This window comes from Macrotis lagotis, chromosome 7 (assembly GCF_037893015.1).
Source record: "Macrotis lagotis isolate mMagLag1 chromosome 7, bilby.v1.9.chrom.fasta, whole genome shotgun sequence".
Lineage (NCBI taxonomy): Eukaryota > Metazoa > Chordata > Mammalia > Peramelemorphia > Peramelidae > Macrotis > Macrotis lagotis.
This window is the reverse complement of record NC_133664.1, coordinates 121,707,350-121,851,528: the sequence shown is the minus strand read 5'-3', so window position 1 is coordinate 121,851,528 and position 144,179 is coordinate 121,707,350. Positions and strand designations below refer to the sequence as shown.

The 144,179-nt window shown below is 37.3% G+C and overlaps 1 protein-coding gene across 3 annotated transcripts; it reads left to right on the top strand.

Annotated features, from left to right (window-relative positions):
• Positions 1 to 102,677: 102,677 nt before the first annotated feature.
• Positions 102,678 to 129,164, top strand: LOC141493810 (Golgi-associated RAB2 interactor protein 1A-like). Of its 3 annotated transcripts, none has more exons than XM_074195133.1 (6): positions 102,678 to 102,881; positions 107,412 to 107,596; positions 109,638 to 109,890; positions 111,640 to 111,755; positions 114,435 to 114,493; positions 128,789 to 129,164. In XM_074195133.1, exons 1-6 carry the CDS (start codon positions 102,756 to 102,758, stop codon positions 128,998 to 129,000), a joined length of 951 nt encoding a protein of 316 aa, XP_074051234.1. In that variant the 5' UTR covers positions 102,678 to 102,755; the 3' UTR covers positions 129,001 to 129,164. The 3 variants fall into 3 exon arrangements, with proteins under 3 accessions (XP_074051234.1, XP_074051233.1, XP_074051235.1); XM_074195132.1 differs by having other exon boundaries at positions 114,432 to 114,493; XM_074195134.1 differs by lacking the exon at positions 107,412 to 107,596 and having other exon boundaries at positions 102,679 to 102,881; positions 114,432 to 114,493.
• Positions 129,165 to 144,179: the final 15,015 nt, after the last annotated feature.

The following is a 144,179-nucleotide window of genomic DNA, read 5'->3' as shown; positions in this document are numbered from 1 at the left end:
GCTAGTCCACTTTTGAAGAGTGTGATCTTCCAAATAAATGCCTTCACTGAACTTGAAGATAGTCTATATCTTTGAATTCTTTCGGGACATTTTGCAACCCACCTTCCCATACCCCAACTTTTTGTTCAATGTGATATCATCTCTAATTCTGGCCCTAGACAGAATTCATGAGCCCATTCCTTTTTTACAGTCCAGACTTCAGCAGCCATTCAAATAGACTGAGACACGTCAAGGGATCTCTGCCGCCTTCCCTGGCCTCCTCCCCTTCACCAGAACTCTCTGAGTGGAGGACACCCCACTTGAATAACTAGTGCACTGTTTCTCCCTCTTGGATGCTGCAGATGGATGTGATTATCAAGGAAAGAGAATTTGTGGTTTGAGGTTTACAGCAACAACGGGACAATCCCCTTCTAATATCATAGAATCGACATTAAACTGTCTTCTGCAAAACTGTGACAGATTAGACCTCCAAGATTTCAAAAAGGAGACATTGTTACTTCAGCATACATGCATTTAAGTATAAAATGGAGATGCAAAAGTTTAGGGTTATTGTTGTTGCTATTTTTTTTTCCGACAGCATGTTCCCGGGACTACTAAGAACTGAGTGGTCCTGAAACCTGAAGGTATTTTTATGTGATTGGTGAGCAGTGTTACTAAATTGTTTGCCTTGTGATCTTGTTTCTTAGCTATTATGTCTCTCTATGTCTTTAGGCTAATTTGTTTGAATCTTTTTTGTGGGGGAGGGAGAGGCAATGGAGTTAAGTGACTTGCCCAAGGTCACTACTTCAAGAGTTTGAAGTAGAATTTGAACTCAGGTCCTTCTGACTCCAGGAATAGTGCTGTATCCACTAAGATGCCCCCAATTTATTTGAAGCTTAAGAAATATCTTGTTCTTTACCATACAAAGATGAGCTCATTTAAGAAAGGAACTTGAAAATATTTTGTTGCTACCTTTGTGAATAATATACCAGAACTTGATTATAATTTGAATAGATGATGTTTCGAAAGCTGTTAAAGATTTTTACAAGGGTTAAAAGCATCTTTATAAGATTTTTGGTGTCTCCATCACCTAAGGAATACCTGCATTGTGACAAGTCAAGAAAGAAAATTACAGAGAGCTATGAATTATTTGGTGATCTATGGATTCTGTGTGATTCCATTTGGAAAAATGGATCCAGATGTAATTGAATTTATTCTGGTCTCATTTTAAGTAAAATTTATCATTATTATTCCAAGTTATCCCAGTTATGTGTGCATAAGGATAATGCCTATCATTAAAATGATTACTTATTTGTTAGAAAAAATGTTTTGAATTGTGAATTCTCCTTTTATTCTTTTGGGTTATGAATTTAATTGTTAAAAGACTGATATAAAAATAATAATTAGTAGCAAATTAACATCTGAAGTAGGGTGTCATTATTTTTAAGATTTTAGGGTCTAGCTCTATGCTAAAATGGTTTAAAGTATAGATTTTATATCAGTTAAAAGCCAGAACTTGCAAGGAAAAAGTTTAAACAATGGCATAGTATTCTGGCCCAACACATTTTGGGCTAGCCTAATGATAACAGGTGTGAATTTAAACTGTTTATAAAATTTTATATGTTTTTCCTAATATATGCCACTTGAAATTCCGGGAGGATGGGAAACTATTTGGAAGCTAAATGTTTAGGGACAGACTTCTTATCTGGAAAGTCTTGAAAACAAGGAAAGGAGGCATAAGATTGAGAACTGGTCCAGCTCTTTAAGGAAGTAAAGGGAAAGTTTATCACATGTCTTAAATAGAAGTGTGTGAATTTATGGATAATAATCCTTTTTTTTTCCTGAAGTGCTAAGAGTATCAGGCCTTGGAATTTAAATATCCTTGATGATTATAAATCTGAGTTTGATTTGAAATGTATTAGCTGTAAGACCCTAAGCAAGTGACCCCTCAGTTTTATTAGGGGACAATAATAGCACTCACTTCCCAGAGTTGTGAGGACCACATTATAAAATGCTTGGCATATGGCAGATGATATTTGCTTTTAATATTATGTGTTTAATTAAATGAAATTGCTTCATAACTTTACATGCTTTTTGTTAGCAAATCCAATGTTCTTGAGACAATTTTCTATGTAAGGTAATGCAGAAGTGCATTTAATTGAATTGAAGTCACATGATTAGTAAAGGGTTTTGTTTCAGCTTGCAAATACATGATATTATCTATGGAATTATTATGTTTTAAAATGTATATTTTGAAATTTGGTAAACAATTTTATCAGCTATGATTTTAAATTAGGGCAATCTTTTAATCTAGATATTAGAGGATTAAAAATGTATTGTTAAAACAAAGGAGATAATGAACAGGCTAAGAAGCTGTTACCTAGGTCACTCTTACTGATCACATGCTGTAATCTTCTTTTGCAATTTAAGAAATTATAAGATTCCAAGTTTTGCCTATACTAGAAGAAAATTCACTTAAAGTGGTTTGGTTATTACTTCATGAAAATTATGAGATTGTCAACTGGGTCATTTGAAGTTATTTTGATCAAATGTTTAAACAGGCAGTTGAAGAAGAAAATTGATAATTGTACAAAGAAATATATTGAGCAAATTTTAAGGCCCTGGTAAAGTTTGTTTTTTGTGATGAGGCTAATTTAATTAGGTTATGTTCTATCTGGTTTAAAAAAAAAAAGACTCCTTCGTCCCTTAAATGGGTTTTTCAGAGAAACAGTCAAGAAGCTCAGTGCTCAATGTTTCAGTTCTAAAGTCAGTGATCTTTTTGATATGTTTTGCTATCATTTCAGGACCTTAGATAAAATTCAATTCCAGAAAAATTTCTTTATAAAGTTAAGATTAAGAACTTCTCTTGCTGTTCTATTTTTGTTCCAAGAAATAAGATTTCAATAGAGAAATGTTATGCTATGTACAATCTATGTCAGATTAATTGCTGCCATTGGGAGGGGAGAGGGAAGGGAGAATTGTAGAAAAATGTGTAACTCAAAAAGCTTTTTAAAGGATGAATGTTGAAAAACTATTTTTGCATGTATTGGAAAAAATAAAATAATAATAAAAAAGAAATGTTATATAACTGAAGAGTAATAATTCATGAGCTATCTTGTGTTACCCAGTTTGGAAATCTGGTTATTTAATCTAGAATTAGCACATGTGTAGAGATATATGCAAAATGCTTAGGAATCAACTAATTTCAATAGGTTTTTTCCTATTTATGTATAATTAACAAGTAATATTTTATAAAATCTGTTCTCTATATGTAATTTGGTATTTTGTATTTATACATCCTAAGTATTTATGGCATCCTAAAGCAAAATATTTGTGTAATATTGACAAGATAAGTTGTGATATTTCTATTGATCCTTTGTTGTTATTAATATGAGATTGTAGTTATTATCCAGGATATTTAGTCCTTGTGAATTGAATTCATCTGAATCGCTGATTATTTGAACTTGCTATTTAAAGCCTTATGGAACTGTTAACTGATATTATTTAAGTCTGCCTTCAACTATAATCCTCAATAGAATGTTGTTGATCAATGATGCCACAACCTTATGGGGTTTTACATGCTTTGATTGTAGATAAAGTTCTCATAGGAAAGGCTGGGAAAATGACTATTGGCATTGCTGAGGCTTATTTCTCCCAACTGGATTCCCCAATATGACCCTCAATTGACTTGAGCTGGAGATCTGCTCTGAGATATATATGTGAATCACAAAACTGCATAAGATGTTTTCAGAGAAATGGACCTGAATTTGTTTCACTGCCACTATCCTTCCCTTGTGTACCTTTTATTTGTAAGATCCTTTTATCAAAGGGGACTTCTCCCTTTGGTTTTGTAAAAAGTGTCATACATTTTTCTCCTTCTCTCTTTTGATGTTTGGCCTATGCATCTTGAATCTATTCACTAGTATTGTATACTTTAGACTGGAGTCTATTAAATACCACATAATAGCCCTGGATGGGTACACCCCTAGAGGAACTTCCCTCTATCCCCTGGATGCCATATACATTTTATTTAAATCATCTCCCTCCCCAAGGAAGAGACCCAGTGAGGCAAGGATATTTCTATGATCCTTGTCAGCCTGAAGCATTACCAAAGAGGAGATTTTTGTTTCTGTTCTCCAAATGAGTTTGAATTTCTACTTCTAACTTCTTGGGGGGGGGGGGGGTAAATGATGAGTCATTAAATTTCATTGAAGGATCTTGCCCCTCCCCCCCAGTAAAGACTCAGAAAATTCTTATCCCTAGACACAAGACAAACCCCTATCAACAAGACAATAAATCCCTGCCCTAGCCTGAAAAGATTAAATCTCTGAGCCATGCCCCTCATCTACATGTCCCTGATTACTTCATCTTCTTACATCTTTGCCCCCTATACAAATTCACCCTCTTTTGAGTTTCTGGAAGGCCAGCCCACTATTGGGAGAAATACCTTTCACTGAACTTGATAACCTGAGTCTTTGGATTCTCTCAGAATATCTTGTAACCTACCTCACTGTACCCCACAGAGACCTAGTAGTGATTTTGCTGCAAAGTTCACAGAATAAGGGGCAGCTAGGTGGCGTAGTGGATAAAGCACCAGCCTTGGAGTCAGGAGCACCTGGGTTCAAATCTGGTCTCAGATACTTAATAATTACCTAGCTGTGTGGCCTTGGGCAAGCCACTTAACCCCATTTGCCTTGCAAAAAAAAAAAGTTCACAGAATATTACAATTTTAAGGAATTATTGTTTTAGGCTCTTTGTGGAAATTCCCCACCTCTAATTGTAAACTGACTGTTTCTGTAATGTGTAGTCTTAGAGAATGGCCAAGACCAGTCTGAGAAGCTAAATCATTTGCCTAGGGTCACAGTAACAGCTGGTAATCAGATGAAGGAGTTGAACCAAAATCTTCTTGTCTCCAAAGTCAACTGAGGGCACCACCTCTCAATCAACTCAATGAGGGACCTCAGAGGCCATTTATTCCATTGCTGTCCTCCATGCATGAAGCTTCTAAGACATACTAAGATATGTCTCTGCTTCAACATCTCCAGGGGCCAGGAATCTCTCTCACATTCTTGGATTACTCTCAGCCTGATTCGAAGGAAAGAATATTGGGCTTGAAGACAAAATGGTTGAGAAGTCACTTAACTTCCAGATCTCATATATGGGGTTATATCCTATCTCCTAAGTCTCTTCTGAGTAAAGGGCTTTTGTAAATGTAATAAGAAAACTTCATGATTTCTAGGAAGTTCTTCCAGTTATTAAATTGAACTCTGCCTCTTTTAAAGTAACAGTCTCTGCAAAAACCTAAAAAAAAACCCCAAACAAACAAACAAAAAAGGGGTGGCTAGGTGGAGTAGTGGATAAAGCACCAACCTTGGAGTCAGGAGTACCTGGGTTCAAATCCAGTCTCAGATACTTAATAATTACCTAGCCGTGTGGCCTTGGGCAAGCCACTTAACCCCACTTGCCTTGCAAAAACCTGAAAAAACAAACAATAAAGTAATAGTCTCATTCCTTCCCCTTATCAGTGGGATTGCCCCAGCTGACAAACCATACCCCATCTTATTGTTATTGTTTGTCTTTTACTAGAGGACTGTGACATTGGGAAGTTGATATATATGTGACATGCACATGAACTGGATTTAAGTGAGGGAAGCATGTGCAAAGTTACCAGCCTCACTCTCTCTCTCCCAGAGTCTTATAGATCAGGATGAAGGTGGATGACCATGATGCAGTGGGAGACCTTGGCCTTTTTAAGCTAAGGTCTTTAACAAGTCTCAGTTTGATTGAGCAATGCCCATTCAATAATTAAACTCAGATAAGAAATGAGGGAGAAAAAGACCTCTTCTAGCTAGTCAAAAAAAAAATTACTCTGGGAAGGGAAGATCCTCAAGATTTCTGGCCAAAATGCTATTTATATTCATACTGAGCCAATGTGGGGAGGAGGGGCAAACAGTGATGAAGTGGGACTTGGTCTGGGATCTGTTGTTGGCGAATCAATAAGAGCCACAATGATTGAATACCCACAATAAAATTGCTCTGAGCCAGGGTCCCCTGATCTCAGAAACTGTTGGGTCAAATTGAGAACAGAAACTGAGCAAAAACTGAGCCCCAGGGAAGTGTGAGATCAAAGTTCAGTAAAAGCAGCAAAAGGCTGAGACAAGCCAAGGAACTGCCCTCCAAGAGAATGGCTGGTGGAGTGGGGACAATTGCTTAGCCTTCGAATCTAGAACTGTCAAAATCCTGGCTCCTGGCTTCCTCTCTGTAGAGGCCAATTACTTCCCTTCTCAAACCCTCTACTTCCTTATCAGGACAATGGGATGATAATCCTTTTACTCCTTAATTTCACAGAACATTTTGCAGATTTTAAAGCTCTGTATAAATGTGAGTTATTACTTTATATCATCTTAACAATAATTGATTAGGTACTTATTAGAAAGATCATCAATACAGACAGAAAAAAAAAAGACAGTCCCTGTCTTCAGGTAGCTTAGATCCTAATGAGAAGGTGCCCCAAGGGGGTGTAGCATTACTGTCAAAACTATGAGTCATAGTGACTCAAGAGAATAACCAACTTTTGGTTCCTTTTGACCTCCAATGAGCCTGGGCATTCACTCCACAAACCCCAAGCTCTATCTCCTGTCCTAAGATGGACTGAAACTCAAACCTCAGTTATCAGTCTCTCAAACCATCCCAGACTCAATTCCTTTAGCTCGACGTGGGTTAACTGTCCAGTATCTTCTGTCAGGGAGATTTGGGCCTGCTCTGCTGATCTCCAGGGGCCCCCTTTTGTCCTGGTCCTCAGCCCCAGCCTGGTTACCAGTATGGTACAGTTGTTTCCACAGCCTAACACCACTCTCCCTTAGGACCTTTTGCACCTGCAGCTCAGATTCAAGTAGGAGCTGAGGTGCAGCACCAAAGGGAGAAGACAGTCTCCTTCCACACTCTCTCCCTCTCTCTCCAAGGATTGCTGATGAAGTCAGGTTTGTGATGAAGAAATTGTCAAGATTCTCTCCAAACCTGTGTCCCCCTTCTTTCCAGCCACCCCCCCATACCACTCTCCCTATAGTAAATTTTTATGCTACCCCAACCTTTCCCTCCTATCCTAACACATTTCAGAATTTATCTTTCCCCCAAAATCTATCACTTGACCCAGATTACTGCTTAAGAATACAAATGTCCTCTGACTCAGAGAGGCATATTATTGAGCATACCTAGGCACACCTGTATCCTGTTCTTTTTCCTCTCCATAGAAAAAGGCAACAAGGAATCAGATCTGCATAGAGAAGAGAAGAGAAGGGCCTGCCCACTTTGAGACCCAATTTCAACTTGGACAACAAAGTCAAGTGAGCGCCACAGGCCCAGAGGCAAAAAAACTCTGGATCATTGTGGTGTAGAACTGATCCTAGGTTCTGGAAAGTCAAGTTATTCATTGAATATTATTCCTGCAAGTCCTATCCAGTTGAATGATTGCCTGAAGGCCAGCCTTGCTAAGATCAGAGATGCTCATCACTGAAAAGTTGGCTGCCAAGTGACATATTTTTAGTCACCACTCAGGTGACTACCCTCTGAGGTGAAGAGGAATCAGAACTGGTCATCTCTTTATGATTGGGGCTCATTCCTACTACTTCTTACTGAAGAAAGATTTGAATCCAAGTCTTGTCACTTCTAAATTCATCAGTCTTTCCACAATATTGCTATGGGAATGGACACTAGCAGAAAGGGAAGAAATACCTGTATCAATCACATGTCAGATCTTTTAAAGTAGGAACAGGGAATGACCAGGCTGTGGACCATTTGGTCCAACCTTACCATGGCAACTACAGGCAGTCTTCAAAATTAAATAAATATAGAGTGAATTAATTAAACGTTTAACCAAATGATGTTATAAATATCCAAGTGACCTTTGGCAAAAAAAAAAAGATTTCCTATCCTTGTTTGAAGATAGAGCTTTATTCAACAAATATTTTTTAAATGGTTGCTATATAAAAATAGTTAAAGACATCCAAATATATTAGATAGAAGCCTGGTCTTGAAACTAGTTTGACCTGGGTTTCAATCAAGCCTTTAACACACATGAGCCAAAGAATGGTGATAAAGTGAATAGAGCACTGGACCTCAAGTCAAGAGGACCTGAGTTCAAATCCACTCTTAGGGGCTCTGGGAAATTCAGTTAACCTCAGTTTCCTCATTTATAAAATGGGGAAGATAATAACATACATTACAGGACTATTGTGAAGATCAAATGAGATGATTTTTTTTTTAGGATTTTGTATGTTATTTTGTTTTTTCTATTCTATGCAAAGATAGTTTTCCACATTCATCATTTTGTAAGCTTTTGATTCCACATTTTTCTATCTCCCTCCTATCCCTCTCTCCTCCTCATGACAGCCAGTAATTTGATAGAGGTTAAATATGAAAAATGAGATTATATTTGTAAAAACATTTAGGACAATGCCTAGCAGACATTATGTATGCCTTAGTCCATCAAACAAATTTCTAAACCAGTAAATTACAGATGAGTTGGTGATCAGTCTCAGTAGAATTTACACATGGTGATGAAGTCACAGGTTTGGACCCTTCTTCCATCTGATCTTATCCTTCCATCCCAAATAGGCTTTGCTGGGTGGGTGGGATACAAAGAACAAGATCCCTAACCTCAAGGAACATTCACAGACAATGATAAATTATACAAATTAAAAGATGAGGAGTGCAATGTGATCAGATAAAGGAGAAAAGCCACCTAGGACTAAGCTTCTATGTAACTTAAAAATCTAACTATATTCATTTTTAAAAAAACTTTTCTTATTTTTTCCTTCCTGTTCCACAATTTTCTTTCTTTTTCCTCAGTCCTAATTCCTCATTCACAAAATGATTAATATGTAAATATGTTAAACATAAAAATATATGTGCAACTTTTATCATGCTGTTGGCCCACTAAGGGGAGGAAGTTGGGAAGGGAGGGTGGGAGAAAAATGTGTAACTTATAAATATGCAAGTGAATGAATGTTGAAAAACTTCCATAACCTGTAATTAGAAAAATAAAATAAAATATCAGTTAAAAAAAATCTAGAGTCTAGATTGGGAGGCCCATGTGGGAGGTAGTCTAAACCCCCAGTGGTGGTGGTGTTGATAGCTTTATTACAGGGATAGGTCCCTAGCTTCTGGGTTCTGGTTTATGAAGAGCCTTTTCCACAACATCTGGGTAACAAGTGGTGTTTCCTGGCCCAGTGTTGTGTGAGCAGACATGTCTGCACTTGGAACTCTGCTTGCCCTGTCAGACCTTTTATTAAGAGCAGACCATAAGCTTTTCTCACCTCCAATGATTATTTATAATTTGTTGCACAAATAATTTTCACCATTCAATTTTACTCATTTCATCAGAATACTTTAGAAACTGTGAGGAAATTCAAACACAATATGGGAAGGGATTCTGAAAACTGAAACTATGTAAATGTAAGATATTCTTAGAGTTGTCTTTACTCAAGTTTTCTTATGATGGGTACTCAGAAATGTTTACTGATTATTATTTAGTGGGGAAGAGAAAGAAATTAATTTGATTGCAAAAATTAGTTGTTTCATACTTATGTTCAACTGTGGCAATTATTTAACAATGACTATCCTCTTATTTATTTATTTATTTATTTTTTTAACTTCAAAATTTTTAATGTACATACTGTGTATCAGTATCTGTATATCACTAAATTCAACATGACTTCTGATATGTCTTCACTCACCACTGGAAAGAACTGGTAGTGGGGCAAGAGAGACATTTTGTAACATGGTTGATGGAAAATAACATCTTTGTTTGAACTTGAGTCATTTATTTCTTCTTAATTCATGCCTCATTATGGATTCCATAAAACAGGCTCTAGCAGTTTAGAAAGTTATTATTCTATACCTGAAATAGTGTGTCTCGTGCAGTGTCATACTTTAGAAAGGATATGTTACTTTTTCCTTTAGATAATGAACATTCTAACAAAATATGTGAAAAAAATGTGAAAAGCCTTTCCATTCCTTTCTTTTTTTTTTAATTATACACTTATTTATTTATGGCCTTGAGTCTTATCAGATCAGATTTCTTTTTTTTGCCTCTTCTTTTATTTTTAATTTTTTTAATTTTTATTAAAGATATTATTTGCGTTTTACAATTTTCCCCCAATCTTGCTTCCTTCCCCCACCCCCACCCCACAGATAGCACTCCGTCAGTCTTTACTTTGTTTCCATGTTGTACCTTGATCCAAATTGGGTGTGATGAGAGAGAAATCATATCCTTAAAGAGAACAGAATTCTCAGAGGTAACCAGATCAAACAATAAGACATCTGGGTTTTTTTTTTCTGAATTAAAGGGAATAGTCCTTTATACTTTGTTCAAACTCCACAGCTCCTTATCTGGATACAAATGGTACTCCCCTTTGCAGATAGCCCAAAAATTGCTCCTGATTGTTGCGCTGATGGAATGAGCAAGTCCTTCAAGGTTGAACATCACTCCCATGTTGCTGTTAGGGTATACAGTGTTTTTCTGGTTCTGCTCATCTCACTCAGCATCAGTTCATGCAAATCCCTCCAGGTTTCCCTGAAATCCCATCTCTCCTGGTTTCTAATAGAACAATAGTGTGCCATGACATACATATACCACAGTTTGCTAAACCATTCCCCAATTGAAGGACATTTACTGGATTTCCAATTCTTTGCCACCACAAACAGGGCTGCTATAAATATTTTTGTACAAGTAATGTTTTTACCCTTTTTCCTCATCTCTTCAGGGTATAGACCCAGTAGTGGTATTGCTGGGTTATCCTCTTTTTTTTAAAAAACCCTTAAGTCCCTGCTCTTCAAGGGTGGCTAGGTGGCGTAGTGGATAAAGCACTGGCCTTGGAGTCAGGAGTACCTGGGTTCAAATCTGGTCTCAGACACTTACTAATTGCCTAGCTGTGTGGCCTTGGGAAAGCCATTTAACCCCATTTGCTTTGCAAAAACAAAAAATCCCCAAAAAGTCCCTGCTCTTCTCAGCAGTACAAGATCAAAGACAATTCTAAAGATTTATGAAGGAAATTACCATCCACATCCAGAGTAGGAACTATGGAGTCTGAATGCAGACTATAGTATACTACTATTTTAATTTTTAAATTTGTTTTATATTTTATTTTTTTCCGTTTTTTCCCCTCTCATGATTTTCCCCTTTTGTTTTGATTTTTCTTTTACAATGTGATTAATTTGGAAATATGTTTAATATTGTTATACATGTATAACCTATATTAGATTACTTGCTGTCAAGGGGAAGGAGGAGGGAAGGAAAAGAAGAGAAAAATGTGGAACTCAAAACCTTACAATATTGAAAACACTGGAGACAGAAGTCTTACTGTCCCTTGGGATGTAGTTTGAAAAATAAATGTTTTTTTAAATGTAAGTATAATAACTAAATTTGACCCTAGAGAAGATTTGAGAAAAATCCCTTGCCTTTCCATCTTGGGTCTTGGAACATGAGTAGGGAACTGTGCATTATCTATAGTCAGTTAACATTTGTCAGCCTTAGTTTCTACATCTATAAAATGGGGATAATTTTGGTATGTAATGACTTGGATTGTCAAGAGGATCAAATGAGATAATGTTGGTAAAGTGTTTTGCCAACCTTAAAATACTATATAAATGCTAGCAATTATTACATTATATTAATATTATATTACAGTCTTAGATGCTTTTGTTGTTTGGGGTTTTTCTCTTCCTTTTTTATCCTTTGTTATAAGAGATAATTCTCTTCATGAAAATAGATTCAGAAATAAAGCTAATATAAAAATTAGAGCTATTAAAAAAGTGGATTTCTCCACATACATAATTTCGATAATAGAACATTAAAGTCTACTTAGAATGAATACCAATCAGATATAGCTGGACTGGGAGGGAAAAATAAAAGTAATAAAAAGGTCTTTCTTTTGGGGCTTTTTTTTTTTAGAAATTATTGGTGTTACTACTTCTAGGGTGGAAGCAAAATGATAGAAGCACCTAACCAAGTTCTCCCAACATTCTACTTCAAGTAACTTTAAAATAATACCTCAAATTGAATTCTAGAGTGGCAGAGCCAACAAAAGCAGAATGCAACATCCTTCCAGAAAGATTTGTGACACAGGGGGCAAGCCTGACCCATGAATAAAATATCAGTGGAGACAACAGGTGCTAGTGACAAAAGAAGCAGCAATTTGTGAGAGATTGCCAGGTTCCTCTGTGCTAGCATGAGAGGCAACTTCCTTGCTTCCATTCAGTTTTGGATCATGGTTCAAGAGTGGAAAGGAGCACTTTCCTCATATGGAAGTGAAAACCCCAGGGGAGAGTAAGACTTCTGTCTCCAATGATCAGTGACCCTGAGAAACAGTACTGATTACAATCCCAAGGGATCACAGACCCTTCCTGGGTAGCGACCAGAGTGCAGACCTAGAGAGTATGGATCACACCTCTGCTCAGATCACACCACTATGGAAGCACAAAAAGCTTCCAAACCCCTAGAAATGAATCTTAAAATAGCAGTGCAGAAAAAGTCTGAGCCCAACATTAACATAAAATTCCAAATCAAGAAATAAGGTGGAAAAATGGACAAACAACAATTAATAAAAAAGAACCTGACCATAAAAAGCTACTATGGTGACAGGGAAGATCAAATCACAAATTTAGAAGACCATAAAATCAAAGCCTCCAAGGAAAAAAATGGGAGGGAAGGATGGAAGAAAGGGAGATATTTTAGAACTCAAAAAAATTTTTTAAAGTATTGTTTAAAAGGTTTTACATGTAAATTGGAAAACATTTAATAAGATAAATAAAAAAATTTTTTAAAAAGCAATTGTTGGCAAATACCTTGACATGAGTCCAGTTTATTGGAATTTTGATTTTAATTTTAAATTTGCTAGGTCTCAATCTGAAATTCACTGACCTCCATGACTTTGGAATAATTCTTCCCTCTACTGGTGTATAGCAGTAATGCAAAGACTCTGTAATAGTAACACTACTCTTCTCCCATTTGATTGGAAAGGGAGACATATCTTCCATAGGTTTTAATTTGCAAGAATTAGAACATCTCAGAGCTAGAAGGGACCTTAGAGATCACCTAGTTCTCACCCTTATTTTGTTTTGCCTCTTAAAATTTTTTTTGATATCTTTTATTTTCACATCACTTACATATCCCCCCTCCCCCTTTCCCAAAGAGCAATCCTCTGTGTAAGATTGGGATCCACTGAATAAATCAATCAACTTCCCGATTTAAAGATCAAGCTAAGATGCCCTAATACCTTAAGGAGGGTGAGAACAAAGCTCCATTGACCCGTCAATTAAAGACTTTAGATTAAAAGTGCACTGGAAAATTTTGAAGGACTTTGTTTAGACTGACTGAAGAAACTAGGTTATGTCTCTATGTATGTGGGAACACACATTTGCAGGTATATATTTGTATGTATATGTATCCATGTACATATGTAGCATGTATGTATGTGTGTATAGTGCTAGACTTGTAGTCTCAAAGATCTGAGTTTTAATCCATCTTAGACATTTGCTAACTTTTTTTTTCAAGATCCAGCTATTTCCAGTGCTTCTCTTATCTATCTGACCATTCCTTCTCAGTCTTCTTTGCTGTGTCTTCCTTAGATCATGCCCACTATCCATGGGTGTTCCTCAGGGATCTGGCCCAGGCCTACTTCTCTTTCCTTCTAGATTATCTTGGTGATCTCATCAGCTCCCATGAATTCAATTGTCATCTTCTCCAAACAGATAATTTTCAAATATATTTATCTCTGTGCAAATATTCTTGACTTTCATTTTCATATCATCAAATGCCTATTAGACATCTCAAACTGGATTTCCTTAGATATCACCAATTTAACATGTCCATAACAAAACTCATTTTTCTCTAACAACCTTCTTCCCTCTCAAATTTCTCTTTACTGTTGAATGAAACTCTTCCTGTTTCAGCCAGGTTTAAAAACTTCCTCACTTTCACTTATCTCACAGATCCAATTTATTACCAGTTCTTGTAAGACCTATCTTCACACTATTCCTTATATATGTCTTCTCTTTACTAACACAGTCAGTTCAAGCTCTTATCACCTTACACTTGGACTATTGCAAAATGTCTGCAATTTAGGTCTCCTCCTTCAAATCTCTCCCTAGACTAGTCTATTCTCGTCTTAACTGCCAAAGTAATTTTCTCTCTTTTTTTAAAAAAAAGTTATTTATTTTAGATAGTCATTTAAGCATGTTTGAATTCTGAACTCTCTGTCCCACCCTTCTCCCACTCAATGTGAAGGCAAGATATAAATTATACATGTGAAATCATGCCAAACAAATTTCTATATTAACCATGTTTTTAAAAAAGAATGTAAAAAAATATCCTTCAATCTGCATTCAGATGCCATCAGTTATTTCTCTGTAAGTGGATAGCATATTTCATTATTCAGAATTGTCTTGATCATTGTATTTTTGAAAATAGCTACAGTCAATTATTCCTCAATATTTCTATTACTGTTCTCTTTTTATCACTTCATATAAATCTTCCCAGGTTTTTCTGAAAGCATCCTACTCATCATTTCTGATAGCACGATAGTATTCCATCACAATAATATACTAAAACTTGTTTAACCATTCTCCAATTGTTGGGTATTCCCTCACTTTCCATTTCTTTGTTACAACAAAAAAGAGCTGCTATAAATATTTTTGTACATAAAGGTCCTTTTCCTTTGATTTTTTGGGAAATACAAAATAATTTTCTTAAAACATATGTCTGACTATATCATCTCTCCCACCCCAACTTCAGTGACTCCTTATTATCTCTAGAATCAAAAAATGTTCAGTTTTTGAAGTCCTTCATAATCTGGTCCCTATTTTTACTTTTTTTCCAGTCTTATCCTTCACTTAACACTAGCCTTCTTGCCTTTTCCTGAGGGAGGCCTTTGTACTGTCCCCCATGGCTGAAATGCTATCTCTCATTTCCATCTCCTGACTTCCTTGGCTTTATTCATAGCTCAGTTCCAGCTCTTTCTCCTGCTACAGGCCTTTTCCCTGTCTCTCAATGCTAAAGTTTGAGATTATCTCCCCTTTATATCTTCCATTTTGTTTCCCCCATTAGAAAGTAAGATCTCTGAAGAGACCTTAGATATCATTTAGTTTATCTCCTATTTTTTTATGTGATGTAACTTGGGCTTAGAAAGGCATAATGCTTTGACCAGTCACATAGTAAAAGGGAGAACTATAATTCAAAGACTAATATAATAATCATAGATTTATAGAGTCTTGGAATTACAACTACTCTTAGAATTCAATTAGTTCAGTCTTCCACATGTAGAAATTCCCTCTACAACTTTCATATCAAATTCAGCTATACAGGAAGAGAGAATTAGCAACCTCACAAATTAACCTATTTCATTTTTCAATATTTCTAAACAATATAAATTTCCTATAAACAGTGAAAATCTATCCCCCTGTCCAACTCAGAATTACATAAAATAATTCAACTTTCATATCAACTGAGTAGTGCAGTGGTTAGAGCAGCAATCCTGAATTCAGGAGGACATGAGTTCAAATTTTTTTTTCATGAGTTCAACTTTGACCTCAGACACTTGACAGTTATTAGCTATGTGACACTGGGCAGGTCACTTAACCCTGATTACCTTACATCCAAGGCCGTCTCCAGTTGTTCTGATTTATATCTGGCTTTTGGACCCAGATGGTTCCAGAGAAGAAAGTGAAACTAGTGACTTAGCACAGTACCCCTTCACTCAAATCCAATTTGCTTATTTGTCATAACATCACCTCCCTGATGGTCATAGTCTTCTTTAAGAACAAAGGACAAACATCATCCTCATAGTTAAGAATCAGGTTTACAAGTGGAGCTTCTCACTAGTCATACTCTTTTTGGCTCATGCTCCATTAAGGGCTTCCTCCAGGAGCATCAAAATTTGCTTCCTATGTCTTCATAAAAAAGAATAAGGGCCCTCAGCTTCCATGAAAGATTGAAGACCAACAATAGCTTCAAATATAGGACATACTTCATTTCACTTTTCAAAAAACACAAAGACTTGCATGAGCCCATAAAAAGTCAAAACAACTTTCCTTCCCTCTCTAATGGACCTCCACCTTTCATCCCTCCAAATTTATTTTATTACAATAGGATTTACTCCCCACCCACCCATGGGAACACCACTACCATTGCAACCATCACCAAGCAAGAGAAAAACTAGAGTTTCTAGAATGTTGATGTCTCCAGGTGGGTTCCATCTTAATAGGCACCTATATAATCCCCTTTAGCATTAAAGGACTACCTTGGAGTTGAGGTCCTCCATTTTTAAGGGAAATAACAGGTCACTATATAATCCATTGTTGTAATGGAATAAAGAAATCGGGTGGTTGTATCCAGGCAATGATTTATTTAGCAATTCATACAATTGCAGAAATAAATCTGGTCTAAGACTCTTGGTAGTCAAGGACCCTGAACTTCGGTTTCTACACAATTTGGACAGAATAAAAAAAAAACAGAACCATAGTGATTGAGAGACCTGATTTCTTATTGATGGAGAGGATTGGAAGACACTGAGGTGAGAGGAAGAGGGGTAGCTCTGTGAAATTCTTTAAATTAGGTGACATTTGGAAGGGAAAATTATCTTGCTCCAAAAGCAGGTGTTTCTAAGAAGTTGAAATTTGACTTCATAAAATGGAGGACAAGGGCAAAATGGAGTTGCCAATGCTATTATAATTTAACACCATCCCCATCTTTTGCATTTGTGTAGTCTATATAATTCATGATACCAATAAAGAGCAAATTATGATGTTTTTCTTCGTCTCATGGATTGTCACATGTTGCTAGTCAACTCTAGCTTCTACTTGATCTGACAGCTTAATGTTATTTATATTCTCCTGCATTATACCCAAGAGACTTTGACATGCAATTCCTATTCTTGTCCAAGAACACTTTCATCTACTGTCCCAGTTGTCCTGGTTTCCTCATCCCTTCTTCACTGTCTCTGTCTCTATCTTCTTCCATTTTGTGGCCTCTACTGGGGTCATGTCTTTGCCTGATACTCATGGTAGTAGAGAGGAGCCTCAGGGTTATGCAAGTTTCTTTCACAGAAATTAGATTTCTGTATATTTCTAATTCTCTCAGTTCTTTCTCTCTTCATGTATCTAGTTCTATTCCCCATCAATGTTTTTTAAATTTATTAGATATCTTTTGATTTTATATCACATTTATTCTGGAATATATTCCTCTTCTCCCTGTCCTAAGGAGAATTAAAAGAAAAAATCAAATTAGTTTAGTAAAGCAAACCAGCACATCAACTGTATCTAAAATTATACAATATTCTATATGTGTTACCTCCCACCTCCTCAAATGAAGGAAAGGAGATGTATTTCCTCAGCTCTTCTGCTGGGACAAGCATTATTCTAGAATTCAGTTTTGCTTTCCTTTTAAAAAATTTACATTTTTATAATCATGGCGTATGTTGTTTTTCTAGTTTTATTTAATTTCGCCCTTCATCAGTTCTTATAAGCCTTACCATTTTTCTCTGAATTCTTCATATTCCTCATTTCTTAAGGGAACAGTAATGTTTCATTATATTCACTTAACATAAACATATTTAATCATTCCCCAATTGATACTCTACTTACTTTCTACTTCTTTGTTATCACAAGTGATGCTGTGAATGTTTTGGCATACACAGGATCTTTATGTCTTCAATCTTGGGATATGTACCTAACAGTGGAATTTGAGTCAAAGACTTTAATCATTTTCTTGGCATAATTCCATATAATTTTCCAGAATGAATATCTCCACCATGGTTCATAGCTCCATCAACAATGTATTAGTGTTCCTATCTTCCCTTAGCTTCTTAAATATTGAAAAATGCCAACATCTGTCAACTTTGCCAGTTTTCTGGGTATGAGGTTAAAAACTTCAGAATTCTTTTCATTTGTATTTATCTTGATTATTTTGATATACTTTATTTTAGTTTATTTATCCCCAGTTATGTATTTAAAACTTTGAGTTTCAAACTCTCTCCCTCCTTTTTTTTTTTTTGCTTTTTTTAAGGCAATGTGCTCTATCCACTGTGACATCTAGCTGCTCCCCAAATTCTCCCCCTTCTTACACACTTCCCCTCATTGAGAAAGCAAGGAAGATTTGTATTTATCTTATTGGTGATGCTTCTAAAGGACAAGTCTATGGCATAATTCATCTGTATTATAAGTCATTAGCTCCACTCAAACTTACCACCTGATTGATCTATGTCAGGTCCCTAGAAAATGTCTAACCACTTCTCCCTTCAGGATTTCAATGATAACTGGGTTCTGATACTTTTGCTAAAAAGCTCCCAATGAATGTGTTTCCCATAATATCACTTAGCTAAATATCATCTCTTTAATTTTAATAAATCATTTAATATCAATTAGCTTTTACACATGGATATTCCCTGAGAAGGTATATCAAGGACATAAGTGAAAACATATATCCCCAAACCTCAAATCTTTTTCTCTCTTTGAAACATCCCCAGCAAGATCACTTCTGGATGATGCATAGCCAATGAATGGACAAAAGGTGCCCATATTAGAAGAGATATTTCAGCCTCCAAGTTTAGTGGTTCCTCAGGGCTGCCTCCTCAATAGACTTGGCTACTGCTACTACTAGATCAAGTTGCTGAACATTGCTTTGATAACTCTTCAGATCTTTAGAAGTTCACAAGGTTGTGACTTGGTTCTTTTGGCCTTTAATGTTTATTAACCTAAATTAGGGAAACAGACTCAAAGAAACATGTTCAATATGTTCATGACACATGGAGGCTGGATGAGAAAATAAGGAAATCAAAGCAAGCTGCTTCTAGTGTCAACCCTTCTCTCTCCACCTAGAAACTCCTAGCATTTCTTCTTCCTCACTCAGAAGTCACCAGGGAAGAGGGAAGACAAGGAATGATCATCCTCCCAAGCTTTTCACATACTCTTTCAGTTCTTTTTTATTTTTTAAAACATTACAGAAGTTTTGCTTTATTACCATTCATTTGATTAATTATAATGCCTAGCATTTATATAGTGCTTTAAACTTTACACATCACTTTATGTACACATTGTTTTATCCTTACAACAATCTAATAGTATAGGAACAACAGGTATTATAATTCTCATTTTACAGACATGTATTTGGGCTTAGAGAAGTTCAGTGACTTGTCCTGATCATATATCTTGTTAACATCAAAGGTGGAATGTAAAACCAGATCTCTCCTTGCTCCAAGGAGACTAGTGGTCTTTTCATTGCAGTACATTGCCTCTCAATTCTGACTCAGCAGCTAATTAAAATGTTTTAGTCACCACACTGTAATAAGACATGGAGGGTGTGGGAGAGGGCAGGGAGGGAGGAGAGGAGAGGGTCACAAGATGGGGTTGGGTGGAGAAGAGTGCTTCAATTGTGCATATCCAAATGCAGACTGATAAAGTCTCCACACAATTAGACATCTGGCAGATCATACTGTGCAGATTCTAAGAACTGGGTCCTTAATTCATACAAAGTAAGTTGAATAGATTAGATGATCTCTAAGGTCCTTTTCAGTTCTAAATCCTGTGATCTTGTTATTCAGTTATTCATTTGTGTTCAACTCTTCATGACCCCATGAACCATAGCATGCCAAGTCCTTCTATCCTCCACTGTCTCCTGAAGTCTTTCCAAGTTCATTTTTGTTGCTTCCATCTTCATCTCATCCTCTGCTTTCCCCTTCTTTTGTCTTCAATCTTTCCAAGAGTCTTTTCTAATGAATCCCAACTTCTTATTATGTGGTCAAAGTATTTAAGCTTCAGCTTCAATCTTTGTCCTTCCAATGAATAGCCGGTTAAATTCTTTAAAGTATTGAATGATTTGATCTCCTTGCCATCTAAGGAACTCTCAAAAGTCTTCTCCACAATTCAAAAATGTTGATTGTGCTGCACTCAGTTTTCCTTGTAGTCCACTATTCCCTATATCTAGTGATATTCTTCCTCCTTTTTTGTGTATAAAATTCCTATTCAACCTTTGACATTCAAATCAAATGCCATCTCTTCTAGGAAGTCTTTATTTCCCCTGAACACTGCATCACCCCCACCCCCAGTCAGTAACAGTCTTATCCTTGTCCTTGACCCAATCATCACATAGCATTTTGTTTTATATAATGTAGCAATTATAATATCTGTGTTGGTGTTTTATTCACCTCCTAGACTCTTAATAATTGCCTAGTTGTGTGACCTTGGGCAAGTCACTTAACCCCAATGTCTTAAATAAATAAATAAGAAATGTTGATGAGGATAGTTACCAAATACTGAAGCTTTCAAAATGCCACTAGAAATTCATCTCTAGTTGGATGTTGATCTATTAACAAATATTCTTTTGGTCTCATTTCTGAATTCCTCCCATTATATTATTATCCAACTCACATTTTTCCATCTTGTTTACAAGAAACTTTGTCAAATGCCTTTTTAAAATCTATACAAACTATCTGTGGAATTCCCCTAACTTACCATTCCAAAAAAGGAAATGAGTTTAGTTTGGCATGAACTGTTCACTGTGAACTCATCCTGGCTCCTATTAAGTTGAGGGAGAACTATGAGAAATCAGGTTGTGATGTGTTGCTGAGAGAAAGGTTGCAACAAAGTTCAACAGTTTTTTAACCTTCTCTAACCAAAAGAGTGGTGGCTTATTAGCAAAGAACTGAGGGGGTTATGTTGGGAGGAAGTTAAAATAGCTTCTTTACTTCCTTAGGAAGTAGCACTCTGGACATATTTATCTTAGTCAGAGGTATGAAAGGAGCTAAAGAGTTTTTTTAAAATGATCTTCTTCCATAAATTAGGTTATAGATAAACTGAGAGAGAACAGTAATGATAACTATAGTACATATTTACAAAGCACTAGCTCATTTAAATTTTTAAAAAGAGTGAAGAAACAAATTAAAGAGAGCTCAAAGAGTAAAACTGATCTCAGTCCATGTCTATGAACCTTTCGGTTCAGTTTGACTGAAGAAAAGAGGTTTTTAGACACTAACTGAAAAGGCTGCCTAAGGCGAACTGTAGCGGAGGTGTTTGGGAGCCACCCACTCTTAGGAGTTGATTATTAAAATTCTCAATGTGAGCATTTAAAACTCAAAAAGTGGCAAAATGTTGGCAAAAAAATTAGCAAACAAATGTTGTTTTGTCTATTATCTTAAAAAAGTGTTGGGGACCATGTGAATAATGCATATTAAATAGAAATATGTATTGCATTTTTGGATGCCTCCTTAGTTTTGTTAAACATTTACCTAAAGTTGCAGTCCTTATTTATAGGCATAAAACTTACATAGCACTTACCACAGTTAGAGGATAGAATAGAAGGTAGTCTTTAAGATAGCACCTCATTTAAGGACGATAAATGAGGCATAATAGCAGTTTGAAAGAGAAGGATATGAATATTGGAATGGCCTTTCACAGAGGGAAAATTTATCAGTCATAGAGCTTCCCAGAGACTGGTTGAGATTAAGGGTAAGGACGTAAAACAAAGACATTTGATAGCCTTTCAGTGTTGGAGTATATATGTCCTAGTTGCATATGCTTCTTCTGTGTACAACTCTTCATTCAATGCCTTGGGTATAGGACAGAGAGGTAGTTCAGTGGTTAGAGCAATGGCCCTGGAGTCATAAAAACCTAAGTTAAAATCCAGCCACAGAGACTTACTAGCTCTATGTCCCTAGACAAGTCCTTTAACCCTAGTTAAGTGTCTTACTTCCTTATCTGTAAAATGAGTTGGAGAGGTAAATGACAAACCATTATAGTACATTTGACAAGAAAACCCCAGATGGAGTCATGAAGAGACAACGCTACTGAAACAATTAAACAACAGTATGTGTATGACCCACATGGTCTTATCCAAGAGTATGTATGTGTCTGTGTGTCTCTGTGTGTTTGTGAAGTATGAACTTAATGTTTGAAAGTGGAATATTTTGTTGTAACTATTATTACAAATTATCTAAACAATTAAACTTGTTATTAAACTATTATGAACTGAGTGTGTCATCTGACTCAGTAAAGGTAAAATATAGAGAGAGAGGCTAAAGAGATATGATTTGGGGAGAATTCTAGTCCATTAAATTTGCAGAAAACAAGAGAGCTAACTATCTATGGGTGAGGAAGGTCCTTGATACTTTTCATGTCTCAATCATTTTTTTTTTAGTTTTTGCAAGGCAATGGGGTTAAGTGGCTTGCCCAAGGCCACACAGCTAGGTAATTATTAAATGCCTGAGGCCGTTTTTTAACTCAGGGACTCCTGACTCCAGGGCCAGTGCTCTATCCACTGCACCACCTAGCCACCCCTATAAAACACTTTTCACATAAACACAGATCTAAATAAATGGAGGGATTATTGCTCATGGGTAGATCAAGGCAATATAGAAAAAATTATAATTCTATATAAATTAACTTAGTGTCATACCAATCAAGCTATCAAAGAATCATTTTATAGAGTTAAAAAAGAATAATAGAATTCATCTGAAAACAAAAAATAAAAAACATCAAGGGAATCAAAAACATAAAGGAAGAGAGTTTAGCAGTACCAGATTTCATACTATATTTCTTTGGGTTTTTTTGGGGGGGCATTTGGGAGGCAACCAGGGTTAAATGACTTGCCCAAGCACATGCGAAATATTATTTCAAAGTAGTAAGCACAAAACAAGCTGGTACTTGCTAAAAAATAGAGTGACATATCTTTGGAATAGGCTATTGTAAATAACCATAGTAATCTAGTATAAATAACTATAGTAATCTAATGAAACCCAAAGATCTAAGTTTTGGGGATAAGATTATTTGACAAAAAAAATTGCTGGGAAAATTGGAGCAGTTTGACAGAAACTAGACAGAGACCAACATCTCACACTATATAATAAGAATGGCAAACTAGGAACATGATTTAGCTATAGTGACATCAAAAGTAAATTCAGGGATCATGAACAAATTGACTTGGCAAATCTATGGAGAAGGGAAGAGTTGACCAAATAATACTTAGAAAAGATCATAGGAAGTAAAATGAATAATTTTGGTTACATGAAATTAAAGTTTTGGGCAAACAAAACCTATACAGTCAAATTTTGAAGAAAAGGAGGAAACTGAGGAAAAGAATTTTTACATGAAGTTTCTCTGATAAAGATCTAATTTCTCATATAGGAAACTGAGTCAAATTTATAAAAGTATGAGCCATTCTCCAACTGAAAAAGGTCAAAGGATGTGAACAGGCAGCTTTATCACTATTGATTGGAGAGATGCATTAAAACAATTCTGAGGTACTACCTCCCACCTATTAGATTGATGAAAATGACAAATGTTGGAGGGCATGTGGGAAAACTGTGACACTGATACACTGTTGGTGGAGTTGTGAACTAATCCAGTATTCTGGAGAGCAATTTGGAACTATGCTCAAAGTGCTATAAAACTGTGCACCCCCTTTGATCCACTAATACCACTACTAGGTTAGGATCCCAAAGACATCAAAGGAAAAGAAACCTATATAATCAAAAAATATTTATAGCGGTTTTTTGTGGTGGCAAAGGATTGGAAATTTAAGGGATTCTCATTAATTGGGAAAGGGGTGAACAAGTTGTGGTATAGGATTATGATGGAGAACTATTGTGCTATAAGAAATGATGAAAATGCTTTCAGAAAAAACCTCAAAAGATTTGTATGAACTGATACAATGAAGTAGGCAGAACAAAGAGAACACTGTACACAATAACAGCTATATTGTTTGACAAACAATTGTGAATTTCCTAACTATCCTTAACTATTAACTATTTTCATTAACAATGAACAGAATATGACTGTATTTAAGTATATTTTTATTTTGTTTTGAGGGGTTTTTTTTGGTAAGGCAATGGGGTTAAGTGACTTGCCCAAGGTCATACAGCTAGGTAACTATTAAGTCTGAGGTCAGATTTGAATTCAAGTTTTCCTGACTTCAGGGCCGGTGTTCTGTCCACCGTGCCACCTAGCTGCCCCTGAAGTTTACTTTTAAAAATGTCTTTATTATTCTTGTTTGTTTTGATATGTGTTCTCTTTTGCAACTTGACCAAGATAGAAATATGCCTTGCATGTCTTCACTTGTATAATTTATATCATATTACGTGCCTTTCAATGAGGGCAGGGGTCAAAGGGAGGGAGAAAATTTAGAACTCAAATTTTTTTTAGTGAATGTCAAAAATAAATAGGAAATTTTACAAAAGGAATTTTTCAGATTCCCTCAACTAGGCAATAACAGCAAATATACAGAGAGTAATATGGATTCTTAATAATATTTGTTTTATTTTACTTATTAATAATAGCTAGCATTTATGTAACACTTAACTATATGTCAGACTGTGTATTGCATTTATTCTCATTTGATCCTCACAAGAACCCTGGAAGGTAGGTGCTATTATTATCTCCATTTTATAGTTGAGGAAACTGAGTGACTTACTCAGAGTCATACACAGTGTCTAAGGTTAGATTTGAACTCAAGTCTTCCGGACTTTGGACCCTGGGCTCTATCAATTAAGCCAATTAGCTTCCCCTAGTATGAGTATGCCAAAACCATTCTCTTGTACCCCAAACAGCAGACTGGTCTAGGGCTCGTGTTCACAGGTAGATATTGTGCCCAGGAACCTAGCCAACTTAGTCCAGGTTCCCCTAACTTCATCCTGCTGCCTAAAAAGACATATAGATCAATATAGTCTCCCCATTCTCTTAAAAACATACAAGAAAAAAAAATTTGTCTCCTTCATACCAGTGCTGAAATCAGAAAGAGATATACACAAGGACAGGGCTAGGATGACCATAGGGTGATTACAGGAGTTGAATTTCTCAGGGGTGTTTCATTATAACAACACCTAGTGTTAGAGTCTGCCATGAGTCCACATCAAGCAAGGAGGAATCAGATCAGACTCATCAACACTAGGGCATCCAGGGAACTTAGAACAGCCATGATCTACAGACCTGGATGTAACTGGACCAAGTGGGAGGAGGCTGATCGTCTGCCAAGTCTTTGTCCCAGAGTCCCTAGGGCAGTTCTTCTGTGAAACTATAAACAGCTGCAAGGGCTCCAAGCTGCTGACACATCTCCCTTTCTCTCTCAAAGGGATCATTTTTCCATGATATTGTCAGAATTTTGTTTTTGCAAGGCTTCCTTATGTGCTGAGCTGTCTTCCCTACTAGATAGTCTGAACATAAGATCATACCTATAATTTTTTTAGTAAAATATAAGCTCATTGATGGCAAGGCTTATTTTTCCTTTTTTGTTTGTATTTCCAATACATAATACAGTGCCTTGAAAACACAATTTATCTGTACTTAATAAAGGGTTATTGGTAACTTGTTCATTATGTTTCCAATGAGAAAATGAAGAAGGGAGAGGGAGAGAAATGAAATGTTAATTTAAAATAAAATATTTAAAAATAATAAAAGTATATTGGTACATTTTGTTCATTTCTTCTTCCTCCCCCCAATGAGGAGGTAGGAGAGAGAGAAAAAGGTTGTACTTCTTAATTTAAAATAAAATAGACTTTAGAAATAATAACTATGTTGGGTTGTTAAATTTTTCTGAACTTCACTGAAATATGATTTCCTAAAGTCAGGAGTATAAGAATGCCTATAAATATCACTCCCTCCCTTAAGTCTAAAGGAATTCTAGAATGCCATGGTCATTTCCCTAAAAAAGTTCTCAGTCCCTTTCTCTTAACCAACTTTCTTTTGTTTGCTCAGAATTAAATCCCAAGCAGCAATTCCCCCATATTGCTTCTTCTAGTATCATATTTATTTATATTTATATATAGTAGTAAAAACTTAGAATTTATCAGATGTCCATCAACTGAGTATTGACTTAGCAAATAAATGTCCACAGAAAAGCATGGGAAGATTTATATTAAACTGATTTAAGCTAAGTAAGTAGAACCAGTAAACAATCTACCATAACAATGCAAATAGAGAAGGTGGTAACGAAACAAGTGAAATAGAATGCTGATTTGGAACTATGTCCCAAAAGTTATTAAACTACACATCTCCTTTGACCAGGAGATAATACTGCTACATTTATACCAGAAAGAGATCAAAGAAGGAAAAGGATCTATACAAATAAAATTGAAAAAGGATCTAAAACATTCATAGCAATTCTTTCTGAGATAGCAAAGAACTGGAAAGTGAGAGTGAATCTATTAATTGAGGAATGGCTTAACAAGTTATGAGATATAAATGATACATCAATTGTATATAAATACTATTGTGGAATAGTGGAATCATAGAATACTATTGTGCCATAAGAATTGAAGAAAGTTTAAGAAATGCTTGGAAAATTTATATGAACAAATGCAGATTAAATTAAACAGAATCAGAAAACTTAATAATAATAGCAATATTATAAAGACAACTTTGAAAAATTTAAGAACCATGATCAATACAATAACTAATCTTGTGTTTGAAGCTGTGATTTGAACACAGGAAGATGAGACCCAGTGCTCTATGTTTTAGGCAGCACCTAGCTGCCCCATATATATATTTTTTCCTTTTTTCTGGAAGTAGGAAGAAGGGACAGGAAAAGAAAATTAAAATTAATGTTTATTTGTTGAAAAAATAAAATTATTATTTTTAAATATTATTTAAGGCAGTGGGGCTAAGTGACTTGCCCAAGGTGACACAGCTAGACTTATTAAGTATTTGAGGCTGGATTTGAATTGGGGTCCCCTGACTCCAGGGATGGTGCTCTATCCACTGCACCACCTAGGTGCCCCCAAATTATTTTCTAAAAAGAAATTGAATGATGAATTAAAGCAACTCTAAGTTCCAGCTTCATTCAAATCAAATAGGTAAAATTTGTAAACAATGAAAATTGCAAAGGAGCTACAGGAAAACAAGATATGTTGATGTTGACAGCTGTAGAAATTTGAACAAGAAACTTGAAACTATATCATTAAATTATACATATCCTTTGATCCTTTATCACTAATAGCTATATACTCAAAGGGGACAAGAAAAGGAAGACTTATAGCATATCTTTTTAGAGTAACAAAGAATTGAAAACTAAAGTAATGCCCTTCAGTTGAGAAGTGACTGAACACATTGTGGTTTATGAATTAATTGAATACTCTTTTGCTATAAGAAATAAAAGAGACAGTTTCAGAAAGAACCTGGAAAGACTTATATGAACTGATCCATAGTGAAGTGAGCAGAACCAGGAGAACAATTTATACTATAACACCATTAGGTAATAATGGGTGCCTGGACACATGTGCATCAACTTGTTAATGCAACACCGCTTCCCCTACCCCTGAACCCTGAAGGGCAGTCTGCTTCTGAGAGAGGGAGCCAGTGTATAATGATACATAAAGCATACTACTTACCCCCTGACAGAAAAGTGATGACTCAGTGTGTGTGTGTGTGTGTGTGTGTGTGTGTGTGTGTGTGTGTGTGTGTGTGTATATATATATATATATATATATATATATACATATTATATATCTCTGGAGGTCATTGATGTAGCAAGGTATTTTGCTTGATGATGTTTATTTTTTATAAGAATTTTGCATTTTTTTGTTCCAATGGTAGTGTGCTGGGAGGGAAAAAATAAATGTTTATCAATTGAAAATAAAATAAAGTTTTTTGAAATCTTTGAGAAGATATTATAACTATTAAAATCTTCTATGTTCTTCTATATTGTTATCATCTTCCTTATACTGGACACTAAGTCTTAATTTAAAAAAAATTTGGACTAGATTTGAGAATTCATTGGTGTAGGAATTTTTGGTAAGGACATTTATTCTTTCCTTATAAATTCGGAACTGCTCTGTATTAGTCTTTTAGCATTGTCTGGAGGTACTAGGAGGTTAAGTGACTGATCTCAAGTAAAACAACTAATAAATCTCTGAGAACTTGGGTCTGCTTACAAATCCAGGCTACTATGCAATATACCAAACTGCCTCTTCTACCCAGCTCTGCCTGACTTCAGAGGCAGCTTTCTGTTCACTACTACATTTTTTGTTCACTACATTAGTCATCAGTCTAATGCTTCCTGTCTATGCCTTTATTAATTCAGCTCAAGATCACATAAAGAATCTTTGGCTTCCATATCACATAGTCTACTCATCCTGGATAGCCCCAAATTGAATGATTTTTTTTTAGGTTTTTGCAAGGCAGTGGGGTTAAGTGGCTTGCCCAAGGCCACACAGCTAGGTAATTATTAAATGTCTGAGACCGGATTTGAACCCAGGTACTCCTGACTCCAGGGCCAGTGCTTTATCCACTGCGCCACCTAGCTGCCCCACCTAGCTGCCCCAATTGAATGATTTTTCACACACACACACACACACACACACACACACACACACACACACACACACGTATGAGAGAGAGAAACTTCTATCCTTCTTTCCTTCCAGCATCCTGCTCCTTAGTGAAAACCCAAATACTCTTTTTTGGAATAAGAACTCACTAGCTGACAAAAACTGCTAAGAAAATTGAAAATTAGTATGGCAAAAACTAGGCCTAGATCAGTATCTCACACCCTAAACCAAGATTAGATCAAAAAGGGTACATGATTTAGATATAAAGGACAATACTACAAGCCAACCAGGAGAACAAGGAAAAGTTTATCTGTCAGGTCTGTGGAAAGGGGAATTTATAACCAAGGAAGAGATAGAGAGCATTATAAAATGTAAATGGATAATTTTCATTACATCAAATTGAAAAGTTTTTGCACAAATAAAACCAATTTAACTAAGATTAGAAAGAACATAGAAACCAAGGAAACAATTTTTACAGCTAGTATTCCTGATAAAGGACTCATTTCCAAAATATATAGAGAACTGAGTCAAATTTATAAGAATATAAGTCAGTCTCCAAATGGTAAATGATCAAAGGATATGAACAGATCTTCAGATGAAGAAAATAAGGCTATCTATAGTCATATCAAAAAATGCTCTAAATCATTATTGATTAGATAAATGCAATTTTTTTTTTTAGAAATTCAAGTTAAAACAACTCTGAGGTACCACCTCACAGTTATACGATTGGCTAATATGACAAAAAATAAAAATGATAAATGTTGAAGGGGATGTAGACAAACTGGGACAGACACTAATATACTGTTGGTGGAGTTGCGAACTGATCCAATCATTCAGGAGAACAGTTTGGAACTATGCCCAAAGGGCAATAAAACTGTGCATACCCTTTGATCCAGCAGTACCACTAAGTCTATATCCCAAAGAGATCATTTAAAAAGGGAAAAATACCCACATATGCCAAGATATTTATAGTAATTCTTTTTTGTAGTGACAAAGAGTTAGAAATTGAGGGAATGCACAACAATTGGGGAATGACTAAACAAATATGAATGTGATAGAGAATTATTGTTCTATAAAAAATCATGAGAAAAGACTGGAAAGACTTACATAAACTAATGTTGAGTGAAGTTAGCAGAACCAAAAGAACACTGGACATGATAATAGCAACATTATGTGATGATCAACTATGATGTACTAACTCCTCTCGGCAGTTCAATGATCAAAGACAATTGTAGAAGGTTGTGATGGAAAATGCCATCCACATTCAGAGAATGCTATTTTCCATTTTTAAAATTTATTTTATGTTTTTCTTTCTCATGGTTTTTTTTCTTTTGTTCTGATTATTCTTTCACAACATGACTAATACAGACTTAGCATAGAACCCCACCCCCAATTCTAATTCATGTGCTTTTCATGGCGTCACCTCCCTGATGCATTTTGAGAAGGAAGGACAATCATCATCAACATCAATATAGAAATATGTTAAACATGAAGGCATATATACAACCTATATCAGATTACTCTCTGTCATGGAGAAGAGAGGGAAGGGAGGGTGGTACAAAAATGTGGAACTTAAAATTTTACAAAAAATGAATGTTGAAAATTACCTTTTACATAAAATTGGAAAAAATAAAAGAAAAAGAAAAACATTTCTCAGGAGAAAGTGAGATGGGGTGGACTAGGTGAGTTTGAGTCTGGAATTCTGGAATCTTGGCTTGTTGCCCCAAATCCCAAACCCATATTTACTTTCTCATGTTTTATAATTCTTGGCCACTAGCTGTCTAACCAGACAAGCAAAGGAAAACAAGAAAGAATAATGAACTTGTTCCTCTGAGTAGGTGAAGGGAGGAGGAAAAGGAGGAAACCATCTTATATTTTGACATGTTAAATAAAGATTACGTACACTAAATCACTACTAAATAAGAAAAACATACAGAGTCCAAGCCAAAAACAAGAAGATAAATTGCCTCACCAACTCCCTTCATTTATATGTTCATATTTCTGTTTTAACCTCAGTCTGCCTTTCAGTGTAAGGCACTAATGTGAGAAATCAGTTACCTCCTGGGCAACTATCTACCTGGGATAGACTCCTCTATTTCTAGTTCCTTGAGGGTTCATTGTTGAATACATCCTTTTTTTTCTGAATTCTTCTAATTTCTCTAAATTTCCTAAATTTTTTTGTTTTGATATTTGTTTTCTCACTTAATGAAGGCAGCTAGGTGGCATAGGAATAGAACTTAGTTAAGAGGATCTGGGTTCAAATCTGAATACAAGCAGCATGACCCCAGGAAAGTCATTTAACCTCTGTCTGTCTCAGTTTCCTCAGCTGTAAAATCATCTCCCAGGGTGATTGTAAGGATCAAATATGATCACATTTGTAAAGTACTTTGCAAAACTTTAAAGTGATATATGAATGCTAGCTATTATCAGTCCTCTTGTCCTTCAATTATGGTTTCCCTCTATGTATGAGTTGCCTCTCTCTCTCTCTCTCTCTCTCTCTCTCTCTCCTTTCCTTTCCTTCTCCCCATACCCTTGGGAGAAAGCTGTTTTTAACCTTTTCCCTCTTTTATCCTTTAACAAATAGATTCAAATCCATTTGTCCATTTTTACAGTTATACATCCAAATAAGCACAAATTATTTACCACCACAGCTAAGATTTTTTTCTAACACCAAATCCAAAGGTCTAACCACCGCATCATCTAGCTGATGCAACACTTAAGACATTTTTGACAGTTTCCCTTCTACATTTCATATTCAACTTCCTGAGTTCCACCAGAGTCAACCAAAGGAGTAAATTGTACCTCTTCTTGAATTTGAGGAAAGCAAATAAGCTTTCCCAAGCCCCAAATATCCCTTGAACTGTTTCTAAGTGCCTTAAATTCAGTAATTTTAGATGTATTCCTTTGTTTTGGAAGTTTTTACAGTCTTCCAAGTAAAGTCCTAACTAAGAAATCTTTTGTTTTCCTCTTTTCCTCATCAGTGCTACATTTGGGAAGGGATTAGTTGTCAGTTGGCTAAGGGTAAGAGCTCTTAATAATTTAGTGGGGAGGGGAGGGGTAGGAGATGGAATTGAATCCCATGTAGGATTCCTGGGACCTTAATGTATATCTCATAAATGAAGAAAATGATCAGATAAGCAAAATGGAAAATAAAAGTGAATGATGAGGGGCAAGAGATGGCAATGAGAGAAGAAGGGATAGTTTTGCTTCGTCCAGGCCCATCATTTGGTATTTTAATTATTTTTGCTAAGCAAATGCTAGGCTTCTTTGTTTCTATGCTGCTTAAGGACTATAAGTAACTTATAAAAGTGATGGATTGGGTTAAAATGAATAAATGAATGAATGAAATATTTATTAAGTGAAGTACAAAACACTATGATAAACTCTGGGTATACAAACAGAATAGTAAATCCATCCCTGCTCTTAAGAAGCTCACAATCTAATGAAGAAGATCACAGCCGCATGATTTCAGCTATAAGTCAAATGAAGAGATCCTTCGAGTGCATCAGTAAAGCAGATGACAATGCTTCTTCTTTCATTGCATTTCCATTGATAAAATCACAACAGTAGAAACTGATCGATGCCAAGGATGGAAAGAACTTTTGTTTCTGAGTTTTCAGTAGCTCTGGCTATTATTGTTACCTGCAAGAACAGTTAGTTGACAGCTTGTAGCTCCTCAGAGATGACTTTCCTGGATGATATTAAAAGTTGTTAGAACTCTGATTTCAAGGTTCCTTACTAAATTGCAAATACCTCTGGGAATGGATTAGTTATCATCTGACTGAAAATAAGAGATTTTACTAATTTAATGAGGAGAAGGTATTTGAACCTCAGGTAGCATGCCTGAGCCTTGTATATGTGGTTGATAAATTTAAAAAATGATCAGAAAGCATAAGGGAAAAGACAGGAAAATAATGCACTACTACTGGAGATGGAAATTGGTCCAACCATTCTGGAAAACTTTCCAGTTACTAAATTATGTACAATCTTTGAGTCAGCAATACCTCTACTAGGGGAGAAGCTAGGTTGGCACAGTGGATAGAGCACCCTGGAGTCAGGAGGACTTGAGTTCAATTCCTAGCTCAGACACTTAATAATTACTTAGCTGTGTGACCTTGGACAAGTCACTTAACCCCACTGCCTTGCAAAAATAAAATTTTAAAAATACCTCTACTAGGCTTATACACCAAGGAAATCAAAGAAAGAGGAAACAGTACTGTAAGTACAAAAATATTCAAAACAACACTCTGTGGCAATAAATAACTGGAAACTAAGGGAATGTCAACCAATTAGGGAATGGCTAAATGAATTATAGTATATGAATGTGATAAAGTACTATTGTGCTGTAAGAAATGAAAAGAAACCTGGGAAGACTTTCATGAACTGATGTAAAGTAAAGTGAGCAAAACTGGGATAACCAGGTATATTATGATGTCAACATTGTATAAATAAACAATTTTGGAAGACTTAACAACTCTGATCAATGCAACAATCAATCATAACTTTAGAGGGCAGATGATGAAGAAAGCTATACCCTCTTGATAGAGATGATGAACCAGTATACAAATTAAAACACACATTTTTGGACATGACCAGTATGGGAAGTTTGTTTTTCTTTTCTTTTCTTTTCATGTATTTATTTATCAATTTTATTTTTATTTTTTGAAAGATTTTATGTATTTTGAGTTTTTACAATTTTTCCCCTAATCTTCCTTCTCCCCCCACAGAAGGCAGTCTGTTATTCTTTACATTGTTTCCATGGTATACATTGATCTAAGTTGAATGTGATGAGAGAGAAATCATATCCTTAAGGAAAAAAAATAAAGTATAAGAGATAGCAAAATTACATAATAAGATGTTTTTTTTTAAATTCAAAGGTCTTTGGTCTTTGGTCTTTGTTCAAACTCCACAGTTCTTTCTCTGGATAAAGATGGTATTCTCCATCGCAGATAGCCTAAAATTGTGCCTGATTATCGCACTGATGAAATGAGCAAGTCCGTCAAGGTTGATCATCAACCCCGTGTTGCTGTTAGGGTGTACAATGTTCTTCTGGTTCTGGTTCAGCATCAGTTCATGTAAGTTCTTCCAGGCTTCCCTGAATTTCCATCCCTCTTGGTTTCTAATAGAACAATAGTATTCCATGACATACATATACCACAGTTTGTCAAGCCATTCCCCAATTGAAGGACATTCACTTAATTTCCAATTCTTTGCCACCACAAACAGGGCTGCTATGAATATTTTTGTCCAAGTGATGTTTTTACCCTTTTTTTCATAATCTCTTCAGGGTATAGACCCAGTAGTGGTATTGCTGGATCAAAGGGTATGCACATTTTTGTTGCCCTTTGGGCATAATTCCAAATTGCTCTCCAGAAAATTTGGATGAGTTCACAGCTGCACAAACAATATATTAGTGTCTGAGATTTTCCACATCCCTTCCAACATGGATCATTGTCCTTTCTGGTCATATTAGCTAGTCTGAGAGGTATGAGGTGGTACCTCAGAGATGCTTTAATTCACATTTCTCTAATAAGTAATGATTTAGAACAATTTTTCATATGACTATGGATCACTTTGATTTCCTCATCTGTAAATTGCCTTTGCAAATTGACCATTTGTCAATTGGGGAATGGCTTGTTTTTTTGAAAATTTGACTTCTTTTCTTTTTTTTAAGAGGAAGAAAAATGCTTGATAGCTGCAAAAATAAAATGATTAAAAGAAAAAAGGGGATGGGGGAGGCTTGGCATAATGGTATTATATACCAAACCCTAGGCAATCCCTTGGTTTTACCCTGACCCCTGACATTAGAAGGAGAGAGTATGTGAAGAGACCATGACCCAGTAAACTTTCTCTAGATGGGTTAAACCCACTGAAAGGCTTTAAACCCATTGATGAGTTAGGAAAATGCCTACTTCAAGCTTGTGAAAACTTCCCAGGGATATGAGAACAATTTGTTCCAAAGACCACAAGTTCTGTGAAGCCCTTGATGTTAAAAATGCAAAGTTAAGGGACAGTTACGTGGTACAGTGGATAGAGCACCAGCCTTGAAGTCAGGAGTACCTGAGTTCAAATCCGACCTCAGACACTTAATAATTACCTAGCCATGTGGCCTTGGGCAAGTCATTTAACCCCATTGCCTTGAAAAATCTAAAAAAAAATGCAAAGTTAAGCCACTGCGTCCTGGTCAGTTACCAGTTTTCTTGGTTTTTTTGTTCTGCCAATGGACTTTGATGATTCTGGAAGAGGGGGAGAATCTGACAGCCTTGTGCCATTCCACTTCATTTGAATTCAATTCACCAGCAAGTCAAGACATCACTCGTTTGTAAAATTATTAATCTACTTCAAAAAGAGATGAATGAACAACAATTCTTACAATCACTACCATTACTTTTTTTTGTTTGTTTGTTTGTTTTTTAGGGTTTTTTTGCAAGGCAAATGGGGTTAAGTGGCTTGCCCAAGGCCACACGGCTAGGTAATTATTAAGTGTCTGAGACCGGATTTGAACCCAGGTACTCCTGACTCCAAGGCCGGTGCTTTATCCACTACTCCATCTAGACGCCCCCAATTCTTACAATCAAATTGAAATTTTGAAAAGTGGATATGGGGGAGAAGACTGAGATCGTTTAACCTTGGGATACTATGAATATAATAGTGGGGCACAGGAATGGTGAAGGAATCTATGTTGAGCTATTCAGTGTTAGGACAAATGTTCTCACCAGTCCCAGAGTATGATATTGAAATTACTTCAATACTCTGTCTTAGTCCTGATCTCCACCCACCAACCCCAATATTGGCACCTTGAATTGCTCAATAATTCAATCCAATAACATTTATTGAGTTATTATATGCAACTGCTGAAGGGTACACAAGGATGAATAAAACAGTTTAATTCTCAAGGAGTCAAAGGAAAATAAGAGACATACACAAATAATGATTATTCAGATAAATTCAATAAACATTCATGGAACACCTATTATATAAGATACAATGCTAGATGCCAGACATACAAAGACAAAAATGAAACACCCTTTACCCTCAAAGAGTTTACATTCTACTGGAAGTGTACAGCATATCCAAAGGTAGGTATAATCTATGAGATTAGTGATAAATCTAGAGAAGGACTCAAGGAATATTTGAGGAGGGAACCAATACTTTTAGCTAGAGGGATCAGGGAATGCTGGCCCCTAGCTGAATCTCTAAAGAAGATAAGAATTCTGACAAAATGGACATGAGAAGGGAGTACCATCTGGGAATAGGTATGTTGGTTGGACATGATACATGAAGTTCAAGTCTGTAACTTTTTTTTGCTAGTTTTGCTGGATCATGCAGTTTATGAATGGGAGTCTAGTGAAATAATACTGGAAAGTAGGGTAGACTTCTAAAATTGTGTTTTCTTATAGAAAAACCTCACCTTTCCATTATATTGGTGCCATTGACAGCTTTTAAACTGGGGAATGTAGCTCAACCTTCATCTTAGTAAAAATTATTTTAGGGTAAAGGAAATATACAATAAAAAAGGAGATGGAAATTTTAAAAAAGGGGGAGGGAACTAGAGACTATATTATGTATCCAGAGTCAGAGAGATGGATAACAGATGGACAATCTGAAGGATTTCCTGGTTCCCTCAGCTGCTGGTTGCTCCCCTCTAAGGTTACATGGTTAGCTACTGTGAAAGTATCTCCTATCTGTGTATCTAACAACTGTGATGCTGCTTGATCTGGAGGAGACTGTCAGAGAACAGTCACTTTTATTCACCTTTTTTTTTTTAGTTTTTTTTTTGCAAGGCAATGGGGTTCATTGGCTTGCCCAAGGCCACACAGTTGGGCAATTTTTAAATGTCTGAGGTTGGATTTGAACTCGGGTCCCCCTGACTCCAGGGTGGTGCTCTATCCACTGTGCCACCTAGCTGCCCCCTCTGGCAAAACAATCTTGCCCCCTCCTAGAGTGCTTCCTAATCACTTCTGCTCCAATAAATTTGAATTTAGGCACTTGGGTAGTGCAGTGGATAGATTTCTGGGACTGGAGTCGGGAAGATTCACCTTCATGAGTTCAAGTCCTAGTCCAGATACTTATTGGCTCTGTAACTCCAGACAAGTCATTTAATTTTGGTGTCTCAGTGTCCTCATCTGTAACATGAGCTGGAAAAGGAAAAGGAGAGTCACAACGAGTTGGACAGGGGTGGATAGGTGGCACAGTGGATAGAGCACTGGCCCTGGAATCAGGAGGACCTGAGTTCAAATCCGACCCCAGACACAATAATTACCTAGCTGTGTGGCCTTAGGCAAGACACTTAACCCCATTTGCCTTCCAAAATCCTAAAAAAAAAAAAAAAAAAAGAGTTGGACATATAGATTAACAAAGGGACTGACTAGTAGCTTTTTTTTATCACAATGGCAGGATTTCATTGACAATTTTTTTTAATTTAAATTTATTTTTATTAAAGATATTATTTGAGTTTTACATTTTTCCCCCAATCTTGCTTCCCTCCCCCCTCCCCCCCACAGAATGCACTCTGTCAGTCTTTACTTTATTTCCATGTTGTACCTTGATCCAAATTGAGTGTGATGAAAGAGAAATCATATCCTTAAAGAGAAGTCTAAGAGGTAACAAGATCAGACAATAAGCTATCCGGTTTTTTTTTCTAAATTAAAGGGAATAGTCCTTGTAGTTTGTTCAAACTCCACAGCTCCTTATCTGGATACAGATGGCACTCTCCTTTGCAGACAGCCCAAAATTGCTCCTGATTGTTGCACTGATGGAATGAGTGAGTCCTTCAAGGTTGAACATCACCCCCATGTTGCTGTTAGGGTGTACAGTGTTTTTCTGGTTCTGCTCATCTCACTCAACATCAGTTCATGCAAATCCCTCCAGGTTTCCCTGAAATCCCATCCCTCCTGGTTTCTAATAGAACAATAGTATTCCATGACATACATATACCACAGTTTGCTAAGCCATTCCTCAATTGAAGGACATTTACTGGATTTCCAATTGTTTGCCACCACAAACAGGGCTGCTATAAATATTTTTGTACAAGTAATGTTTTTACCCTTTTTCCTCATCTCTTCAGGGTATAGACCCAGTATTGGTATTGCTGGGTCAAAGGGTATGTATATTTTTGTTGCCCTTTGTGCATAGTTCCAAATAGCTCTCCAGAAGGGTTGGATGAGTTCACAGCTCCACCAAAAGTGTAATAGTGTCCCAGATTTCCCACATCCCTTCCAACAATGATCATTATCCTTCCTGGTCATACTGGCCAATCTGAGAGTTGTGAGGTGGTACCTCAGGGAAGCTTTAATTTGCATTTCTCTAATAATTAATGATTTAGAGCACTTTTTCATATGGCTATGGATTACTTTGATCTCATCTGTGAATTGCCTTTGCATATCCTTTGACCATTTGTCAATTGGGGAATGGCTTTTTGTTTAAAAATATGACTCAGTTCTCTGTATATTTTAGAAATGAGTCCTTTGTCAGAATCATTAGTTGTAAAGATCTTTTCCCAATTTACTACATTTCTTTTGATCTTGGTTACATTGGTTTTATCTGTGCAAAAGCTTTTTAATTTAATGTAATCGAAATCATCTAATTGGTTTTTGGTGATGTTCTCCAACTCTTCCTTAGTCATAAACTGCTCCCCTTTCCATAGATCTGTCAGGTAGACTAGTCCTTGATCTTCTAATTTGTTTACAGTATTTTTTTTTATGTCTATGTCCTGTAACCATTTGGATCTTATCTTGGTAAAGGGTGTGAGGTGTTGGTCTAATCTAAGTTTCTTCCATACTAACTTCCAATTTTCCCAGCAATTTTTATCAAAGAGGGAGTTTTTATCCCAATGGCCAGACTCTTTGGGTTTATCAAAGAGCAGATTACTATAATCATCTCCTGCTTTTACACCTAGTCTATTCCACTGGTCCACCACTCTATTTCTTAGCCAATACCAAACAGTTTTGATGACTGATGCTTTATAATATAATTTTAGATCGGGTAGGGCTAAGCCACCTTCTTTTGCACTTTTTTTTCATTAAGCTCCTGGCAATTCTTGACTTTTTATTTCTCCATATGAATTTACTTACAATTTTTTCTAACTCATTAAAGTAATTTTTTGGAATTTTGATTGGTAGGGCACTAAACAGATAGCTTAGTTTTGGTAGAATTGTCATTTTTTATTATATTAACTCTACCTATCCATGAGCAGTTGATATTTGCCCAGTTATTTAAATCTAATTTAATTTGTGTGAGTAGTGTTTTATAATTGTTTTCAAAAAGATTGTGAGTCTGTCTTGGCAAATAGACTCCCAAATATTTTATATTGTCTGAGGTTACTTTGAATAATTGACAAATTTTTAAGCAAAGGATGGCAAATAGAATTTTAAAGAAACAAAGGGGGCTGCTAGGTGGCACTGGTCCTGGAGTCAAGAGGACCTGAGTTCAAATCCAAAGAAGAAGAAGGAGAAGGGGCAGCTAGGTGGCGCAGTGGATAAAGCACCGGCCCTGGAGTCGTACCTGGGTTCAAATCCAACCTCAGACACAATAATTACCTAGCTGTGTGGCCTTGGGCAAGCCACTTAACCCCATTTGCCTTACAAAAACCTAAAAAAAAGAGAGAGGAGGAGGAGGATAAACTTGTCCCAGGGGAAAGTTTCAGGTTCATTTATTTTGAAAGAGAAGGATGAAAACAGAAAAGGAATGTATAGAGTAATCAATTGTTGGCTGCAGTTCTCTGGGACTCTGACATCCTAGCTTCCACCCCTTACAGAATCTGTTCTTCACATCTTCCCCCTCTGACTCCTTCAACATCCCCTATCCCCAAGCTCCTCTAGGAGTTAGAACTCAAGGGAGATCTAGTCTGTCTTAGTCAAGTTCCCTGGGATTGAAACTTGAAACAGGGAATGATGGAAGACCTCCACTCCAAATCAGCAGATTTCCATCTCCATTGTCCTGTTTTATATTTAAATGTATGTGTGTGTGTGTGTGTGTGTGTGTGCGCACACACACACACACACACACACACAAACCTTGTGTCTCCCCACTGAACTATGAGCTGTTTGAGGACAAGGAGTGTTTTCTTTTGTCTTTGTATCCCTAGTTCTTTGCATGTTATGTATGGTATGTGATGGATACTTTAAAATTCCTTTATGACTGATTAATTGGTGGTATCCACCAACTGTTAAAAGACTTAGAGGAAAGCCTCCAATAGACAAGATGATACATGGGGGGGGGGGGAGAAGATGTGTGAATACGAAACGATACAGATTCAAGAATCTGGCACAATGTCAAAATTGTTTTCCACTGCCCTACTCAGTTTTGTCCAGCTCCTATCATAACTACGAACTTCTCAATAATTTGGTACTGTCTAAGGGTGTTCAGGCTATCCTCCAAAAAAATGTAGTCAATAATGTCTCTGCATAAAAACTTACTTCTCTCTACATTCTTAAATTTCTTGTCTTTTTTTTTTGTCTTCTTTCTCAGAGTGTGCCCCCTTTTCAAGGCCTTTATCCTTCATCATTAATGTGGTATCGATAAAGGCAATAAGGACTCACGATACCACCAGTGCACAACTATCACATTAGCAAACTCCCCATTTGTCCTAGATCTCTTTGAAACACTGAATTACCAGGAAATGTGAGAGCAGAATGCTTCAGGGTCCTATATATGTGCCAGCCACAAGGTGGTGATCAAAGCTCAAGCAGTGTCAGCTCACTTCTTGGAGTATTCACAAATCACACTTTGTTGTCCCAGCCCTGAGGATATACAGGTCTCCAGGCTTTCCCTAGAACCCAGTGTTCTAGATTTAAATTTGAGAAGGATTAATCCTTTTTTTTTCTTCTCCCTTCAATATCATGATTTTTATTAAAAGGGTGAAAGGGTAAAAGAAAAGTCAGCACAAATGACAACTCATAAAAACACACACATACACGGGGCAGCTAGGTGGCACAGTGGATAGAGCACTGACCCTGGAGTCGAGTACCTGTATTCAAATTCTATGTCTTATTTCTCCATGTATAAGACACACCCTTTTCAAATAAATTTGCGATCTAAAAACTGGGAGCATCTTACACAGTGGAGTAGATTTTTTACTTTCATTTCCCTCTTTTTTCTCACTTGTTTTTGTACTCACTGTTCTACATTTGTTACTGATATATTGTGGTTACTTTTTGCCATGTTCTACTCAGGAATGGCTCGGAAAGATTTTCATCCAGTGCTGAACTCAAGTTAAAAGTGATCCAGTTTTCACTGTACAAAAAAATATTTATTTGCCACCTGTTTGTGGTGGCAAAGAATTGGAAATTGAGTGAATGTCCATCATTTGAGGAATGGCTTAATAAACTATGGTATATATATGTGATGGAACACCTAGCCATCCCTATTACCTTTAATTAAAAAAAAAAAGTTATTGAGTGGCTAGGTGGTGCAGTGGATAGAGCACTGGCCCTGGAGTCAGGAGTACCTGGGTTCAAACCCGGCCTCAGACACTTAATAATTACCTAGCTGTGTGGTCTTGGGCAAGCCACTTAACCCTGTACCCCCGTTTACCTTGCAAAAACTAAAAAAAAAAGTTATGAAATTTTGCTATCTCTTATACTTTATTTTTTTCCTTGAGGATATGATTTCTCTCTCATCACATTCAATTGATATCAATGTATACCATGGAAACAATGTAAAGACCAACAGACTGCCTTCTGTGGGGGTTGGGGGGAGGAAAGTGAGATTAGGGAAAAAATTGTAAAATAAGAAAAGAAACAAAGAAAAGAAAGAGATCCAGTTTGCAAAAGAGAATAGAAATTATGCTCCTCCAACTGAGAAAACAATCTGAGGCTGACTGGGGAAGAAGAAACCCGACTGAAAATATCCTGGCAGAAGGTCATAAGAGACAAGTCAGCAAAATGGCCTGATTTAGAGAGGAGATTGAAGAGATGGACTGAATAGCATAGGGCAATTGGAATTAGTGTCCACAAAGATGGTTCAGCATGAGGCAAGAATTGCTGATGAAAAAGAAGTTACTTATTTCCATGGAGGACACAATTGGTGTTTTAGGTTCATGAAACAGAATGAACTAAGCATGTGTCCATGCATCAGACTTCCCCAAGGTATGCTTGTGGTCAACTATAGACCAGAGCACAGGCAGGAGAGCAATCAGAGCAGCTCCTTAGACAGTGATTCTTCATCAAACACAGATGAGGACAAGCTAATGAATGGGAGTTTTGACAGTGATGAGGAGTTATATGAATTTTATTATGAATAAAACTTGAGTTCAATAACTTTATGTAATACCTTTTTTTTTAAATTTTGGCCCCAGAATTAAGGTACATCTTTTACATGGGAGAGTCTCATTTATGGAGATATACAACAATAATAATAATAATAACTTAGCTATGTGACCTTGGGCAAATCACTTGACCCATTGCCTCGCTAAAAACCAACCCCCCCCCCAAAACCAAAAACCTCCCATCACTACAAAGTGATAGGATAGGGAGTCTTATCTCTTCTTTAGGGATGTGTTTTTCTGCATAATTTTCTCATATTCACTATTACTGTTTTGAGGTGGTTCTGAACTTGAATTTTTAGTAGTCTTAAAAGTCACCTCAAGATGGGAGAGGATGCTATAAGATTGGTTTCTCTAGTATAAAGACTTCCATTGTGTCCAGTTAGTCACTGGAGAGAAAAAAAAAAAGGCAGGAGAGAAAGAGGGAAAGAATCTGAGGAAAACCCCAGATGCCATCAAACCTCCTTGTACTGGCACTCTGCGTACACATTAGCTGCCTGGGATTTCCTCCAAGAATTAAAAAGTGGTCCCAGGAGCCCCTCAGCTCAACACACAAAGGGAAAAGCAGCTGGGACACTGCTTCAACCATCCAGCAAAGTATGATGTTTTATTACTCCATGTTCAGTAGCCAGATGGGGACCTGGGATGCATAAAGCCAACCCCCTTCACTGCTACTGGTCTCTGAGTCACTTGAAGCAGACATAGTGACACCATCAATCAAAGTGGAGGCTGAAGGTGGGGCTCCTCGATCTTTTTGCTAACTTCTTGCTTCATGTTCTTTGTACTCTTCTTCCTCAATCACTTCTACAGAATCTTGATTTCTCTCTACAGCTTTTGTGAAGCTGGCTTCTAACTTAGTTTGCATGTTGTGAAGGTGGAAATCACCAGTGTACATTCCTTCTCATTGAAGTGTGACACAGTCATTGTTGTAAACATCACCGATACTACCATCATAGCTGTGATTGTCACTGTGATCACTTGTACTGTCATGCTTCTTATTGCTGTCATCAGAACTGTCATCATTATTGTTATCATTTCTATTGTCTGATAGACAAGTGGGAGGTCAGGACACATAAGGTCATCTTCTAAGTCTTCAAAATGACTCTTGAAACTGAGATAGTGGGCACCCATCACCAACGTGGAGCCTGAGGATGAGGTTCCATTATCTCAGGATGTTTTCTTGATTCCTTTTCTGTTGACAATCCTCCCACCTTCACCCCTACTTCTACAATGTTTCTCTTCTTTCTACAATTTGTCTTTTGCATTGCTAAAGCATAGCTACCAGGTTGAGAAAGTAGAGGTAAGTATTGCTTACCATTTTTTTATTTCCCCTAGAACTTGAACTTTGATATCCTTCCAGGAAAGGAAGGAAAACAGCTTCAGTTGGAATCTCTTCTCTGAGCAAGAATCCAAGTTAACTAATCCTTTTTTTTTTAAGGTTTTTGCAAGGCAAATGGGGTTAAGTGGCTTGCCCAAGGTCACACAGCTAGGTAATTATTAAGTGTCTGAGACTGGATTTGAACCCCGGTACTCCTGACTCCAGGGCCGGTGCTTTATGCACTACACCACCTAGCCGCCCCAAAGTTAACTAATTCTTAAAAAGTCATTATTATGGTCTTGGCTCATATGCCTCCAGTCATTTTAAGTTCCAATCTTGCTTTTTTTTTTTTTTATCAGTATTGTCCCAAAGAATTCATTTAGCATGTGGGTTAAATGCATGTTCTAATGTGAACTAGAAAGAAAATTATTTTTAAAAAAATTTGACCTACAAAAAAAGATAAAGTAAATGCTAATTTTATTTGAGCACAGCTCCTTCTGTTTAATATTTTTGGGTTATTTTTAAAATTTTATTTTTTAGGGCAGCCAAGTGGCGCAGTGGATAAAGCACTGGACCTGAAGTCAGGAGTACCTGAGTTCAAATCTGGCCTCAGACACTTAATAATTACCTAGCTGTGTGGCCTTGGGCAAGTCACTTAACCCCATGGCCTTGCAAAAAAAAAAACTAAAAAAATTTATATTTCCAATTACATGCAAAGAAAGTTTTTGCAATCATTTTTGTAAAGTTTTGAATTTCACATTTTTGTTCCTCCCTCCTTTCCTTTTCCTTCTCTCCTCCCCTGCCTGACAAAAAGCAATCTATTATAGACTATATATGTATACTACATTAAACATATCCATATTAATCATATTGTGAAAGAAGAATCAAATCAAAAAGGAAAAAATCATGAGAGGAGAAAAAAACACCAAAATACACAAGAAATTTAAAAAATGAAAATAATAAGCTTTGGTCTGCATTCAAACTCCATAATTTATTCTCTAGAAGTGGATGGTATTTTCCATTACAAATCCTTTAGAATTTCTTTGATAATTGTACTGCTGAGATGAGCAAGTCCATTGTAGTTGATCATCACACAATATTGCTGTTAGTGTATACAATGTTTTTCTAGTTCTGTTCACTTCACTCAGTTCATGCAAGACTTTTAAGGTTTTTCTTAAGTCTTGTACTCTCATGATTTCTTATAGAGTAATAGTATGCTATTGTATTCTTATACCACAATTTGTTCAGCCATTTCCCACTTAACGGACATTCCCTCAATTTCCAATTTTTTGCCACTACAAAAAGAGTTGATATAAATATTTTTGTACTTGTGAGTTTTTAACCTTTTTTTTATCTTTTTGGGACACAGACTTAAAAGTGGTATTGCTGGATCAAAGAATATGCACAGTTTTATTACCCTTTGACTATAGTTACAAATATATACTCCAGTATAGTTGAATCAGTTCACAACTCCACCAATAATGCATTAGAATTCCAATTTTCCCACATCCCCTCCAACACTGATCATTTTCTTTTTTTTTTTTGTTATCTTGGTCAATTTGATAGATGTGAGTTGTTACCTCAAAGTTGTTTTAATTTGCATTTCTCTAATCAATAATGATTTAGGGGAGGCTAAGTGGCACAGTGGATAGAGCACAGGCCCTGGAGTCAGGAATACCTGAGTTCAAATCTGTCCTCAGACACTTAATAATTATCTAGCTGTGTGGCCTTGGGCAAGTCACTTAACCCCATTGCCTTGCAAAAAAAAAACAAACTTAAAAAAAAAGTTGTTTGGAGTGGCTATGTGGCATAGTGGATAAAGCACTGGCCCTGGAGTCAGGAGTACCTGGGTTCAAATCCCGTCTCAGACACTTAATAATTACCTAGCTGTGTGGCCTTGGGCAAGCCACTTAACCCCATTTGCCTTACAAAAACCTAAAAAAAAAAAATAATGATTTAGAACATTTTTTCCCTGTGATTAGAGATAGCTTTAATTTCTTCATCAGAGAACCTCCTGATCACATCCTTTGACCATTCATTAAATGAGGAATGACTTGTATTCTTATAAATTTGACTCAGGTCTCTATTTATTTTAGAAATGAGTCTTTCATCAGAAACCCTAGCTATTTATCAATTTACCTCATTCCTTTTAGTCTTGGCTATATTGACTATGTTGGTTTATTTGAGCAAAAACTTTTCAATTTAATAAAATCAAAATTATCCATTTTGTATTTTATAATGTTCTCTATCTATCTCTTCTTTGGTCATAAACTACTCCCCTTTCCGTAGAGCTGACAGATAAACTATTTATTGTTCTTTTTTTTATGTTTTTTTTTTTTTGCAAGGCAAATGGGGTTAAGTGGCTTGCCCAAGGCCACACAGCTAGGTAATTATTAAGTGTCTGAGACCGGATTTGAACCCAGGTACTCCTGACTCCACTGAGCCACGTCCTGACTCCACTGAGCCACCTAGCCGCCCCTATTTATTGTTCTTCTAATTGACTTATGGTATCACCTTTTATGTCTCAATTCTATACTCATTTCGAACTTATCTTGGTATAGGGTGTGAGATGTTGCCATACTATCTTCCAGTTTTCCCAGCAGTTTTAATCAAAGAGTAAGTTCTTATCCCAGAAGCTGGAGTCTTTGAGTTTATCAAATAATAGATTACTATAGGCATTTACTACTATTTCTTTTGTACTTAATCTATTCCACTAATCCACCACTCTACTTCTATTATAAACAGTTTTAATGACTGATGCTTTATAATATAATTTTAGATCTGGAACAGCTAGGCATTTTTTCCCATTGATTCTCTTGATATTCTTTACCTTTTGGTCCTCCACATGAATTTAGTTACTATTTTTCTAACTCAATAAAGTATTTTTTTTGGTAATTTTATTGGCATGGCACTGAATAAGTAATTTAGGCAGAATTGTCATTTTTATTATATTAATTTGGTCTACCCATGAGTAATTGACATTTGCTCAGCTATTTTGATCTGATTTTATTTGTGTAAAAAATGTTTTATAATTGTTTTCATATAGTTTTTGAGTTTGTCTTGGCAGGTAGACTCCCAAGTTCTTTATTCTGTTTAATTTTTAATTTCTAATTCTCCTACCTTTCGTCTCACTCTCTACTTCCTTACTTTCTCCTCCTCATTTTCAACATGGAGAGAGACGTCTATAACTGAAAAGTACCAAGCATTCTCAGTCTCAGAGGTCAAGGGAAGAGGGCTGGTGAGAAGCTACTTCGGCACTGAATTCCAGTCCTTTATTCTTTCATCTTCACCAAACAATCCCAGAATCTAGCTACTTCAAAATCTGCATTCAGCTTTTTTTACTTTTCTAATTAGTTTATTTAAGATTCATTAAATTTGTAACAAAAGAAAATACAACAGATCGCATATTACCATATTCCTGACATGCCAAAAGAAAACCTCAAAAAGGTTTCCTTGGCTCCTTTTTCCTTTTTTTTCTTTTTCTTTTAGGTTTTTGCAAGGCAATGGGGTTAAGTGGCTTGCCCAAGGTCACACTGCTAGGTAATTATTAATTGTCTGAGAACAGATTTCAACTCAGGTACTCCTGACTCCAAGGCCAGTGCTCTATCCACTGCTCCACCTAGCTGTCCCCCCCATTACTCTTAATACAAACATTAAACACTCAAATTGACTTTCTTATACTATACAAATGACAGTACTTTTTCTATACATTAATCCCTATACTAAGGAACAACTAAATAAGTTAACTGTCACAGTCAGCATTCAACTCTTGATCAAATACCATGTCTTCTTTCTTTCCTAGGCTGCCTCCTGACTCTCCCTAACTTCTCTAAAATGCCCCCAGAAACCTCTTCACCCTTGGGCTGCACATAATGGAAGCACCCTCTCCTCCTCCTTCTGAATGGTTGTTTCTTTCCAGAACCTACATCTTAAGGACACTCAGACTGACCAAGCTTCAAAATGAATGCAGAATTCCAGAGAATGGCAAAGAGACATAAGATATTCTTAAATGAGCAATCCAAAGAAAGAGAAGAAAAAAATGGAATGGGAAAACAAGATCCCTTTTCAAGAAAATTAGAGATATCAATGGAACATTTCATGGAAAAATGAGCATAAAAGACAAAAATAATAAGGACAACAAAACAAGATGAAATTTAAGAGAGGTGGCAAGAATACACAAAAGAACTATACCAATAGCTGTAGTGATGTGGCTACTGATCTAGAGACAGACATCCTGGAGAATGAAGTCAAATAGACCTTATGAAGCTGCTAACAATAAGACTGTTGGAAATGATAGAATTCCAGCTGAGTTATTTAAAATCCAAAAAGATGATGCTGATAAAGGGCTATACTCATTATTTCAGAAAATTTAGAAAACACAACTGTTGTCACTACTTTGGAAAAAATCAATTTGTATCCCAAGCCTAAAAAAAGAGCAATGCCAAAGAAGGTTCAAATTATGAACACTAAAATTCTCCAAACTAAGTTTCAGAGATATGTGAACTAAGAATTACCAGAAGAGCAAGATGGTTTCCAAAAAGGCAGAGGAAGCAAAGACCAAATTGCCAACATTTGCTGAATTATAGAGAAAGCAAGAAAGTTACAGAAAAACATCTAGTTTTGCTTCATAGACTCCACTAAAGTTTTTGACTCTGTGGGGATCACAACAAAATGTGGTATTGTCCTCAAAGAGATGGGAGGATCAGAGCATCTTATTTGTATAGAGGACAAGAAGCAATAATTAGAATTGAACATGAAACAACTGATTGATTCAAGATTGGGAAAGGAGTATTTAAATTATATGCAGAGCACAGAGCAGGTTGCTAGGAGAAATATCAAAAATTTCAGATTTGCAGATGATTTTACACTTACAGCAGAAAGTGAAGAGGAATTAAGAAGTCTCTTAGTGAGGATGAAAGGAATGTAAAAGCTGGTTTGAAATTTAACATAAAAAAACTAAGATCTCAAAACTTCATCACACCATTTTCTGGTAAATAGAGAAGAAATGGAAGCAGTATCAGATTTTATCTTCTTGAGCTCAAAGGTCACTGTAGATGTCAAATGCAACCAAGAAATGAAAAAAAATGCTTGCTCCTTGGAAGGAAAACTAAGGTGAAGTTGGACAGTATATTTAAAAATTGAGATATCACCTTACCAACAATAGTCCAAAGCTATGCTTTTTTTCAGTAGTAATATGGGACTGAGAGAGTTGGACTATAAGGAAGGCTTTGCACTGCAGAATCAACTTTCAAATTGTCTTAAAAGGATCCATTAGAGAGCAAGACAATCAAATCAAACACCATTAAAAAAATTAGCTCTGACTATTCATTAGAAGGACAAATACTCAAGTTTAAATACTTTGGTAACATAATAAGAAGATGGGACTCAATGGAAAAGACCCTGATATTGGGAAAGATAAAAAAGCAAAAGGAAAAGGGAATAGCAGAGGATAAGATGTATAGATAGTTTCATGAAAACAATGAACATGAACTTGGACAAATTTTGAGAAATAAAAAGTCCTGGCATGCCGTGGGGTCACAAAGAAAAAAAACAAGACTGACTAACTGAATAATAATAATAACAAAAATCAGGCTTCAATGCCCTCCCCTTTATCATGCTTCCCTCTTTTAGTTTCCTTTAATATGCTGTTTTCTCCCATTAGAATGTAAGTTTCTTGGAGTTAGAGAGTGTATATTTTTCTGTTTGTATTTGTATTCCCATTAATGAGCACAGTGTCTGTCATATAGGGTTAATAAACATTAAATATGTTTGTTGAAGCTAAGTAAATCCTTTACTTTCTACTTCCATGCTCTATAAGTTCCACTTGAACTATTATAAGATCAGATGCTTTTTTCACATCTCCTCCTCATATCTTATAGGTATGCCTTAGAAGCATGAGAGAAAGTCTCAAAGCACTTTACATAAAGCCAGAGATAAAGAGAAGAAAGAGGGGAAGAAATGGAAGAAAAGAAAAGGAATTATGTTGTATCAAGCATAAGGATTCTGGAAATATGATAGCTGGATTTGAATGCTTGCCATTTGGCTAACAGATATATGCCAGGCTATAATTAGACTATGAATGACCATCCAGACACCATGTCTTGAGGGAAAACCCATTCAGCTTAAGAATCGACTCCTAAGAGACTGACTTTTTCAGCTTAGTGAGTACAGAAGTGCAAATTTACATGTTCTTTATATCTAGCTTAAGTAATGTTTCACATTCCAACCCAGCTGTCTTTTTGCCATCAGTTCCCTCACACTGTGCATGTCACTACCAAGTCCTCTTTCTCTGAGAACCTGATCAAATCAACATGCCCATTCTACTGGAAGGGGTGTGAAAGTTAAATTTCCTAATGCGCCATTCACCATTCTGTGACTTCCCCAAACCAAAATATCCTTCTCTGGTCATCACTTCTCTATGTTTTTTATTTTGTTTTCAATGAATAAACATTTATTTTCTCTCTCTTCTACTTTTCTCTCACACACCCTTCCAGAAAAACATCTATTTTTGTTTCATTGACTACACTAAAGCCTTTGACTCTGTGGTTCACGATAAAATGTGGCATATCTTCAAAGAGACTGAAGAGAAAAAAGAGACCATTTTAATAAGCATGCATAGTTGAGCAAAACAAATTCCCACATTGGCCATGCCCAAAAATGTGTGTCACATACTGTGAGTTGAGTTCATCATCAGGCCTCTGAAATCATGGTTAATCATTGTATTAATGTGACAAGGGCAGGGAAAGCATTTCTGAGACTATCAGCTCTGGCACCCCAGAAAGCGGCACTGGCTCTGGAGGCTGGAAGGGTGGCCTTCTCTCCCTGGGGCTGAGCAAGGACACAAAGGAACTCATACTTGGACAGAAGGGGCAGGGCTTCGGAGCTGCTGACACCAATCCCCCAATCTTACAGAGGAGGAAACTGGGGCAAGGACTTGCCCAAGCTCATATGGGTAGCAAGAGGCTTCAGATCTTGGGCTTTCCACTACCAAATTCAGGGTTCTAGCCAACAGGCTCCCCCGTCTCCCGACCATCCTCATCTTAGCTTTTCAACCACTTCAAGAAGAGGAAGGGAGTCAGAAAGGCCATAGGAGTGCAGGATCCGTTTCTGTTTGTCTTTGTATCTTCCCCAGTCTGGTGCCAGTGATGGAGTGGGTGCCCAGCAGACTGCTCTCTTTGAAGACAGAACTATCTTTCCGCTTTATATCCTCCAAACTTAACAGTGGCTAGTATACAGCAGGCATCTAATAAATGCCTGATAAAATGAATGGCATGCAAAATGGATTGTAAACTCCCTAAGAGCTGAGACTATCTCCAAATCTTTGTGCCCAGCCCTAAAATTGCATCTGGTACACATTAGGTGATTAATAAATGCCCATTGGTTGACTTATTGATGTCACAATTAAAGAAACAGTTTTAGGAGGGTGGGAACTTCCCCAGGATGATACAATATAGGGCAGAGATGGGACCAAAAACCCTCCAGAGTCATGGCCAGTAGGTAAACGCTACAGTTTGGTAAAGCAGGGTCCAAAAGCAGGTAGATACCCCCCCCACCAGTGGAAGCTCAAGGGTTGGGCCACTCTGACCATCATCATTTCTACCTCCCACTAATAGGAACTCAGGGTCAAGTCAAAACCCAGCCTCCAGGAGGTCAAGAGGAAGAAACAACATTTGACCTCCCCTCTCAAATGAGATTTTGGGAAACAAAGTCATGTTAAAAAATAATGCTTTGGATGCAATTGCAAATAGGATGCTTAGAAAGTCACAGACTCAAGGATCACCAAAGTGGGAACTGGGTTCAAATTCTACTCCTGATTCTTATTATCAGTGTGATGCTAAAAAATCAGTAAATGTTCCTAGGGTCCAGGTTCACCATCTGTAAAATGATGGGACTGGCTTGGGGAGGAGGGTCTCTTCCACCTCTAAATTTACTATCCCATCATTCTAACTCCAAGTCTGTTTTTTGGTTTGCAGAATGAGGAAGCTGGACCAGATGATCCAAGGACTACTTTCACCCATTTTCAAATGACAGCAGGGGAAACTGAGGCCCAGGGAGATGCAGCTAGACAGTGGCAAGGCTGGGGAGATCTGCAGCTCATCTATCACATGTCCCTTTGACACGGGATTATCAGACATGAAATCAAGAATAAATAAAGGGTTTCTTGTAGAAACTTTATGCTCAGGTGGCTAGGTGGCGAAGTGAATAGAGCACTGGCCTTGGAGTCAGGAGTACCTGGGTTCAAATCCGGTCTCAGACACTTAATAATTACATAGCTGTGTGGCCTTGGGCAAGCCACTTAACCCTATTTGCCTTGCAAAAACCTAAAAAAAATATTAAGCCTTTCAAAATTCTTTGTCTTTGAAATGTTGTTCTAAAATATAATCTATATTTTCCTATCTCTACTCATTTCCCTCTGCATCTGTTCAGACAAGTTTTCCCAGGTTTCTCTGAAACCATCCTTTTTCATCATTTCTTATAGCACAATAATTCCATTACATTTACCTATAACAATATGTTCAGTCATTTATCAATTGATGAACAACACCTTAGTTTTCCATACTTTGTTTTTCCACAAGAATGGTTATAAATATTTTTGTACATATGGACCTTTTTTCTATTCTTTAATTTCTTCAGAGTGTAGATCTAATAGTATTATCACTAAGAACTCTCCTATATCTGTTGTAAGTGCCTTGAGGACAAGGACTCTGGATTTTGTATTTATATTCCCCAGAATTTAGTATGGTGCATGATATATGTTAAGCAGTTAACAAATATTCTTTCATTTGTTCATTTGCTCATTCACTGTATGGCCTCCCTCCAGAGTACATTTTTAGTCCCTTGAGAGAGAAATTAATACCATATCTCTCCTAAGGCTATTCCTATTCTATACTTCCTTCTCTCTTTGGTGTCTAAGATCCAGAAAAATGTGAATGGAAAACCTAATATAAGCTGAAGTAGAAAACTCTTCCAGATAAAAGTTATATCTTCTTCAGACATTCTTTCCATCTTCTTGCTCTCTGGAGAAACCTGAAAAGCTTTACCACTCTTTCCAGTTTTTTCTGCTTCTTCTCTTGGCTGCCAATATTAGGGGGCTGGGAAGAGCTGTCAGTATATCCCCTTGTACCTTACTACCACTTCCAGATCCCATCCCCAAACAATCACTCAGCCACAGTCTTTTTGCCACAATTTTCCTCTGAAGTTCATCTACATTTGCTCTTATCTAGTAGCCACTCTTCCCCTTATCTCAAATATTATAATAACTAGAAAATGGTCTTTTCTAAACTGTCCATTCCTTTCATCCTTGGAGACTTCACCATTTATAATGACATTCCTTCAAATACCATCTTCTCCCAGTTCATCAGCTTCTTCAGCTCCTATTGATGAAGAGGTGAGTGGTCAGTTGGAGGCCTGCAACAGACTGTGAGTTCCTCAAAATGTGGGATGAATTCACATACAACTCTTTGACCCAGAAAAGTAAGAAAAGGTTATAAATTTTATTTCACAAGTTACTGTAAAAGATTAAGCAATAAAAATAAAGAAAGCTGGTCAGCTAAACTTCTAATGGAGAGTTAAGAAATCCTTTAGAAATGTGATCATGCAGAGGAGGCTTTAACAAGCAACCTGGCAGCATCAGAAGTGGCAAGAGGGGGGCAGCTAGGTGGAACAGTGGATAGAACACCAGCCCTGGAGTCAGGAGGACCTGAGTTCAAATCCGACCTCAGACACTCAATAATTACCTAGCTGTGTGGCCTTGGGCAAGCCACTTAACCCATTTGTCTTTCAAAAAAAGAAGTGGCAAGAGGGAGCTGAGTCAAATCAGCATAAAGAGAGGAGCAGAGAAGCACCCTGTTCATGGTGGGAGGTGCTTAAGGAGGTGCATAAGACAGTATCCACTGCACATGTCCTGGGTTTCAAAGTACCAGTCTGGATGATTTCCTGAGACATAGGGATGCATTCCAGGAGGTGTCTCTGATAATAGGGTATCCGTGAGTGGAATCAGGTATATAGTCCTCTCTCAGTCAGTGTCACATACCAGAACAGTCTGGAATCAACAAAGATATAGGGACACTTACTAGGGGATGTCCAATGTCAAACTTACAGCTTGCTGTCCAGTGCCCTGATAAATGGGAGTTTGCAAGATCAATTCTTTAACAATACAGAAAGAAAATACTTTAACAATACAAAAAGAAAAGGATTTTAGTATATGTCTGGATTACAATATTTGTTTCTAATACAGAACTGGAAAGGGATTAATAATATTTCTCTGCTCAGTGTTTCCTTGCTTCACTGTCATCATACATAGTCAGCTACAGTGATGGTCAGACTTTAGACTTCAACTACCTGAAGCTCCTCCAACCTCATGATCTTGAGCTTTGAAATTCCCCCTCTCTGATCAGCTTCTCTGCTTTCATCTTTCCTTCTTCTGCATCTCTACTAAATCTGCTCTTTTCTTTACTTTTCTAATTATATGTAGAGATAATTTTCAACATTTATTTGGGGGAGGGGATATTTGCAAGGTAATGGGGTTAAGTGACTTGCCCAAGAACACACACACAGCTAAGTGATTATTATTATTATTATTTTTTTAGTTTTTGCAAGGCAATGAGGTTAAGTGGCTTGCCCAAGGCCACACAGCTAGGTAATTATTAAGTGTCTGAGGCCGGATTTGAACTCAGGTACACCTGACTCCAGGGCTGGTGCTCTATCCACTGTGCCACCTAGCTGCCCCCAGCTAAGTGATTATTAAGTTCCTGAGGCTGAATTTGAACTCAGGTCCTCCTGACTCTAGGGGTGGTGCTCCACCCACTGTGCCATTTAGTTGCTCCTCAGCATTCATTTTTGTTAAGTTTTGTCCCTCCCACCCCTCACCCTAGGATATCAAGTAATCTGATATAGGTTTACATGTACAATCATGTTACATAAATTAAATCTGCTCTTTATCTCCACTGTGACTTTGACTTCCTTCATATTTTCCTATTTTTTCCAGTCATTATCTTTATGCTGGTCTAATTCTCCTCTCTTCATAGTTCTGACCCTATAGCTACTCAATTTCACAAGGCACTGGATCTCTTATGTCTTTATGTTCCTTACAGTCATATTCTGCTAAATCTCATCCCTGGATCATCTCTACCATCTGCCTTCTCCATTACTACTCTTCAGGTTGCTGAACAATGTAGGAAGAAGTCACAAAATTCTGACACTAAGGGTCCACTATTCATGTTATGGGGTGGCTAGGTGGCGCAGTGGATAGAGCACCAACCCTGGAGTCAGGAGGACCTGAGTTCAAATCCTGCCTCAGACACTTAATAATTACCTAGCTATGTGAGCTTGGACAAGCCACTTAACCCCATTTGCCTTGCAAAAAAATAAATAAATAAAAATTTTAAAAAAATTCATATTATCATACAATCAACGGTAATTCTTTTATTTTTCTCTTATCAGTTCTCCATCATGCTCTCCAAAGACGCTATTCCGGAACTTCTCCTCTCTTCTACAAATATAGATAAATAGGAATCTGAGTAGGGAAAGTAATACATTCATCAATTACTAAGTGATAGCCCTGTATAAAGCACTGTCTTGGGTGCTGAGGGAACAAAAATGAAAACTGCAATCTCTTAAACTCAAGGAACTTAACAAGGAACTAAGTTAAGAGGGAGCAGAAATGACGTATATACAGACAAGTATATTTCGAGATAGGATATAGCAAAGGAAAGCTTTCAAGATAGAATATGGCAAAGGAAAGATTCCAACAGAGTGTTCTATAAATAGGGAAAAGAGACAAAGGCACTGAAGTGAGAAAGCATGCTTTGGGAGGAATTAGAATAATCCATTTTGGCTATAACATAGCTTGTTTTTTTCTTTCATTATTTTTTTATAAAAATTGGCATTTTGTTGATAGACTATCAGAAAAGTAATATGACACCATGGTCCATTCTTTTCTTTTATGAAGCTTTATTTTTTCATTGAGGCAATATCTTTTATCTACTTCCCTCTTCCCCCATACATTCTTTTTAAAAATCATCAAACCCTTGCAACAAGTATTCACAGGTAAGAAAAATTAATTCTTATATTGGCTGTGACCAAAAAATATATGACTTATAGTACACCCTACTAAGTCTGTTACCTCTCTGTCAGAAGATAGGTAGAATGCTCCAATAGTCTTTACAATATTGTTATGATTTTATAAATGGTTTTCCTGTCCCAAGTCAATTCACTCTTCATCTGTTCATATAATCTTCCCAGGTTTCTCTGAAACCATCCCTTTCATCATTTCTTATAGCACAATAATATTCCATTATGTTTCTATACCATAATCTACTCAGCAATTCCCCTGATTGATGGGCATCCCCTTTAATTCTACAAACAGCTGTTTAATTTCAGAAGGGATTCTGGAATAGTAGTCAACTTTTATGCTACTCCTAACTCTGATTCCTGATGGGAAAAAAATTGTAATTTCTTTTGAGCAGAACTAAGTCAGTACTAGGTCAGATGCTGAGTGAAGAGAGCAGAGCCAAGAGAACAATACACATTGCCATCCATATCCAAAGCAAAAAACTACAGTCTGAATGCATACTATGTTCAATTTAAAAATAAATTCTTTATAAAAAATAAAAATAATAATAATAATAATAAAAAGGGGTGGCTAGGTGGCGCAGTGGATAGAGCACTGGCCTGGCCCTGGAGTCAGGAGTACCTGGGTTCAAATCCAGTCTCAGACACTTAATAATTACCTAGCTGTGTGGCCTTGGGCAAGCCACTTAACCCCGTTTGCCTTGCAAAAACCTAAAAAAAAACCTCAAACAAACTTCTTTTATGTTTTTCCTTCCTTTCTTCTGGTTTTTTCTTTTCCCTTAGTTCTAAATCCTATTTTACAGCATGACTAATATGTAAACATAAATGTACATGTACAACTTTTACCAGACTGTTCTCCACCATGGAGAAAGGGGAAGGGAGGGTAGTAGAGAAATGTGGAACTCATAAATTTGCAAATGAATGAATGTTGGGAAAAGACCTATCATTGTATATAATTGGAAAAATAAAACAAAATTTCAATTAAAAAAATACTGTTAGAAGTTGCTCCTATGGGGCGGCTAGGTGGCATAGTGGATAAAGCACCAGCTTTGGAGTCAGGAGTACCTGGGTTCAAATCTGGTCTCAGACACTTAATAATTACCTAGCTGTGTGGCCTTGGGCAAGCTACTTAACCTCGTTTGCCTTGCAAAAACCTAAAAAAAGTTCCTAAAAAAAGAATGTTTTGGAAGGACCATTTAATTTCTGGAATTTCTTTTAAAATAGTTTTTTTTTTTTTAAGTTTTTGCAAGGCAAATGGGGTTAAGTGGCTTGCCCAAGGCCACACAGCTAGGTAATCATTAAGTGTCTGAGGTCAGATTTGAACTCAGGTGCTCCTGACTCCAGGGCTGGTGTTCTATCCACTGTACCACCTAGATGCCCCTAAAATAGTTTTTTAATAGTTACATAATGATGAAGCTTAAAAATGTTTTGATTTATGGTCTCAGTTCAGGTTCAAATGTGTGACAAATTCCTACGTGCTCTGACCCAGAAATATTTAGAGATTTAAAAAAATATTTATTTACATATTGCTGTAGTTAGCAGAAACTAGAGGAGAAAGAATTAGGGTTAAGCAGCAGCAGCAGTAGCCACTGTTATAGGGAATAACTAGCATAAAAAGGGTTGTAGGAGCATGACAGTTTATTTTAGGAATCATGCTTCCCAAGAGTGGGCTAGTCTCCCAAAGGGAGCCTATCATCAGGGAATAAGCATTAAAGAAATGTATAAATGAATGAGAGTTTATTTGGGGGATCTAGCTAATTAAGAGCCAGATGTCTTCCCAAGGGAGGATGCTCTTCAACTGAGGAGAGAGAACTTTTAAAGGATCAGAAGATGAGGTAACTAGGTGTCTATTGGGGAGGCAGATACTCAGAGAGCAAAGAAGTGGAAATTAGGGATTTGTAGATGAAGGATTATAGCTCAAAGACTTAATCTTTTCATATTAGGACAGGATCCATTATTTTGTTGATAGGGGCTTGTCTCATGAGGAGGGGGTAGGGATTTACTGAGTTCTAGTCAGGGAGGGGCAAGGTACTTTATTAAAAGGTTCATTGACCTCATCTTGATAGCTAGGACTATGGAGTGTGTGTGTGGGGGTCGTCAGTGTTAATATTGTAAGGCCAGTCTTGAGTGGATTAACATCCAGCTAGATTCACCCTCTCCTACCTGCTCCTTACAGCTGCTAATTACCTAGAAAATTAAATTGACAATACCTCATTTCCTCTTCTCCATTTTTACCCCATCCCCCCCCCCCCAGTTTGATGATGTCTCAATCTTGCCTCAATGAGGTCCCTTCCTGCCTCCATAAGTTTGGAAAAGAACCCATGACTGCAGGTTTCTATTAATACCCAGATTCCAGAAAAAGGAAATGGGGATTCTCACTGAAATTGTAATTTTGTATGTACATTATTTCTGACTAGAGGGGTCAAAAGCCCTAGTGATCAAAAAGCCAAATGGCAACTTGAATAGTGGAAGAAGGAATGAGAGGTGAGAACACTTGGTTCCAGGTTTCCTTCCTTCTGATCTGTCATTCATTTGCTGACTTTTTTTTCCCCTAGGAGAACAACCCCAAAGGAGCTGGAGGGGATAGAAGAGGTGTCCCTAGCTACTCAGTGTGCTGTCTTATTCCTAAGAGTCAAGATGAAGGACATGGGATGAACAATTTGGGACATGTCTCTTTTGAGACTACTTCAAGGCAGTTTTAGGGCAAAGATGAGGCCAGTGCTTAGGTTAGGGAAAAGTACATTCTGTTCGTGAGTGTCAACACAAGCCTTCCCTTCACTGCCACCACCACCACCACCATCCAATTTCCTTAACCCTGAAAGGTGGTTTTGTAATGGTTTGTATAGTAATAAATATTATTAAGTTCTAAAAAAAATAATGTAAGACCAACTCCAAGGTTAACAATTTGACTTGCTCAAGCAAAGGAAAGATTAATTATGGAACTTATTTCTCTGTCCAATATTTCCTCAACTCAATAAGTTCTGTCATAGAGAGGGGGACTGAACCCATGATTTCTGATCACAGAAGTCCCAGATGAGTAAACTTTATCTAATGCAAGTTAGAACTTCTTTGCATTTTTTGGTCTTAGGCACTGAGATAAAGTGACTCACCCAGGGTCACAGAGCCAGCATGGATCTGAAATCATCTGATGTCAACTCTCTCTCTCCCCTGTACCAAAACCCCTTCAAGTTCTCCTGGGATTAATCCAATTCTCTAGTGGGGTGGGACTGGGCAGGATGAGGACTGAATTTAGTAACCTGAACCTTTCACCTACTTTCTCCAACTCTAAGGCTGAGACTCTTATTAAGCAGGCTTATCCAGCAATGCACATTCTTCCACACATTTATACAAATGTATAGTTTGACAGAAACACACTGTCGGACACACACATAAGTGTATCATCTCTGGTCCCAAAGAGGTCAGAATGTGGACCACTAGAAAGGACCTAGAGGTCTGATTCACTACAGCCACTGGGACCTTCCTAATTCTTTTCTTAAGAGAGCTTCAATCCAGAAAGATTTTAACCGAAACAGAAACAGGCTGAAATCGGACTACCCCCTGAAAGGCAGGGGAGCCAACAGCTCTCTGAAGTTCCACATACTGGACTTTATGATCTAGGCACTCCTAGTACAAAAGAAAAGGTGGAGATACACACAGATGCACACCCACTTCCTTCCTGAATGAACTGGGGTTTGTCATCCTGTCAGCCAATAATACACTCAAGTATTTTTGCCAAGAAAATTCCAATTAAGGTTATGAAGAATGGGAAGAAGACTGAAAAAAATGACTCAAATATGTCTATAAGCATTTATTAAGCACCTACGATGGACCCAGCATTGTGTATAAGAGAGACAACATGGAAACAACCTCAGTTAACAAGTTATCTATAGCATAAATTGGGAATAATCAACAAAGACACTCAAATTAGGGAGTCTGGGAAAGGTTTCCAATAGAAGGAATGTTAGCTGAGACTTGAAACACGGCAGGGACATGATGAAGAAAGAAGTCCAGACAGGGAGTCTGGAGATGGAGTGTTGGGTTCAGGGAACAGCAAGGAGGGAAGGTTCTAATGGAATAAAGAGTCTAATGGGATGCAGTGAGGTACTGGAAAACCAGCCTAGGAACTCGGCATTCCACAGGCTTCCCTGATCCAATTCATAAGGAATACAGAAGAAAGGAGGCCAAAGGTGAAAATTTGGACACAACCCCATGAACCCTCAGGCTGCACGGGTTGCACGTACCTCCACGGTTTCCGGGACGACTGGCTGACTCTGAGTCAGCAGCAGCCTCACATCAGTCAGAACACACACATGCATGTGTCAATTCTGGAATTAACCTGTCCAGCCCCTGGAACATGGAGAGGGAGGAGATAATGTACAAAAGTCATACCTTTGGGAGGAATGGAGACAAAAGAGAAGGGGGAGGAGACATATTTGGGGAGAGATGTATTTGGAGAATCTTCCCATCAACTAAGTACTGGGGAGCTGGGGGAGAGGAAGGAGCAGCAGATGTGCAAGTCTGAATTGATTTCAAATCAACCAGCTTCCTAAGGGCCCCACACTGGGAACTGTCTCTGTGATGGGGGGGAGGGAAAGGGGAAAGGAGGGTGTGTCTGAGAGCCAGAGAAAGTTCTGTTTTACTGGATTGTGCCAGATCACCCCTCCCCCAGTCCAGGCCAGAGCCCGTTTTGGAAAGCAGATGAAGCTGGTCATCAGCAAACCCCCAACCCCTTAGAAGGGTTCAAGGAATGGTGGGAAGATTGAAATCAGAAGAGCTGATGATTAATTAATCAATCAATTAACAAGCATTTGAATGTGGGAGGGAAATAAAGGCAAAAACTACTTCAGTTTCTGTCTTTCTGAAAATTAATTACATGCATAGGAGTGAGACACATGCACATATATAATATAGATGTTTGTCCTTCGTTCTGGAAGAAGACCATGACATCAAGGAGATGACGCCATGACAAGCACATGAATTAGATTTGAGTGAGGGGGTGCTTTGCTAAGTCACCAGTCTCACTCCAGTCATCTAGGACCAGAAGCTAGATATAAATCAGACAACTGGATATGACCCTGGATGAGAAGCAGAATTAAGTGATTTACCCAAGGTCACTCAACTAGTGTCAAGTGTCTAAAACTGGATTAGAATTCCTCTTTTCCAGACTCCAAGACCAGTGCTCTATTCACTGCACCTAACTGCTCTTTACATAATATTACTAAGGATTATAAAACACTTTACATTATTTATCAGATTTTATCTTTGAAACACCCTTGTGGGGATGGGTGCTATAATTAGCCCCATTTTATAAGTAAGGAAACTGAGGCTGAGATTAGTGACTTGTCCAGGGTCATCTGAGATAGGATTCAAACTCAAATTTTTCTTACTTCAAAGTTCACATACTAATATTTATAACTGTTCAAATGAGAACTTTGAAGGCTGAAGTAGAGAAGCAATTCCACGTGAACAGCAATTGAACATGGATCAGTCAGTCCTGAGAGATAGGTGCAAATCACTCACTTTATGTCTCAGGGCTTCAATTCCCTCAACTATAAAAGAAGGGGATTGAATTAGATTTTTAAAGTTTGTTCTAGATGTAAAATTTTGATCCTGATTCCCCTTTCTGAGGGCTATTGGATATAACTGGTTTATTTGTGTGTGTGAAAATGTGTAGGAGAGGATTTCATAATGTTCTCTTCCCTTCCCAAGTCCAGACTCCCCCTGTCCCATCCTCAAATAGCATCCTACATATTTCAGACATTCCTATACTCCTTTAAAAATGGTGCCCTTTTTAAGTCTCTCTAATTATGAAAGTAACAATTCTCAATGTGACAGACTAATGATGTATGGTGGGGAAAATAGACTAACCTTTTTTTACTTCCTGATTCACTTGTGTATAATTTTGTTGTTGTTGAGTAATGCCCAACTCCTTGTGACCCCATGAACCATACTCATACTATTCATGGGGTTTTCTTGGCAAAAATGCTAAAATAGTTTACCATTTTCTTCTCCAGTAGATTAAGGCAGAGGGTAAGGGATTTAACCAGGTCAGAGAAGTGTCTGAGACTGGATTTAAACTCAGGTCTTCCTGACTACAGATTCAGAGCTATATCCACTTAGCCATTGTTGTGAAGTAACTTTGTCGAAGGTCCCAAAGCTAGCTGTCTCCTTGTGGACAATTTAATAGGAACAAGGCCATAATCTAGTGATTTGTCTCTAATTTTGGGAATTTTAGTCAGTTAAGAAGATATTAGTAAAAGTAGCAATAACTCATATTTATATGTCCCTTTGAAGTTTATAAATGCTTTTCTCACAACTCTGAAAAAAATTAACACAAATATTATTGTTTACATTTTAGAAATAAGACAACAGAGGTTCAGAAAAGTAAATTTCTTTTCAAATTATGCTGTATACTAATCAGTCTATTCCTCTGTTTCCCATGGAGATAAAATATTGCCTAAGTACAAATGAAGCATCTAGGTATCACTAGGCCTGTAGTCAGGAAGACTTGAGTTCAAATCCAATCTTAGAACTTACTAGTTGTATGATACTGGGAAAGTCACTTCTCCTTGTTAGCTTCAGTTTCCTTCTGTAAAATGATTTGGAGAAGGAAATGGCAAACTACTCCAAGATCTTTGCCAAGAAAACCCCAAAAGGGACATGAAGGTCATGAATGAAATGATTAAACAACAAAAAAGTACAAACTGGAAAGTATGGAATAGAAAATGCTAAATTCAGCCTGTGATGCCATCAAAATCTTCCTCTATCTCATTGACAGCAAAGTTACCATTCTCTCTCTCCTCCAGGTCTTCCATCCTGGTATATTCCCCATGATCAAATCTAATCTGTCCTAGGCCCAATATCCAAGGTTCTTCCACTAGCAGTATAGAAGAGACCTCAGTTCTAGTCCTTCCTTTCCTAATACCTTGCTCTGTGACTTTGGTCAAATCATTTAATATCTCAAAGCCTTACATTTTTCATTTGCAAAAAGAGGAAATTGCTTACCCTCTAAAGTCTTTTTAAACTCCAACTTTTCCACGGCACTATTCTAGAAGATTATGATCCCTCAAAACTTAGAGGCTACAGTTCTGAAGGCATCCAATAGTTCAGGAGTTTCAGTAATGTCTGCCTCTTGGTGATCATATCTGGGGTTTTCTTGGCAAAAATAGCAGAATAGTTTTACATTTCTTTCTCTAGTTCATTTTAAAGATAAGGAATCTAAGACAGTGTTAAGTGACTTATTCAAGGTCACACAGCTAGTAAGTGTCTAAGACCAGATTTGAACTTAAGAAGTTGATTCTTCCTGGCTGAGATGGGCACTCTATCATTCTCTAATTGAAATGTGCAATTCGAACATAGAATCTGGGGAGGACATGGGGAAGAGTATTTTGTTTTCCTCACCTCACCTGGCTATAGATTTGGGGGACATACAGAAAACCAGAATGAGATAATTGTGCTTATGTATATTTATGAGTTTTTACATTTATAATTGTAAACAATGATCTATTCCATTCAATAATTTATCTATTATGTCAACTCTGCAATGGTCATCTATTAAAATGACAAGACTGAATGAAATGATCTAAGGTTTCTCTTCCATCTCAAAAGGTTTTTTTTTGCTTTCTATCTTGTCTCTGCATTTATTTGGAACAAATCTTAAACCTGAGAATAGGGACAGGACAGGCCTCTTCAAAATCCTACAAGCTCTATATCCTTTTACAACAATGTTCATTGCACAGCTGTCTATGACAGCTGAGGGAGGTTGACCTCATTCAGTCCCAGAACAAAGGTGGGAGGTTGTCTTTGGCAGTAGAGAAGTTCTAGTTTCTCTATTTTTATAATATAAGAATATTTACTTCTGACTCTTTTTTCCCAATCCCCAGTCCCAACTTTGCTTCTAAGTTGGAAAAAGACCTCTACCTTAAATAGAAAAGACCTGAACACTTCAACTGCCTAGAGTATGGTGCCTATTTTGTTTTCAGTTTCAAAGACAAATTCTAAGAGTTAGGGTAGCCCACTTGCCTCCTCTCGCTAGACAAGAAAGGGAGAAGTTGCTATGTGGAGGAAAGATTTTAAGGGAAAATGGACATCCAGTCTTCCAGAAAGAACCTGACTTCTCTTTCCCCCCAGTAATGCCTCCAGCCTTTGTCATTGCAAGAGAAGTAGAGGTAGAGATCAGTAGTCCTGATTTTCAGGGTAAAAGGATTGTCTGTTTTTTCCTTTGGGCCTCTTTGTTCAGGTATGTTTGAGTATATGAAGAACTTTGAAGGTGACTCAGAGAAGGAAATCAAGATCATCACTTTAAGACTAGAAGAGATTTTAGAGGTCATTAAATTCAATCTCCTTTTATATACATTATTGAAATTCAACTATTTTTTAAATGTATATAGAAGTTGTTCTGGTTAATAAGAGAAAGACTTTCTTTAAATTAATGTGACACAATATAAGAAATCAATATAACTCAATAGTTAATTAATAGAATACACATGTACTATTTGCTTTAGAATTGCTCAATCATAGCAGCATTTTATCACTGTGTATTTTCCCAATAAAGTACAAATAGTGTCATGCGAAAGTTCACTCTTTTTTTTTTTTTTTTTTTTTTTAGCAAAGCTCTCTCACACTAAAAAATAGACAGAAAAACAATTACTTCCTGCATTTCAGTCCTAGGTCCAAGGCTAACCAGCAGTGTAGCAATGGACAAAAATTTCTTCACCTCCAGGACCCTCATTTCCTCAATCTATGATGAAGATAATAACACTTAAATTACCTACTCTAAAGAGTTGTGAGAAAAGTACTTTATAAACTATAAAATGCCATATTAATATGGTTATTTTTGTCATTATTGTCTCTGTGCCTACATGACTTTCTGTATGTGGAGCTTTCTCTATGTGGCTCTAGTTATTCATGTTATCTGCCTGAGATTCCTCTGCATCTGGGTCTAGGTCCTTGACTCTCTATCTGCAGTCTTGTATTTGTTTTTAAGTTCAAGTTCATGAGATTCTAGATGCTTCTAAGTGTAAGAGACTGTGTAAGTGTCCTGTGACTCTTCAGGAAGTTTAGTGTTCTCTAGTTTAATAGTGAATCATCCAGGAAACAAAAAGGTGCCCTTGTGAACTCCCCCACCCATCACACTAGAGGCAGTCCCTTTCTCTCCCCTGTTCTCTACATGATTGTCATACCCAAGAAGACCCTTCCCCCTCCATGGTCATAGAATCCAAGGATTTAGTGCTGGAAAAGACTATATAGATAGTGATGATCTAAGTCAGAATTCTCATTTTATAGATGAAGAAACCCAGACCTGGAGAAATGAAGGCTCTTGAGAGCTAAAGAGAATCCTTAAAGATCATCTACTCTTTTTTTAAAAATTTATTTAAGGCAATGGAATTAAGTGACTTGCTCAAGGTCATAGAGCTAGACAATCATTAAGTATCTGAGTTCAAATTTGAACTCAGGTCCTCCTGACTCCAGGGCAAGTACTCTCCATTGCATCACCTAGCTGCTTCTAGGGTCATCTACTCTTATGGAATCCCCAAAGGGGCTTGCCCAGTGTCACACTGGGAATAAGTGGCAAAACTGAGATTTAAACTTAGATTCTCTTATTTCAAATGGGCTTTCTGATGTAATTTAAAAAAAGATGAAGCAAAGCAAAACAACAACAACAAAAACAAAAACATCTGATCATTGTCAAGAGTGGAGGGATCAGCTCAAAGTCACACACAAAGTCAGGGACAGAACTAGAAAAGAAACTTGTGAGTTCCATGTCCCATTTCCAAGTCTATAGAGTAGTCACATAGCCTAGTTGGCTCAGGTAGGGTGAGATTTACCTTCATGCAGTTCTGGTAAGCTAGTATCTTGTCAGAACCCATGCTTCTGACTCACTCAGTTGATCCTAACCAAGTTGAAAATCTGACCGAGAAATGCCCCACAATTTGCATACCTCTCATTTGTTCCCAGCTGTGGAGAGTCTTATAGAGCACAATAGTCAGTCAGACCTATTAGAAAGATCTCTGTAGTCTTCAGAGTTGCTCTCCAATGAACAAATGTAGGACCTCTCACCAATTATCCAAGACATTTAAAATGTGGTAAAGTGGGCAGCTAGGTGGTGTAGTGGATAAAGCACTGGCCTTGGAGTCAGGAGTACCTGGGTTCAAATCCGGTCTCAGACAATTAATAATTACCTAGTTCTGTGGCCTTGGGCAAGCCACTTAACCCCATTTGCTTTGCAAAAACCTAAAAAAAAATGTGGTAAAGTCTGTGAGAATGGAGGAACATCTCAGAGTGAGGCTAATTTTAGAGTCGAAAGAAAGAAAGAATGAATAAAATGACTTGAGATGATAAATGGGAAGAAGGAATAACTGTCCTCTAAAATGAGCAGAACAGAAATTGTAATACATTGATTTGCCAGATTATCTGGCTCCCCATAAAGTACAACTAAAGAGTGACAAAGATACCCTTCAGTTTTTTAAAAATTATCTTACATTTATTAAAGTTTTTTGTTTTGACATATGTTCTAGTATCTGAAATCAAACACTTTCATATTACACACACATACACACACACACATCCTTCTATGACCAATGTGCATCTGTAATAACAAAGATTTAGAAACAATAATTATTAGAACAACAATTATTCAGTAAGACTAAGCAACAGATCAAGTGTCTGATAGCATAAGGCAATATTCCACTCCCAGAGTCCCTGACCTCTACAATGAAGTGAGGGAATTTGGGGCCCAACTTGCCAACCCCTCAGTGTTTTTTGTCATTTTTCAGGCATATCTGATTCTTTGTGACCCCCATTAGGAGTATTCTTGACAAAAATACAGAAGTAGTTTGTTATTTCCCTCTCTAGTTCATTGGACAGATGAGGAAACTGAGGTCAACAGGATTAAGTGACTGGGCCAGGTCACATAACCAGGAAATGTTTGCATGGTCCTCTATCTACTTCACCATCTAGTTGTCCTACCTTTTATACTCCAGATAGGAAAATGGAAGCCTAAAGGGAAGTGACCTACCCAAGATCACAAGTCATGGTGGTGTGAAGTCAGACACCTTGGTTTTGAATCTCTATTTACTAATTGTGTGTGACTCTACCATGATTCATTTGACCTATCTCCACCTTATAAAATGTAAATCATTGAATTTGAAAACTAGAATGGATCAGAGTTCCCATTCTCTTATTTTATAGAAAAAGAAACTGAGACCCAGAGAGGTATATTAACTTCCTAAAAGTCACACAAGAGATGAGTAATAGAGCTGGGATTTGAACCTATGTTCACCAAACCTATGCCACCACAGTATCTTTTTCTCTACCTTAAGAGGTGTCTATGAGATTCAATAGAGACACTATAGTTTCACTCATTCTTAAAGTTATACAACAGATAGTCATTATTATACTAAGCAAGTTCCAATGGAATGGGACCGCCAAGGGAAATGTCAGGCTATCTTGAGGTTAGCAAAACTAAGGGAATATTGTGAGTTTGCCAAAGATTAATTGAAGTGACTTCAAAGTTTTTCCAGAGGCTATCACCATTCTGGTACAAGGAGCATGTGAAGGTATATCTGAGAACTGGACTTTGGAGGTAACTTCCATACAGACATACATCTTCAACTGAACTTGTTGGACAAACTTTGGTTATTAGGCTAAATTCTTGGATCCTAGCTTGGAGCTGGAAGGGACTTTGGAAGTCATCTGATTGCTCCAATTCCAAACATTTTTACAGATCTCAAAATGGGGGCCCAGTTCCCGAGAAAGTCTGTGACAAGCAGGGCTCCTCTGAAGTCCTCCCTAAATCCAGAAATCTTTTCACTATGCCAAGATGATGGGTCCTGTTTTTTCTTTAGGGATTTAGTTGTCAGAAGTGGATCGATGTCCACATCCCTAAATAAAATCTGATAGTTTATGTCCACATGCCTAAGGAATATTGGATTGAAGTTCCCCCTTGTGCATCATTTGCTCTCAGCCTATAACCTACCCTGGAACACACAAATGTAAGATCTTCTCCCACAATTCCTTTGTATTATTAAGACTGTTTGGGTATATCTAAACCAGTTTAAAAGACATCTTTGACTCTATACCACTGTATTCTCTCCCTCTTCTAAACTAGTAAAGCAACTAACTTAGTATCTGAACAAGCCATTTTGGAACTTATATCCTGCCTTAGAATCTTGGCAAGAAGTAGAATAAGGAAGGATTCATCTTTCTGAGTTCAAATCTAGCCTCAGAGACTTACTTACTGTGTGACTCTGGGCAAGTCATTTAACCCTACTTACCTCAGTTTCTTCATCTGTTAAATGAGCTAGAGAAGAAAATGACAAATCACACTAATATCCTCCCCAAGAAAACCTTAGATAAGAAACTATCGGACAGCAATATTTGACTCCGATGTTTCTGAGCAGTTGAGTGGCATAGTAGACACTTGTGAAGAAGACAAGACTTGATTGGACTTGGAGTCCAGAAGATCTGGGCTAGAATCTTGCCTCGGATATTTATTTAATTGTGCCAGTCAATAAAGATTTATTAAGCTCCCACTAAGGGCTAAGCATTATTGTTAGTGGAAGGGACCCAGAAAAGTTCTAGGGACCCTGATGATCCACTGCTGGCCTTCCATTCTGGGGTGATCACTTTTTTCTGGCCTGTTGAGGTTGGGGTGGCAGGGGGAGGGGGTTGGTGCTGGGGCTGAGTTAAGAGAAGTTTAAGAGAAGTTTCATCCCTCCTTCCCTTTTTTGCAGCGTTGAGAAGTCCTAGGATATGGAACAATATATATTTCCATTGTATGTATTTTCAACTTTCCAACTAAGTTGATTCTTCCTTTTGTTCTTTAAAAAAATAATTTATTCTAATGGGATGGTACTCTGGGAGACTAGGAAGAGCAAATTTAAACACTGAAAAAATAGTTTATTTTTCAATCATTTCAATCATTTGTGGGATTTTCTTGACAAAGTTGGGCTGGGTTACCACTGGTTCCCTCTGTACATCAGGTAGTGGAGGAAAGACTGGAGCCATCTTTGCCTTATAGGACTTAAAACTGGGGTTAGGGGTTTGCCATTTCCTTCTGGCTCATTTTAAAGATGAGGAAACTAAGGCAAGTGACTTGCCAAGAGTCACACAGTTAGAAAGTGTCTGAGGTCAGATTTGAACTCAGGAAGACGAGTTTTCCTATAAAAGAATATATTATATATATATAATATTTATAAATGTCATCTAACTTTTTCTTTTTAAGTTTTTTTTTTGCAAGGCAATGGGGTTAAGTGGCTTGCCCAAGGCCACACAACTAGATCATTATTAAGTGTCTGAGTTCAGATTTGAACTCAGCTCCTGATTCCAAGGCCAGTGCTTTATCCACTGCACCACCTAGCCACCCCCACTGCTCCACCTAGCCGCCCTGTCATCTAACTTTTAAAAAATTTTCCATATACATAATAAGAAGCTCAAAAACTTGAAAGGAGGGCTGGAAATATTGATCAAAAGAATTACTTTGTAATTCCATTTTTTTTTCGTTTTTTCCCTTGAGATCTTGACCTTTGTTCCTCCAGATGGATCCAATTATTTGTTTTTTTTTCTAGATCCATAAAGTAATAAAGTAGTTCAATTAGTATTACTTTCAAACAGTAAATTTATTTAGATAATATTGTCATTTTAAAACTAAACTATACAGGTCTAAACATAAGCAATGAAGAAGTCACTTGGAGGACTAGGAAGACTGGGGAAAATGAGGAAAAAGTGATAAAACACTGCCTCTCTAACTTCCATCTCCTTTCTGCAGCAGTTCCTCAAGTCTCTTCTCCCTTATTTAGTCTCCCAACCCCCTTTCTCTGCCTCTTCCCCAGACTGTCTATACAGAGTACAGAGAAGTGGGCGAAAGGTCGAGGTGCAATGAATAGGGTTTCTCCCTACCCCCAGGCCTGTTACAACTCTGAACAGCCTCAGACCTAATTATGAATACTCCCAGACATTCTCCCTTCCTAGGACTATGGAGAACAGAACCATCAACAGAACAAATAGTAAAATAAGCTTTATTTCTGGCTGAATTCCCTAGATTAGAATTTATTCTATTCTGCATCCCTGTTCCTAAGCAGTTTATAAGATCTCAAACTGGAAAGGTTCTGCAAAGATTCAGAAGTTCTTTTTTTTTATTGCAAAGGTAATTTTTGCTAATTTATGAGTCTACATTTTCTACTACCCTCCATTCCTACCTGCTTCCTCATGGCTGTGAATAGCCTGGTAAAAATTATACATGAACATTATTGTTTAACATATTCACCTATTAGTCATGTGATACAACATTTACTAAATTTTTGGGTCTCTGGATCCTTTTGCACTTTAAAAATGAGGGACATCGCCTCCAAAGAGTTTCTGTTTAGTTAAGTTCTATCAATATTTAAATATCTTAGTATCATTTGAAAAGGGATTAGAGTCCTGGGCCCTTGGGGTGTATGAAAGATAGATTGATTGACAATATTCTAAAACCCTCCCAGTTCAGCTAGTTGGGTCTCAGATTACAGACAAATGAACTGTGCCAAGAAAAAAAATGGCTAGATTTATGGGCTAGAGCAGAGCTTCCATTTCAGTGACATAGTTTTAGAGAACCCTAGACCTTATCAAGAGATATTGATGTCTCAGAGGAAAGCAACTAAGGAACACATAGTTTTTAAAATGCTGGTTTTAGCATCAGAAAATCTGGGTCTGAATTGAGACTGTTCTATTTGATAGTTCTTTAATTTGAGATGGTCATTTTAACCACTCTGTTCATCAGTTTCATCATCTGTAAAACAGTCATGATTGTACCTTGGGAGGTAATGAAACTTTTATCTCTTCTGGGTCTCAATGACCAACAAAAACCTCTCAAGGATGACATATAGAATTCAATGAATACAATGCAACTCACACTACCAGTGAGCACCAGCTTGGGTGCCCAGGTGAACAGATCTGCTATTTGTAGGTTGGATGATCTGCTTTAGACAAAGGTTAGGATGAAAACCTGTCAGGAGACATAGATTTATAGAGTTGAAAAGGTCCTTGGAGTCTCTTTCTTGAATCCAACCTCCACATTTTACAGCTGAAGGCAGCCCTGTGTCATAGGTAGTGAAGCCAGAAGTTAGAAAGAACAAGTTCAAAATCAAGATCCATCACTGATTAAGAAGCTGAGGCACAGGCAGGACTCCTTGACTTCCCCACCTCAACCTTTCTCTTAGAATCCTTTGTTTCCTTCAATTCATCTCAAGGGCTATCTTCTACTTGAGGTTGTTTTTTGTAATCCTCCTCAACTGTTAAAACCACCCCTACCTCCAATTTCCAGAATAAATTTTGTTATGTTGTATCAGAGCAGTTGGATTATGCAGGGGGTAAAGCATGAGGCCTGAAGTCCAGAAGACTCATCTTTCAGAGTTCTGATCAGACCTCAGACACTGGGTGACCCTGGCTAAGTCACTTAATACTGTTTGCCTCAGTTTCTTCATCTTTCCAAAACACTGGATAAGGAAATGGCAAACTATCCGGTATCTTTGCCACAAAGAGTCTGACATGACCGAACCACAATGCTGTTTCCCCATATCGAATTGAACTCTTCATGGAGACTTCTAAAGGTCTAGCTAGTATTGAGCCTGGTCCAGGTCTGAAATGCTTGGCTGGTTGGTTTGGTTAGATCAGAAATGTAGGGTGTCATATCAATTCAAAAGCGATTGGGTTCATCAAATATTCATTAACCAAGGCCCAAGCGTATGAAGGCAATGACAAAAAGAAAGCCAGCAACCTAGAAGTTCAAGTCCTTGGAGTATAATGAAAAGTGGTGGCTAGAAATGGGGAGGAGGGGTGGGGCGAGGAGAAAGGTTCAGAGGAAAGAGCCAAAAAGTAAAGCTGGGTCTTGGAAGAAGAGCTAGGAGAAAACAGAAAGTATTAACTAAACAAGTGGGGCGTTAACTAAGTGGGTCTGCGGAGAAGAGCCCGAAGATGGACCATGTTAGCTTGAGAGGGTCCAGGAAGAGGTAGAACGCAGTAGATGTGCACTTAAGTGGGTGGGTCTGGGAAGAAGAGACAGGAGGCATAAAATGTTAAGTAACTGGGCCCAGAGTCGAGTCCTTTTCCTCCAGACCGCACTCCTGGCCTCTGCTTCACTCGGGCCCTGGAATTCCTCTGTCCTGCAGTGCCTCGGTTTTCCTACTCGGAAAGAGAGCCAAACTAGAAAATCGTGCTTCTCCGTGTCTGGCTCTTCCACGTCCGTCTCCTGGTCTTTCCCGGACTCCCCCTCTCGGGGCTCTTCACTCCCTCTCCTCTGCCACTGTGCCGCGGAGCCCCGTCTGCGCCTCCGCCCGTCCCCGCCGCTCAGTCTTTGTCTCTCTCTGTAGGACAGACGCGGCCCCAGGGGCGGCGTTGGCGGGCTAGGGGCTTCCTGCCACAGCCCCCCCTCTTCTCCCTCGGCCACTTCTGCGCACGGGTCTGGGGCGCCCCCCGAGTGCGAGCCCCGAACCTGCGCTCCGCCTCTCCGGGGCGGGCCCGGCCGGGGCCGCTATAAAGCGGCCGGCTTCCCGGGCCCAGGCCCAGCTTCTGCGCGGCCCCGGAGCTCCTGCGCCCCAGCACGCGGCCCGGCTCTGCACCCGCGTCCCCTGGGCCTTTGTGGCTGTAAGTACTCCCAGCCGGGGGGCGCAGAACCCCCGCCCCAGGTGGCTGAGCCGCGTCTGCCCGGGCTGGCCCCGGCCCCAGGAGCGGGCTTGGGGCTGGCGGATGGAGCAGCGCTTCCCTCCCCTTCCCGTCCCTCTGGCGCACCGGCCTCGGGGCAGGCCCACTGGCCCCCTCCCCTGCCGGCTTGGGGAGGCGGCAGATGAGGCCGGTGGGGCCTGGGGCAGTCAGACCCCTGGCAGTCGGCGCTTGGTCCCGTTTCTTCCCTTTACGGAGGAGTAAACTGAGGCTCAGGATTTTTTTAGGGGCACCTAAAAGTATGTAGAAGTCAGAAAGTCAGGGTTTCCGAATCCAAATCCCACCTCTGGGAAGGGGGGGGTGCCCTTTTTCCCTTTTGTTCCCCAAACCTTTTTTCCTAAACAATTATGGACAATTTAAAAAAAAAGATATTTAGTGACTTCTTTTAGAGAAAGGAATGAACGAAACAATCATTCTTTTAAGCGCTTGCCATGTCCTATTGTATTATTATGTATTACAAATATTCCCATGATCACAAAAACCCTGTGAAGTAGGTGGTAGGTGTTTGTTTTTATTATTTCTTTTTACATTGAGGGAAACCTAGGTGGATAGGTAAAAGGACTTGCCCAGGGTCATACCAGCTGGTAAGTAAATCTTTCAAAGAGTAGATTTGAACTTGGTTTCTCCCAATTCCAGGCCCACCGGAAGCAAACCCTATAATGTGTGGTTATAAGATTTCTACTTTAACCAATGGTGGCTACCTTGAGAATTAGCCCAAATGGAGATATGTGCTGGCTCTTACAGGTCTCCATTCTAGAGGAATAAGTGGGATTGAGCTGTTGGGGTCTACATTTTGGTAAAGGGATTAGGGATATATATATGATTTATTTGTCTTAACCTCTCGAGAAGTGGGAAATAATTCACATTTTTATGACACCTGAGGAAACTTTTTCTTCAAACATCTTATATTACATCTAATAAAACTTTTGACTTAGTACTGTCAACAATATTTTTTATTCATAAGTGAGGTTCTCTTTTTTTTAAAACTTTGTTTAAAATGGCTGAACCACTAGGATAAATGAGATAATATATGTAAAGTGTTTTTTTCTTTTTAAGGTTTTTGCAAGGCAAATGGGGTTCAGTGGCTTGCAGGCCACACAGCTAGGTAATTATTAAGTGTTTGAACCCAGGTACTCCTGACTCCAGGGCCCATGCTTTATCCACTTCGCCACCTAGCCGCCCCTGTAAAGTGTTTTCTAAGAATAAAGTGATAGTGATAAATATTTGTTTTTATAGGTCACTCACCAACTTTGTAGTTGCAATGTGATATATTTGTTTGTTGTCTATATATTAGGACTTTTCAGACTTCATCCTAATCAACAGCCCTGTAAATCTGGTAGAAAAGACTATTTTATTTGGGGAAACTGAGATAATTTGTCTCTCAGAGAACTAAAAGCCGTTTCCTTACTCCAAGGCTGTAGTTCTTCTTTTTCTTAATTTATTTAAGGCAATGAGATTAAGTAATTTACCCAAGGTCACACAAGCTAGGTAATTATTAAGTGTCTGAGGTTAGATTTGAACTCAGGTACTCCTGACTCCAGGGCTGTAGTTCTTAAATGAAAAACTAGATCCTCCTAAGGGAAAAAAGGATTAAAAGGTGATTTGTACCTTCCCAGGGTTTATACTAAAGTAGAAGAGATTAGAGATTCTTAGAGTTTTAGAAATGAAAGCAATCTCATTATCCATTAGCTAGGCCAACATTCACGCACACAAATAATTTCTATTATGTTACTTTGAAAGCTGGCTTTAACTGAAGCTTATAATCAGTATTATCTTTTTGTCTTCCTTTTTTTCTTTCTTACCTCCTTCCTTCATTCCCTCCTTCCTCTTCACTTTCCACTCTTTCCTTCCTTCTTTCCTCCCCAATTCCAACTGTCAAAGGTCTGTGACCTTAAACTAGTTATTTCTCCTTTTTTGTGCCTCTTTCCTTGAAAATAAATTTGTGGGGGTGACTAGGTGGCCCAGTGGATAAAGCACTGGCCCTGGAGTCAGGAGTACCTGGGTTCAAATCCGGTCTCAAGCACTTAATAATTACCTAGCTGTATGGCCTTGGGCAAGCCACTTAACCCCATTTACCTTGCAAAAACCTTAAAAAAAAACAACAAATTAGTCAAAGATATCCTAAAAAGATTAAATAAAGAAGAAAATAAGTTTTTGTCTTTCCTGATAGTCTCTCCCACTTCACTACCAGTTGTTGCAGGCTTTTCTCCCCAGGGTTAACTTTGTATTTACTCTGTATATACTTTATATATTTAAGTTGAGAGCAGGGATTTGTCCCCTTTACTCTGGGGGAAAGAAGAAGGGGGGGTGTAGTTGATTGAGAGTGGATGTGAGTCTGGGTATGGGTCCAGTGCTTAGCATTAAATAAATACTTGATTAATTGACTAAGAAGATGATCCTTTAAAGTCTAGTCCCAACTCCAAATCCTCTTTGTGAGGTAGAGCCCTAGATTTGGAGTAAGAAAGGACTAAGTTCAAATCCAGATACTTTAACTAGGGCAAGTTATTTAACCTCTGCCTCAATTTCTTCATCCATAAAATGGCATATAATAACAATATCTCCTAGTGTTTTTTTTCCCTTTTTTAGGTTTTTACAAGGCAAATGGGGTTAAGTGGCTTGCCCAAGGAAGGCCACACAGCTAGGTAATTATTAAGTGCTTGAGACCAGATTTGAACCCAGGTACTCCTGACTCCAAGGCCAGTGCTTTATCCACTACGCCACCTAGCCTTCCCTGTCCTATTTCTTGATGTCTTGGGGAATCACTCATTTCAGTTTGGTCTATGCCCATATCTGGCCTAGCCAAGAAGCTTCAGGCTTGTTAGCATATGCTGGTGTTGATATTTTTCTATTGTATGATTATTTGTACAGTTCTGGGATGGAAGAAATAACTTACTATAGTTTTTCAATGGATTTCTTTTTTTTTTTGATAGATTCTCATCTATTTTATGCAAACAGATCAAGGGGTTAAGAAAAACCAGAAACTCTTTTTTAGGTTTTTGCAAGGCAGATGGGGTTAAGTGGCATGCCCAAGGCCATACAGGTAATTATTAAGTGTCTGAGACCGGATTTGAACCCAGGTACTCCTGACTCCAGGGCCGGGTGTTTTTGGATTTCTTTTTTTAATCATTTAATAAAATTTGGGGGGGGGGGTTGTTTTTAAGGTTTTTTTTTTTTTTGCAAGGCAAATGGTGATCATCGTTTTCTCCCAAAAGTCTTCCTATATCATTAAATTTCATGATCATTATTTGACCTGGTGTTTATGTTTAGGTTTTGCTGAGACAGCCTGCCTTGGTTCCACTCTGGAAGTTCCTCTTCTTTTTCTGAGTCCCTCATCTACTTCTTGGCCCCATTAACCCATTTCTTCCAACCTGAGGCCACTGCAGCTGCCTTTCCAGATGGTGATGAGAGCCTTTCTAGGACAGGAGCTAAAATAAAGCTTGAATTAGTGAAATAGGGGTGAGGAGCATTGAGAAGCTCACCTACTATTAATCCCTTCTTCCTACTACATCACTGCCTTGGTAACAGTGATCAGTAACTTGTTCATCTGTCTATATCTCCCACAAAATGAGTAATTAGAGCCCTTTAATATTAAGTTCAAATTACATCTTTATTTTGAAAATTGGATGGAGTCCAGATGTGAAGTTCAGTCTTCTGTACTCTTATCCTTATTAGCTATGTGACATAATATCTCTGGGCCACATTTTCCTTATCAAATGGGTTTACAGATACATTCCCAATCTCAGGGTTGTTATGAGGTAAATGCCTTCAAAACTTTTCAGAGCTATAGAAATGGGAAAAGAGTAGGTTAGAGACATGGTCTGTGGTTTCCCTAATATTGATTAGGAACTCTTAGGTATCAGTGCAGGTTAGGACATTCTCAGAAACTTGTAGTCTTGGAGAGTTTTCTAGAGCACCAAGCAACAGAAACTTGTCCAGAGTCACACAGCTAGTATATATCCCCAGCAAAACTTGAACTCATATCTTCCTGGTTTCAAGATAGGCTCTCTATCATTGACCATGCCATGCTATGATGGTGGTGGTAAAAGTAAGAATACTATTTAAATCTTTACTTCCATTTAGAAAAATTTGGGCAATAATGAAGAATTACCTGTGCTACCTACTTCATAGTGTTATTGTAAGAAACAAATGAGATATTGTAGCAAACATAAAACACTATCAATGTTAACTATTAACTAGTCCAGTCAACTAAATAATCTATAAACAGGGCCTTTCCAGATTGTTCAGTGGGTCACCAAGCATTTTTAAGCACCTACTATATTGTAGTCATGGTGCCAAGTAGAAGTACAAAGAATGGCAAGTCCTTGCTTCATGTCCTAATGTGCCATTGTGAAATAAGATTTAATGGAGGATTAAGGAATTAGTAATATGTTAAACTCCTAAGCCCTCTTTGTATTTTATGATCTAAATAGCCTTTGAATTTAGGTCCACTGAATCCAGAGAATAGAAATGTGTATGGTTCTGCTCCTGGTTTATCTTCCCACATTGATGAACCTTTTTTTAACTGCCTTCTCTGCAACCTCTACATCAGGGGTTATTAATTTGGGAGCCAAATGAATCTTAATAGATTTGGGGTTGGGGTGGGGAGGCCATGAGTTAAATGGAAAAAACAATTTTTACATCTTTATTTCAGTATAATTGGTTCCTTTGTAATTCTAATTCTCATCAGAAATATGATCTTCACAAGGGTCTGTAGACTCCTTTATCATATGAACAAAGGGTCACAAATAAAATTGGGAAGCAAAATTCTGGATCCTTCCAGAATAACCCTTAATTCTCACTGTCCTTTCTTCTCCAGGGCCTGAAGGATCAGGTGGCCCAAAACCAAATTGAACTCCTTGCTGACCTCCTGAAGATCCTTCCTACCATGAAGCACGTGCTGAACCTCTACCTGTTGGGCATGCTGTTGTCATTCCTTTCCATATTTGTTAGGATGATGGAGTCCTTGGGGGTGTTACTAGAGGATTATCCCTTCCGTAGCCACTGGCCTAGCAGGAGCCAAGCAGCTGGTGCTAATCCACCCAGTGGACTGCCTGAAGAACGCCTACTTGGAACCAAAGCTGTGAGATCATACTTATGAAGGGCTTCGTCTAAAGGTGACATTGTTCCAAGAACCTGATTTGAACCCATCTCAGGCATCATTAGGGTTGTAGGCTGGCATCCAGCCCAGAGAACACAAAGGAACTATCTGATATTAGGGAGTTAAAAAGCCTTTCTGATGTTGAATTCATCAACTTTTGGCTGTTCCTTCTTGTTCTGGACAGATGGAGAAGAGAGCCATCCTCTCTGGCAGGGTTTCCTAACTCAGGAATCCATGGACAGATTTCATCCAAGTTAGTGAACTTGGATGGGGAAAAAAAATTCATCAATTTCATTTTTTTTAAGGTTTTTTTTTTTGAAAGGCAGTGGGGTTAAGTGACTTGCCTAAGGCCACACAGCTAGGTAATTATTAAGTGTCTGAGGTCAAATTTGAACTCAGGTACTTCTGACTCCAGGGCCAGTGCTCTATCCACTGTGCCACCTATCTGCCCCAATTTCATTGCATTTTTGATAACTTCTAACTGGTGCTTAGCATTTCCTTCAATTATTTGAAAAATGTTCTCAGAAGGGACCTGTTTGATTAGAAAAAATGGGTCCATGTCATAAAAGAGGTTAAGGTCTTCTATACTCACTGCCTTCATCAAATTTTAGGATTAGTTTGGGATCAGACATTACATAAAAATATCCCTTGAAACACATGGCCTTCAATCCCTCCAGCCCTTCACCCCCATTCTTGCGATATTATTAGAGGGTATCATTAGTGGGGTGAAGTAGAAGTGAATGCTTTCTAGGAGGACCAATTGTAGATTGATATCCTGAGTAGGGCTAGCTGGACCTTCAGTTGGGAAGGAAGCCAGGGACCTCAGTTGTGTATGAGCACAGTACAGAGAGAGCCTTGACCATCTTAGGAGAGATCAGGAAGAGTTCTCTGGGCACTGCCCCTCCTGGGAATGGAGAGGAATAGGGAGAATCTTTACTCTTTAAAAGGAAGACTGGCAAAAATGGGGTTGCTACTGGAGCTCAGTACTTTGATTGGCCTTCTGAAGGATAGCTCTTCCAGGTCTGGACTGCAGTTGCAGGAGGGGCAACTGTTTGATTTCCTGTTCCTTGTATAGACATGTTTTATATCCTGGTTGCTTTTTTTCCCTGCTCCCAGCCTGCAGAGAGATACTAGATGGATATAGTAATGGCCACCATGTGGCTTTAACTTTTTAAAAAAATTAATGCAATAAAGATGATCTATCTTTCCAGTGGTTTCTTGATTTTTTTGATGAAGGTTTATTGATGACTTTTGTTTTCATAATCCAATCATTTCTAGATCCCTAGTTACATCTCCCTCCCTCCCTCCCCCTCCAAAGAAATGAACCTTTGCCTAGTAAGGAAGAAAAAGAGCAAAACCCAGGGTTGGGCCATGAGGATATGAAGACTAAAGAGAGAAAACCCCTGCTTTGTCAACCAAAGAGCCTGTATTTTCAGGTGGGGAAGATAGAAAGCAAGTTATCATAAGTAAATAGGTACAGAAGATTTACAAAATACATAATGATTTGTAGAGGGAAACAGGAAGATAATAAAGGATCAGATAATAGTTAACACATTTCTTTAAGGCTTGGGAAGGGTTTGCATATGTTATCACACTTGCTCATCACAATAGGTCTGTGACATAGGTACTCATTCTCATTTTGCAGATGAGGAAATAGGCTTAAGAGAGGTCAAACAGCTTGGTGTCTGAGGCAGAATTAGAACTTGGATCTTCCTAGTGTTGGACTCCAGATCCAGTCCTATGCACTGTCCTTTCTAGCTAGCACATGTAAGAGCTTAAAAGAATCTGAGGTCATCTAATCTAACCCTCTCATGATGCAGCTGAAGAAACAATTCCAGGGATGTTAAATAATTTTCCCACGGTTAAAGAGATGATGTCGGGGACATGATTTGAATCCAGAGCCTCTGAATCCAGTTATTTTTTCCACAGTAAAAGAAGGAAGGTGATATGGGAGTTAGGTCCTCTTAGAGTGAAACATTGCCTTTAAGCTGAGATTTGATTTAACCCTCCCCCTTCTCAGTCAATAGCCAAGGCAGCCAAGACCTAAAACTAACTAGATAAGCTCATTTGCTGCAGCCTACTACATCCATAATTCTTTACTTCAATGAAAAGATAAAGGTGTATTTTCTTATTTCAAAGTACTTGATGTTTTTTATCGGTGTTATTTTTGTATACTGTTTTCCTGATTCAGTTTAATTCACTATCAGTTCACTTCTAGTTCAATAAAATTCTAGCTAAAGTATCATAGCTGTTTTCAATCATTCCCTATATCCTGGCCAAATCTGTCAGTACAACTGAACTGAATTCTTCCATTTGAATTGTCTTCTGAAGATTGTAAAGATCACCTGGTAGGATAAGGTACCAGATACTGGGATCCTTTCTCAGTAATTTGCCAAGCATTCAAACTCTACTGCAGACAGCAAAACTCCATATTGTTTGAATGCCAAACATACATTTGCCTAAAAAGCAAGGTAGATAATCACAAGGTGGTCAGAAGAAGGAATACAAGGACACTTTAAGGTTCTTTCTGTAGAACTTTGGTATTGGTTTGGTGACATGGGAGACACATGGGCTACTCAGTATGGTATACCTTCATCAGAGAAGGTGCTATGCTGTCTTGGGCAAAGCAGAAATAGAGATGCTCAAAAGAAACATGAGATGTGCAAATAAAGAAAATCCACCCCAAATGTGCACAAGAATTATTTGTGACTAATCTGTAGTAGACACTTCCAAACTCTTTGGTCTGATCAGCCACGGTTGGACATCATAACTTGATGCCAATATATCATTTTGATCCTCTTTTTTTAAAATTTTTATTAAAGATATTATTTGAGTTTTACAGTTTAACCCCAATCTTGCTTCCCTCCCCCCACCCCCACCCCACAGATAGCACTCCGTCAGTCTTTACTTTGTTTCCATGTTGTACCTCAATCCAAATTGGGTGTGATGAGAGAGAAATCATATCCTTAAAGAGAACAGAATTCTCAGAGGTAACCAGATCAAACCATAAGACATCTGGATTTTTTTTTTCCGAATTAAAGGGAATAGTCCTTGTACTTTGTTCAAACTCCACAGCTCCTTATCTGGCATTTTGATCCTCTTTGAGAACGAGACAACCACCAACTATTCCCCAATCAATGGGTCTCAGTTTTTATTTTTTTGCTACCTCCAAAAATACTGCTGTGAATATTTAGATATACATAGGAGTTTCTGGAGGTTATTATAAAATTAGTGGTGGAATTCTACCTGAGTCAGCAGCTATAAACAAATATTGGCTGTAAAAATTATTTCCTGGGGCAGCTAAGTGGCATAGTGGATAAAGCACTGGCCATGGAGTCGGGAGTACCTGGGTTCAAATCCGGTCTCAGACACTTAACAATTACCTAGCTGTGTAGCCTTGGGCAAGCCATTTAACCCCATTTGCCTTGCCAAAACCTAAAAAAAAAAAAAAAATTATTTCCCAGTTTTCTGCTTTCCTTTAAACTTAGTTGTATTGGTTTTATTTCTGCAAAAACTTCAATTTAATGTAATAAAAATGATTCATTTTGCATTTCAATAAATTCATAATCTCTTTGGTCAAAAATTCTCTTCATAAATATGACAGGTAAAAGATTTCTAAAATATATAAAGAATTGAGTCAAATTTATAATAATACAAATCATTCCCCCATTGATAAATGATCAAAGGATGTGAACAGGAAGTTTTCAGATGAAGAAATTAAAATAAGCATATGAAAAAATGCTCTAAATCATTGTGGATTAGATAAATGCAAATTAAAACAAATTTGAGATACTACCTCACAGCTATCAGATTACCTATTATGACTGAAAAGGGAAATGATCAATGTTGGAGAGGATGTGAGAAAACTGGTATACTAATTACACTGTTGGTGGAATTGTAAACTGATCCAACTATTCTGGAGAGTAATTTGGAACTATGCCCAAAGGGCAATAAAACTGCATACCCTTTGATCTAGCAATACCACTACTAGCTGATCTGTTATCCCAAAGGGATCACAAAAAAATGAAAAAGACACAGATGTACAAGAATATTCACAGCAGCTCTTTTTGTAATGGCAAAGAATTGTAAATTGAGGGAATACTCATTAACTAGGGCTGTACAAACTGTGGTATATGAATATAATGGAATATTGTTCTATAAGAAACAATGAGCAGACAGATTTCAGAAAATACTGGAATGACTTAATATGAACTGATGCTGATTGAAGTGAGCAGAACGAGAACATTATACACAGTAACAGCAATATTGTGTAATAATCAACTATGACTTGGCTCCTCTTAGTAATTCATAGAATTTTAAAAGAGAACTATGGAATCTGATTTCCAAAGCGTACTATTTTCATAGTTTTAATTTTGATTTTTACTTTTTTCCTTATGGTTTTTCTCTTTTCCTTCTGATTCTTCTTGGAAATATGTGAAACAGGAATGTCAGATTACTTGCTATCTAGGGTGGAAGAAGAGAATGGTGAGAGGGAGAAAACTTTACAAAAATAAATATTGACTTTTTTTCTTTTTCTTTTGGTTCCCTTCCCTCTTTAGTTCTGATTTTTCTTTCACAACTTGACTAATACGTTAAACATGATTGTACATATAACATATCAGATTACTCACTGTCCTGGGGAAGAGGGAGGGAAGGGAGGGAGATAAGAGGAATGTGTAACTCAAAAGCTTACAAAAAGATGAATGTTGAAAACTATCTCTACATTTAATTGAAAAATAACATTAAAAATGAAAGCTGAACATTACTACACATAATTGAAAAATTTTAAAAGCTATAAAAAGTTTGGTAACTTAGTTTGTCTCTTTGGTGCTGTTTGGTGCTATATTTATATATCTGTCCACCCCTCTTAATCTCACATTTTTTCCCCCTACTTCCTAATCCTTCCTCAAAAGCTACCTGATTCACCACATTATGGTTGGATGACATTCTCTCTCTTGGCTCTGTTGGATGCAAACTTGGGTTTCTCTCCTGCCCAGTTGAACCTGGTTGATTATTTTTCTTGAGAAAAGAAATCTTAACTTACACTGAAACCCCAAATGACTCTAAACCTCTATGGAGACCCCCAAACAACTCTCAATCCCTATGGAAACTACAACATTCTGCTTACCTATAGCACCTACCCTATAAAAAGTGTTACTTCTCATTTGCCCACTGCTGGAGTCTGTTCTGACCCAACCTGCTGTTCTTTCCTTCAATAAACAGCTTTATATCCCTGTCCATTGTCTCTATTGCTGTCCTTCTTATGCCACAAATCTTTCTCGACCTTTCAGGCTCCTTTGAGATTGTCCTTTTTATTGTCTTCCTAGAAAGAAAGGAAGAAAGAAAGAAAGAAAGAAAGAAAGAAAGAAAGAAAGAAAGAAAACTACCTACTCTTGCCTGAGCAAGTCCCTTACCCCAATGGTCTCATTTTCCTTATATATACAATAAGCTGGAAAAGGAAATGACAAACCACTCTTTTTTTTTTGGTGGGGGGAGGCATTGCAAGGCAGTGCGGTTAAGTGACGTGTCCAAGGCCACACAGCTGGGTAGTTATCAAGTATCTGAGGTCTGATTTGAATTCAGGTCCTCCTGACTCCAGGGCTGGTGCTCTCTCCACTGTTATGTGTGTACAAGTGTAAGTCTCTGCCAAGATTTAAAATATAAATGCTAGTGATTACTTCAAAGAAACCTCAAGTAATCAATGAGTTTAAAGCCTGCACTCTTTTGCCCTCTACTGGTCAAAAAAAGTTGAGAAAATAATGCCACTTTCTTTCAAATCTTTCCTTGTCCTTGTCTCTCCCTCTTTTCCATTAGCTCTTTCCCACTCTTTCTCTTTCTGTCTCTTTCTTTCTCCCTCTCTCCCTCTTTTTCTCCCTTTCTTTTCCTCCTCTCCCCCTCTCTTTTTCCCTTTCCCTTTTATGTGTCTCCCTCCACATACACAGACACATATAATCTATACATTATATTTATAGCTATAATATGATACATATATGCATATATATAAAGATCCTTCTGTAATATGATTAGATCACTGGCTATGTATTTAATTTTAAGGTCAACAGTTATCAAGCAGAAACTTACATTTTCCTTTCATATATGTATGTATATATAATCATCAGTGTACCTTTCTAAAATACTGGGCTTGCCAGTAAGTTAGTAAACATTTATTGTTTAGTCATTTCTCAGTTGTATCCAACTCTTTGTGACACTACTTGGTATTTTGGCAGATTTGCCATTTCCTTCTCTAGATCGTTTTATAAATGAGGAAACGGAGGCCACAAGAATGAAGTGATTGCCCAGGGTCACACAGTAAGTATGCAGTGTATGATGTTAGACAAAACAAATATATGTGGAAAAGTACCTAAGTTCAACATCTTATGGAAGACATTCAACAGGTAAGGCAGGAGGTTATTCCATCTTAGAGATGAGTGATTTGCAAGTTGATATAATGAGCTGAATGAATGACCATGGGACTCTTGTGATTTGTTATAGAGAACACAACTGGGAATCAGTGCCTGGGTTCAGATGTAAGGTCTGCTATTTACAACCTGTGTGGTCTGAGTAAGAAACAGAGGTTTAGAGTGGTTAAATTTCTTACTCATTTGCCTTGCAAAAAAACCTAAAAAAAAAAAAGAGAGAGAGAATATTGGGGGGGGTGCAGCTAGATGGTTCAGTGGATAGAACACCAGCACTGGAATCAGGAGGACCTGAGTTCAAATTCGACCTCAGACACTTAATAGTTACCTAGCTGTGTGGCGCTGGGCAAGCCTCTTAACCCCATTGCCTTGCAAAAACCTAAAACATATATATATGATTAAATTACTCTAGTTATCTCTTTCAATTTTATATCCTATCATCCTAAGCATGGAAAAAAGTATCCCCTGCCCATAGTTTATAATATAGAGATATAAAATATGCACATGATGAAATAGTCTACAAAGCATGGTTGATGAATGGCAGGTGATGCAGATAAATACAATGGAAGTTTAAGGAGAAGGAAGTTTGTGGGATTTAAATGACTTTTTTTTTTTAGGCTTTTGCAAGGCAATGGGGTTAAGTGGCTTGCCCAGGGCCACACAGCTAGGTGACTATTAAGTGTCTGAGGCTGGATTTGAACTCAGGTACTACTGATTCCAGGGCTGGTGCTGGTGCTCTATCCACCTAGCCACCCCTAAACTTGACTTTATAAGATGTCTGCTATTCTGGCATCCATTCACACCCAGTTGGACTTTTTTTGGGGGGGGGGAAGGGCCCGTGCTCTATCTAGTGCTCTATCCACTGTGCCACCTAGATGCCCCTTCTCTGGCACTTCTCCCTTTTATCTTTTTATGTGTGTGTTTTATTTACACATTAATATGGCCTGACAGAGTAAGCAGGCCCTTAATAAATGGAGCAGCCAGGTAACTCAATGGTTAGTGCTGGGTTTGGAGTCAGGACGACTCATCTTACTGAGTTCAAATCTGGCATCAGCAACTTACTAGTTGTGTGACCATCCTGGGCAAGTCATTTAAGTCTGTTGACCTGAGTTTCCTCATCTGTAAAATGAACTGGAGAAGGAAATGGCAAAACACTCCAAAATCTGAGCCTTGAATGCAAAAAAGGATTGGGGGGGGCAGTTTGTGTGAAAGTCCAAAGATGGGAGGTGTGGTCTTGGATTCTGGTAATATCCAATAGTCCAATTTGCTTAGGGGTGTTATGGAGTCAGCTGGGACCAGGTAACAGAAACCAATTGTGGAAATTCAAGGTGAGTATTTACCCACCAGAAAAACACAGAAACTACAAGTCAGGATTTCATTATTTATTTGTTTATTTTGTTGATGGTCTAGACTTTGTTGTTGGTTCAGGTTATTTTGACAGCTGTATGGAGGGATAGATAGGAGAGTGATGAGAATGGAAGCAAAAAAGAGCAATGAGTAAACTTTTGTACTAGTCCAGGAGATGAAATCCTAAATTAGATTGATGACTATGTGATTTAGAGGGTAGAGATCAGATGTTAGAAATGAATTGACAAAATTTAATGGTTTAGATATGGGAATGAAAGAGAATGAAGAATGGAGGATGATGATGAGATTGTTGAACCTGGTTGCACACCATTTCCTAATATGACCTGATCTATGATTTATTATTCTTGTTGTTTAGTCATTTCTGAATCTGTGAACCCATTTGGTGTTTTCTTGGCAAAAACAGTGGAGTGGGAGGCAACTAGGCTGTGCAGTGGATAGAACACCAGCCCTGCAGTCAGGAGGTCTTGAATTCAAATTTGGTCTCAGACACTTAATAATTGTTTAGCTGTGTGACCTTAGGCAAGTCATTTAACCCCATTGTCTTAAATGAAATTTTTAAAAAAAGCATTGAAGTGGTTTCTTCTCTAGCTCATTTTACCAATAAGGAAACTGAGGCAAATAGAGCTAAGTGACTACCCATAGTCACAAAACTAGTGTCTTAGGCAGTATTTAAACTCAAGTCTTCCTGATTCCAGACTCAGTAGCAACACCTACATCCACAACAACATCTGTGTCAAATAGTGAACTATTACATAGTTTAATACATTTTATATAAACATATAATATAACCAGATCTCAACCTTCATGGGATAATGTTCTGAGAAAAGCATGAAAGTAAAAAAATACAAAGGTTGATATAATGAACACATGAAAAATGGGAGGGAGTAAAGTTCCTGCAACCACCAAAAACTAATCTTTCACTAGATCGTTGAAAATGTACTTTTCTATATTCATTTTTTATAACAAAACATATATGCTGATATAATGCACTTTTCTTAATACAGTAAACATGAAAAAACTCATTAAATGCTGTACACAGAATAAAATTTGTAACTTGAGAACTATTTTTTCTTCCTAAGTAATTCCATCAAATTCAGTGATATTTTGTGATAATATCTCAATTAAAAACCAAAAGAACATTGATTTCAGACAATATTCACTTTTCATAATGCTGAAATCTATAGTGTCATAAATTCTTTCCTCTTTCTTGAGAATATAATGAATCATCAATTTGTTAACACCAAACTCAGCCACTGCAGCTGCTGACAAGCAGTTTATCTAACACCTTTTTTCTTTTTTTCCACAGACAGACTTAAAACCCAAAGGACTTGTACGATGTTTTGGGGACATAATTGTCACATAAAAGCATGTAACAAATCCACTGAGATCTCTTTATCCCAGCAGGGTGAATGAGATTAGTGAAACATCTAAAGGGACACCGGCCCCTCCCCAAACTTGCACATACTGTACCTCTATTTTTCTTCTTCTACTGCTCAAAGCTGAGATGGTTGTCTATGCAAAAGTCAAAGTCAAGTTATTAAGTGAATTAATTAATCTTTTTGAGTTCAAACCTGGTTTCAGACACTTCCTAGCTGTGTTACCCCAGGCAAGTCACATAATTCTTTTTGCCTCAGTTTCCTTATCTGTAAAATGAAAGGAGAAATATCTTAAATGTTTCATTGATTCCCTTTCTTTTTTCACTATCACTACTTATCTACTCCCTCCACCCTCAACTCTCTCCCCACCCCTTAATAAAAGACTTTGATTTCACAAATAATTGAACAGACAAACATGGTCAGACAAAGTAGATTCACAAATTAGTCACATCTGAAAATGGAAGTACTTTCTCTCCATTTCCCCTTTCTGTTAGGGGTAGAAAACCAGCTTCATCAACAGTCTTCTGGAGATATAATTAGAGTTTTCAATCTTTCCTTTTTTTCCCCCTTTAAATGATTGTAATCCTTATTTACCTTATTTACCACAATATTTCAATTGTCCCACAAGGGATAATTTCTTGAAACCCTATTTTTATCCTGATTGTAGACACATATGGCTTCACCATTTCAAGGAATAGTACTGTATCTTATATCATCTGACACTATTTCAATGATCTGAGGCAGGTAGGAGACACTGTGGATAAACCTGGTCCTAGAATCAGGAAGATGTGCCACAGATGCTCACTTAATCTCTTACAGATTCAGTTTTCCTCACCTGTAAAATGAAGATAATAGCACTTTATTCTGTAGTATTGTGATAATCAAATGAGATAGCATAAATTTGTCAACCTTAAAACACTATACAATGCTACTACTGTTACTACCACTACTATTGCCACTGCCACTGCCATTATTACTACTACTACTACTACTACTACTACCATTTATATAGCACTGTTAGATACTATGTAAATACTTTGCATTTATTTTCTCATTTGATACTCAAAACAACTCTCATTATCTTCATTTTACAGATGAGGAAACTGAGGCAGACAGAGGTTAAGTAACTTGCTCAAGATCATACCCACTGCCTTAACTAGTTGTAGCTGCTACAATTATTTTTATTTCCTAAATCTAAGACTCAAACAATGGTTACATTGCTTGTTATCCTGCAATTCTTATATAGGAGGCTCCAGAGACCCTGCTGATACTAGGACTGAGATGGGTTCCTAAATCATTGGCCACACTAGGTGGACTAAAAAGTGGCCCATACTAGATGGTAGACTGATTCCTTCAGTCTTCTGATATCCTTCACAATAGTTTTCAAGACTGTTTACCCACCCATATGCTGTTCCAATAGGACATAAGGATTATGTTAGTATAGTTATTGTTCAGTCATTTCAATCATATCTGCCTCTTGGTGGACTCCATTTGGGAATTTCTTGGCAAAAATGTTGGAGTGGTTTGCCATTTCATTCTTCAGCTCTTTTTACAAATGAAGAAACTGTAGTAAACAGGATGAAGTGACTTGCCCAGGGTCACACACACAACTAATGAGTGTCTAAGGCCAGATTTGAACTAAGAAATGAGTGTTACTCACTCTAAACCCAGTGGCACCCAGAGATGGTAGGTTAATTAGTCCATGGACTAGACTTTTGCCTGGTTGGAATTTGGTGCTAGAGTTGGACAATACCCCTCCCCCCCAAAAGCTACAGTGTCTTTTCTCTCCCCCTTACCATTGTGAAACAGGTTTCTGCTGAATGAAGGTCCAGAGGTGGAAATAATAAATGAGCACAGGATAGTAGCCACATCCAGACTGTCTAGTCATCGCAATTATAGGTGATCGCTCTCTCCCTCCCAAAAATGATACACCAAGGAAAGGATATTCCATGCCAAGTTCTGATTTAGGGTCCAAAAGGACCTCTTCTGCCATGGGTAGCTAAATGGTACAGTAGAATAGAGCCCAGAGCCTTAAGTCAGGAAGAAACCAGTTCAAATGTGATCTCAGACAGGTACTAGCTTTGTGACTGAGCTGATCTTCCTCTCTGATTGCCTTGTTTTCAGGCTGTAAAATGGGAATAATAATAACACCTACCTCCCAGGGTAGTTGGGGAGATCAAATGGGATAATAATTATAAAGTGTTTATAACTGGTACATTATAAGCAATATATAAATGTTAGCTTATTATCATGTGGTCTGACTGTAAACATACTAAAACCCCATAGATCTTTTACAAACTATTGTCTAACTATGTCAAAACCACTTATGCTTAGGAAGATGATTTTGTGAACCCAAGTGAACTTCCATTTACTGAATTTCATCTTTTAGATTCAGCCCAATACTCTAGCCAAAAATTTTTTGGATAACAATCATGCAATGTATTAATTCTCACTCCTAATTTTGTGCTGCCTACAAATCTTATCTATGTGACTTCGGTGCTTTATCCAAGTCATTGATTAAAATGTTAAAAAAAAAAACACCAGGGCCTCACTTATTCCCATTGCTTTGAAAAAAAAGTACCAGGACTAATTATGTTCTTTGGACCCACTTCAAGGTCAAAGTGTCTGAGGTCAAATTTGAACTCAGGTCCTCCTGAATCCGGGACTGATGCTCCATCCACTGTGTCACCTAGCTGCCTCTTCAACCATTTTTCATTTTCTAGCTCACTTTACAGATCAGGAAACTGAGACCAATGGGATTAACTGATTTGCCCAAGGTCACACAGTAAGTTTTTGAAGTCAAATTTAAACTCAAGTCCTCCTGACTCCAGGGTCAACCTTCTATTCATTGCATCACCTAGTTGCCCTGTTACTAATTAATGATCTTTACTATGAGACTATTTTTTAATGACAATAAAAAAGCAAAAACCTAGAAAGCAATAGTTTATGAGCAGAACCTGAGAGTGGTCAAAACTAGACTTAAAAGAAATTGGGAAATATTTTATAAATTAAAATTCAGCTAAATACATAATAGAGAGTAACACCATATTTATTCCAATCATCATTCAGGATGGATCAACCAAACCATTATTAAGAAAACATGCATATATAAAAACATTAGTTTACTATGCTTAGTCTTTCTCACAATATTGGATATGGTATCCAGTACTGGATATATAGATATCCAATGTCCATTAAAAAATTTTACTTCTCAGACAAAATTTTCTTGTTACTTGTTAACATCCTACTCCTAAACTCCTCCCACCCTCCAATCTGGTTTTATTTTTCTTTGATTAGGCAACTAGGAAGAAATTGTGATAATTAATGTATGTAAGAAATCACGAGTAGGTGGATTTCAGAAAAGCCTGGAATGACTTATGTGAACTGATGTTGAATGAAGTGAGCAGAACCAAGAGAACATTGTAAACAGTAATAGCAACATATGAGATGATCAGTTGTGAGATTGTGAGATGCAGCTCCTCTCAGCAGTTCAGTGATTGAAGACAATTCTGAGAAACCTGTTAAAGGAAAGTGCCATTCACATCCAGAGGAAAAAACTATGGAATATGAATGCAGCCCAAAGCATACTATTTTAACTTTTAAAATTGGTTTCCTTTTTCTCTCTCATTTTTTTCTATTTTGTTCTGATCCTTCTTTCACAAAATGGCTAATATGGAGATATGTTAAATATGATTGTACATATATAACATATCATATTGTTTACTGTAATGGGCATGGAAAGGGAAAGGAAGGAGGTAGAAAAATGTGGAATTCAAAAATCTTGCAAAAAATCATTGTTGAAAACAATATTTATATGTAATTGGAAAAAATAAAGTTAAAATATATTCAATTTTTTTTAAAAGATTGGGCTGTTTTGTGGCACGGTGGATAAATTACTGGACTTGGAAGACTCATCTTCATGAGTTCAAAAGTTTGAACTTATCTTCATGAATTTAAAAGTTTGAACTTATGTTATAAGTTCAAAAAGTTAAGTGACAATTCTAAAAGATTGTGAGGGAAAATACCATCTGTATCCAGAGAGGGAACTGTAAAAGTTTAAATGCAGAACAAAGCTTACTATATTCAATTTTTGAAAGTTGTCTTATGTATAAAATAATTTTTTCTCTCTAATGATTTTTCCTTCCATTTGGATTTTAATTCTTCTTTCACCACATGACTAATATGGATCCATGGTTAGCATAATTACACATATAGAGCCTATATTAGGATTGCTTTCTGTCAGAGGAGGGGGGAATGAAGGGAAGGATGGAGAAAAATGTAAAACTCAAAACCTTGCCAAAAAAATGACTGGTGAAAACTACTGTTGCATGTTGCTGGAAAAACAAATAAATAAAAATATTTATTTAAAAACCATCAAAAAAAAGTTAAGTGACTTAATAGTTATATGTCTCTGGGCAAGTCACTTAACTTTGTGGGCCTCCATTTTCTCATTTGTAAAATGGTCTTGAGAAGGAAATGGCAAATCACTCTAGGATCTGTCAAAAAAAAAACCCAGATGGGGGTAACAAAGAGTCTTACATAACTGAACAATGATTAAATAATTTTAAGATAAATTATTGATACAAAATATACACTTTTATTTCTAGAGGAAATGTGATTCTGATTTCTAAAGGAGTGTGAAAAACTTAATGATAATATTTTTTCATATATTTCTTGCAAAATTCCTACCTGGCTTTAGTTTGAGATTTTTCCAGAACAGGAAATAGTGATCATAGGAAACCCAGGATAACAAATACATAAACCAAATAAATTGATGCTGAGTGAAGTGAGTAGTACCCAGGAGAACATTATACATATTAATAGCAACATTATGAGATGATCAATTATGATGAACTTAAGTGCTCTTAGCATTTCAGTAATCAAGGACAATCCTGAGAGACCTGTTAAGGAAAATACCATCCACATTCAGAGAAAAGAAATTTTGGAGTCTAAATGCAGAACAAACTATCCAATGTTCACTTTTTAAAACTTCTTTAATGTTGTTTATTTCTTTCTCATGTTTTTCCCCTTAATTCTAATTCTTCTTTCACAACACGACTAATATGGAAACATGTTAAACACAATTGTACTTGTATAACTTTTACCAGATTGTTCACTGCCATGGGGAGGGGGGAGGGAAGGGAGGGGGTAGAAAAATATGGAACTCAAAAATCTTGCAAAAGGATGAATGTTGAAAACGATATTTGCATGTAACTGGAAAAAATAAAATAAAAGCTTTGTCAAAAAGCCCAAAACAAATACATAAACAAACTGGAATGATTTTCCCTGGCACGTAACTTTTCTTTTACATTGTCAATAATTTTTTCAGAATCCACAAATATTTAATCGTGCTGCCTCAGATCTATTGCTTAAGCATGTGCCAAAAGTTATTAATGACTCTGAATGCACACATTACCTCTCTCTAATTGCTATTTATTCAGTTATTATGATTCACAAAGTGTCTATTATAGATTTTATAACACTTTTCATTTGAACAACATGAGGTGCTTCTGGGCTGTCTTCAATAAGAATAAGGGCAGTATAATGCCAGCCTGACCAGAACTCCCCAAAATATTACATTTAAACACTAGGTCAATATGAAACCCACAGGGATCCTTATGTGCTGTTTTTTTGTTGTTTCTGAGTCATTTCAGTCATATCTAATTCTTCATGACCCTATTTTAGTTTTTCCCTTGGTAAAGATACTGGAGTGGGTTGTCATTTCTTTCTTCAACTTATTTTACAGATGAGGAACAAAGGCCAACAGGGTAAATTGACTTGTTCAGGATCACATAGCTAGTAAGTGTCTGAGGCTGGATTTGAACTCAGGAAGAAATGCCATCCTGACTGCAGTTCTGATATTCTACCCACTCACTATACCTCCTAGTTGCTCTGAAATGAGATCTTCCTGGCTTTGAGGCCTGCTCTCTCTTTCTAAAATGCCATATTACTTCCCAATTTAATCCTAAAAGGTTTTTTTATTTAGATCATAAAATAATAAACCAATATTTTCCATAAGTACAGTTTTTCTAAACTCAATTTAGCCTTTTAGCTCCATTCAACATTTAATAAGTGTCTATGAATCAGACAATGTGTCAGACCCTGGACATGCAAAGGCAAAACATGAGCAGTGCTCTACACTTATTCTTCTGAGAAGAAATATAGCCAAGTACAAGTCAAAGAGTGACTGGGATCATACCAAGTGCTCCAGGATTATCTGAGGAGAGAGTAAGAGGAATCTATCAGTCAACCTACAACTCAATTTGGGTCATAAAACTAAGCACCTTGACTTAGCCTTGAAGGAAAATAAGGAATATGAGACAAGTAGAGAGTAAATATAAAAGTGGGAAAATGAGAAACGACAGCCAGTGTGAATGCAAATAACTGGGAAATTACATATGTTGAAAAGAATACAGTAGTCAGGTGTGTATGTGAAGCAGAAATAGTGGTGAGACATTTAGAATTGAAATTAGCATTTTTCTTTTGAATTTCACCAAAAAAAAAAGATTAATGTGGGCTTTAATAGCCAAGCAATGGTTCCCTCAAATCATATCTAAATCCGAATACATTCACTTATTTACATTGATGAAATATAAAATTTTGTCTGTTTTTCTAATAACAACTATAAATCTTCCCCCTCCCCCCAATCCTCCCATTGTATCAATGGCTATAGGATGATATCGACATCCTGAAGGGGAAGAATCCCATGTTTTATAGAAGTCTGTAATATAGCTGATAAGGCATAATTACCCTGAGTCAGGAGGAGGCACTCTTCCTCCTGCTAAAGGACACTGACAGTTGTGACATAAAGCAGACATCCTGAATTGGGGAAGAAAACTGTAATGCATACTGTGACATCTTTATGACAAAATATGGAATATAATTGGCTTCTTTCAATAATTTTATAGTCCTTTGTCTAATTCCTATAAATATGTGTCCCAAAATCTCACTTTGGGGTCTGATTAGCTGAATTCCCATTCATATGCATAAACTGCGGAACTACTTAGAGAATAATAAATATTTATGTTAAACTAACTCTATTCTTTCTTAAGACCAAACTCTGGAGGCTAATACAAGTTGGCCTAATTCCATTTGTTCCTTATTAGGGAACTCTGGAGATTAATACATGCAGTTTAATTCTTTATTAGGGCCAATTTCACGGAGTTGCAATGTGTCCAAGTGAATATGAAAATAATATATTTAGAAACCTCAAGTACAGAAGTGATTTCCTGGGTGTGGGAGCTCCCTCTGTCAAATTTTAGTAGTGCATATGATTTAGAGTTGGAGATTCAAGAAGTTAGAAGGATCAGGTGGATCAAGCAATTTAAGTTTTAAAATAATTTTACTATAATTTATCAAAATTTCTCCTATCTCTGCAAACTCACTTTAAATAAAATAATTAAAAGCAGATATTATATTTCTACTCATTCTGTTATCTTTGTTTTCTTTCCCTTAGGGACAACAAAGAAATGTATTGTGTCAATTTATAAGCTTTGAACCTTCAAGACATTCTTAAATTCCAATTCTTCTATGAGTGCCTTACCTGTAGTCATACATATGGGTCCAGTTAATATTTTTATTTGGGTCTTCTGGACTTCAAGTTTAGCATTCCATCTATTATGTTAGATTGGGCTACCTTAAGCCTATTAGAGAGTTGGACAAATTTGGACAGATTTAGACAAAATTTTGACAAAATTTAAAAAACTTAAACTGGAAGTATTACCCATTGTTACATATTTGGATAGCACTTTTCCCTTCAGAAGTTCAACCAAAATGGAAAAAATTGAAATTAAAAAATTTTTTTATCCATTTTTAACTTAAATACAAAAAAAAAGACATAAAAGAACATTTCCAGGGGCGGCTAGGTGGCGTAGTGGATAAAGCACCGGCTTTGGAGTCAGGAGTACCTGGGTTCAAATCCAGTCTCAGACACTTAATAATTACCTAGCTGTGTGGCCTTGGGCAAGCCACTTAACCCCATTTGCCTTGCCAAAAAAAAAAACCCAAAACATTTCCATGTACACAGCATACCTAAAAAGACTCAATATAAAACCATGAATTTCCATTTCATAGTGTTTATTTTTTTGAAAAACTACACTTCATTTTCAAAGCTACCCTGCTTTATTGTGCTTCCTTCCAAGTTTTTTTGTTCTCTGATGTGTACTTCTTTTTTCTCCCTCCCTTCCCATTCCACCGTAGAAGAGACTACCATTAGATAAAAATATGCATAAATAGGTATGTGTGTATGTGTCTGTATCTGTGTGTGCACACATGTATGTAAAATCATACTATTCATGCTTCTACTTATTTAGTTCTTTCTTTGGTGTGGCTAGCATATTCCTTCATAGATCCTTTGTAGCTGATTTGAGTACTTATAATACCCAAAATGATTTAGTTATTCAAAGTTCTAAGACTAATGCTACTGTTACTGTATACAAAGTTCTCTTGGCTCTGCTAATTCCACTCTTCATCACTTCATGCAAATCTAATCATGTTTTTCTAAGATCACTATTTTATCATTTCTAATAGCACAGTAGTATTCCACAAACTGGAATTTTTAAAAAGATCTGGCTATGCATTTATTTCCTTTCATGTTTTTATAGTTAGAACATATTTTTGATAAAAGTTCTAAATGGGATAGGGATTGGGAATGGATTTGTAATTTCTGACTATGACCTACCAAGCAATAGCAGTCTTCATTGATCAAGGAAATTCCTCAGCAGGAGGACCCTAAACCATGAAATCACAGGAGCATAATTATACAAATGCAAACATTTATATAAAGTTATTCAAATACATATTTATAAAGATAATTATAAATTTATAAAGATAATTAGTATTTCATATCTATAATTTCCATATTAAAATATATCTCATAATAAATAAGAGGTGAATTTTATAAATTTTTCTCTGTTAAAATTCAATTTAGTAGTTTAGTCTGACCTATAGCTTTAATTGACATTTTTCTACTGATTTATGATAGATATTCATACAAAGAAAACTCATATCATGCTCACATTGTCATAGAACCCATAGTAAGTAAAGTATCAAAGGGTTGGGCAGAGGGGGAGAGGGCAGAGCTTTGCAATTATAGGAAAATTGTAAAAAAAAAAAGAACTTAAATCATGGGGTAGTTAAGGGGCACTGGCCCTGGAGTCAAAAGGACATGAATTCAAATCCAAGTTCAGACTTAATACTTACTTAGCTATATGACCTTCAGTGAGTCACTTAACCCCATTGCCTTGAAAAAAAAGGAAAGAAAAAAAGAAAAATGAACCTAAATCATCTTCTGCTGATTTTAAAATACCAAGATTCAACTTATTTAAAATAGATTGAATTCTAGTGAAAGGATTCCAAATGTTTCCAAAGGATGCCACAACTTTCCAACACATCTATTAAAAGCTTGAATGTATAGGTATGAATTAATGGAATCAGGCGTAAATCTTGTTCAGTTACTAATGGAAAGATTACATTTCACTCCTTGTCTCCTCACTTGAAGACATAGTGACTTGGAATAATTCTTAAGTAGTTATTCAATGACAAAATGTTGTGTATGGAGTTCTGAAGTCAAATATATGTATATTTCCACAACCACCTAAAAAATAGTTCAAAAGAGAGTTATACAATCACTGTATTTTGCAGTATATGCAACATTCTAAACCCATAATAACCTACCTCTACTAATTTTTTCATCTTTTCCCTGAACATCAAGTTTGATCTTTATAATTGAACATTTAGTTTTGTTTTTCCTTGCTGATGTCCAGTTATAACTAAAATCCAAGTTGTTAACCTGTTGGAATTCAAGACCTTTTGACAAATTTTTGATAATATTTCAATATAATAGAATTCATTTGTAATTCTATGTAATTTATTTTATAAATTTCAAAAAATTATTCTGAAAAGGTGTCCAGAGAAGTCATCAAACTTTCAAAGAGGTTCTACGTATATCATGGAACACTATTGTTCTATTAGAAACCAGGAGGGATGGAAATTCAGGGAATCCTGGAAATATTTGCCTGAACTGATGCTGAGCAAGATGAGCAGAACCAGAAAAACATTGTACACCCTAACAGTAATGTGGGGGTGATGATCAACCCTGATGGACTGCTCATCCCTTCAGTGCAACAACCAGGGATAATTTTGAACTATCTGCAATGGAGAATACCATCTGTATCCAGAGGAGTTATGGACTTTGACAAAGACCAAAGACTATTATTATCAAATTGGGGGGGGGAAGCATTATATTATTATGTAATTTTACTATCTAATACTTTATTTTTCTTCCTTAAGGATATGATTTCTCGTCATCATGTTCAACTGAGATCAATGTATAACATGGAACCAATGTAAACACTAACAGAATGCCCTCTGTGGGGGGTGGGGGGGAAGCAAGAATGGGGGGAAATTGTAAAACTCAGAATAAATAAAATCTTTCTTAAAAACATAAAAAAAATGACAAATCCCATTTAATAGGATTCTTTTGGGAGCAACTAGATGGTGTAGTGATATAATCCAAGGAATTATGTATCAGGATAATATGAGTTCAGATCTAAGGCATTTACTAGCTGTGATATCCTGAGCATTTCACTTTTCTGGGATTAAATTACTTTATAAACTGAACATATTGAACTCAGGGGTCTTTGAATCTAAGTCATCAAGGTCAATTGTTATTCTCTTATTTTTCAATTTATCTTTAATTTATCTTAATTTATCTTTAATTTTTAATTTATCTTCGATATCAACTTCTTGTTAATTATTTTTTGTTTTGAAATTTCTAGTTCAAAGACATTATCCTTGTCAGAGAAGACAGAAGTAAAACAATGATGGAGCAGCTCTGCCTTTTCTGAGTTGTTTCATTCACCCCAAGCCGAATTCTAATGTTTTCTCTGATTCTCATTTCCCCCAAATCCAGCTAAAGCAAACCACGTTATATCTGGTTGTCTTTGGGTTTCTTCACCATCCTTAGCTTATTCATTAGAAGCTTCCACACACCTGACATCATTTCTGCAGGACCATGCCATATTCTGCTTTTGATATCTCTTGCCTCCAACTTCTGTCCATGACTTTCGAAAATATAAGTTTCTTGGTGAGTTCCTTGTGTATCCACATCAGTTTCTTCAGACAACTTACTTCTCATCAAGTTTACTTCCTTTTGTACCTTCAGAGCTACATTCTTGAAGTTTACCTAGTCCTCCTTATCTGACATCTATTGAAGAATTTTGGACCAATTATAAACCTTTTGAAATCTGGAGGGCTTCCCCCCCTCTAAATTCTGGCTTATTCTGTCTTTTCCTCAAGATTCACATAATCACAGCAACCAATTCCTTCCTAGGAATGTTAATCAGATTTTTCCCTTTATTTGGTGTGTGTGTGTGTGTAGAATTCTGTAGATATCTGAATAATTGTAATCTTCTATAATATTATATCATTCTACTATACTAGTCTTGTGATGTTTTCTAAACTCTTCATTTATTTCTATTTTTATTTCCAATGTTCTTTACTCAAATGCTCCTTCCCCCATCCACATCTTGAATTTCCTCACATGAGAATACTTCTTAATATACAATGCCACTTTACTTTAATCTTCCCTTTTTATTTATCCTATTTCTTTCAAATAAGTAACCATCTAAAACCATATTGCAGTTCTAGGTTTCATTCCACCAAGTGTCAGTGATGGTCAAATTTGCTTCCTTGCATCAGGATGTCCACTTCAAATATCCTGCTTACTGCTTAAGCCTTGATTTCTTGACTATAAGATAATTCAAGTCTTTGAGTTTTTTCCCCTACAGGTTTCTTTCTTGGATTTTGTCTCTTCTAAAACTTTGAGTATCTCACTATTATTCTTCCTTCATTTAAGTACTTTGTACGGGATCTTAGATGATAACTTTGGTAGTTTTGGTAGTTAAGTCCTTTGATTAGATTGGTTGAAAAATGAGACAATGGATACTTAACCAATTTTTGTTCAATATACTCCATTTCCTAGTCAGGGATTTATCATTCCTATATTTTTAGCTATGACTAAGAAATCCAAATTCCAAATGACTGAATCATTTGAACTCTTTGCCTGTTACTAACAGTATTGCTTCCTTATTTATTCTTTGGTGATTCTTTGCTATGTTATCTACATAGATAGATAACTAATACTTACTTAGCTGTATGACCTTCAGCAAGTTACTTAACCCCATTGGCTTGAAAAAAAAGAAAGAAAAAAGAAAAATGATATTTCAATGAGTTGTGGCATCTGGAGCCCCCCAAATGGGGCATTTTCCTTCAGGTGCAAGAAGCTAAGACTATGTTCCTACTTGAAAAAAAAAAAAGTTTCAGTGTTTTGCCTCTAGGATACAAATTCTCTTGCTTGTTTTAAGAAGCCCTACCCAATATTCTATTGCCATTTTATCTTTCCTGATTCATTTTACATTAGTCTACCTCATACACCTTATTACTAACCAAATTGACCTGTTTACTATTCTAAGCACACAACATCCTATCCATTTCCAATCTTATTACTTTTGCATATTTAAATTTCTCTCCATACTTCCTTCTGTATCTTGAAGCTCATAACTCTCCTCTTAGTTTTGGTTCTAATTGAGGCCATTCCTATTCTCATCCTTCATCCCTGGATTACTCTAAACACATCACCCCTGCCAAAGCACTTTGTGGACATTTGTATCTACTTATCTGTGAACTTAAGTGTTTCCACTAAGGAGGAAGTAGGCTCCTTGAGAAGAAGTAAATGATTTTTTTTTTTGCTTTTATATTGTTTTTATTTAATTTTATAATTTTTTAATATTTTAAATTTTTAACTGTCTCTTACCCTCCCTTCTCATATCATACTAGAGAAGGTCACCATTTGAGGCAGATTTGTAATTATTCCTTGAACCATATTGCTGTTACCGTGTACAAATGTTCTTTTGGTTCTATTCACTTTTCATTATTTCTTTTTTTCCCTTGTATTTCTTTTATTTATATTTTGCTCTACAGTTATTTGAATTTCTAACTTTGCTATATATCCCCTTCTCAATTCTTTTTATGTATAAATATTGTATTTGTTTTCTAATTATATATAGTAGTAGTTTCTACCTATCATTTTTGCTAAGGTTTTGAATTTTACACTCCCTCTTTCCTCCTTACTCCCCACCCCCGACAGAAGGCAGTCTTATAACCATTACATTGTTTCCATGTTATGCATTGAATGAAATTGGATGTGTTGAGAGAAAAAGACATATCTTTAGAGGAAAAGATAAAATATTAGAGATAGCAAAATTATGAGTTACATAAGCCAACTTTTTTTTTAATTGAAGGTAATAATCTTTGGCCTTTGTTTAAACTCCACAGTTCTTTTCTCTGGGTACAGATGGTATTCTCCATCACAGATACCCTAAAAATGCCCCTGATTATTGAACTGATGGAATGAGCAAGTACATTAAGATGATCATCACCCCCATGTTGCTGTTAGGGTATACAATGTTCTTTTGGTTCTGGTTCAGCATCAGTTCATGCAAGTCTTTCCAGGTTTCCCTGAATTCCCATCCCTCCTGGTTTCTAATAGAACAATAGTGCTCCATAACATCCATATACCACAATTTGTTCAGCCATTCCCTAATTGATGGACATCCTGTCAGTTTCCAATTCTTTGCCAGCACAAACAAGGCTGCTATGAATATTTTTGTACAGGTGATGCTTTTTACCCTTTTCATGATCTCTTCAAGGAACAGACTCAGTATTGGTATTGCTGGATCAAACGATGTGCACATTTTTATTGCCCTTTGAGCATAATTCCAAATTGCTCTCCAGAAAGGTTGGATCAGTTCACAGCTCCACCAACAATATATTAGCATCCCAGATTTCCTACATCGCTTCCAACATTGATTATCGTCTTTTCTGTTCATATTGGCCCATCTGAAAGGTGTGAGGTAGTACCTCAGAGATGCTTTAATTTGCATTTCCCTAATCAATTATGATTTAGAACAATTTTTCATATGACTAGATTGCTTTGATTTCCTCACCTCCAAATTACCTTTGCATATCCTTTGACTATTTGTCAATTAGGGAATGGCTAGGTTTTTTTTTTTTTTGTTTTGTTTTTTTAGGTTTTTGCAAGGCAAATGGGGTTAAGTGGCTTGCCCAAGACCACACAGCTAGGTAATTATTAAGTGTCTGAGACTGGATTTGAACCTAGGTATTCCTGACTCCATGGCCGGTGCTTTATCCACTGCGCCACCTAGCCACTCCATGGCTAGTTTTTTAAAATAAATTTGACTCAGTTCTCTATATATTTTAGAAATGAGTCCTTTGTCACAAACACTAGTAAAATGGGTTTCCCAATTTACTACATTTCTTTTGATCTTGTTACAGTAGTTTTGTTTGTGCAAAAGCTTTTTAATTTAATATAATCAAAATTATGTTCTCTATCTCTTCCTTGTTCATAAACTGCTTCTCTTTTCACAGATCTGACACAGATCTGCTCCCTTAGCATGCTTATAATATTCTTTTATGTCTATATCCTGCACCCATTTTGATCTTATCTTGGTGTAGGGTGTGAGATATTGACCACTTTTCATGTTTTCTTGCAAATCTTTCCATGTTTTTTAAAAACCAACTGGCTCATCATTTCCAACTCTTTGCCACCACAAAGAGAGTGCTGTTATAAATATTTTAGAACATATATAATCTTTTCCTTTTTCCTAACCACCTTGGAAAACAGACCTTATAATGGTCAGTTTGCTGGGTCCAAGGGTATATATTTTTTATAACTCATAATTTTATAACTCCTTGGACATAATTCCAGATTGTTCTCCAAAATGGTCGAATCTCTTCACAATTCTACTGACTAATGTATTAATGTCCCAATTTTTCCTCATGCCCTCCAATATTTGTCATTTTCCCCTTCTATCATTTTAACCAGTCTGATAGATGAGATCATATCTAACAGTTGTTTTAATTTGCCTTTCTCTAATTAATAATGACTTAGAACATTTTTTCACATGCCTAAAGTTTTGATTTCTTCCTTGAAAAACTGCTTGTTCATATCCTTTGATCACTTCTCAATTAGAAGAATGACTCATATTTTTATAAATTTGCCAAAGTTTTCTATATCTTTGAGATATGAGACCTTTATTCGAGTAACTATTCAAGTTTTCCCAATTTTCTGCTTTTCTTCTAATCTTGGTTACATTGATTTCATTTATACAAAACCTTTTTTAATTTAATGTAACCAAATTATTCAATTCACATCTCACAATACTTTCTAGTTCTTGTTTATTCATAAATTCTTTTCCTATACATAAGTCTGAGAGGTACTATGTTCCATGTTCTTCTAGTTTTCTTATATCTTCCTTTATATCTAGGTCATGTATACATTTTTATGGTAAATAGTGTAAGATCTATATTCAGTTTCTGCCAGACTGTTTTCCAGTTTTCCAGCAATTTTTACCAAAAAGCGAATTTTTATCCCCATTGTTTAAATCCTTACTTTTGTCTAACACAAAGGTACCATAGTCATTTTCTACTACATATTGCATGTCTGCTCTGTTTCACTGATCCACCTTTCTATTTCTTGGCTAATCCCAGATAGCTTTGATAATTTCTGCCTTACAACATAGTTTAAGATCTGGTACTGTTAAATCTCCTTCCTTTACATCTTTCCCATCAAAATCCTTTCCATCAAATTCTTGACCTTTTGTTCTTTAAAATGAATTTCATTTTTTTTCTAACTCAATAAAGTAAATTTTTGGTTGTTTAATTGGGATGGCATTGAATAAATAGATTAAATAGAAATGTTATTTTTATTATATTGACTCTACTCACCCATGGACAATATTTGTCCTATTATTTATATCTGATTTTATTTCATGAAAATATTTTATAATTATGTTCATGTAGTTCCTGGGTTTGTCTTGGCAGGTATATTCTCAGGTGTTTTGTAGAGCCTTTAGTTATTGTAAATGGGATATATTTTACTATCTTTTCTTGCAGGGTTTTGATGGTGATATACAGAAATGTTCATTATTTTTGTGGGTTTATTTTATATCCTTCTTCTATGCTAATGTTATTGTTTCAACTGACTTTTTTAGTTGAATTTTAGGATTTTCCAATTATATTATATAGTGTCTGTAAAGAAAGTTTATTACCTCATTACTTAATCTGATTCTTTGTTTCTGTTTCTTCTTTTATTGCTAGAATTTTTAATATAATATTAAATAATATTGGTGATAATGGTTTTACCTCTTGGTCTTATTGAGAAGCTTTCTGGCTTCTTCCTGTTACAAATAATGCTTGCTGATGGCTTTAGGTAGATACTTCTTATGATTTTAAGGAAAATTTATTTATACCTAAGTTTTTGAGTGTTTTTAATCAAATGAATGTTGTATTTTGTCAATTTTTTTACATCTCTTGATATAATCATATGATTTTTTCTACTTTTATTATTGATTTAATCAATTATATTAATAGTTTTCCTTATGTTACACCATCCCTGCAAAAACAGTTCTCTTTTTGGTTTTGTATCTCCTCATCTCATACTACCCTTTGAATATTTTTAAAATTTAATAAATTCTTATTGAAATGAATTGAACTCAAATCCTTTTTTTCCAGGAGAGGACCCAATCTTTTACCAAGAGTACCCTAATTATTGGCACATGTTAGCATTTCCTCTCTCATTCTCCTTTCCTCTTCCTGTTGCTGTCAAGTTCCTTGATGTCACTCATATACTATTGTGAGCTGACAGCCCTGCCTGGGCCCTATAACAAAGGAGTGATGGTGGCATGGGAATCATACATTTGGGTGAAGCCAGTGTGAAAGACTTACAATGTTAATCAAGTCAGTCCTTCCCAGGATCCAGTGACAGACATTTGGGGTCTCCCATCATGGTTGATGAATCATACTCCAGAGTGGGCCTTGGGGTGGAAGAAGGTCTACTCAGCAAGTTGCTTCATTCTCCAGAGTTCAACCTATTCCCCAGTTCTGCCATCTTTGAAAGCAACTTCATCCAGGTAGTCTTGTCCTCTTTTTTCAGGTCAACTCTTGATTTGAAAGAGGAGAACTCTCTCAAACTGTATATAATAATTGAACCACTTCCAATGTTTTGGCTGTATAAAACATTGAGTCTGAATCACTAGGGAACAAGTCTTTAGTTTTGAATATCTCCATTTGTACCTATCTTCTCTCTTTGCCCAGCCTACCCTTTCACCCACTTTTCTGAACCATGAGCCCAAATGAGACAGAATGGTAATGAGATTAAGACTCAGTTAAAGGGGGCAGCTAGGTGATCCGGTGGACAGAGCACTGGCCCTGGAGTGTGATTTTGGGCTTAACCCCATTGCCTTGCAAAAAAAAAAAACCCAAAACAAACAAAGACTCAGTTATAGGTCAGTGCTAGAGCTTTACCTTTGAATTCTACCCAATGCTATTGGGAATATTTTGGAAAACCTTCCTGGAAGGCCAAGGATGGACAATTTCAGATAGGCATTGATTCTACCTGTCAAAAGAACTTTTCACCCCCTCAAAATCGAGGAAATTGTCATAATGGTATAACTTACAAAACTGAGTCTTTTTTTCATTAAAGATTTTATTTATTTTGAATTTTACAATTTTTTCCCCTAATCTTACTTCCATCCCCACCCCCCACAGAAAGCAATTTGTCAGTCTTTACATTGTTTCCATGTTGTACATTGATCCAAATTGAATGTGATGAGAGAGAAATCATATCCTTAAGGAAGAAACATAAAGTATAAGAGATAACAAGATCAGACAATAAGATATCAGCTTTTTTTTCTAAATTAAAGGAAATAGTCCTTGGACTTTGTTCAAATTCCATGGTTCTTTATCTGTATACAGATGGTATTCTCCATTGCAGACAGACCCAAATTGTCCCTGATTGTTGCACTGATGAAATGAGTGAGTCCATCAAGGGTGATCATCACTCCCATGTTGCTGTTAGGGTGTACAGTGTTTTTCTGGTTCTGCTCATCTCACTCAGCATCAGTTCATGCAAATCCCTCCAGGATTCCCTGAATTCCCATCCCTCCTGGTTTCTAATAGAACAATAGTATTCCATGACATACATATACCACAGTTTGCTAAGCCATTCCCCAATTGAAGTACATTTACTTGATTTCCAATTCTTTGCCACCACAAACAGGGCTGCTATGAATATTTTTGTACAAGTGATGTTTTTACCCTTTTTCATCATCTCTTCAGGGTATAGACCCAGTAATGGTATTGCTGGATCAAAGGGTATGCACATTTTTGTTGCCCTGAAAACTGAGTCTTAATGACTTAAAGAAATACTGTGCTAATATGGGTCTGGGATACTGAGTCTTGGGCCTATGAGTCTATACAGTACCATCTTTTTTTTTTAATTTATTAACTAGCATTTCTTTCTACTATGCTATTTTAACTAATTTTTTTAGTAGAATTTCCAGGATTTTCCAAGTATATTATTGTCTGTAAAGAAATTTTATTACCTCATTACTCAATCTGATTCTTTGTTTCTTTTTTCTTCTCACTGCTAGAATGTTTAATATATTATTAAATACTATTAGTGGTAATGGGCATCCTTGTTCTACCCCCTGATCTTATGGGAAGGTTTCTAGCTTCTTCCTGTTACAAATAATGCTTACTGATAGTTTTAGATATATACTTCTTATAACTAAGCTTTTGAGTGTTTTTAATCAAATGGATGTTGTTTTGTCAAATTTTTTTTGCATCTCTTAATATAATCATATTACCTTTTTATATAACCATAAGATGATTGAGGGGCAACTAGGTGGTTATTGATTTAATCAATAGGTGGTGTAGTGGTTAGATCACTAACCCTGGATTCAGGTTAATTGCCTAGCTGTGTGACCTTGGGCAAGTCACTTAACCTCATTGCCTTGCAAAACAAAAAAAAAAGATGATTGTACAGGAACTTGAAAATCTACTATGCACAGAAAGTGTTATTCCTTTCTAATTTAAAACAAAATATGTATCATGTAAATTTTTTTCTTCCCCACCCGTCCCTTACCTTAGAGATGAGGCTATCATTAGGCACAAAATATATATGCAAAATTATTCTATACAGCAAACTTCTATTTTATCAGTTCCTTTTATGATTCTACAGTTGGAAGAGAATGGTAAAATGTAAGTTTCTTGAAGACAAATACCTACTACAGACATTTGTTGAATCAAATATTAACAAAATCCCATCTCCTCAATCCAAGATTCAGGAGCAGTTTAATCTTAGTAAATCTGCTTTTTTAAATTTATTGACAATGACAATGACAATGCTTCCAGCCCTAGAATTATAATCTTGCTCAAAGATGTGTTTACAAGATTCCAGGGGTTGGTGTCCATAATATTTGATATCATTATGCTAAATTGGTGGTAAAATGAATATTTAGAATCAGAATATTAGTGCACAAAAGAACCTTAGACTTCATCTTGAGAAGGCAATGTAGGGTAGAAACTAGATTTTAGAACTCAGAATCAGAAAGATGACATATACTCAATTCCCAGCTCTAACATTAACGAGAACTACACAAATACCAGTTAATATCTAGTACAACCCTTTGATTTCACAGATGAAGAAACTTGGTTCCAGAGAGCAGAAGTGATGTGTTCCCAAGTCATATAAAATAGCTGTTAACATATAAAGGAGCTAGCTTGTATATCTAATCCAATCTAATTAACAGGGGGTAGTAGTAGTAGTAGTGCTGCAAATAAAACTTAACATCCTCAAAAAATTTTTATTTGGCTTTGAAACAAAGACATATTTTTTGGCAGATGATTTATCCATCTAACCATATTTTGTTTAAGCTGATGTTAAAATTGCTCTCAAAGCTCACATCCAGTGACATCTGTTCCATTTGAGAGGGAGAGCTGAGAGGGGGGTATTCTAATGAATTTCAGACCCTTTTATACCCAGAAAAGTTTAGCAATAGGCAAGAATGAAATTGAGATAAAACTTAAAGACTCTTGGAAAGAGGCTACCATTACAAATTTTATTTAAGGACACTTATCAAAATGAATTCATTAAATTACAGGATTGGGACTGGGGCAGTACTCACTCTTCTTTAGGGGACTCCCACTCAGGAAGGGTCCTTTAATGCTAGTTTATTGCTTAGGGGAGTGTTGGGTTAAGCAGTATCAATTGACAAGGATCACAGTATTTTAATTTCTATTTAATGGGAGTGGATCCCTTAGGATTTATTCTCAGGCATTTTTGCAGGGAGAGTTCGGGATTTATTATTGATTGGGTGACATTCCAACAAATTTCATCAATTTCAACAAGTGGGCAGATAGATCATAACAGCCATAATTTACCTATTGGATGGCTGTCATGGGGCAGAGGTCTCAGGTACCACAGGCAACAGCTTCAGAAATGTGTTAATTAGCAATAGAAGCCAGTGTGGGATTAAAAATTTGCTGTAGATAATTAAACTTGTAAATATTGCCTATTAATTGCCTGGTTTTAATTCTCTAGGACTTGAAGAGTATTCATTACTTCAGTTGAATTCCCTGTTCAACCCTTCATTCCTTCTTTTTTTTTCTTATACCTTAGTCCCCAATGTATATTCTTTTTTTTTTTAGGTTTTTGCAAGTCAATGGGGTTAAGTGGCTTGCCCAAGGCCACACAGCTAGGTAATTATTAAGTGTCTGAGACTGGATTTGAACCCAGGTACTCCTGACTCCAGGGCCGGTGCTTTATCCACTGTGCCACCTAGCCACCCCCCCTTCATTCCTTCTTGCAGCAGCAACACAATTTTTAACCACTCATCAAACACAATTTCCACCTGGGATTTCACTTTCTAGTTGGGGAGGTAAAATATATACACAAAAGAATAAATAACAATACAACTTAATAAACAACTACTATGTATAGAGCACACTAGGAAAGAAGAAATGTTAAACCTGCTTCCCTGCTCTCATGGGGTTTACAGTCTACTTAGCTTATATGACAAGTATACAGACAGTTATAATTCACAAAATTGTCTATAAAGTTGTGAGATGCATAGAGTTATGTGAGAGTTGAGGGGAATGATCACTAACAATTTGGAGGGAAAGCAGGTCTCTTGGAAGAAGTGGTACTTAAACTAGGTTTAGGAGGGAGAGGATAAGTAGGGTCTCAACAATTGAACGTGTGGCTGGGAAAGATAAAGGGGGACACTCCAGACAGTGAGAATAACATGAGGGAAAGGTACAGAGGTGAGAGAAAGAAAGTATAAGAGATATGTAGGGGTTGGAGAGTCACATAGTCTGTCAACAGAGTAAAGTCTATGGAGGGGACTCATACAAATATGAATGGAAAGATAGATGTTAGGAGGAAATCATTCATCTGAACCAGTCTGAATTATCCATCTCTCCAGTGCCTATTGAGACTATTACATTACCACCCTGGAAGCTAGATGTCAAGCTCCAAGATTATGTATTGCTGCCAATTTAGTATTCTCCTTACTTCCCAATCCTTTCCTGATGCCTTGCTCCTTCAATCACCAAGTTTCAGTTCTTCTCTGATCTTTGTTATTGGAATTGATTTACAGGTCACAAATCATGAGGATTGGATAGATGCTGAGGATAGGTCCACAGCTGTGATCCTTGGAGTGACCTCCTCAGTGCCATCCCTTCCACTGCCAAACATCTTCCTGATGGCTAAGGTCACTTGGCCCCAGGGGCATTTATCACCATGGACCAAACCTATCAATGTGCCAACTATCAGTCTTAGTAGGTAAATAGAATAAGTAAAATAGACAATTGAAGGAGAGGGCATTGGAAGGGAACTTTTATGATTGAATGACTGGCATAGGTACTACTCAATAGCTGGGTACAGAAAAAGAAAAAAACACAAAGGATAATCAAAGGTTTAAATTGGGTAATCTTGTGATTTTGTTTCTTCTCTTCCTTCTCCCCCTGCTCCTCCTCCTTATTCTTCTCCCCCTTCCTTTTTCTCCCCTTCTCCTTCATTAAGCTATTATGTACTGGTAATTCTATTAGAATTGGAGGATATGATGACTTAAAAGCAAAATAGTTCCTGCTTCATAGAGCTTACTTTCTGTTGAAGGAGTCAGCATGTTCATATAGAAATATATATGGAATATATACTCCAAAATAAATATAAGATAGTTTTTGAGGGGGTGGCTAGGTGGCGCAGTGGATAGAGCACCAGTCCTGGAGTCAGGAGTACCTGAGTTCAAATCCGACCTCAGAAACTTAATAATTACCTAGCTGCATGGCATTAGGCAGGCCACTTAACCCCATTTGCCTTGCAAAAACCTAAAAAAAAAAAAAAGATATTTTGTGAGGAGGGTAGGATACCAATAACTGGAGGAATAGGAAAGACTTGAAGAAGAAGATGGAATTTGGGGGCAGCAAGGTGGTGTCATGGATAGAGCACTGGCCTTGGAGTCAGAAGGACCTGAGTTCAAATCCAGCCTCAGACACTTAATAATTCCCTAGCTGTATGACCTTGGGCAAGTCACTTAACCCCACTGCCTTGCAAAAACCTTAAAAAAAAGATGGAATTTGAATCTTGAAGGAAACCAGGCAAAGCTGAGGAAAGTAATAATTACCACAATCATCATCATCAACAACAACAATAATACTGTTGTTTTCACAATTAACACTTTATTATTTAGGTGATAAAAGAAAGGGTAGAAGGTTAGGAAATTGGTTTAAAGAAAGAGGCACTTTGAGAATAGTAGTGTGTGGACAATCTATTCTTTTTTCTACTCTATTTTCTTTTCTACTCTGAACACCCTTAGTTCTTTCCTAGGATGTCCATCCTCTGCTTTCATGAAGAAAAATAGACTGATATCTCTATCTTGAATCATTAAAGTTAGAGATGTCCTAGGATTGTTTAGGGGTTGGACCTTTCTACTTATGCTATGAACTCTTTTCTAAAGAGAATTCCCCTAAGCAGAGAGAAGAGTTATAGTTAGATCCCTTGCTACCCCCTCAGCACTGTAGCAACTAAAATTTTCCCACCTACAATAAAAGAAACTGAGGCAGAGCTCTGAGTCAGTGACACTTCATTAAAGGTTCTATGATCCCCTTTCAATGAAGTTGACCTCATATCTTCCTCACATGCTAAGATTCCTTCTTCCAGGGCCCTACTTTTCTAGGGTTTGGGATCTTTAATAAAATAATTTCCTTGGTTGACATATGACACATAGACTAACATAGATGTCAAGCAAGGTCATGCATTGGGCAAGGCAAAAAAAATCTTCGCTGACTAGGTTGTCATAAGATGGATGGGCCACCTCTTAGCTTAGGCAGGAGGGGAAATGCTACATATTACATATATTTACTAGGTGGTCATAAAATGGTCATAAGGTGGTCACTTCCTTGGTTCTTTGGTACAAAAATAAATTGATAGTTTCCATAAAATTGAGGCACCTCTGCCATAGAGACAAGAGTAGAGGGCTTCTAGCTTGCTTCCTGTGATTGTGCAAAGGATCTTAACATCTGCACTTCACAGCTCTGGGACCTAATATACAGAACTTAGAATCATATCAGATTGATTGATTGATACTGATTAGTATTTGAGAAGTATTAAATCAACTTTCCCAGCATTTAGCACAGTACTTGGCTCTGGTACTTTGTGGAACTGTACTGCTTCTGGAACCAGATTGGATTGGATAAAGGGAATCCAGGCCCCTTAGGCAATGCTTAATGAATGGCAAGCAGAGAAAATGTGACTTTCCAGTTAAGCATAGTGTTGCTTTACTCAAAGTAATTCTTTCTGATGGTATTTTCATTGATGCCCTTAGGATTGTCCCACTGAAATTTGTGGAGATCACAGTCTATGACAAGTCCCAACGCATCCTGAGGGTCAGAACTGTGACTGAAAGGATCTATTACATGAAGCTCCATCCCAAACACTCTGAAACTGTCTTCCATTTATGGATCCATCTCGTGAACATTCTACAGAAGGACCTGTCCATAACCACCAAAGATCCTAGAATCCATGTGAATCGTTGCTTGGTACCCCAAATCCCTAGCACAACCTTTCTGGAAGAAGAGGTAAAGATGTTTTCCCTCTTATCTTTAAGGTGGGGATCAATCATTAAGGGATGGTTTAGGTTATATCCAACCCCCAGGTGTGTAACTTAGCTACTAGCAGTCTTTCTCTAAGTGCTTTGATAATGGTGATAGACATAACAAGTTTTGAACAGGCAATTTTATCAATTTTTTTATCAGTTTTATTTTGTCACTGGAATGTAAACTTTATGAGAACAGGGACTTGCGTCCTAATTAAACATGTTATCTCTTCCAGAGCCCTAGCATAGTGCTCTGTACATGATAGTTAATTAATAAATAATGGATTATTGAATATATTGACTTTATTAATTGATTTACAGGATGTGAAAATATGTACATGCTCAAATAAAAAATTCTTTAGAGGATACATGTTCAATTTAATTGTTCAATTTAAAATTAAGAACAGGGAATATCACAATTTAGTTAGTAAAGTTAATGGCATGTTAGTGTTTTAAAAGCTGCCACTTTCAAATTATGGTCCGTTAAAAGAAAGAAAAGAAAGACAAGAAATAGGATGAAGAAAAGGTAATAGATCTTTTCAGTCACAATTCTGACCCTCAGGATGCACTGGGACTTGTCACAGACTGTGATCTCCACAAATTCCAGGACAATCCGAAGGGTATAAAAGACAGAGGAAAGGAAGGAGAAAGGAAGGAGGGAAGGAAGGAAGGAAGGAAGGAAGGGAGGAAGGAAGGAAGGAAGGAAAAATATAAAAAAGATCATAGGATTATAAATACAAATTCAATGCAACAAGCTCTTATGAAGCATCTACTGCTAAGTGTTTGGCCACTGAGCTAGGTACTGAGAATATAAAACTAAAAATGAAAAAAATCCTTGCCCTCAAAGAGCTTACATTCTATATGGAAAAACAACATGTGCATAGATAAACCAATACAAAATTAATAATAATAATAATAATTATTATTATTATTATTATCATTAAATGAGGACTTGAGGGAGTTTTGTGAAAACCACATACTGCATAGAAAACGATTAGAAATTCAGAAATGCATTAAAGATATGTATAGTGTATAATAGCCCCATATTTTATCTTTTAACATCATACATAACCACAATTTCTTTTTTTTTAAAGAAGTTTGCAAAAAGAACACAAAAACCAGCAGATGACACACAAAGGCTAGGATTTTTACTTAGCATTGATCTTCATAAAGCCAAAGAGCTACCCAAATTTTATAATATAGTTCTGTAAACACCCCATAGAAGAAAAAAAATTTAGACTTCTCTGGTTTGATCTAAAAAATTTACATGAATGTCCATGGGGACTTCATACCCCTAAGGGTTAACTATATATGACTATGATAGAAGGAAATCTAGAGTTATAGACAGAGAAGGAAAGAGAATAAAGACTCAGGAAGAGTTCCCATTAAATTCTAGAGAAGTCTGTTCTTCAGTAGGGCTGTGAGGCTTCTGTCTTGAATTATTACCATATTGATACTGCCTTTCAAAATTCTTATTTTACTACTAGAAGGAAGGTCTGCTCTGGCCCAGTTCTTTACTCCTGATCCAAGGGAAGGAAATTCTAGCTCTTTAACTCATCACCCTCAAAACAAAGAATAAAGCTAAAAGAGTGTGGAGGGGAAGTAGACGTAATCTCTAGACTTCTTCATATCTCTGCACCTCAGAAGTGAGAAAAGGGTCCTGTTTGTTGTCACATACTTTCAGTTCTAGGAATTGTCATCATGTAATTCTTTTTTCATGTAATCCACAAAGTATGACCCATCAAACCCTCGATCAAGTGATAACCTGAAGCTGCTGATGGCCATAGGGACACATGAAACCACCTGTGATCTCTCAATAGATCTTACCCCTCAGAAAGACCAATTAAAGTAAGTGATTGTATGGGCGGTCAGTCCCTGACAATTTCTCCTGCAACCAGTATCAACTTCTACCAAAAGGGATTAATGAGCATAGAAATGAGGAATGAAGAACAAAATACTGTAGTACTCATTAAGCAGTTGATGAACCATTAATGGACAATGTTTCCCTGTCAGAAAGAGTTTCTATCTTGTATTCTCCTCATTTGCATTTGGAACACTTTAAAAAAATTTTATATTTAATCAGAAAAAAAGGAATAATAATTGGTCCCAGCAGTCCCAGTAAAAGACAGCACAGTGAATCTTAGTTTCCACTTCACAGAGATCTTGGACTGCCTGAAAGGAAATCAAGAAATTCACTGATTAAATATAAGTTTACTACATTTAAGCAAGTGTATAAACTATACTTGCTAGCAAGTGAAAAAGAGAGGAGAGGAAAAGCCTTAATTAATGTTCATTATAATAATAATGGTTGTCCTTTGTTCTCAAAGACCATGACATCAGGGAGGTGATGCCATGACAAGCATATGAATTGGATTTGAGTGAGGGGATGCTGGGCTAAGTCACCAGCCTCACCTTCTCCAGAGCCATCTGAGTCCAGTAGCCAGATATGAATCAGGATGACTGGAGATGACCCTAGAGGTCACACAGCTAGTAAGTGTCAGGGGTCTGAGGTTGGATTCAAATTCCTATCCTGACTGCAAGGTCAGTGCTCTATTTATTAAAGCACTTAGCTATTCATGATCTGACACTGGCAAGGATGTGACTTGTCACCTGAAGAAGTTTTCCTATGCTTTTTATTTTTTGTTTTTTGCAAGGCAAATGGGGTTAAGTGGCTTGCCCAAGGCCACACAGCTAGGTAATTATTAAGTGTCTGAGGCTGGATTTGAACTTAGGTACTCCTGACTCCAGGGCCGGTGCTCTATCCACTGTACCACCTAGCCACCCATCTTCTATGATTTTTAACAGCTTTTCGCTTATATTTAGAATATTCTACCTACTACATTGCAAACTTGATGAGGACAGAAACCAAGTCCTATTAATTGTATTGCCGTGGCTAGCACATAGTACATGTGTTTATAGGGTGTTTATAGGATTAAACTGATGAACCAGATCTTGTCTCTGTTCTCTATGGTTTATTCTGACCCTTCTCCCTGACTTCCCTACTTTCTTTAAAATAGACAGAATGATATATAATAAAACTTTGGTAGGGCGGAGTGGGGAGGAAGCAGAGATATTTTTTGAGGAAGAGAAATGGGTTGAATGAAGATGACAAATTTGTCTTTGAACAACAATCATCTTGGTAAAAGCCTCTGACCTTGTCCCCTTTCTCCCTCTATATACTGTAGGGTTTTATTTAAAATCATTTGATTCATATTCCATATCATTATAATTCAATGTTCCTGTCCCCTTCATCTGTTTTTTTTGGCCTTCTGCCTCTCCAACTTGTACCTTTCTTTAAATTCTTCTCTTTCTGCCTTTTCCCCTTAATATATCTTTCTCTTGGGCAGCTAGATGGCACAGCTGATAGAACACCAGCCCTGGAGTCAGGCAGACCTGAGTTCAAATCCAGTCTCAGACATTTAATAATTACCTAGCTGTGTATCCTTGGACAAATATCTCAACCCCCATTGCAAAAAATCCCAAAAATATGTCTTTCTCTTTCTGATTCCTCTCTTCTTTTATTCCCTTGAACTCTCCCTCATTTCACTTTTCTTTCCTTTGAAGTTTCCATATATTATAGCTTACTCTTCTTTAAACTTTTTCCTCCTTCCTTCTGTCCCTGCCTTTCTTCCCCTCCCCCTTCACTCTACCTTCCTTCCGTTCTTTTTTCCTTTATATGCCCCATTACTATTAACTATTTGCTATCTTCAAAAATCCTAGTTAGTTTTACAAAATTTTAATTAAAGAAGCAAATCCTTGAACATATTGTATGATTGTGAGATTTTCCTCTAATAGCTATATTAGAAACTTGAATTAAACCTTTCTCTGTATGTTGACAGAATAGGCCACCAGATAGCAAAAACCTCAGATTTACATTTGGGGCAAGACTTATGCATTTGACAACACATAGAAATAAGTAAGTGCTTAAGGCAAAGGCCATAACAGATGGAGTGGTACCCACTCATTCCCCAGCAAAGGCAAAAGTTGACTTTTCTCCTTCTTTCTCTCTCTCTTTCTTGGCATTCCCATATTTTCTCTAGGCAATTTTTAGAAGCACCATATCCACCAAATAAGATCATGATTTACCATTTCTGTATTTTTATCAATGCCTAAAGATATTTCTACTTTGGTAAAACACAAAGACTAGTTTTGAAATTATTTTTTTCTTTTTTTGTGTGCCAGAGTGTCCCTAATTTGCCCAGGCAGGTCCCCCTGTTGATAAACAAGGAAGTTTGACCTGTTCCATTTTGGAGAGACATTTCCCCCTCTTGAATATTTCTTGAGTATTTCCTAAGGGTCTTAATCATATTGGTACTAAATGGGAGATGAGACTCTCATGATACATGTTAACCCAGATGAAGCACAGAACTCTCGAGTTCAAGTGATCTACAAGCCTCAGCCTTCCCCTAAAAGCAGGGATTTACAGGCATGCACTACCCTCCCCTCCCCAAAATACAGTTTTAATGATTTTTCATTTTTCCTTTGTCTCTTTACTTGACTTTGCCCTATCTGGGATTCCTGGAGAAGTTCTAACAGCAGCAAAACCAGAGAAACTGAGATCAAAGGAGATACCAAATACAACTCAGGTAAAGTAGCACATAATGCCACATCCATCCCCAATGGGGCTTTTCTTTTATATCTGTCAATTCCTTTATTTTAAGTTGTTTTTTAGTCATGTCCAATTCTCCATGATTTCATTTAAAGTTTTCTTGGCAACAATACTGGTTTTGCCATTTCTTTCTCCAGCTCATTTTACAGATGAGGAAACTGAGACCAACAGACTTAAATGACTTGCCCAGTCACACAGCTAGTAAATATCTGAAGCTGGATTTGACCCCAAGCCTGAGACTTTATCCTCTGCACCATCTAGATGCCTTATTTGAACCTAGGAAATTAATAAAGCAGGTATTGGAGCTGTTTTCAATAAGAGAAAGTCTCAGTTTTAAGGTCTTTTGGTGAAAAAAAAAAAAGCTTGGTACAACAGCTAAGAAGCTGAAGCTAGAGTTAAGAAGACCTGGGTTCACATTCTGCCTCTGATACTAGGCTTGTATTATCACAAGTCAAGTCCCTCAACTTCTTTTAAGCTTAGTTTTCCCAGTTGTAAAATGGAGATAACCCAACCTGTAATTGCCTAGCTCACAGGGTTGCTGTGGAACTCAATTAGATCCTGCACACAAAGTGTTTTCCAAACTTCCAAGCATCATATACATGTTCAAATTTCTTGCTTTGTGAAACATTTTTCAAATGAACAGAAGGGAAACACAGACAAGCAGAGAAGTGCTGTTACTGCTATGTTTAATATAAAATTTAATATTTAAAAAAACAAACCTCATAATAGAGAGTCATAGTTTCTTATCTAGTCCTATTTTGCTTCATTGTATATTGGGATGTCATGTTGATTGATGTTTTCCAAGTTCATTAAAAATAAAGATGAGTAACTTTTTAAAAATCCTGGCATATGAGAATGATCTATAGGTACCACTTATCTGTAAGACTGACTATTTCAGGAATCTGTATTTTTCACGTGGTCTTATGGTCCCCAGGATATTCCAGAGAAAACCATGACAAGTAGGATAATTAGCGAAGTTCTAGGTACAATTCAAATGACAAAGTAAAACTAACATGGACAGGGTCTTTGAATTATGGCTTGCTTCTGGGAATAAGAGAACTCTTCTGGGGTGCAACCACTTTCTTGGCTCACCACCCTAGAAGCCTCCAACCAGCAAGCTTGGCTATAGCTTTAGGAAGAGGGTTTTTTGATAGTAATGACTCTGACCCTCCCCCGCCAAGAAGTAATAGCATACCCATCCCTCTTCTTCATTACACTAATATAATAGTCACTGTAATACTGTCATCTAGGTTATGTATGCCATAGAATCATTCTAGAGAAACAGGGTTAGAAAAAAAAGGTTTTCCTATACTTTTGGGAAACAAAACTGGCCCATGTTGTAAAAAAAGTCCACGTTCTCATTGGTTATATTACAGTGAGACTTCAGTATATTTGTACTTCTGGATAGGAGAGATTCTTCTCAACCTCAGAGGGCAAAATTAGTAGCAAGTGGGAGGAGGAGACCTTATGGAGGGGGAAAGTTACAGAAAGGCAGATTTCAGTTTGATGTAAGGAAAACGTCTTAATAATTAGAGCTTAAAAAATGAAATGGGCTGCTTCAGGAAGCTGTCAATGAAGGTCTTCAAAAAAAGATATGAAAAACGCTTGTTGGATATGTTGCAGAGGGAGTTTTGTTTGGGTGTGGTTTGTACTAATGGAACTCTGAAGTGTTCATTCCAACTAAACTGTGATCATATGAGTGTCAGAGGACTCAAAGAGATGCCGGTTAATGAAAGGTTCTGGGTCTAGGAAACAAGTGATAAGGGTGGCTAGGTGGCGCAGTGAATAGAGCACTGGCCTTGGAGTCAGGAGTACCTAAGTTCAAATCTGACCTCAGACACTTAATAATTACCTAGCCGTGTGACCTTGGGCAAGCCACTTAGCCCCATTGCCTTGAAAAATCTTAAAAGAAAAAAGAAAAAGAAAAAAAAAGAAACAAATGATAGCAGGTTAACAAAGAAAGATTTTATGGATGGTGATAACTTTAAACTAGCACATGTAGCATAAGTGTTAGATACATGTTTACCTAGAAGTAAGGATTCTTGATCTTTCTTTCATGTTTGCTTAAGAGAATTGAAGCCAGGAGGACAGCATGTATCCTTAAGGAGATTCTTAGACTATCCCATCACTTGGGACTAGGGTGTGTTGATTCCTACTTCTTCTGAGAGACCCAGGTGATTTTACTATTCCCAGCTGTCAGTATAGTCAAGAAAATGTACGAATTGGTCAGTCAATAAATAGAAGAGACTTAGGCTTGGCATCAGGGAAGCCCTTGATTTGCTTCCCAATTGCCAGGGCTATGAGAAACAATAGCAACTAACAGTGGTTCAACAGCATTAATTTTGTTCTGAGGGTTTTTAAGGAAATCAGACAATGGAAAGATTACTGGTGTATCTTTGGTTGGACCATTATGCTTTTCTTTAAAAAAATAAAATTTTATTCATCTCTCTTGTTTGTACTACATTTCCCATCCCCTATTCCATTCTAGAAAATTATTCTTAGAATAAAGAATTTTTAAAAGAGCAAGGAAAGGGGCAGCTAGGTGGCGCAGTGGATAGAGCACCAGCCCTGGAGTCAGGAGTACCTGAGTTCAAATGTGACCTCAGACACTTAATAATTACCTAGCTGTGTGGCCTTGGGCAAGCCACTTAACCCCCTTTGCCTTGCAAAAACCTAAAAAACAGAAAAAGAAAAGAAAAAGAAAGGAAAGTGGGGAAAAGTTCTACAAACTAAAATATCAAAAAAATATAATAGTATAATATTCTGATGATCCATCAGTCCTGCAAAATAGCAGAAGAAAGTGTCTTCTTATATTACTTTTTTTGGGGTCAACTTTGCTCATTATATTTGGCAGCATGAAGTTTTGATGGTTTTGTTGTTATTCTTTTCATTTACATTGTTGTAGACATTATATTTAATTTACTTGGTTTTGCATCCTTCCCTTTATCAGTTCATATGAACATTCCTTTGTGTTTTTCTGTTTCATCATGTTGTCTCTTACAGCATAACATTCTATTACATTCATGCACCACAATTCATTTAGCCATTTCTAATCAATAATCATATACTTTGCTTAAAATATTTTTGCTACTACAAAAAAGAACTGGTGAATATTGGACATTTTTTGGTTATTGATCTCCTTTGAGTACATGTTGATAGCAAAATCTCCGAATATTTTAATATTTTTCTTGAATAATTCCAAATTACTTTCCAGAATAGTTGTAATACTTCATAGTTCCATGAATCAGTTAGTTAATAAGCATTAATGAAGATTTACCACATGTCAGACACTATGTCAAGTATACAAATAAAAGCAAAAAGAAAGACAGTACCCTGCCCTCAAGTAGCTTACATTTTAATGGGGGGAAAATTATATATAAAAGGGAGCTGAAGAGGACAGGACCTTGATGGGTAGGGTGAGTGTTCTGATGAAGTCTGAAGAGTCAGAAGCAGAACCAGGGAAGAATGAAGGATGGTAAGGTCACAGTTTAGTCCAATATTTCTTTCTCAAAGAACAAGAAAGAACAAAGACAAAAAGACAAAAAGCAAAACCCCATATTTAGAGGCTATGTGTTAGCCCTGGTTGGGAAATTAATTCTCAAGGACTGTCCCCACCCAGAAAATTACATATAGCATCTCTTCCCTCTATTTTAGCCAGGGAGGAAAGATTAATGTGAGCCATTTTTCTGCAGTCTCCCTGACACTAACTATATTCACTTTTTAAAAAAATAATCTTTGGGAGGGGGTGGAGCCAAGATGACAGAGTAAAGGCAGAGACTCACCTGACCTATTCCCCAAACCACTCTAAATACCTTTAAATAATGACTGTAAACAAGTTCTAGAGTGGTATAACTTACAAAAATACTAAGTGAAACAATTTGGCAGCCAAGAAAAGTTGGAAGTTTTGGGGAAGGTTCTACAGGGTGAAAATGGGGCTCAGTGCAGCACAGACTACAAAGTGGGGGGTGCTGACCCCAACAATCCAGTAACAGACAGTGAGAAGACTGGGTCAGTGGCACTGGTGGCAGTTTTCAGACATCTCAGTCCACAGATTGCCAAGGACAACTTGGAAGGTCAGCAGGAAAAGTCTGCTGTATTGGGATGAGAGTGGAGCATTGTCCAGAATAGGACTCAGAAGCACAGATCAGGAACAGTCCTTGGGAGCTACTGATCAGCAGAGATAGCTGCTTCTGGAACACTGGAACCACAGACAATAAGGGAGTTGGAAGGAGAATACAAGGATCTCTTTGTTTTCACTGAGGAAGGACTCTGTTGCTTTGCCCATATTCTGATCTTGGTTGCAGTCCTAGGTTGCAATCCCAGAAGAAAAGGAGCAGTAGTACAATAGAGCTTTCTGCTGTAGTGGAGGGGGAGACCCTCATCATAGTTCCAGAGAGGAAAGGAGTGCTTGTGGTCACTCACAGTTCAGAGCACAGGCCAGAAGAGAAATAAAAACCTTTCCTTGGATCATACCACCTTGGAAGAATTGAAAAGTTGCAGGTCCCTAGAAGTATCTCTGAAAATAACTGCAAAAAATTCCTGAAGCTTGGGACAGTGCACCCTTCTCCCTGGGAGCAGAGCCCTACCTTAACAAAGAGCTGAAATCAAGAGCAAAACAACATAAAAAAGGGGGCATCTAGGTGGCACAGTGGATAGAGCACCAGCCCTGGAGTCAGGAGTACCTGAGTTCAAATCTGGCCTCAGACACTTAATAATTACCTATGTGACCCCATTTGCCTTGCAAAAAGATAAAAACTAAAAAAATCTGACCATAGACAGTTACTATGGTGATAAGGAAGATCAAAATTTACACCCAGAAGTGCCAGTTAGGTGGTGCCATGGATAGAGTACTAGTCCTGCAGTCAGGAGGACTTGAGTTCAAATTTGGTCTCAGACACTTAATAATTACCTAGCTGTGTGACCTTGGGCAAGTCACTTATATCCATTGCCTTGCCAAAACAAAAATACACACTCAGAAGATAACAAAGTCTACATCCAAAACCTCAAAGAAAAATATGAATTGGTCTCAGGTCATAGAAGAACTCAAAAAGGATTTTGAAAATCAAGTAAGGGAAATGGAGGGGAAAATTAGGAAGAGAAATGAGAGTGATATGGAAAATCATGAAAACTGAGGAAGCTTCTTAGTGAAGGAGACACAAAAAATACTGAAGAAAATAGCATTTTAAAAATCAGACTGGGTAAACTAGAAAAAGAAAAAACATTAAGGAGAGAAGAACGTCTTAAAAAAGCAGAACTGGCCAAATGGAAAAGGAGATTCAAAAACTCACTAAAGAAAATAATTCCTTAAAATATAGAATTGAGGAAAGGAAACTGATGACTTTGTGGGAAATTAAGAAACAATCAATAAAATCAAAAGAATGGAAAAAAATAGAGGAAAATGTGAAATGTTGAAAAAACAACTGTCCTGAAAAATAGATTCAGGAGAAATAATTTTTTTTTAGGTTTTTTGAAAGGCAAATGGGGTTAAGTGGCTTGCGCAAGGCCACACAGCTAGGTAATTATTAAGTGTCTGAGACCAGATTTGAACCCAGGTACTCCTGACTCCAGGGCCGTACTTTATCCACTGCACCACCTAGCCACCCTGAAAAATGTTTTGTTTTTTTTTTTAGTTTTTTGCAAGGCAGTGGGGTTAAGTGGCTTGCCCAAGGCCACAGAGCTAGGTAATTATTAAGTGTCTGAGGCCGCATTTGAACTCAGGTACTCCTGACTCCAGGGCTGGTGCTTTATCCACTGTGCCACCTAGCTGCCCCCAGGAGAAATAATTTAAAAATTATTGAACTACCTGAAATCCATGATCAAAAAAAGAGCCTAGACATTATCTTTTCAGAAATTATCAAGGAAAACTTCCCTGATATTCTTGCAACAGAAGGTAAAATAGAAATTAATCCACCAATCACCTCATGAACAAAATTCCAAAATGAAATCTGCCAGGAATATTATAACCAAATTTCAGAGTGCCAAGGTCAAGAAGAAAATATTGCAAACTGCCAGAAAGAAGCAATTTAATTATCATAGAACTACAGTCAGGACAACTCAAGATTTAACAGTTTCTACATTAAGGAATTATAGAGCTTAGAATGTGATATTCCAGAAAGCAAAGATCTTGGATTACAACCAAGAATCAGCTACCCAGAAAAACTGAATATACTCTCAGGGTGAAAAGATGGATATTCAATGAAATTGAGGTCTTTCAAACTTTTCTGATGAAAAGACCAGAGTTGAACAGAAAATCTGATCTTCAAATATGAGACTCAAGTGAAGCATAAAAAGGTAAACAGGAAAGGCAAATCATAAGGGACTTGATGATGTTGACCTACTTATATTCCTATATGAGAATAAGATACTAAATAACTCAATGAACTTTCTCAGTTTTTAAGAGCAGTTAGAAGGTGTGTATGTATTACACAAGACACAGTGGGAATTGAATATAAAGGGGTAATATATTTTAAAAATGAAGGATTGAGATTTTAAAATTAAGGATTGAGAGAGAAATATACTGGGAAAAAAGGAAAGGGGGGGGTAGAATGGAGTAATTTATATCACAATAAAGCTTTTGCAGAGGAGTGGGAGAGAAGAGAGTTGAGGTTGGAGTGAGTGAGCCCCTACTCTTGGCTCAAAGAGGGAATAACATACACACTCAATTGAGTACAGAATCTATCTTACCCTAGAGGAAAGTAAGAGGAGAAGGGAATGGAGAAAAGGGGGAGGGTGATATAAGGGAGGGAAGATTGTGGGAAGAGTATGTTCAGATTCAAAACACTTTTGAGGAGGGACAGGGTGAAAAGAGAGAGGAAAAAAATAGAATAAATGGGGTGGTGGGAGGAAAAATAGGATAGAGGGAAATACAGTAAACAATAGTAACTGTGGGAAAAATATTGAAACAAGTTTCTCTGATAAAGACCTCATTTCTCATAAACAGAGAATGGAATCAGAATTTATGAAAAATAAGCCATTCCCTAGTTGACAAATGATCAAAAAATATGAACAGTTTTCAGATTGGAATTTGAGGGGATGCTCATCAGTTAGGGAATGACTGAACAATTCTGGAATGTGTTTATGCTACTCTACCATAAGAAATGATGAGCAGGATGCTCTCAGCAGAACCTGGAAAGACATCAGCAGAAGCAAAGAGAAATGTACTACATACAAAGTAACAATATTGTAGGATGATCAGCTGTGAAACACACCTTTTCTCAGCAATACTGTGACTCAAGTCAACTCTGAAGGACTTATGTATACTATCAAACCCCAAAGACAGAACTGATGGTGTTCCCAAATACTGATTGAAGCATATTTTTTTTAATTTTATTTTTCCTAGGGTGGGGAGGACCTATATTTATTTTCACAACATGACTTTTATGAGAGAAAAATCATCCTTGCCAAGTTATTGAGTATGAATGATATCTCAAGGATTTTTAAGTTTACATAATTTTTTTTATTGATTTAGCATATTCTTTCATATTTTTGTGAATACTTGTGGGCAGAGTGGTTGATAGAACTACTGAAGCTTAGAAGAATAGTGCAGCTGTGATACCAGCTGTGTTTAGTACCTGGTCTCTTAGGTTGTTGCATTTGAAGTTACAAGACCTGGATTTGAATCCCTATTACCTGTATATATAGATATGTGACTTTAGGCAGGTAACAATCTCTCTGGCCTTCAGTTTCCTCATCTTTCAAACAAGGGTGTTGAACCAAATGTTTGAATTCCTTCTAACTGTAGATCTATGTAGATTATCTCTTTGTGCCAGAATCATAGTGGTTCATGAAAAGTTGTTCTTAGATGTCTAATTGGTTTATGATTGTGGCTCATACTATTCAAGATCTACTTCCTCCCCTCAATCACACTCCAGCATTCAACACATATACTACATGATCCTAACAGAGTAGGTAAGTCAACCTAGCTGAAGCAACATGGCACCTGAGGGAGAAACAGAAGATAACATATGCCAGGACAAACCAAATCACTATCATCTTGACCAGCATCTACTCTCAGATCTCAATGGATTTGGTCCACAACTCTGAGCCCAAGAGTCTTAGAAAGAGCAGTGCTCTCTACACAACTAGACCTATTTCTAGTTCAGCTTCCACAGGCAACATTGAAGGGACAGGGATTCATCTTTCTTATCACCATCAGCAAGTGCTGATAACTGCCATCAACAGGTAGAAGGGCATCCCTTCTCCTTGCTCCCTGTCCAATCCTCACAGGCATCTTCTGGGAAGGTGACTCCTGTCTCAGAGGGGCTAGTTGTAACTGTTAGCTGTCACATAAAGGACAGGCAAGCCTAAGCTGGAGTAGCTATATGGCACAGTGGATGGAGCACCAGGCCTGGAGTAAGGAAGTCCTAAATTCAAACCCAATCTCAGACCTTTACTGGCTATGTGACTGTGGGCAAATCATTTAACATTGTTGGTCTCAAATTTCCCCATCCATAAAATGAACTGGAGAAACAAAGGACAAACTACTCCAGTATCTTTGCAACAATTCCACCTGAAGGAGAGAGAGTAAATAGCATATGTCGGGCAAGTTAAATCTTCACCACTTTGACCATATTCCTTAGCCCAGGAGATCTTAGCTGGAGACAGCCAGGATCCTGAATACAAAAACCTTGTGAATATCAATGCTTCCAGCCCAGTACCCTCAGCCTTCAGCTGGGGAAGCAATATTTATGGAGATGTATTCTGAAAATTGCTCCTGTAGGTTCTATAGCCAGTACCACTGAAGACTAAAAAAGCAATGCTCCTGCCATCCAAGTCCTTGGCACGTTAAATGGTTCAGTTTCAGAAACTAATATAATTGCAATTCACTCTCTGGAAATGAGAGTTAAAGAGACATTGATATTCGCTTTGTTGCTACACTCCAAGGACCTACTCTGTGTGTTATCTCTTTCATTAAAAAGTGAGCTCCTGGGGCAGTTAGGTGGTGCAGTGGATAGAGCACTGGCCCTGGAGTCAGGAGGACCTGAGTTCAAATCCAGCCCCAGATACTTAATAATTGCCTAGCTGTGTGACCATGGGCAAGTCACTTAACCCCATTGCCTTAAATAAATAAATAAAAGAAAGTGAGCTCCTTGAGAACAAGAGACTGTTTTACTTTTCTTTTAACCTCAGTTCTTAGCACAGTGCCTTGCTCATGACAAGGACTTAGTAAATGCTTTATTCTTTTATACATCCAGAAATGAAGAAATAGGAAATGATGAGTACTGGTGGTCAAATTTTGCCTCATACTGTCTCTCTTTTTTTTTAAGGTTTTTGCAAGGCAAATGGGGTTAAGTGGCTTGCCCAAGGCTAGGTAATTATTAAGTGTCTGAGGTCAGATTTGAACTCAGGTACTCCTGACTCAGGGTTGGTGCTCTATCCACTGCGCCACCTAGCCACCCTCCTCATACTGTCTTTTTTTTAAATTAAAGATTTTATTTATTTTGAGTTTTACAATTTTTCCCCCATTCTTACTTCCCTCCCCCCACCCCCAAAGAAAGCAATTTGTCAGTCTTTACATTGTTTCCATGTTGTACATTGATCCAAATTGAGTGTGATGAGAGAGAAATCATATCCTTAAGGAAGAAACATAAAGTATAAGAGATAAGCTCAGACAATAAAATACCAATTTTTCATACTGATTTCAAACAAGCTGAGCTGACTCTCTATTTCCCATCCTAGTGGGCAATGGGTATATATGATACACACAATGCCCAATATCAGCAAAATGATGCAGATCTCAGGTGCTTCTAACCTCTAGGCAACTAGAAAGCAGTTTTTAGGGAGGGAAATATTAACTCTGTTTTGGGAAGGTCAGAAGGATCTACCTTCAGGCTTGTATGAATTTTCAGTAAATAAGAGTACTAGACTTGGAACTGGGATAAACATAGGCTCTGGAAGAAACCTCATAGTTCATTCAGTACCAAACTCCTCAATTTACAAAAGAAGAAACTGGGGCTCAGAGAAATTAAATGATTTGCCCAAGGTCAGAGAGAGATTAAGTGTTTGAAAAAGGATTCGAACCCAGTTTGCCTGAGCTGGGGTAGCTATGTGGGACAGTGGATGGAACACCAGTTCTGGAGTAAGGAAGACCTAAGTTCAAACCTAGCCTCAGACCTTTACTGACTATGTGACTATGGGCAAATCATTTAACCTTGTTGGTTCAAATTTCTTCATCCATATAATGAACTGGAGAAGAAAAGGGCAAACCACTCCAGCATCTCTGTAAGAATACTCCAAATGGGATTACAAAGAATCAGACACAATTGAAACAAATGAATAATTTTATAACGAAACATCAGGTTCTTTCCATTAAATCATCATCCCTCTCAAAATCCTGTGACACTGAGTTTCAATTGTTCTTCCTCTCCCTTTCAAATGAGGACCTCACTTTCTAGTTAAGGGAGAAAATTGAGGTCATTAGATATCATGCAATCATAAATTTAGAGCTGTAAAAAGAGCCAATGAAGGAAACAAAGAAGAAATTAGAGTAGTTGGGAGAAGAAGAAATCAGAAGAACCAGTACATGATGTCACATAAAACAAAGAAAGGATAACAAGAAAAGAGGGGAGGTCACAGGCTAAATGATGGAAGAAATCAATGATAATGATATTGGTATTCAAAATCTTTCATACCCCCTTCTACCTTTCCAGTCTTCTTAGGGCAGTTAGGTGGCACAAGGGATAGAGTAGCCCTGGAGTCAGGAAGACCTGAATTCAAATCCAGTCTCAGATATTTAACCACACACACACACACACACACACACACACACACACACACACATAGATATATATATATATATATATTCTCACCTCCATTAGACTGTAAGGTCCTTGAGGACAGATTTAAGAAAAAGTCATAGGACTTTGAGAGGACAATTTCTGTGTCTCATAGAACTGAAAGCCATATTCTAAGGAATTGAATGATTTAGGTGGTAAAGAAATGAAAGATGGCATAGGCAACTTTTTCAAGTAGTTTTTCAATGTAAGGGAAGAAAGAAAGACAGGTAAAAAATAAAAGACTTTTTTTTACATTTTTTTCTTCCAAATACATGTAAAGACAGTTTTCAACATAAGATTTTGAGTTCCAAGTTTTTTTCCTTCCTAATCAATCTGATAAAAATTGTGTATTTATAATCAGGACTTTTTTTTAAAGAATTGATGAGAACTAAAAAAATAAATTAAAAAAACCCAGAAATACACTTAGGGGGCATCTTGGTGTCACAGTGGATAGAGCACAGGCCCTGGAGTCAGGAGGATCTGAGTTTAATTTCAGCCTCAGGCAATAATTGCCTAGCTATGTAACTTTGGGAAAGTCACTTAACCCCATTGCCTTAAATAAATAATTTTTTTTTTAAAAAAAAACAAAGAAAAAAAGAATTGGTGAGAACTGAGCGTGTAAAATGAGGAAAGTGAGTATTAGATCACAGAATTCGATGGTTCCATGTTTGAAGTTGTAGTGTTAGAAAGGAGCCTAGGAGAGAAGAGATCAAAGATTCATGAAAAGAATATTCGTGATGAAGGTCTTGGAGAGAAAATAGGTGATTTTGAGAGCATGGGAAGAACTGGAGAAAAGTTAGCCTTAGCTGAATCAAAGACTAATTTATGAGAGATTTTCCCTTAGATCTAGTTTAGAATCTTTGGCTTTCCCTAGGAAACGGGCTGCATGAATCCCCCTACCCTTTCCTGAGATATGAACAAACCATTCTCTGCCTAGTGCAGAAGAGACTCAGTTTGTTTTCTCAAAAGGAATTTTACTAGGTAAGCAAGAGAAAAATAAAAACAAAAAAGCAGAAAATTAACAAATTAATCATGTATAGGGATCCTATTCTAAAATACCTTCTGCAAGTTTTATCTCAGAGAGTTAATGTTTTCACTTGGCATTCACACCTCAGAAATTTGCAAACACTGCAGATTGAGATAATTTGTTGAACTGGACTTAAAATTATGGAGAAAATATTAATAATGCAGATTTTACTAAAAACCATAATGTCTTTTTTTTTTAAAACCACATTAACTGCCCTAACCCTAACTCCAGTAGAACACGAGAAGCTTATGGGCAGGAAATCATGATTTTTGCCTTTCTTACTGTGTCTGGTGCTGATCACAGTAAGTGTCTAATAAATGCTTGTTGACTGACATATAGGTTAGTGCACAGTCTAACACAGTGCCTTTTCTTCCTTTCCTGTTCTTTTCCTTAACTCTGTAAAGAACACTGTCAGGAGGATTGAACTTCCTTGAGTGGTTATATGGACCTGTTCATTGGATTTTTCCCCCTTCCTCTCCTCACCTAGCAGACTATCAATATCCTCCTTCTGGGGTGTTGCTTATTGAAGACCTGTCCTTGCCCAGGTCTCATTTCAATCTGCTTTAAACACTCTCGTTCTAGGCTTGTTGTTGGTGTTACTATTTGTTCTTTGTTCTGGAGGAGGACTATAACATTGAACAGGTGATGCCATGACTTGCAAATGAATTGGGATTAAGTGAGAGAGAGCTATGTAAAGATTTTAGTGAGCATCTAGGATTATTCAGTTACTACGTGACCATTTTTGACCACTAACATTCATTACCCTTTACAGTCTGGCTCAAACTAAAAGATTCACTTGACTTTTTGTTTCCAAATCTGTACTTATTGGAACTTTTTTTATTTTGGTTCCTGATCTGAAGAAAAAAAGTGGGAATGGGGGAAAAGAGGTTCATTTCTAATTCTCAGCCCAGAGTGGACATGAAGGTAGCACATTGAACCCAATGAAGATTCATACAGTCTCTCTCCTTCAGGATATTGATTCTACTTCCCCAGTTTATCTTTAAAATTTTTTAAAAATATTTTATATATTTATTTATGTATTCAAAATTTTATTGATATAATTTCCTGATATACTCCAATCCATAGCATCTTCCCTTTTAACAAAGAAAACTGGCAAAGGAAAACTATCTGGCAATGACTTCGCCTGACAATATATACATTAGTAATGTCCCAACTTTCTTTTGCCAATTTCATATTGTATGAAGGACAATTCACATGCGGTCTGGTGAGGGTGGGGCCTAGAATTGTCAATGTGAGCAAGACCTAGTATAGAAATTCCCTCAAAGCAGATCAACTTCCAGTCTTTTTGTTTTGTTTTTACTTTCTTTCATTATAAACTTTACAGACCTCAATAGATATGATTGTTCCCATAGAAAACATATTCTTAATGTTAATTGGAAACTCTGAGATGTTAAGTAACATCCTCAGTCACACAGATAGCATGTGTCAAAGGCAAGGTTTTTGAACAGTCTGTCTCACTCCTAAATTTAAAAAAAATGCTTTTAATCAGTAGCCAAAGACTAGGGTCTTAGAGCAGTACTGTAAATGTTATTTATCCAGACATACTTGATAGTTAAATTGATTCTTCATAAAAACTTGTCTGCAGGGGCAAGCTAGGTGGTGCAGTGGATAGAGCACTGGCCCTGAAGTCAGGAGGTCTTGAGTTTAAATCCAGCCTCAGACACTTAATTACCTAGCAGTGTGATCTTGGGCAAATTACTTAACCCCATTGCCTTGCAAAAAAAAAAAATCCAAAAAATAAAAAACTTGTCTGAAAAACCAAATTCAACAATTTTAACATTCAGGGTAAGCAGCAGGAAAGGTGCCCTCAAATCAGCCTTTTCTTCTTTAAAAAAAATGCCTTTTTGATGTGTTCTGTTTTTAATGCAAATGGCCATTTTTCAATCTCCCTGGTAACAAAGAAAAGCAACTGAGAAAACCCAAGAGACTGTAATAAAATCTACATTCCCAAGGCCTATAAGAAGTGAAGTCACATGATGATTTCCTCAGAAGTTGGGAGGTCGGAAGGGGAAGATGATACTGGCCTCTGTGTAGAGAGAAAAACTTGGGCACATCCATCCCCATCTTGCTTACTGCAAGAACACTGGTAGGAAGACCAAAGGATGGGCAGGGCCCAGCAAACCAGTAGAGCAAGGAGTTAACTTTGGTTGGTTTGTGTTCCTCATAGAATAAGTCATCTGATATTCCTTGTTCCTCAGAGTCTTAGCTACTTCCAGAATACTTTCAGTTTTCTCTATGAATTATCTCCCTTTTTTTTGTGCAATTTTTTACAGGTCTTCTTTTCCATTAGAGGTGAGCCCCTTGAAGATAGAAATCATGGATTTTCTCTACTTTGAATTCCCAGTACTTAGCACAAATCAAGTTCTTAATAAATGTTTTGCTTTATGACTGACAAAAAAGGAGATCTGATAGCTTCCGCATTTTAACTGATTATATTCTTCCTCACTAGGTACTAAGAACCCTGCAGAGGCAATGACCATCCTGCCAAAGTCTTCTAAGTTTCAGTACCCCAAGCCAAAGCCCCGATCAATCCGTCCCTGTGGTAGCCATGAGCTCCTGAAAAAGAACTTGCTGCACACAGGATTGCTCAAAGAATTTATTGTCCAACAAAGTCGTATTCAAAAAGAGAAGAACCAAAACACAAACATCCGGAATCATTAGTCACAAAGGGCAGTTTGCTAGCAAAAATACATCCAACAACTATGTGAAATGAATTTTACATCATCCCAAAAGGAGTATCAAGAAAAAAGAATAATGTTAATACCAAGGTACACCTAGAAAAACTGAGGTGGAAATGGAATTAAAATCAACAAGTCACACAGTTATTTTGGGTCTTTCTTTTTTTCCTGTCTTTTTAAAAAGTGTGAGTTTAATTAACATCAACAGACATGTATTTCAACATACAGAGAATTAAAAATGTGAGTTATATACAAAACTCTGAATTGTAAAAAAAAGATGTAAAAATACAATAGCAAATAGAGAGAACCTAGAAAAGTGAATAGGTTAAAGATGGATTAATTGTACTGCTGAGTATACTGGGAAGGCTCAGAAGTTATAGCTAAGGAACTAGAACAAATAATTCTGTTAGGGAGGTTGGGAGGGACAGAGTCTAGGAAGGGCAAGTAGTATCTCAGAGTCAAGTTCTTCAAGAAAAGTTCAACAATTGAAAACAGGAGTGGCTTTCAACAGTCTTTAGGGACCTTTCTCCCAAGAACTACATCTCCCTTGAAGGCTTTAGGAGCCAAAGAGCAGTTGAGGTCTTAGACATAATTCTCTCTTGCAAATTTTAAGTCAAAAGTTAGGTTATTAAAATCATCTTGGGGAGATTTAACAGGATATCATCACTATTCTTGTCATGAGTAAAGCTTAAGGGGGAAAAAAAGCAGGCTGGGGAAATCTTTATTTTCTCTTTAGTCCTTATGACTAGAGGGTTGAGGGATCAACCATAAGCTCAGAATGATCAGACTCTTCATTGGGGGCCTAGAATACAAGTGTCTTATCTTCAAGGAGCACAACTTTATGGGGGTAAAGACTAATTCAACCACTCTTGCCACATTAAGGAGAATGCTTCTTTTGACCTCCAATTCAAAATCAACAAAACACTTTAAGCTAGGGGTCAGCCTGAGAGTGACGAACCTCTTCACTCTTCAGATTTTCCAGCTTGGAAGAGCATGCAAGAACTCAGACTGTATTCCATGTCACTATTGCAGAACAATGAGGAATTGGACTAGAACCTGTATGGAACAAGTGCTCTCTATTTCCAATGAAATATCTGTTCTCAGCTGATCAGCTAAAGGACATTTGGAACAATTGTCAAGTGTAACAAGAATTTACTAGACTTGTTTTCATTCTTGTCCGTGTATCCTAAAACCTAAAGCATTATATATAGTAGGGTCTTCCAAAAAATTTTACTGAAATAATGGTAATATAAAAATGCTCTAAATCACTATTGCTTAGAGAATTTAAATTAGAACTCTAAGGTACCACCTCATACTCATTAGATCAGCTAGTATGACGGAAAAGAAAAATGACAAATGTTGGAGGTGATGAGGGAAAATTGGGACACTAATTGGTGGAGTTGTGAACTGATCCAATCATTCTGGTGAGCAATTCAGAACTATGCCCAAAGAGCTAGTTATAAAACTGTACATATACTTTGATCTAGCAATACTACTACAACAACATTTGTATTCCAAAGAGATTTTTCTTGAAGAGAAAAGAATCGAGTTATACAAAAAATATTTGTAGCAGCTTTCTTTTTTTGTAGCAGCTAAGAATTGAAAATTGAAGGGATGCCCATTAATCAGGGAATGGCCAAGAAAGTTGTGGTATATATGATTGTAATGGAATATTACTGTAATGGAATAAGAAGTGGTGAACAGGAGGATTTCAGAAAAACCTGGAAAGACTTGCATAAACTAATAAAAAATGAAGTCAGGAGAACTAGGAGAACATTGTACAGCAACAGTAACATTGTGAAACAAAGAATTGTGAATGACTTAGCTATTCTCAGCAATGCAATGATCCAAAACAACCCCAAAGGACTCATGATGAAAAAATTCTGAGAATTCCAGAGAAAGAACTAATAGAGTCTAAATATAGACCAAAGAATACTTTTTCTTTCATTCTTCCTTCCTTCCTTTCATTTCTTTCTTTCTTGATTTCTTCCACAAAATGACTAAGATGGAAATGTTTTACATGACTGCACAAGTAGAGAGGGAAAAGGAGAGAGGAAAGAATAGAATCTGAATTCAAAACATTTTTAAAAAGTTAAATATTGTTTTTACATATAATTGGGGAAAACAAATACCAAAATGAAAATAATAAAAATAATAATAGAAATAAGTTTTATTTTACCCCCAGCATCTCTCTCCTTTTCAGAGAGCCACCTCATAGAACAAATAGTATTTTCTAAGGTCAAAAAAGAAAAGAGCAAAATGATCAATATAACTGATCAATATATTGAAAAAGTCTGAAAATATATTCACATATGTACACTGTGAACCTCTCACCTCTGAAAAGAGCATTTTCTCCTATCTTCTTTGGAGCCATGTTTGTTCATTATAATTTTTCAACATTCACTTTTTTTTGTGGAGTATTGTTTTTGTGGTTGGTCTTATTGTTGTAGTCATTGTATATTTTGTTTTCTTGGCTCTGTTTATTTCATTATGCAACTAAGGCAGAGCTTTCTGTGCTTCTCGGTATTGATTATATTTATTGTATAGCATTGTACTAACTCATTACATTTATGTACTACAATTTGTTTAGCCATTCTCCAGTAAATAGATATCTATTTTGTTTCTAATTCTTTACTATCACAAAAAGCATTGCAATAAAAATTTTGATGTATATGGCAACTTTTTTTTTTTAGCAATGATTTCCTTTGGGCATAAGTGTAGTAATGAAATCTCTGGATTAAAGAGTATGAATACTTTATTCATTTTATTTACATGGTTCTGAATTGTTTTCCAAAATAGATATGATATTTACAGCACTAATATGCATATCTTTCAAAAAAACCTTTTCAATATAAAATATTCCCATTTTTGTCAACTTTGCTAATATGCATAGTATGAGGTGAAACCTCAGGCTTGTTTTGATTTTCATTTCTCTCATTTTAGTGATTCAGAGCATTCTTTCACATCTTGTCTATACTTTTATTGCATTCACATACCATAATGTGTATAGCAATTCACTAGAGATTTGTGCTGTTTGTCAATTTTGCAAATGACTTGGACAATGGCACAGAGATTTATCAAATTTGTCAAAATCATCAAGAGCATTGGATGATACAATTCAGGTCCATAAATATCCATTCACAGATTAGAACATTGAGCCAAATCTAAAAAAGAACAATTATAGAAGACAAATACACTCACATTTTTTTCTTTTAAGAGTCAACTTCACAAGTACAAGTTGGGGGAGGATGACTAGACAACAGTTGCTCTTAAAAAGAGATCTAATGGAGAATACCATCTGTATGCCAAGAAAGAGTGGTGGAGTTTGAACAAAGACCAAAGACCTTTAACTTACAAAAAAAAACTTATCATTTTATGTAATTTTTCTATCTCTTATACTTTGTTTCTTCCTTAAGGATATGATTTCTCTCTCATCACATTCAACTTAGATCAATGCATACCATGGAAACAAGGTAAAGACTAACAGAATGCCTTCTGTGGGGGTGGGGTGAGGGAAGCAAGATTAGGGGAAAAATTGTAAAACTCAAAATAAAATCTTTCTTGAAGAAGAGCTCTGGGTGGCTAGGTGGCGTAGTGGATAAGGCACTGGCCTTGGAGTCAGGAGTACCTGGGTTCAAATCCGGTCTCAGACACTTAATAATTACCTAGCTGTGTGGCCTTGGGCAAGCCACTTAACCCCATTTGCCTTGCAAAAAACCTAAAAAAGAAAAAAAAAAGAAAAAGAGATCTAAAAATTTTTGAGGATATGAGTCAATATGAGGGAAATATAAACTATAACATGTTAGCCAAAAAGCTATCATAATCTTGGTTTGCATTAAGAATTGCAGAGAATCAGGGTGGCTAGGTGGCTCAGTGGATAGAGCACTGGCCCTGGAGTCAGGAGGACCTGAGTTCAAATCCAGCCTCAGACATTTAATAATTACCTAGCCATGTGGCCTTGTGCAAGTCACTTAACCCCGTTGCCTTGCAAAAACTAAAAAAAAAATTGCAGAGAATCAAGGAGAAAGCAAATGAGAATCCCTTGCATTCTGTCCTAGTGAGAACATATCTGGAATATTGTGTAATCTGTAAAACATTTTAGGAAAGGGGAAAGGAAGAAAGGAAGCACTTAGTGAGCACCTACCTTGACAGGTGGCACCTAGGGCATAGAGCTCTGACTTCAAATGTAACCTCAGAAATTGTATGCCTTAGGCAAGTCATTTAATCCTGTTTGCCTCAGTTTTTCAACTGTAAAGTAAGCTGAAGAAGGAAATAGTAAACCACTCCACTATCTTTGCCAAGAAAAACCCAAATGGGGTCATGGAGAGTTAGACACAACTGAAAAATGACTGAACTATGTGTCAGATACTATAGTAAACACTTTAGTTAGTTTTTCAAGGCAACAGGGTTAAGTGACTTGCCCAAGGTCACACAGATAAGTAATTATTAAGTGTCTGAGGTTGAATTTGAACCCAGGTCCTCCTGACTCCAGGGCCAGTGCTCTATCCATTGCACCACCTAGCTGCTCCCTGTGCTAAGCACTTTAAAAAAATCTTAATATTTTTTCCAATTACATGCATAGTTTTCAACATTTATTTTTGTAACATTATGTCACCCCCTCCCTTCCCTCCCCCTTCCCCAAGACAGCAAGTAATCTGATATGGTTGGTTGGTGGTGTTTCTTGTCCTTTGTTATCAGAGAAGATGACAACATCACTATGCTTGAGATAAATTACGGTGTGCCCAACTGTGACTGATCAGCTCAGAGTGCTCTGTCACAGGTCAGGCACAAATAGTCCATGTGAACACCTGGGGTGGGTACTCTAAATTTACTTATGTCACATTTCCTTTGAACTGCTTCAATTCTGCCCTTCTCATAGAGCACAGCACCCTCACTAATGAGGGCATGCCATACTGGGCAGTCCTGGGCCAGTTTCTCCCAAGCGGTACAATCAGTTCTAAAGTACTTTATTTTTATTATTTTTATTAAAGATATTATTTGAGTTTTACAATTTTCCCCCCAATCTTGCTTCCCTCCCCCCACTCCCCCAGTCTTTACTTTGTTTCCATGTTGTACCTTGATCCAAATTGGGTTTGATGAGAGAGAAATGATATCCGAAGAGAAGTCTCAGAGGTAACAAGATCAGACAATAAGATATCTGTTTGTTTTTTTTTCTAAATTAAAGGGAATAGTTCTTGCACTTTGTTCAAATTCCACATCTCCTTATCTGGATACAGATGCCACTCTCCTTTGCAGACAGCCCAATATTGTTCCCAATTGTTGCACTGATGGAAGTGCTAAAGTTCTCAAGAGAGACCTTTAAGTTGTTCCAGTATTGCTTCTTCTGACCCGCCTATGAGTGCTTGCCCAGTGTGAGTTCTCCATAAAATATTCTTTTTTGGCGAGTGTACATCTGGCATCTTTTTTTAAATAAAGTTTTTATTTACTTTTATTTACATCTTACTAAAATATTCTTGTTTAAGAGTAAGTATAATACTCCCTCCACCACAAAAAGATAAAACCTCATGAGAAATAAAGTGAAAGAAAGAGAAAAAAATGTGTTTCAGTCTGTGTTCTGATACCATCAAACTCCATCTTGGGTGGATCACATTATCATAAGTCCATCATAGAAGTTAGTTCCATATTTTTCCACAGTTGCTGTTGCTGATTGCAATTTCCTCCAGCCTTTCCTCCCTACTACCATCTATTATATTTTCTCCCTCTTTTTACTCTGTCCCTCTTCAAAAATGTGCTGTGGGGCAGCCAAGTGGCACAGCAGATAGAGCACCAACCCTGGGGCCAAGAGGCCCCAAACCCATATCCCACCCCAGAGGCCCAGCAACCACCTAGCCCCATGATCCCAGAACATCTAGCATTCTGACAACGTGCCCAGTCCATTGTGGTTGCACTCTCTGTAGGAATGTTGGAAGTTTAATTAGTTAGTAGGCAGTTTAGTTAGAGAAAGGAGCTCAGTGTCTGGTATCTTCTCCTGCCAGGTGATCTTCAGAATCTCTTAGTACAACTTAAATGGAAGCAATTCAGTTTCCTGACATGTGCTAGTAGATTGTCCAGTTTCACAGGCATCCAACAATGAGACCACCACTGCTGTTCTCCAGACCTTCAGTTTGGTAGTTAATCTAATACCTCTTCTCTCCCACACTTTCTTTTGGAGTCTCCCAAATAATGATCTAGCTCTGGCAATGCGTGTGTCAACCTCATTATCAATGTGTACCTCCCTGGAAAGGACACTCAAGATTAGTGAACTTATTGATAGTACTCAGAACTTTTCCATTTGATGTAATTGATAGTTCCACATATGGATAGTGTGGTGCTGGCTGATGGAGCACCTGTGTTTTCTTGATGTTAATTGTTAAGCCGAAATTGGCTCAAGCAGCAGAGAATCGATCCATTCTTTGTTGCATCTCAGCTTCAGAGGCTTCACTGAGGGCACAGTTATCTACAAACAGAAGATCATGCACCAACACTCCTGCTTTGGTCTTGGCTTTTCAAGTTGAAGTTGCTATCAGTGCAGTAGCTGACCTTGAGGCCATGTTCATCCTCAGTTAAGGCATTTGATAACATGACTGAAAATATCATGCTAAAAAGCCTGGGGGCAATGACATATTCTTGTTTCACTCCATTGGTGACCAGGAAATCTCAAGAACATCATCCACTATCCATGCACACCATCATGAAATTTGATGTCTAATACTGATGAACTTCCCCAGACAACCAAATTTTGACATAAATTTCCATAAACCCTCATGACTGATGGTATCAAAGCCCTTGGTCAGATCTACAAATGTATTCAGACCTACCCTGTTCTTGGCATTTTCCCTGGAGTTGTTGGGCAGCAAACACTATATTGATTATCCCTTGACCCTTTCTGAAGCCCCACTGGCTCTCAGGGAGGTGACCAACTTCCAGGTGAAGTATCAAACTATTAAGAAGGACTCTAATAAAAATCTTACCAGCTTCATCAATTGGGAAATGGCTGAACAAATTGTGGTGTGTATATGTGATGGAACTCTTATTAGGAGGGATGGGATTTCAGAAAAAACTGGAAAAACTTGCACGAATTGATGCTGAGTGAGATGAGCAGAACCAGAAGAACATTGTACACTCTAACAATATGGGGTGATGATCAACTTTGATGGACTTGCTCACTCCATCAGTGCAATAATCAGGGAAAATTTTAGGGGATCTGTGATGGAGAATACCATCTGTATCCAGAGAAAGAACTGTGGTGTTTAAATGAAGAACAAAGAACAAACCTTCATTTCTTTTTTTAGGTTTTTTGCAAGGCAGTGGGGGCTAAGTGGCTTGCCCAGGGCCACACGGCTAGGTAATTATTAAGTGTCTGAGACTGGATTTGAACCCAGGGACTCCTGACTCCAGGGCCAGTGCTTTATCCACTGCACCACCTAGCCACCCATTACCTTCATTTAAAAAAAAAGCCATATTATGTTTTACATAATTTTGCTATCTCTAATATTTTTTTCTTCCTTAAGGATATCTTTTTTTTTTCTCTCAATGCATTCAATATACAATCTATGCATATCATGGAAACAAATGTAAAGACTATCAGATTGCCTTCTTTTGGGGGGAGGAGGAGGAAAGGGAGGGAAGAAATTATAAAATTCAAAACCTTGCAAAAAAAAGATTGGTACAAACTACTATTGTAAATAATTGGAAAACAAATAAAATATTTATATTAAAGAAAGAATCTTACCAACAATAACTGAAAAAGAAATACTCCTGTGATTGTCACAGGACAATCTATTCCCTTTACCTTTAGAGAGATGGATGATGAAGGTGTCTTTGAATGCTTGGGGGACAAACCCTTCATGCCATATAACTTGGAAAATTTCAGTCAACTTTTGGATAAGCAATGGATTCCACATCTTGTAGATCTCAGCTGGAACAGAATCAGCACCAGGTGCTTTGCCACTGAACGGGGGCCTAAGGACATTTAAAACCTCTTCTTCAGAAAAAGGCTCTGCTCCCCGGGGGTCGGAGGGGCAGCCCACCAGAGCGAAAGAACTTCAGCCTCCCAGGGTGCTGGGAGCTGCGGCTCCCAGCAGCGGGGAAGTCTCCTGAGCTACGCCCCCAGGGAGCACCAGGCACAAAGTTGGGGAACAGCGGGGGACCTCTGCTAGAGCAAGCACATGAAACCCAGCCCTCAGGGCACACAGCTAGCAGCTAGATCTTTCGGCAGCCCAGATCCAGGAACAGAAGCATACTGAGCCGGTAAGCAGGAGCCCCCAGGACATGAGCCCATTGAGCTGAGAGAGGGGAGTGAAGAGACTGCCGAGCTCTGTCCTCTGCCCCTGGAACAGGACTCTGGGGCTCTGACCACATTCAGATCCTGATCACAGTCTAGGCCCCCCCATAGAACAGCAGGCCCCCCCCCCCCCCACCTCAGCCCCATGGCAGAGGGAGGCGCATATGGTCATTCACAGACCAGGAGGGAGGACAGAGCCTCACACACTAAGACCCTTGTGGGAGTGTCCCAAAAGCTCAGGAAGCACCCCAAAACCAGGCTCAGGCTAGGAAAACACTCAAGCAAAGAAACAAGACAAAGACCATTGAGAAATATTTTGCACATCAGCCCAAGAAGGATCAAAACACTCAGTCTGAAGATGAGGAAGCACAAGCTCCTGCATCTAAAGACTCCAAGAAAAACAGAAATTGGGCTCAGGCTATGACAGAGATCAAAAAAGACTTTGAAAATCAAATGAGGGAGTTAGAAGAAAAACCGGGAAAAGAAAGGAGAAAGATGCAGGAAAAACATGAAAATGAAGTCAGCAGCCTAGTCAAGGAAATCCAAAAAAATGCTGAAGAAAATAGCATACTAAAAACCAGCTTAGGTCAAATGGATAAAACAGTTCAAAAAGTTATTGAGGAGAAGAATGCTTTAAAAAGCAAAATTGGCCAGATGGAAAAAGAGATAAGAAAACTCTCTGAGGAGAACAAATCCTTCAGACAAAGAATGGAAGTAAGGGAGATTGATTTACAAGAAACCAGGATTCATTACTTCAAAACCAAAAAAATGAAAAATTAGAAGAAAATGTGAAACATCTCATTGAAAAAACAACTGATATGGAAAACAGACTTAGGGAAGATAATTTAAAAATTATTGGAATACCTGAAAGTCATGATCAGGAAAAGAGCCTTGACATCATTTTCAAAGAATTACTACAGGAAAATTGCCCAGATATCTAGAAGCAGAGGGAAAAATAGAAATGGAGAGAATCCACAGATCCCCCCGAGAAAGAGATCCCAAAAAACCAACCCCTAGGAATATTATAGCCAAGTTCCAGAACTCCCAAGTCAAAGAGAAAATATTACAAGCAGCCAGAAGGACACAGTTCAAATATCGTGGAGCTGCAGTCAGGATCACACAGGACTTAGCAGCAACTACATTGGAAGCTCATAAGGCTTGGAATATAATATTCCAGAAGGCAAAAGAGCTTAGAATGCAGCCAAGAATCAACTACCCAGCAAGGCTGAATGTCCTCTTCCAGGGAAAAAGATGGACTTTCAATGAACCAGGGGAATTTCAAATGTTCCTGTTGGAATGGCCAGAGCTGAACAGAAGGTTTGATCTTTAGATACAGTACTCAGGTAAAGCATGGAGACTGAAGGAGAGGGGGAAAATGTGAGGGACTTGATGAACTGCATGTATTCCTGCATAGAAAAATGACACTGATAATACTCATATGAATTTTCTCAGTTAATAGAGCAAGTAGAGGGAGCTTTTATAGTTGAAGCACAGGAGAAAGCTGAATTTGAAGATAAAATATGGTGTAAAAATGGAGTCAATAGAAAAAAAAGGGAAATGTGATGGGAGAAAGAAAAAGGAGAGGGGGAATAGGCTAAGATATTTTATATAATAAGATTTTTCTTTATTACAATGAGCTATTGCACTGATATGGAAGGGGGAAGACAAGGGGGAATGAGGGAATCTTCATTCTCATCAGAGGTGGCTAGGAGAGGAAACAGCATATATACTCAATAGGGTATAAACATCAGGAGTAAGAAGGAAAGGGGGGGGGACGGGGGAAGGGGAGGGATGTGAATGATGGAGGAGAGGATGGACCATGGGGAGAGAGTGGCCAGATATAACACATTTTCCTTTTTACTTCTAGCAAGGGGCTGGGATTGGATGGCCTGTTCAGGACCATAGGGCCAGGTGGATGCTGGGCCTAAGAGGTGGTAGGGGGGCTCAGGGCTTCTTGGCCCCAGGGCTGGGGATCTGTCTGCTGTGCCACTCAGCGACTCTACAGCAGAGTCAGAGTGAAAGGAGAGAGAAAATATAGTACATGGTAGTGGAGAAATAGGAAAGGAGGGAATTGCAATCAGCAATGGCAACGGTGGAAAAATATGGAAGTAACTTTTGCAATGGACTTACCATAAAGAATGTGATCCACTCGTGACAGAGTTGTTGGTGTTGGAACAAAGACTGAAGCACATTTTTTGTTATTATTATTTTGGGGAGGTGCAAGGCAAATGGGGCTGGGTGGTTTGCCTGGAACCGCATAGCGGGGTGATCTTTGGGTGTCTGAGGCCGGATTTGGACCCGGGTGCTCCTGGCTCAAGGACCAATGCTCTGTCCGCCACCCAGCCACCCCTATTATTATTATTATTTTATTTTATTTTGGGTCTTTTTTTTCTTTTTTTGGTTTTTGCAGGGCATTGGGGTTGGGGTGGCTTCCATGTCACACAGCTGGGTGATTGTTGGATGTATGGGGCTGGATATGGACTCAGGTGCTCCTGGCTCCAGGGCTGGGGCTCTGTCCATTGTGCCACCTGGCCATACCTACAATTATTACTATTATTTTTTTATTTTAATTTTTTTCTCTCCCCTTTACTTTATTGCTCAAGCAAGTCTATATTTTTGTGGGGGGAGGGGGTATTCTGTATACTCTTAAACAAGAATATTTTATTAATGTATAAAAAACATTATTTGTACAAAAAGAGAATAAATAAATATATAAAAAGAAAAAAACCTCTTCTTCAGTTGGAACTTCAACTTGAGGTAAACAGTCAGTGGCTTCTACATTGATTGATGATGCTCTGTTAAGAACACTAGGAGGGGCAGGTAGGTGGTGCAGTGGGAGCACTGGCTCTGGAGTCAGGAGTAGCTGAGTTCAAATCTGGCCTCAAACACCTTAATTACCTAGCTGTGTGGCCTTGGGCAAGTCACTTAACCCCATTGCCTTGCAAAAAAGGAAAAAAATAGGGAAATGTTTTGCTATCTCTCTAGAATCTTGTCTCTATTGCTAATCAATGTGGCTCTATCAGTGGTTGAGTAGGTGAGATGCACCATGTGCCTTTTGTCCATAAATAACCTTCAGGGTATCATAAAAGCACTTTGATTTATTACTCTCTGCATAAAATTGCATTTCATGTACAACCACATTAAACATATTTCCATATTAGTCATGTTGGGAATGAAACATCAGAACAAAATGGAAAAAAAATCACAAGAAAAAAAACAAAAAACATTTTAAAAAGTGAAAATAGCATACTTTAATCTATATTGAGATTCCATAGTTCTTTCTCTGGATGAGGATGACATTTTCCATAACAAGTCTTTTAGTATTTCTGAGAAGAGGTAAATATCATAATTAATCATCACACAGTATTGCTGTTACTATGTATAATGTTCTCATTCTGCTCGATTCACTCAGCAGTGGTCTTTCCAGGTTTTTCTGAAATTTGCCTGCTCATTATTTCTTATATTGCAATAGTATTCCATGCATATATCACAACTTGTCCAGTCATTCCCCAACTGATGGGCATCCCTTCAATTTCCAACTCCTTGCCACCACAAAAAAGAGCTTCTATATAAATATTGTATGCATATGTCCTTTTCCCTTTTTATGATCTCTTTGGAATAGTAATAGATTTAGTAGTGGATCAAAAGGAATACATGGTTTTATAATCCTTTTAGCATAGTGCCAAATTGTTTTTCAGAAAGGCTGGATCAGTTCACAACTTCACCAACCATTAATGTCTCAGTTTTCCCATATCTTCTCCAACACTTATTGCTTTCCTATTCTGTCATATTAGTCTGTACTAAGCACTTTTGCAAACATCTCAGTTGATCCTCTCAACAACTCTGGGAGGTAGATAATGTTAGTAGGAAACTGAAGCAAGAGTGACTTGCCTAGTATCACACAATTAGAATATGTGCTATCTGTCAATTTTACAAATGACTTGGATAAAGGCACAGATAACATGCTTATCAAATTTATCAAATACATTAGATGATGTGATTCAGATTCAAAAAGAGCTTTGCAGATTAGAATATGGAGCCATTTTTTTCTTTTTTAAAAAATTATTTATTTATTTTGAAGTTTACAATTTTTCTCCTAATCTTGCTTCCCTTCCCCCACCCCCCACAGAAGGCAGTCTGTTAGTCTTTACATTGTTTCCATGATATACATTGATCTAAGTTGAATGTGATGAGAGAGAAATCATATCCTTAAGGAAAAATAAAATAAAATATAAGAGATAGCAAAATTACATAATAAGACAACTTTTTTAAAATTAAAGATAAATAGTCTTTGGTCTTTCTTTAAACTCCACAGTTCTTTCTCTGGATACAGATGATATTCTCCATCTCAAATAACCCAAAATTGTGCCCAAGTGTTGCACTGATGGAATGAACAAGTCCATTCAAATTGATCATCACCTCTATGTTGCTATTAGGGTGTACAATGTTATTCTAGTTCTGTTCATCTCACTCAGCATCAGTTCATGCAAATCCTTCCAGGCTTCTCTGAATTCCCATCCTTTCTGATTTCTAGTAGAACAATAGTGTTCCATAACATACATATACCATAATTTGTTCAGTCACTCCCCAATTGATGGACATTCACTTGATTTCCATTTCTTTGCCACCACAAACAGGGCTGCTTTGAATATTTTTTGTACAAGTGGTGTTTTTACCGTTTTTTTCTTGATATCTTCAGGGTATAGACCCAATAATGGTATTGCTGGATCAAAAGTACGCACATTTTGTTTCCCTTTGGGCATAATTCCAAATTGCTCTTCTGAAAGGTTGAATGAGTTCACAGCTCCACCAACAATGTATTAGTGTGGGGCTGCTAGGTGGCATAGTGGATAAAGCACCGGCCCTAGAGTCAGGAGTACCTGGGTTCAAATCCAGTCTCAGACACTTAATAATTACCTAGCTGTGTGGCCTTGTGCAAGCCACTTAACCCTGTTTGCTTTGCAAAAATCTAAAAAGCAAAACAAAAAAACCCAATGTATTAGTGTCCCAGATTTCCCACATCCCTTCTAACAATGATCATTGTCCTTTCTGGACATAATGACCAGTCTGAGAGGTGTGAAGTGGTACCTCAGAGATGTTTTAATTTGCATTTCTCTAATAAGTAGTGATTTAGAGCAATATGACTCTGGATCACTCTGATTGCCTCACCTGTAAATTGCCTTTGCATATCCTTTGACCTTTTGTCAATTGGGGAATGGCTTGTTTTTTAAAAATCTCTCTATCAGGATCAGTTAAAGGGATTAGGGGTAGATAGACTGGAGAAGATTCAAGGATGATCAAAGAGGAAGAGGAAGAGATTTTTAGATTTGTTCTATTTGACAAGGAAAAAAAATTAGAAGTAACTTGATATAAGGTGAAACTTCTCATTTGTTAGAGCTATATAACAATGGAATGGGTTGTCTCAGTAGGGGATTTCCCTCACAGGAGGTCATTGAACAAAGGCTGGAGAACCATTTGTGGAATGTATTGCTAAAGGAATTATTATTCAGGTAAAAGTTAAACTAAATGGCCTCTGAGGTTCCATCCAATTTTGAGATTCTTTGAGTCTGTGAAAAAACTTACAAACCACAAAGCAGGCTAATAATATGTTTAAAACTATAGTCATTTGGTTGTTCTCCACTTGTTGCACACTCCATTTGTTCCTTTTCAATCTTTTTTCTAAACAAGGTGGACCAGAAATGTATTAAGAGTCAAAAGGAAATTCCTATTCATAACTGTTTGGATTTAAAGGCCAGAAAATGGCAATCGGGGGAAACAGTATAAAAGACAGATTTTACAGCTCTAAAGCCAGCTAAGGAGCCAAGATGGCAGAGCAGTAGGAAGAATAATGGAGTTCTCACCTCCTCCCCACAATTTTCCAAACAGATCTAAGAAATAAACTAGCTTAAATCTTGTTTGGTGAGATGTTGGTCTAATCCAAGTTTCTACCATACCATTCCAATTTTCCCAACAGTTTTTATCAAAGAGAGAGTTTTTTTTTTCCCCCAAAAGCTGGACTCTTTGGTTTTATCAAACAGCAGATTGCTATAATCATTTCAGGGAGTCAAATATAATAATAGAGAGTGACTCAGAAATGACTCATTTTTTCTAGCCCTGGTCAGCAGAGGGAGACAGAGAGGTCCAAGGACATTAGGGATGGAGTTCGGCCAGGAGTGCCTGATGAGCAGGAGGAAGCTAAGAACCATGGCAAGAGGAGGACCCAGGTGCAGCATAAAGGAAGTAAAATTTGTGCAATTTATAGAAATAGGTACAGCTGGGACTTCTGTCGCTCAAGCTCTGAATCAAAGATCCAGGACAGACTGAGGAAGGGACCTGCACTTAGGAGTGATTGTATTCCAGAGTGTAGAGCTCACCAATTTTTCTCTTTAACTGCTAATCAGGGGATACATTAGTTAAAAGCATTAAAGTTATTTAATTAAACAGCACTGCAAAATCAGTGACAAGGGAGGTCACCCTATATCCATTGATCACCAGGAGAAAAGACATATATACATGGAACACAGCATATGCAATATACAGGGCTGGGGAATACACATGAACAAAACAACTCTTGAGAGGAAGGAGATGTTCCCTGCTGAAACACTTCTCACATCCAATACAGCTACTTATTTCCCCAAAGGACTGTTCCTATTCTCTGGCTTATGATTTGATGGGAAGCAAAGACAGTCTTTGCAGAGTTGATTGAGAGGATTTGTGTTCTTCTGTCTTCTCTCTATTGCCATCTAAGGGTCTTCTAGTTGCTAAAAGTGAGGAGGGTCTGAGTTCAAATTCGATCTTAGACACTTACTAGCTGTGTGACCTTGGGCAAGTCACTTAATCCTGATTGTCTCATATGCAGGGCTAACTCCAGTTGTGCT

Bases quoted from the DNA above. Each gene is read 5' to 3' on its own strand.
- LOC141493810 (XM_074195132.1), top strand. From the start codon at position 102,756: ATGGTTGATGAATCATACTCCAGAGTGGGCCTTGGGGTGGAAGAAGGT. The intron at 111,756-114,431 runs GTAAGTGATTGT...GGATTCCTGGAG, and splicing joins CCTCAGAAAGACCAATTAAA to AAGTTCTAACAGCAGCAAAA. The intron at 114,494-128,788 runs GTAAAGTAGCAC...CTTCCTCACTAG, and splicing joins AGATACCAAATACAACTCAG to GTACTAAGAACCCTGCAGAG.